We start from the raw sequence: 144179 nt of genomic DNA, 5'->3' as shown, positions 1-144179 counted from the left end.
TAAGCGGTGTGTTCAGAGACAAAAAAAAAAAAAAATCAGCAGGTTCAATGTACCATGCGAATCATGGTTATGCGAATTGGCTGCTGACCCGCAGGGCGCGGGTTCGAATCCCGGCTGCGGCGGCTGCATTTCCGATGGAGGCGGAAATGTTGTAGGCCCGTGTGCTCAGATTTGGGTGCACGGTAAAGAACCCCAGGTGGTCTAAATTTCCGGAGCCCTCCACTACGGCGTCTATCATAATCATATAGTGGTTTTGGGACGTTAAACCCCACATATCAATCAATGGTTATGCGAATTGTGGGGAGCGAAAGTGACGGCAGTGTGAATTTTTATTGAATGAAATGTTACGAAATGATGGTTAGAGTATGTATTATGTTGCGCGCACAGACTTATGTTGAACTCCCATATATGTTTTATATAGCCAGTTTTTTTTTTGCAGTCTTCTCACGATGCCAACAGAAACATGTGTTGTATGCCTACCCCAGAAGCGGAAAGCTGATATGTAATGCTCGCGAGGATGATAGCCCTGGTTATTGCTACCTATAGATCAACTTCAGTGTATGGCACTTATGTGACGTGTACAACTAACGTCGACCTTTATATCATGCCTTTATTCTGAGAGTACATATGTAATGTTTACAGAATTAGATAGTCATTATTGCAACAAAAATTTACGTTTCACCGCCATTGCGCACTCGTAGGGTCATTTTCCAAAGCCATTTCACCTATAGCGTGGATTGTCGCAGAGAATGCTTGGGTGTGATTCAAGCCGGCGCCCTGACTTTTCATTCTTTACATTCGTGTGAATAATGCTGCCGAAGTCACTGGTGTCTGTTATCGCTGTTCTTATAGGTACATAGGAACTGTCAATCACCTGTAGCTTATACAAGCATACTGCGGCCCGTGGTAAGCTATGTGGCGGGTCGGGCAGACAGAGTACGTTTGACGAAGTACGTGACGGGATCTTCACGTTGTTCATGTCACGGGATCTTCACGTTGTTCAGCAGGCAGAGATATCTGTCCAACCCTCTTATTCATTCATACAAATTTTGGCCCATGCCGAGCTGAGGGGGTGATCACGAGAGCACCCAGACATAAGTGGCTGGAGGGATAGATAGATAGATAGATAGATAGATAGATAGATAGATAGATAGATAGATAGATAGATAGAAATGCTCAAAGCATCTGCAGTACGCAAAAATTGCTTTGCATTCAAAATTTAAAAAGAAAAGGGCTGAAGGTCATGACGCGTGCGTGACCTAAATTTCACCCGTGCCATCCCTGTCTGTTCCAGAGCCTTTGTCGGGGCGAAAGATGAAAGAAAGTAAACACAGCGTATGTGAAATTTATTACGCCGGTCGCACTTGTAAGATCGCAAACATTTTTGCGCGGGTTGATTTGAGACGTCAGCCACAATATGACGTAGTCACACGACTTCGTACCTTGATAAAAGGTGGGCCGATCACGGACTCGGAGCAAAACCCAGCTAGGCGCCTGGAGGCAACGCAAGGGCATGTTAGATGCTGGAACCATTCGGTGGGTGGCGGGTAACGTTCATTACATCGATTTAGAAAAAAAAAGTTGATTTCGCCTGCGAGTCGCCTTACGTGAGAGCACAAGGGACGGTGTTAGTTCTGCGTTCCGACATGTATACGATCCAAATTATAATGACCTTATCTGGGCACGAACAGAGGTGCAAGGAACGGTGGACGTGCACAAAAAAAAAAAAAACCAGAAAAGAAGGTCCAAACAAGCAAACTACAACTACTGACTCGGAATTAGTAGCACTAACCACTGGTAGTACATTTAGACATTTAAGGTATGTAAATGTCGTACAATCGCAGTTCCTCACGGTGATTGTGTCAGATATGCCATTTTGTTCTATATAGACGCAAGTTGATTCAGTTGGGTCAGCGAACTGACTTGCGTTAGTGTTAAGACGTTTCCCTTCATAGCAAATTTGAAAGAACCAGTGATGCCATGCGGAAACATAGACACCAGATGACTTTTATATCACCACTTTTGATAACGTGCCAATTTTTGTCTTCCTATGTCAAGGTGAAAGTTCAGGGGAAGATGTACGTGGCATAGGGAGACGAAAATATCCTTGAAAAGAGAATGTCGCCGAATCTTCTAGCAGCTTTGCTTGCTCCAGCATTTTTTTTGTGGTGTTATAGGCAAAGTAGCTCGATAGACAGCAAAGCCGCATATTTCGCTCACCAAGCAGGAGTGCCGCGTTGGCCGAGGTCATGCCGAACTCGGACTCGAACAGCTTTGCGGCGAAGTTCGAGTAGCCGGAGCCAAGCATCGCTGCGAAAGAAAAAAAAAAGTATACGCAACAGCTTTGTAACATCTGAACATGGTAGTGCAGACCAATGACATGGAACGTGAAGTCAGAGTTGCACCTGACGGATGAAGCTTCGATATCGACATTAGTAATTTTAACAACTATAAAACGTAATGCAAAACTCTCGATGGTCAGAATGTAGTGCACTGAACATTGGCGTGCCAATGAATTTTCGCTATCTCTGTTGTCCTTCGAACCCACAGCTTAGAATCACATTGTTGTTCAGGCCACCACGCTGGCCGCGATGACATATATTCTCTTTGGGTGTCTCTATAATCAATTTCAAAATAATACGCATGGCCTCGGTCATCTCAACACGCTAACTCATACTGGCTTCACAGAAGACATAGTTATGATGTTACTAAGCTGACTTTATCTCGCCCGAAATTTAGGAATGCATGTACTATCTTTGATTGATTGATTAAAACTTTCTTTTGGTGCTGAGAAGACGCAGGGGAGACCCCGCGCCACCTGGCTAATCCCACGTAGGGACCGTCAGGCCGAGCTTGGCGGCCTGTTCACGGGCACTCTGGACGACCAGGGTTTGATGCTTAAGTTCGGGCCTGCGTAAGAGAGCAGCCCAACTGTCCTGCCAAAAAACCATCTACTTCATTCAAACGAAAAAAAAAGCATTAAATAGATACTTGATGTAAACACCCCGCCGCGAATTCCAAATGGTGGCCAATGCATCGGCGGTGGTTCGCACAGGCGCAATCGCTAACTGCATATCTTGCACGACAAAGCTTTGTTTCTATAAGCCCCCGTAACTCAAGTGCCTCGTTTGGAGTATGAATGCCTAGAAGACAGGCAGCAGCAAAATGTGCCGCAGTAGCAAGCCGGGATACACCAATGAATCTCGCTTCTGCCGTCTGGTGAATATATCTGACGGTATTGTACCTCCGGAAACAAGGTTAGAGAAGGATCAAACAATTTCTTTATCGTGCGTTATATGGACAATTTGAAATCAGTACAAAATAAATGCTCCGAAAACGGGCGAAATGTGAATGAATTCTGTAAATGGCAAAGACAGTGGTGGCAGCGACGTGCATAAGGAGCACACACACTTTTATTTGAAGCCTCGCGACGTTTGACGTGCGCGCCCGTTCGCGCGAACCCTTAAGGCCAAACCCCATAAGCGCGAAAATGCACGCGACAGCGACGAGCGACGTGACGTAGATCGTCTTCGCGCGATCAGTCGCTAGCGCAGGCAAACCTCATTCACGCGACGGCTTCGGCGAGCGAATTCCACTGTTGCTGGCATGAGGCCGTCAACTCGCACCAAGAAAACCGCGTAGCGAGCGGTTTCCAATTTAAAAATAAGATATATTGTTGTGTAATGGAACGGAAAGTGTTTATTATTGCCTTGCAGCATTTTTATATGCGCATGCGTAATAAACATTGCGTTATTTCTTGTTGCGCATACGTGAATCGGGCAGGGTCACGTGCACCTATGTAGTCTTTGTCTTTTCCGGTATTTCGCTATTGGCTGCTGAGCCCAGCACTTCCGGGCGATGAGCGACGGTTTCCAAATCTGGAGAACCGAGCGATCGCGCGAAAACGAGCACGCGACACGTCGCGCGAACGCCCTGTTTCGTCGCTCATAGCGTCGCTCGTCGCTGTCGCGTGCATTTTCGCGCTCATGAGGTTTGGCCCTTAAACCATGCACGAAGCGAAGCTAATGAGACAGCGCGCAGTTATACGTCTCGCTGACCGAATTACGGCGCACGCGAACACGCACTTCCAGCCACCTTAGCGCTCTCGCTCGCATCAAGCTGCTCGAGCGTGAACGCGTCCATAGCGTTTCTTTGTCTTTAATTTCATCTGAACCATCGTGACGCCTGGCGTGTACTCCCTTGCTCTGTTCGCGCGAGCGCTTACGACGACGAAACGTGGCTATCAGACAGCGCGCAGTTATACGCTTTTCCGACTGAATTTCTTACGAGACCTTTACAGCGCTGACTGCCGAATATGAAACGGAGTGTAGACTACTTTCCGTAGGACACCTGGGCACCATCATCTTTTGCTGTTAAGCAGATGATATCTTGCTTTTGCATATCGTGACGTAAATTCGAGGGCATGAAACATCGTACGCAGGAACAGAATCGTATTTATGGATATGCGTCTACTTTAACATTGTTTGTTCAGTTGTTAAAGATACAAACCACGAAGGTTAACAGTTTTACATGGCTACACTGAAACCCATCCGTAAACTTTCTGAATAATGTATATGTACCCTTGCACAAACGTTCGTTCCAGCGACACTCGTTGTTGATAGTTGTCAGCGCACGTTTTAGTTAACGGTTATCGGCTAAGTTCTGGTGAGTTGTAAGGCCCAGTCGATTCTGCGAAGGAGGCTTACTCTCGACGGTAGCGGCGAGGCTGATGAAGAGGAACGTGTAGTTCTTCAGCAGGTAGCGCACGGCCTTGGGCATGTCGCAGAGTCGCACCTGCACCGAGTCGCCCCTGAGCGCCCGTGCGTCCACTTCGAGCGGCTTCTGGACCACCATCGCACCCGGTAGTCTCTTGGGAAAGCCGAATATGGGGACGCAGAGGATCAGCGACAGGGTGCCGGTAATCACGAAGCCTATCCACCAGGCGCCCACCCACACGGTGCTCGAAGGCGACAGGCCGATGCTGCAAGTATACCACCACGGTGAGTGTATACAGGTGTAGAAATGAGGTATCGGTAATTGTTGACGTAAGAGCCCCACAGTTCGGACAGAACATTACACAGTCAGTCATATTCATGGCCATGGCGGCCGCGTTTCGACGAGGATCAAAGGCAGAACACCCGTGCATTTATGTTTCGGTGTACTTGGAAAACCTCAGCCGGTAAAAACTAATACGGTCTCCTTTACTACACCTTTGCTTGTATAATCGTGACGTGGTTTAGGGATCGCCAAGGTCGAACCATTTTCAATTTCTTGATGCGCACCGATGTTCCTGATGCGTACCGAACTTAAAAAAGATGTGCAATGAAAGTTTTTTTTATTTTTACTAATATCCAGGTGAATAGGCAACATCCCTAGTGCTCGTCTACATGCTGATACATTTCTCTTGCAGCTGCTGTTCGTTCGGGGTCTCCATGTCGTAACGTGCGAGGCAATCACTGTGCTGGCGTTTCGCTAAGTTTTTGCGATCGTATACAGAAGTAGGCTAACGCAAGTGTTTCATGTAAGAAAGAGGGCCACACAAAACAGTCGGTGAACTCGCTTGATCGCAAGAAACTTTGAGCAGGCTGCACCTACCTGTTGCCAGTCATTTTCGCTCTCTATAAATTGCCAAATCTACACACCGAATCCCTAGCATTTCAACACAAGAGCGCACCTCGTTCTCACCTAATACACAAGTATCAAACAATGAGATTTAAAATAATGATGCCCATGGGTATCATTTACGTCCGAGAACCAGAATGCGATTGTGAGGAATACCGTAGTGGAGAGCTCGGGCAATTTCGACCAGCGGTGTTCTTTAACATTCACTTCCACCGTAAAGTAGCCGGGCGTCTACCGTTTCCGCCTCCATCGAAATGTGATCGTCGCGGTGGGGATCGAACCCGCCACCTTCGGGTCGGAAGCTGAACACCGCTGCTCCACCACGGTGGACAACAATGGCATTGCTATCCCGACATTCACCTCGCGGCGTCCACATTGAGGTCAGTGTACGCCTTCAAGAACGTTCCGCCCAGAATGAAGCCGATCGCTGGCCCCATGATGGCTGCGGTGTAGTACATGCCTGCGGTCGAAGAAAATTACATGGAAGTGTCAGACGCAGTTTTCCGCAACTTCTTTGTGCACTAAATTTAATTCGACGCACGAAGCAAGTTCGTACACCCTATATACTCGTGTACTGCTTGTAGTTCTCTCTCTCTTTTTTTCGAGGTTTGTGTTGAAAATCACCGGTGTGGCCTTTAACACGGATGAAATTACAACACCTCTTTTATTCAGTGAACGAGTAGATCGGGATAGTTGGTACATATTCATCTTCGTAGGGAAGCGCTAAGCTACCCACGAAGAGGAACAAATCAATAATACGTGTATCGGGAGTTTAACGTCCCAAAACGGCGATACGATTATGAGATACGCCGTAGTGGAGGGTTCTGGAAATTTCGACCACCGGCAGTGCACCTAAGTCTAAGTAAACGGGCTGCAACAAAACACTTTCGCTCCCATCGAAAATGCCACCGCTGCCACCAGGATTTGATCCCGCCATTTTCGGATTAGCTGTCGAGAGCCATAGCCACTCGATCATCACGGCGGGGCGACAGCAAAAAAGACAGGACGCAAGCGCTTGTCCCGTGTCATTCTTTCTTATTCTCCATGTGTAGTTCTGCGCTTCCTACGAAGATGCTTCTTCTATTCGCTCGGATTTTCAGCAATACTTGCCGTCACTGAGCTGTAGTACTCGTTCATACTGGGCGAATCATAACGCAGTTGCTGTCACGTGGTTGAAAGAACGTCCTTTCTCGTCCTCACTAACGCCCTCCTCTTTCCTCGCCAAGTCCCTAAACCCACCTCTGTCCGAGATGAACTCGTGCTCTAATCTATATAGAATATTGTCGTGTGTTATAAATTACAGGGGTTTTATTTAAAAACACAGACAGCGGGACTTGTAGAGACGCTCTCAGAGAAGGCCGCTAAGATTGTCGTCTTCTTCACTCTGCTGCGCTGCGCCTCTCGAGCAAATCCGCGTTCTTCGTTGTCGTCGCTATCTCGCCGCTGAATGCAGCTATGAACGCGGCATTACCCTCCCGCCAGAGTAAGCGTCGTCCCGACGCTCAACAGGTAGAGATGCGGCCATCGAGTGTTTACATCACTGAGAGTGGTAAAGTTTCATGCGGACCACGTGCACTGTCTCAGGCAGCTGCTGGCGACGTTTGGAACTGGAGGAAGCGTCGGGCACGACTTCGTACGTCACGTCGCTAAGACGGCGCAGAACCTTGTAGGGTCCGAAGTATCGGCGTAGAAGTTTCTCTGAGAGGCCTCGTCGTCGTACAGGAAACCAAACCCAGACTCTATCTCCTGGTTGATAAATGACGAATCGATGGCGAAGGTTGTACCGTTGGACGTCAAGTTGCTGCTGGTTCATTATTCTGACGCGGGCAAGCTGCCTTGCTTCTTCGGCGCGCTCGGTGAAGTCAGCGGCGTCTGTCTCTGAGTCATTGCAATCGTAAGGCAGCATGGCGTCAAGCATTGTCGTAACTTCTCTGCCATGAATTAATGCGAACGGCGTCATTTTTGTTGTTTCCTGGCGCGCCGTATTATACGCGAATGTGATGTGCGGCAATATTCGGTCCCAATTATTGTGTTCTACGTCGATGTACATGCAAAGCATGTCAGCGATTGTCTTGTTAAGTCTTTCTGTAAGCGCATTCGTTTGTGGGTGGTAAGCTGTCGTCTTCCTATGCGCTGTGCCACTGAGCGTAAGCACAGTGCGCAAAAGCTCGGCTGTAAACGCGGTACCTTTGTCTGTTATGACGACAGCTGGAGCAACATGTCTCAGAACAATGTTCTCAATGAAGAACTGGGCCGCTTCAGCTGCAGTGCCACTCGCGATTGCCTTGGTCTCCGCGTATCGGGTGAGGTAGTCCGTCGCCACTATAACCCATTTGTTGCCACTGTCCGATGTTGGGAATGGGCCCAGCAGATCCATTCCGATTTGAGAAAACGGGGTTTCTGGCACGGGGACAGGATGTAATAGCCCAGCGGGTTTGATAGGTGGTACCTTGCGCCGCTGACAGTCAATGCATGTTCGGACGTAATGCTTAACCTCTGCTGCGATTCTTGGCCAGTAATATTTTTCTTGGATGCGTGTCAGTGTTCTTGTGAAACCGAGGTGGCCCGCAGTGGCTTCGTCATGGCAGGCTTGTAAAATTTCGCTGCGGAGCGCTCCAGGAACTACCAGCAGATAGCCTCTACCTGTTGATGAAAAGTTATTTTTGTACAGAATTCCGTCCCGTAAACAGAATGACGATAAGTTCTTCGAAAACACTCTTGGTGCATTGGCGGCTTGTCCATTCAAGAATTATATAAGCGAGTTGAGCTCCCGATCATCTTGTTGTTGCCGAGAAATGATAGCTGCAACAACAACTCCTAAAAAACCTGGGAAATCATCATCCTCTATAGCCGGTGATTCAATCGGTGACCTTGACAAACAGTCGGCGTCTAAGTGTTGCCTTCCGGACTTGTAAACTACGGCCATGTCATACTCTTGGAGCCGTAAGCTCCATCGTGCTAAACGTCCAGATGGGTATTTCATGTTGGTCAACCAACAAAGAGAGTGATGGTCGCTTACGACTTGGAAAGCGCGGCCATATAAGTACGGGCGGAACTTCGCAACTGCCCAAACGACGGCCAGACACTCCTTCTCCATTGTTGAGTAGTTGGACTCGGCGCGTGTCAACGTTCTGCTAGCGTAGGCAACCACTCTCTCCGCACCATCTTGGCATTGGACAAGAACAGCACCTAGGCCCACATTGCTGGCGTCTGTATGGATGGCTGTTGGTGCATTCTCGTCGAAGTGAGTGAGGACAGGTGGAGTTTGTAGACGCTGTCGCAGCTCGTTGAATGAAGCTTCTTGCTCTTCACCCCATACAAATGCGATGTCTTCCCTTGTAAGGCGGGTAAGTGGAGAGGCGATGTGTGCGAAGCCTGCTATAAATCGCCGGTAGTAGGCGCAGAGACCCAGAAAACGCCTGACCGCTTTCTTATCAACAGGCCTTGCGAACTTTGCGACGGCTGCTGTTTTATCTGGGTCAGGCTTCACACCTTCACGACTAATCACGTGTCCCAGGAACTGGAGTTCTTCGAAGCCGAAGTGGCATTTTTCCGGTTTGAGTGTGAGTCCAGCGGACCGTATGGCTTGAAGGACTGACAGAAGCCGCTTTAGATGCTCTTCAAACGTGGCCGAAAAAACGATCACGTCGTCGAGGTACACAAGGCATGTTTTCCATTTCAGGCCGGACAGATTGGTATCCATTAGTCTCTGAAACGTGGCTGGGGCTGAGCATAGACCGAAAGGGAGGACTTTGAATTCATAAAGCCCCTCTGGCGTCACGAAGGCGGTCTTTTCTTGGTCGCGCTCATCTACTTCTATTTGCCAGAATCCACTTTTCAGGTCCATTGACGAGAAGTAGCGCGCATGCCGTAGCCTGTCCAAAGAGTCATCGATCCGTGGTAATTGATAAACATGTTTTTTTCGTAACATGATTCAGCTTACGATAATCGATGCAGAAACGCAAGCTGCTGTCTTTCTTTTTCACGAGTACCACTGGCGATGCCCAAGGGCTCTTTGATGGTTGGATAACGTCATCCTCTAGCATCTTCTTGACTTGCTGCTGGATTACCTCACGTTCTTTTTGAGCGACGCGATATGGGTTCTGTCGGGTCGGTCTTGCTGTGTATTCCGTAATTATGCGATGCTTAGTCAGAGGCGTTCGACCTACTCGTGATGTCGATGAGAAGCAGTCCTTGAACTGGTCGAGCAGCTCCATAAGACGGCATCTTTAAGTCGGTGTTAGACTCGGACCGATATCAACTGGTGGTGTATGTGAAGGTGATTGAGCTGTGGCTTCCCCTTGCATTAGAAGACAGTCGTGAGAGTAGTCGAGCTCTTCGAGGTACGCCACAGCCGTGCCTTTACCGATGTGCCGGCGCTCTTTCGTGAAGTTGGTCAGAAGCACGTCTGCGCGCCCATCCACTAAGCTGACGATACCGCGAGCGATGGCGATGCCTTGGTGAAAAAGAAGGTCAGTGATGCGTTCGGCTATGGCGTCTTCATTACAGTGCACGGCGCAACACACGGAAACAAGACTACATGACAGTGGTGGCATGCAGACGTCGTCGTCGACCACACGTAACACCCTGGGTTCTTGGTCTGGATCAGTGGTCACAGACTTGTCGGCGGCGAATGTGATCACACCGTCGCGTATGTTGACCACAGCACCGTACTCTCTTAAGAAGTCCATTCCCAGTATCATAGGTTTGCAGCACTCTGGTAGGATCAGAAATGTGGCTACAAAAGCCACATTCTCAATAGTGAGTCTTGCTGTACATTTTCCCGTGGGAATCATTATCTGGCTTCCACCACTTCGTATATAAGGGCCCGTCCATTCTATCCTGACTTTCTTGAGCTCATCTGCCAATCGTTCACTCATTATGGAGAAGTCTGCACCCGTATCGACTAAGGCCGTCACTTCAACGCCGTCAATCGTCACAGTGAGGTCGGCAGTCACAGTTTTCTCGGCGAAGTCTTCATCGTCGTCTCTCATGTGTTTCGGCAGCAGTGGGGGATTTTCGGCAATTCGACGGCTTGCAACCTTCCCCCCAGAGGTCACTGCTTTCAGTTTCCCCGCCATGGGCTGGGAGACCGACCTCTGACGGCGTCAACAAAACTACGGCGGCTTGGTGAACCAAAGCGAGCCGGTGATGGTGACCGCGTCCGGAAGGTAGAAGAGCCTTCCCGCCTGCCAGCCTGGTCGTCGTAGATGGGGGCACGGCTTTCGTCGAACTGTCGGCGCGTAGCTGTAGGTGCACTACCGCGGTATTCAGCTCGGCGATGTGGGCAAAACGGTAAATGTGCCCTGGCTCTCCACAGTTGTAGCAGAGTGGTCGACGATCCGCAGTGCGCCATATGTCGGTCTTCCGCATATAGGGTCGCCTGACAGAATCCTGCTGAGCCCAGGCTGCCACAGGATACGGTTCGAGGTACTGCGGCGCTGGCATGGGCGTGGGTCGACGAACAGCGTCTGCATAGCTGTATCCGCTTGGCTGGTATGCTACTTCTGGAGCCAATGGACTACGCAAAGCGTCTGCATAGGTACACGAGTTTGGACGGTGCGGTGGAGGGGAATATTGCTGAGGAGAGGCAAACGCTTGTCGAAGTTCATGGCGAACGACTTCAGCGACGGAGGCTACCGTGGACTCCTGCTGCGTGGGCGCCTGTGACTGTAATGTGTATTTTGCGTTCTCCTTCGCGATCTCCTCACGCACGATCTGTCTGATCAGGTGGCGTAGAGAAAACTCGTCGTTTGCGCTAAGTGCGGCGGCGCCTGCAGCTGCGCTGGTGGCCGGGCGATCAGACTGTCGGTACCGTTGCTGTAGCGCACGCTCTATTGCGGTGGCCTCCCTGGTGAACTCGTCCACTGTTGTCGGCGGATTGCACACAAGACCAACAAATAGCTGCTCTTTGACGCCCCTCATGAGATGGCTTAGCTTTCGAGCCTCGGGCATGTTGGGGTCCGCACGGTGGCACAAGCGCACCATATCCTCAGCAAAATGGCGACGCTTTCATGCAGCTGTTGGGTGCGTCCTTCAAGAAGGCGTTGTGCGTTTTCGCGTCGGTCCGCGTTACCGAAGGTGTCAAGAAACCGACGACAAAACTCCTCCCATGTCGTCAATGTTGCCTCCCGGTTTATAAACCACGTCTTCGCGCCGTCTTCAAGGGCGAAGTATACGTGAAAGAGCTTTCCATCGAGACTCCAGTAGTTTGATTTAGCTACCTGTTCGAACTGCTCAAGCCAATCTTGCGCATCTTCGTTCGGCCGGCCATGAAATGGTTCAGGAATGCGCATATTCTGGACCGTCACCTGTGCAGGACTCCTTGCCATTTCTTGAGTAGGGGTGGTTGTCGGAAGTGTTGCTCCCTTTAAAAGGCCAAATTCTGGTACAAGACCTTGAAGGCGACGGCTTGAGCGGTGCACAGGCGTCTCCACGCGTGGCTGTCTTGTAGGGCTGGACTCGGGGCTTCTTACAGGGGTGCTGATCATGAGGTGGTAGTACCCAGCACCTCCACCAGTGTCGCGGGTTATAAATTACAGGGGCTTCATTTAAAAACACGGACAGTGGGACTTGTAGAGACGCTCTCAGAGAAGACCGCTAAGATTGTCGTCTTCTTCACTCTGCTGCGCTGCACCTCTCGAGCAAATCCGCGTTCTTCGTTGTCGTCGCTATCTCGCCGCTAAATGCAGCTATGCACGCGGCAATATGATAGAGAGTCACTGTCTATGAAGTCAACCCACGCTTCAAACATTTAGTGGCTGATTTACACGAGGGATATTCTCATCCGCCATACAGTCGGTTCTGCTTCGTGCATGGCAGCGCCTCGCAGACATTAGTTAATTCCCGGAAGCTGCGCTTTTGCTACGTGGAGGGGCCGAAAACCCGACCCAGTTGCCTTATTTTGCCCCTAAAGAAGATTGTCAGAAACCTTGCGCCACACGACCGATAACACACCTGTGTCAAGAACTAAGAGTGTGGCTAATATATGGGGGAGCTTTGAATTTGATTTTGAGGGAATTGATGACAAAGTTCTGGGTGTCATTACTACATGGGTGTGGCCATCATGCGAATATATCCGGTATATCGGAACCACAGAGCAATATGTGACGGTGGCTGTGTACTTGTCCAGCTAATCTGTGGCACCATGCTGAATAATCAAACAACTGAGCAGACCCGCGTAGAAATATGTGAAACCGCTACGGCAACCACCGAGTCGTAGCACTCTAAAAGTTATATGCACCCTGTTTAACCATGGCCTACTCCGTAAGAACACCGAGTTCTGGAGTTCTCTGCGACACGGTAATAGATTCATGCTCGAAATGCCTGAGCACAAGTAACAGAGGCTGTGAGCCGTTTTCACGATGCAGATGCCAGGTTCTCAGTTATGTAATATATCCAAGTTCGCTTTCTCTACAAGAATTTTTCTTGGCATCAATGCAACCGACATATTTTTACGCGATAGCTTGTTTCGCAGAAATTCCGGCGTCGCTATCGGCGTCGTTGGTTGTTGGGGAAAAATCGTCTCATGCGTGACCGAGAAATCGAGGACGATGCAAACGAAATAAATAATAAAAAATTCTGGGTCAGAGTGGGGACCAAACCAGGGTTGTTAGGGTTCAAGTGGGGATCGAGCCCACGTCGTTTGCGTGGCAAGCGGGTGTTCTATACCACACGGCCACGAGGCTGCTTGTGAATACAGCGAAAAGAACTTCCTCTGCATAGAAATGCAGTGAAAGTAGCTTTCATTCACAAACACACGCGTCCTGTATACATACTTCCCAATGCAACATGAAATATAGCAGCAATATTGCGTGGTACAAGCATCCATCGCCAGTGGACGTCAGAACGCGTGATTATAATAATGGCTTGCTGGTTCAAAGCCGGTCACCCACCACAAAAGGCACACACGCTACTGGGCCTATGGTCTTAAGGCCACGTAGTGGGTGCATAGCAAGTTAGAAAAGATTTCATGCCCCAAGTGTTTGAAGTACGCATTAGGAACAGGGTGTCGCTATAGTGTTCAACTGCTAAAGGCGAAGCTTTAGGGCCCCCAAATTTTTCAGTCTTCCGACTCTAAAGAACTGATTCGTAGTTGACTCCCTAAAGGACTAATTTGTAGTTGACTACTGTATCCCGGCTGCGGCGGCTGCATTTCCGATGGAGGCGGAAATGTTGTAGGCCCGTGTGCTCAGATTTGGGTGGACGTCAAAGAACCCCAGGAGCTCGAAATTTCCGGAGCCCTCCACTACGGCGTCTCTCATAATCATATGGTCGTTTTGGGACGTTAAACCCCACATATCAATCATCAATCGCAGTTGACTACTGTAACTTTCATTGACTACGCAGAGGTCATAATCAGCAGATGACACTTTGCTCGAGCAAACGTACCAATGTACCAGCTGGACTTCTGGGCGGACAGATTGTCGTCCATGTAGGCCACCGAGAGCGTGTAGAAAGGCACCGTGGAGCAGCCGTGCACGAGGTTGGCGAGCATGAAGATGAATCGGTAGTTTCGAAGAGAGCCGCTGGATTCGTACGCTGGTCCACTGGCGTACGGGCATAGGTCCTTCAGTGGTCGGCTAAACCTGGGTGAACACAATGACGCAGCGAAAACAATTGGAATTGCCGGGGCTTCTACGGCACATTAAGGGTTGATTACGTGATTGTGAGTAGCAATGTTGCTGTTGGCTATCGCGACGGTGACTATCACACAGTTCTCGAAGGCTTGACGTGCATTAGATGCATTTCATCAGATCAATTGAAACACGGTCGCTCACCAAGCGGGAAGAACCAAACGACGTAGTCTAGAATAAGAATACCACATCTGCTACATAAGTCACTGCCGTGTCGATGCATTAATAACCTTATACGTTATGAATTTTTAGTCAGTCTTGTTGAAGATTTTAGTAACCGTGAATTGTAAAAATCAGTGTGCTTTCTTATAACTGTGGCTAAAGCAAAATATTTATGACCGCATACCGAATGACGAGGAAGGCCGACATATCATTACAATTGCAGATAATGTTCAGGTACATTATAAACTAGGAAACAACTGGTTTTATGGATACCACTCTTTGTACATTGCAATGCTGGAATTCGCACCGAATTAACTGCCGTGATAAAAGTCGATGTTTAACCTTGATCCAAAACAAGACTAATACCACCTCGCATGCCCCTGAAAAAGTATAGGGAGATAGTGACATACAGTACAATTCAATACCTTTTACATACGTATCAATCGTGTTTGTTCTTGGGACGGCTTTCTTGCTCACCAATAGTAGAGTACGAAGTACACTGAATCATTGAACACGTTTTTTATCACACATGCGTAATGAAGATTTCCAGAGTAAAAAAAATTATGTCTAGCTTAGTTCACATTCCGAAACGTATGGTGACTGAATAATCAAGCAATCGCCATAATCAGTGCACATTATTGTAAGCTTGAGGCTAGAGCGAAGCCGATGAATATAAAATAGGGCACCCACGGAAGCTCTGAGATCATTCTAATCGTTATAGGTAGATCTATATAGATTCTTTGAATATCGTCACGGGATCGTGACGCTGACGAAGGCAGAGACAGCTTAGTCAAAATGAAACCTTTTATTAGGCCGAGTTTGTTGCCGGTAAACGTCAGATTACAGTGATACACACAGGAAGATAGCGGCAAACAGAGCGATGGCCGTCGATCAACTGACAAGTGACGAAGCGCGTCGGCATTTACGATGATGATATGTGGGGTTTAACGTCTCAAAACCACCGTATGATTATGAGAGACGCCGTAGTGGAGGGCTCCGTAAATTTCGACCACCTGGGGTTCTTTAACGTGCACCCAAATCTGAGCAACCGGGCCTACATAATCTCTGCCTCCATCGGAAATGCAGCCGCCGCAGCCGGGATTCTATCCCGCGACCTGCGAGTCAGCAGCCGAGTACCCTAACCACTAGACCACCGCGGCGGGGCATCGGCATTAATACATGTACTGTTGAACATTCCAGCCTTATCACTGGTCCCCGCGCAAGCTCTGGAATAATCTCGAGTGTTCGCGTCTTGCGCGCAATCTTAACCGAATTATCTAGGATGATCACGAACCTTCTCGAACATTGAGGCGCAGTTTGCGCCGAGCATTCCTGAATAAGGCTTTTTTTTTGGGGGGGGGGGACTGAATCAAACAAAAGAGAAAAAAAACACACACACACGCGTGGCAATACTGCTTCTAAGTTTGTAGGAAACTTCGGTTAGGAATCGTAGCTGCTCGCGGCAACAGTCTGACAGCCATAAAAACTGTTTCTGTTCAGTTGGGTCTTGACGAATAACACGGCATTTCACACGAATACAGATATCATATTTCAGTGACAAAGTTTGGTTACTGTATCACGTATTGGTAAATGGAAATGTGTTTACGCAGAAAGTAGATAATATATGATAAGTTTTAAATTGTGAATGTTCGTGTATTTAACTTGGCTTTGCTGCGTGCCAGACCGCAAATGAGAAGGTACACCTATACTACCATGGTATGTAACCTGTGGCGGCAACTGTGGCTCTCACAGTTGCCCCACTACTTCACTAATTGAGGTTCTGGTGAACAAGGCGCACTCAGATACTTTCACACGTCTTCAAGGCGAAAGCCTTAAAAGTGTGCGAAATGTGTGAAAATGACTTTGTAAGACATCTATAGTGAAAGCCTTGCGTGCCCCATAAAACGCGAATGTTGATCACTGGCGTCCTGCGTCTGCGGCGTTAACACGAGTGCCGCCGAAAGGTCATCACGGGATGAAGTAGCCATAAGGTATCCTCATGACATCGCTTATTGTCCAAATTTATGCCGTCGCCATTACGGTATAGCGACATAACTATGACGTCATGTAATTTAGCATCACGCGATGACGTCATCACTATCACGTGGCATCACGCTTAAACATAGGTGGTGAACCGATCACGGAGGCACTACAAAACCTGTTGACGTGCGGAAAGCTCGCGATGTCTCTGATCTTGGAGGCAATTCAGACACCCGTTGGGTGTAGAAAGGTATCGGGGTGGAAAAAGGGAAAGATTAATTAACCTTCCTATAATGGGTAACGGGCACTGCGTTTTTATGTCGCCGCCTTTCGAGGCGAGTGTTCGTCCACAACGGAACGCTGGCATTTAGTGTTTTAGTAATAGATGAGTTGACCGAAGTATTGAAAAGCATCGCATTCCGCACAGGAAGCGGACGCTGTATTACTTCACTACTGATCGAGTAACTGGTACGTGCGGCTATTGGCTACCGTAAATATCTCACTTGTACTGCGGCGCCACAAAGTGGGGCAGGCTGTAGATGAAGGAGCCGATGCCCATGCACGCGACTCCGACGGCCATGATCCTTGGCTTGTTCATCTCGCTGCCGAAGAAGGTGACTGGCACCATGAGCAGCAGCGAGCCGACGTTGTACATGGCCACGATGAGTCCCGTCTCGACGCTGCGCAGGTGGAAGCGGCGCTCGAGCGTGGGCAGCGAGACGTTGATGAAGCCGCTGATCACCATGCCCTGAACGAAGGCAGCCATGCTGAAGCACACCAGCACCCACTCGGGCCTCGCGAAACACTGCGCCACCAACGGCGAGAAGCCAAACCAGCCACACCGGGTGTCCTCGTCCTGCGCACAGCATTGCATCCACGATAACTGCTGGTGTTTTAACGTCCTAATACCACAATGCGACTATGAAGGAACTCGCAGGGGAAAGCCCCGGAAATGGCCACCAGCTGGTGTTCTTTAACGGGCATCTGAATTAAGTACACCGGCTTCAAACATTTCCCTCTTCATTTTAAAGAGCAGTTGCCACGGCCGGGATCCAATTGCGCGACTTTCAGGTCAGCATTCCAGCACCATGACCACTTGAGAACCGTTACACGTAGCGTTGCGAACCGTACGCTGTTAGCCCGTCGTCTCGGCATAAAGTTGATGATTGCCTGTAGATGGCCCTGCCTTTTCAGAAAGAAGCGTAAAGAGAGAAATCGATGAAGAGAGAAAATGTGTCGCGTACCCTTGTGCTCACAGACCCCTCCTGCTTCTTCATAGTGTTCTTGTTTTTGGTGATAAGGCTGACGTCGCACTGGTTGGCTGATTCGTCGTTCGTTAGAGTCCTGGCGCAACCTCACTGGTCTGAAGCGGTCGATTGTCTCGTCTTCCTCTTCTTTATGCGCGAGCCATGGTTTCAGGACCCTGAAAAAGGAAGGTGATGATGATGATGGTGATGATGCCTGATATATGTGGCTCATTCACACTCAGGCGTATCAGCTAAGAATCGATTGCATGAGTTAGACATTTTCAGTGTTGAATATTCATGAGAAAAATAACGTACGTGCCACGAAAAAGAAGGCAAGAATTGTTTTTCTCCCGATCAGACCAGGCAGTTTAGTCGTTATCTTGACTACAAATGAAAGTTAATAAAATTTTCATACTACACTTAATACTACTATTACTACAAATAATAAAAGAGATGAATTTTTATGTGGAAATATTGCTGCAATAATAAGACACAAATATCCAGTTAGAGTCTCATTCGTTTTGTTTCGTGGAGGTAAGCATAAATGGCATCAAAAGCATTCTTGTGGCTGAAGCCCAAAGCCGAAGCACTAAAGGTAAGTATTGTCACTTGACAAGTTCAGCCCCAGCTTAGAGAACGGGATAACAAGAAGACTTTTTCTTTGTGTGTTTAGAGTATTTACTCTGACAACTAGTAGACATTAGTGGCATTCCAACAGAACATCGCGACGGAACACAGGGGCTTTAGTGCCACGGAAATTTCTCCTCACCGAGAAAGAACAGCTTGCCCGACAGAACAGATAGCAGCTCTGTGTATAGTCACTCCAGCATCGGGAAGAAAGTGCGACGGCGACGGACTGGTGCAGCCGCCTCACAGCGATTGCGGCAAAGACAGTAAGCATCAGCAACAATGAGAAGACAGGAGAAGCGGCCTCAAGAACAACGCACAGAAGAAACGAAGCGATTTATTCCGAGGCCACGAAATCCAGCATGCACAGACCTCCAGAAAACACGAGCAATGATGCATCTGTACCAGCGACATCATAAATATAGTTCTATTGTTTCGGTTTCTAAACAAAAGTTAGTACCATAGAGGAGAAACCACAAGACCAGCTCAGTGTGAATAAAACTTTAACGAGGGGACACGGCAACGTAATCTAGTCAATGCGACTTCCGATTGCGACACCATTGAATTTTCCACGAAAATTTTAAATGATGAAACTCTGTCCATGGCGTTATTGATTCCATGGCATATGCACAAAGTGAAAAGTTTCTGTACCTTATCGCAGTTATTGTGGTCATTTCAGGAAGCACCGAAAGTACTGGTCAATTTAATGCCGCTCGCGCCAGAGAGTCGGCCATGTCATTTAATTCTAATCCACAAGGACCAGGGCATACGAAACACAATGGGCTCGTGCTGAAGTATTGTTTTCGATTATGAGAAAGAACCGTGCTATCACCGCTGCGATGGCTACGTGCTATTTGTGATGCGTGTAATATAGGCGCTAATTGATAAGAATAAACTGCGGCTGTGCAAATTTCAGCAGTGTGTGAAAATAAAATTTTATCCCATGTACGTCGAGAAATTCGGTGCTCAAGAAGATTAGATGTAGACCATCGAAAAAGTCCAAGCACAATCTTACAGGAGATATGTTGACAAATACTCTTGCTTATCTGTAACTTGTACGTGCGTTTCACCAAATGATTTTACCGGTGCTTGCTTGTTCCTGTCTTGTGGCCCTTACCCACTAAGAGGGATTGGCCAAGAAGCTGGTGGTTAATGTCGGTCAACAACTTAGCTTGTCCTGTGTGGTTATTCTTCTTCACTGTCATCGTGTAGTTTTGCGCTGTTTTTTCTTCCTATTACCAAATGTAGACACCACTACATCAAAACATCGAAGTACGTACATTGTCATTTTATTTCTCATATTCACGTGGGGCAGTATTTATTGCATCAGGAACGCATACGTTTGCATCAGAGAACTTTTTACGTTTACAGCCATAGTGGGTCGGCGTCTTTGACTCGGCACTAAGCCGATCTCTTGCAGAGTTTGCTCAGCGCTCTGGAAACTGTACAGCATTTTTGCAGAACGCAAACATTCTGCGAGGTCGCTTCTTCGCATACGTGCCTGCAGGGGCACTTTATAAAAATTATCATACCACTGTATTTTGGTAATCAGAGGGATACGACCATGTCGAAGCTTCCTTTTCACTAGAACTCAGATAAAATTGAATGATAAAAATACTTCATTATCAAAATTCAAAGAAAACGAAGAAGGTATCTATTCTAGAACTCCTATGGTAACCTCTGCGACAGCCTGGGCCCTGAGAATGAGGGTCCGGCAGACATCGGGGGCGCCATCGCGAAGGGTGCCTTCCCACTGCACTGGGTTACGAGTGGACCGAATGATTGGAGGGAGGGGAGGGAAGTAAGTGGCTGAACACTCTACGGTAACGTGAAAAGTTGTGGGGATAGCACCACAGCCTGGACAGCCATCAATATAACAAGTCGGGTATATTTTATTCATGAAGTGGAGGCTTGGAGGTGACTTGATCTTCGCCTTCAATGGTAGAGTGCGATAGTGTAACAGCACCCCGTGCGCTTCGTTTTCTTAATTTCTAGGCGCACTTCGGTTCTCTGTGGATGCCTCCACCATGGCGCTAGGAGAGAAACGTCTGCACGCGTAACATTGGCAACGCCACTTCCGTCGAGTTGAGGCGCCACATCGGTAGCATGGTCTGGTGCCAGCTGGTGTCGTTTGTGGGGCAGCAGAACGCTGCGAGAACGCCCGAGGAGCAGCGCGTTTGTTGTGAACGGTGACGAGAGCACAGACGGGAGTGAGCCTGTCAGGTTTGCTCGTCATCCGCCTTCACGGAGTGGAGTGGTCTCAATTCTTAGGTGAGAAGCAGCTTATGGCAGAGTTCAATCCGGTGTGTGGCCGGACTTCTCCAGGCCTATACGCTCTCGCGCTGTCTTCAGACTAAGGAGGTTATAACCTCCTTTCGTCGGACGTCGTGCTTCAGACTCGCTGGCGAGGACAAGGAAACGCTTCCTCAGCAGTGTGGTGTCTCCACATCCACTGCGCATGCGCAACATCTTCCCACTCTCTCTCCGGTTCTTTGTCCCCCCCCTCCTGCTACGCTCCCCATGGAAACGCGTTCCACGTTTACGTTATGGAAAGCGCGCACGTATGAAGTTGGTTAACACGGGATCACGTTCGATGTCTGTGGCGTGCGTGTGCGCTGAGGGACCGGCTGTTTAGCAGTGCTATAGCCATGGTCGTCTGCGGCGTTCGCAGCAGTGGTCACTAGCTGGCATCAAGCGATGATCACAGGCAGTGTTAGTCAGGTAGAGGTTTTGAATGATGGCGTACAAGTCGTGGGCCAGTTTCTGTGGGTGCCGTTCTCCCCGCTGCTTCGCGTCCTGACATGATTCCCTTTAGCGGGAGATAGTGCAATATCTTGTACGCGTAAACCTGTTCTCTTTCTGTGATGCGATTAAGATTTACCTAGAGGTGTACTTATTCGCATGTGTTACATGATTGCTTTAAGGCGTTTGTTTTTCATGAATCGAAACAGCTCCATGTATGCGTTGTCAGATTGAACACGATCTTAGCTGGTCATGGCACTGTACCGTATGTCGGCTCGCACTAGGTGGTGGCGGTGTTGCGACTACTAGCCTAGACATAATAGGTTACATATGTTTCCGGACAGCTGGAGGGGTGGAGATGCCTGCCTACTGATACAAGGAGGCCACCAAATAAGCACCATATATTTACCTAATCGAACCTGTTTTGTCATTGGTTAACGTGCACACTTAAGGCTTTGTAAGTTTTGGATGATAGAAACTGAGGACCCGTAATGTTGCACTGAATTATTTGCTACTCACTTTGACCTTACTAAGACCCAGACGAAATGCAGGCCGCTGTCATGAGTCAATCACTGCTTCATTTTCGCGCTTTTTTTCACTGGGATGCGTCTTTTCCGTCGGACTCGCCCTATGGTTGGGGGGAAGGGATGTTGCTGCGGTGAAACTTCGACCTGGTAATAGAGAACCGTTCGCACGCCTTTCATAAAACACTAGACGGGACAAAACAAACAGAGGGTATGACAGATTGCATGTACCTGCGTCAATTATTAGGGGGGAAGGCATGCAGCTTTCATTGGCAAGCGTGACCTGTTCCATGTAGACGCGACATACTCTTAATTCATCGTGAACTTGTTTACAGCGCAACACCAGAAACACAAGACAGGGAAGGAGTCTCTCTTTTGTTCCTTCCCTGTCTTGTGTTTCTGGTGTTGCACTGTAAACAAGTTCACGATGAACCCCAACTAACTGGTCCACCTTACGGTCACACTCTTAAGTCTTGTAATGTAACGCGAAGAGCGGCAGACACACCGTGACAGCACTCATGGCAATATGGTGAGAAAAATGAAGGAATGCAATTAAACCGTAACTTAGAATGGTTTCCAAATAGCTTAGTAAAACGAAGGTGACGAAGGGAATGATTCCGCCAGATTTCCAGATTTGTAGAATATCTCGTATACTTATTAGTATTGTAAGCACAATATTGGCAACGTTTGACCTTCATCTTCATCTGTATACAATCCTCATCACAAAAAACGTCGTGTTCGTTCGAAGGGTTGATCAGGTGATTCGGCCTAATAAACACCGTCGAGACTCCAACGCTGCTACTGTCTTACAGAGTGGTGGAGGTGCATTGATCCCCAAGTCCTCTCTGATTTCACGTTCTCCTGGAGCTTCGTTCGGGTCGCCGCTTGCTTCCCCCGTCCGCTGTCATAGCTCAAGAACAGCTGCCCGGAACATCCAGCATCCCTGTCCAACAAACCATTCCTGCGTGGATCGTCAACGCCCGGCAGCGAGACCCACCCATCTTCTGTGGTCTTCCACGCGACGACGTCGAGGTATGGCTAAAAGAATACGACATGACCAGTGTTTATAACCAATGAGATGAGCCTCAAAAACTTCGTCACATCGCCTTCTATCTGTCCAATGTCGCGAAAACGTGGTTTTTCCACCAAGAGAGCAGCTTCCCGGATTGGCCTACTTTTGCTCAACAAGTCCGTAGGATTTTTGGAAAACCGAACATCCATTCCGAAGTGTCGAAACGAAAGCTCGATGGGCGTGCCCAACTTCCCGGGGAGACGTACACTTCGTACATTGAAGACGTCCTTGCCCTTTGCCACCACGTGAACTCGGCGATGACAGAAGCTGATCGCGTTCGCCACATCATCAAAGGGATAGGCCATGTCGCGTTTAACACTCTGGCTGTTAAAAACCCCACCGCCGTTGAGGACGTCATCACGACATGTCAGCATCTTGATGAACTCCAAGCCATTCGATTGCACCCAGACTACCCAGACGCCAGTGACTGCCGGCCTTCCTCGGATGCGGATTTGCGCGCGCTGATTCGCACTCTGATTCGCGAGGAACTTCAAGCGCAAGGGTTGTCATGTGCACCCGCCCCTCGGCCTCACTCTCAATCTGCTGGTCTGCGCGACATCGTCAAAGAGGAGCTCTCATCCATGGCTGGCGCTCTCCCATCGAACACTATACGGCGCCACTAACACCACCCATGACGTATGCGCAAGTCGCTGCCATGCCACCTGCCTTGGTTCAGCACGCGCATCCTGTTCCTGCGCAGTCCAACGTAGCAGCATTTGCACCACACTCGCCTGTCCCAGCGCCAGTACCAGCGCCTGTGACAGCTCCAGCACACTACGCCCCCTGGCGCTCGCCTCGCCCAATATGTTACTATTGTGGCATTCGGGGCCATATTTCACGATTTTGCCGCAAGCGCCAACAGGACGAACGCCGTGGCTATGATGTTTACGAAAGGAATTCGGAGCCATCCCCGAACCAGTACCAGCGACGCCCTACGACACGTTCCTTCTCTCCGACTTCTCCACTCGCCGCACCTCGCCCCTGCTTTCCGGACGCCGCCGGTCCCCTTCACCTCTACGACGCTCAACATCTCCTCTGAGACCAGCTGTACCTACTTCTGACTACCACTCAGAAAACTAGCTGGTGCAGTTTTCGGAGGGAAAGCTGCGTCACTCGAACGAACACCAAGACCTCCGGAGGGCCCAGCCAACGTGTTATTAGTGTATGCGGAAGGTGTACCAGCTCAGACATTGGTGGGCACGGGGGCTGCTATTTCTGTTATTCATGCGGATTTGTGTACTCGTCTACGTAAGGTTACCACACCTTATACTGGCCCTCTCTTACGTAGCGCAAATGACTTGCAGATACGGCCATCAGCACAGTGCACCGTTAGAGTTTTTATTGATGGGATCCGGCATCATATTCAGTTTGCTGTGCTGGCTTCTTGTGCTTCTATGGTTATTTTAGGATGGGACTTTCTTTCTGATGCTGCTGTTTCCATATCTTGTCGACAACGACTCATACGTATGCGAGAGGCAGATGATATTTCCCCGAAATTATCACGTAACCGGCTACGAACAGCCAATGACTTCCGTGTGTTACTTAACCACGAGCACGTTATCACGGTTATGTCTGACTCCATTGACCACGGTCACGTCCTAGTCAGTCCATCAGCCCGTTGTCTATCCAGAGGGATTGCACTTTCATCGAGTCTTGTCCGCTTCTCCAATGGCACCGCATTTCTCGCAGTACTGAATATCACCAATGAGCCAATTCTGCTGACCAAGGGCACTGTTGTAGTTTCCCGCATGGACACACAACCTATCTCTGTAGTGGCTTCGGATACCAGTCTGGTGGAATCACGTTCAATACGAACAGATGCTCCACCTACTACGGCTCTCGTCAATGCCATGAGCCCGGATATCACTCCCCCGCAAGCAGACGAACTACTGGCGTTGTTGTCTAAGCATAAATTTTCTTTTAACATACATTCCACTGCTCTAAGCCAGACTTCTGCGGTGGCTCATAGCATACACACCGACAGAACTTCTATTGTCCGTCGTCGACCATACCGTGTTTCTTCCAGCGAACGCGAGATCATCGACAATCACGTTGCTGATATGCTCAAGCGAAACATCATCCGCCCCTCCTCAAGCCCTTGGTCGTCACCTGTCGTTCTCGTAAGAAAAAAAAGACGGTTCGGTGCGATTCTGTGTTGACTAGCACGCATTAAACAAAGTAACCAGAAAGGACGTATATCCCTTGCCTCGCATTGATGATGCCTTAGATTCCTGACAAGGAGCGGAATATTTTTCGAGCCTTGACCTGCGCTCCGGTATTTGCAAATTCCAATGAACGAGGATGACAAGGAAAAAACTGCCTTTGCCACACCCGACAGACTTTACGAATTTAACGTCGTGCCTTTCGGCCTCTGCAATGCGCCAGCAACATTTGAACGACTGATAGACACTGTATTGTGGGGCGTTAAGTGGAAAACATGCTTATGTTACCTTGATGACATCGTCATATTTTCTTCAACATTCGAACAGCACTTGCAGCGCCTAGATGAAGTTCTGACGTGTCTCACAGCTGCTGGCCTTCAGCTCAACACCAAGAAGCACCACTTTGCTAGCAAAAGTATTAAAGTACTCGGAAATCTCGTCAGCAAAGATGGAATCCGGCCTGATCCCGACAAAATTACCGCCATTCTTCACTTCCCGGTGCCTCAACGCGTCAAAGAGCTCCGAAGCTTTCTTGGCCTTGCGTCGTACTTCCGGCGCTTTATACGAGACTTCGCCACCATTGCTGCGCCACTTCACCAACTCCTTTCTTCTGGAGCGTCATATGTATGGTTGGACGAATGCCAAATGTCTTTTGACACCTTGTAACGTGCCCTCACGTCTGAGCCAGTGCTTTGTTATTTCGATAACGCCGCACCCACTCTCCTCCATACTGATGCCAGCGGACACGGACTCGGCGCTGTACTTCTGCAACGAACAGAGCGTTATGACGAACGCGTGATCGCATACGCAAGTCACACCCTCACAGCAGCAGAAAAAGCTACACCATTACCGAGCAGGAGTGTCTCGCCATTGTCTGGGCCATCCAGAAGTTTTGACCATATCTTCACGGCCGCCACTTTACCGTCGTCACTGACCACCACGCTTTGTGCTGGCTGTCGACGTTGAAGGATTTGTCTGGACGTCTCGGTCGCTGGATACTTCGTCTCCAAGAATACGAGTTTGACGTTATCTACAAATCTGGCAAGAAACACAACGATGCCGATGCCCTTAGCCGCTGTCCTTTACAATTCTCATCAGGCACTCCTGGCCTGTCGCCAACTGTGAGTGAACCGATCAAAGTGTCTCCGTCAGTTCATTCACTCGCCGCTGTCGATTTTCTTTCTACCTTCAACAACGAGACGTTTGCATCCCACCAACGCAGCGACACTTACTGTCGCTCTATAATGCAGCGCCTTCAAGGCTCCTCTCGTCCTCCCAACGCTCGCGCCCATCGATAGCTGCGGAACTTCAAGACTGAAAACTCAATCCTTTACCGCTTTGTCTTCCACCCCAAAAGACAGCGCTGGGTTCCTGTTGCTCCTCGTTCCCTAAGGGCGCAGATTTTGGAGACGTTTCACGGTGACCCCAAGGCTGGACATCTCGGTTTTCAAAAAACCTATGAACGCATCCGCAGTCGTTTTGCCTGGCCTGGCCTTTCCAACTGCGTAGCGCGATATGTTGCGTCATGCTCGCTATGCCAACGCCGCAAGCGACCCGCTTCCTCCCCGGCCGGTCTTCTACAACCCCTTCCGTGTCCTGACGCTCCCTTCGATGTCATTGGCATTGACCTCTACGGACCGCTACCAATATCATCTAGCGGCAAGCGCTGGATTGTCACAGCAGTTGATCACTTAACAAGGTACGCCGAAAGAGCTGCACTTCCTTCAGGATCAGCAGAGGACATTGCCACATTTTTTCTGGAGGCAATCTTTCTAAGACATGGTGCACCACGCATCTTATTGAGCGATCGCGGCAAGGCGTTTCTCTCGAAACTACTCGGATAAGTCCTCCACGCATGTAATACTGTCACAATGCAGAAACAGCAGCAGTCGAATACAGGAAACTCACTTTAATTGTACCAGAACACTGGCAAACTGATCGGAAGAGAACATCGTCTTCTTCTCTCGCTGCGCGTGTTCTTCGTTGTTCTCTTGGTGCTGCATATTCAATGTAGCATTTGCCCCCGTCCAGAGAGCAGAGTCTCGATGCTCTTCTACAAAAGACGGTGTAGTAGATGTATGGTGTAAATCAGTCTGAAAAGTAGGGCTTCATTCGCACAACGTGCACGATTTCTGGTTTTTTCTGGCGAGTTGTCGAGGGGCCGTCAGGAACGACCACGTAATTAACGTCGCTCAGGCGTTGTAAAACCGTGTAGGGGCCAAAATACTTCAGCAATTTTTCAGACAGTCCCCGGCGGTGGATAGGACTCCATACTTGAAATTTGTCGCCGGCCCGATAGACGACATGTCGGTGTCGCAGATTATAACGTTAGGCGTCGTAATTTTGCTGCTGGGTGATTCGAACGCGCGCAAGCTGCCTCGCTTCTTCTGCTCGTTGTGTAAAAAATACAGCGTCCAAATCGATGTCATTGCAGTCATGCAGTAACATGGCGTCAAGCATCGTCGTCACTTCACGGCCGTGAAGGAGACTGAACGGCGTTCTTCATGTAGTTTCCTGCTGTGCTGTATTATAGGCGAACGTGATGTATGGTAGAATGTCGTCCCAGTTCTTATGATCCACATCAACGTACATACTCAACATGTCAGCAATAGCCTTGTTGAGGCGTTCTGTTAAGCCGTTGGTTTGTGGATGATAGGAAGTGGTTTTCCGATGGGCTGTTCCACTGAGCTCAAGCACTGTCTTCAGGAGCGCGGCCGTGAAAGCGGCACCTCGATCGGTTATTATGATTGTTGGAGTACCGTGCCTCAGGACGATATTTTCTACGAAGAATCGTGCGGTTTCAACGGCGGTGCCACTTGACAAAGCCTTCGTTTGCGCGTAGCGCGTAAGATAATCAGTGGCGACTATTACCCACTTGTTGCCAGCATGTGAAGTCTGATATGGTCCAAGGAGATCCATTCCAATTTGGGCAAAAGGTACCGTGGGCACTTGAATTGGTTGTAATAGTCCAGCTGGTTTTAACGGTGGTGATTTTTGTCGTTGGCAATCGAGGCACGTGCGCACGTTATGCTTCACAATAGCTGGATGTCTTGGCCAGTAGTATTTCTGTTGAATTCTGGCCAATGTGCGTGTGTATCCGAGATGACCACACGTTAGCTCATCGTGGCAAGCCCAAAGTATGTCCTCACGCAGTGACGTCGGAACGACAAGTAGGTGAGTGCTTCCTTTGGGAGAAAAGTTCTTCTTATAGAGAACACCACTACGTAAGCAGAATGACGGCAGGCTTCTTGTAAATCTTCTAGGGGCGGTTGTTGTCCGGCCATGGAAATATTCAATAAGGGGAAGCAACTCACTGTCTTCTTTCTGCTGGCACGAGATCGTAGTGGTGTCAACGACTCCAACAAACGCCATGCTGTCATCTTCTGTGCCATCGTCGCGCTTTATCGGTGACCTTGATAAGCAATCGGCGTCGGCGTGCTGCCGTCCGGACCTATACACGACCGTCATATCAAACTCTTGAAGGCTTAAGCTCCACCGTGCCAGCCGACCAGACGGGTCTTTCAAGTTGGTCAGCCAGCAGAGGGAATGATGGTCGCTGACTACGTGGAAGGAACGACCATAGAGGTACGGACGAAACTTCATAACCGCCCATACGACAGCAAGACACTCTTTTTCCGTTGTGGAGTAGTTGGACTCGGCGCGGGAAAGCGTCCTATTAGCTAATGCGATCACACACTCGGCCGAGTCTTGCCACTGGACGAGTACAGCGCCTAAACCCACGTTGCTGGCATCTGTATGGACCATGGTAGGAGCATCCTCATCAAAGTGAGCAAGCACAGGCGGAGTCTGCAGGCGTTGTCGGAGATCGTCAAATGCCACCTATTGATCGTCGCCCCATGTGAACGAAACGTCTTCTCTTGTGAGTCGTGTTAACGGCGAGGCTATGTGGGAGAAATTGGCAATAAACCTTCGGTAGTATGCGCATAGGCCAAGGAAACGCCTGACTGCTTTCTGGTCTTTTGGTACCGGAAGTTTTCTGACGGCCGCAATCTTATCGGGATCAGGTCGAACACCTTCATGGCTCACCACATGGCCTAAAAATTGGAGCTCCTTGAAACCGAAATGACACTTCTCGGGTTTCAGTGTCAGGCCGGCAGACCTCATTGCCCTGAATACCGATAGCAGCCTGCTCAGGTGTTCCTCAAATGTTTTTGAAAAAACAATGACGTCGCCCAGATAGACCACACATGTCTGCCACTTAAGGACTCAGAGAACGGTATCCATCAGCCTCTGAAATGTTGCGGGGGCTGAGCACAATCCGAATGGCAAGACTTTAAATTCATAAAGCCCGTCAGGCGTTACAAAAGCCGTTTTTTCTCTATCTCGCTCGTCGACCTCAATTTGCCAATACCCACTTTTGAGGTCCATTGACGAAAAGTGGCGTGCATACCTCAGCCTGTCGAGTGATTCATCGATGCGCGGTAGTGGGTATACGTCTTTTTTGTCACACGGTTCAGCTTGCGGTAGTCGACACAAAATCGCAAGCTTCCGTCTTTCTTTTTAACCAGCACTACCGGCGATGCCCAAGGACTTCTTGACGGCTGCATGACGTTATCATCGAGCATTTTCTTCACTTGTTCCTGGATTGCTTCACGCTCTTTCGGTGCTACACGGTATGGGTTCTTTCGTATTGGCCTTGCCGTCTCCTCCATTATCATCCGATGCTTCGTCAGTGGCGTTTGATTGACTCTCGAGGTCGATGAAAAACAGTCTTTGAACTGGTGAAGAAGATCTACTAGACGCTGTTTCTGCGCTGGTGACAAATCCGTGCTTACGTCAATAGGTGGTGGGGCTGACGTGGCTTGGGGCTCGTCCTGTTGCACTACACAGCACTCGCGGATTTCGGTGATCTCGTCGAAGTAGGCAACTGTAGTGCCTTGTGTAATGTGTCGTCTATCGTTGGTAAAATTCGTCAACAGAACCTCTTCTTCACGGCACACAACATTGACGATACTTCTGGCAATTGCAACACCGCGAGAGAGTAAGAGCGTCAATACTTGTTCAGCGATTCCTTCTCCAGTATTCTGCTCGCTGCACGTGACTGAAACAAGGTGGCACGATAACGGAGGTATGGTCACATCGTCCATGACTCGTAGGGATTTTCGGTGTAGCGCTGCGCTTTGATCCGCAGAAAAGGTCAGTACACCGTTCGGAATATTGATGATGGCACCATATTCACGCAAGAAATCCATTCCTAAGATTGCCTGTTTGCAACACTCAGAAACGGTAACAAAAGTTGCGACGAAGGACGCATCCCCTATTTTCATTCTTGCGGTGCACTTTCCGGTAGGTGTGAGTAGCTGCCCTCCAGTTCCTCTAATCTGCGGTCCTGTCCACTCCATTCTAACCTTCCTGAGCGTGTCTGCCAGACTCTCACTCATTATTGAGAAGTCCGCGCCAGTGTCAACCAATGCCATGACGTCATGTCTGTCAATTGATATTGCAATTTCGGCAGTAACAACCCCATCTTTCGTCGATTCATTGACAATGTGTCTCTCTTCGCTCGGCAGTATTAAGGAATTTTCAGCACTTCGACGATTCGCAACCTTTTCCCCCGAGGTCCCTGCTTTTAGTTTCCCCGGCGTGGACTAGGAGATCTCCCTCTTGGCATGTCAGTGGTGCTCCGTCTAGAGGATGGAAAATAACGCCCAGGAGAGAGTGAGCGTGACCGAAACCCAGGAGGAACATCCCGCGGGGTCATGACACTCGTGTCGACGTCAGGTGTTCCGTTGAAATGGTGCCGAGGAACCGTGGAAGTAAATACTTGGTACCCTGCGGCGCGATACGGGCAATACCGAACGATGTGGCCTGCTTCCCCACAGTAAAAGCACAGGGGCCTATGATCAGGGGTACGCCAGATGTCAGTTTTGCGAAGTTGTGGCCGCCTCGGCATCGAAGTTTCTCTGTAGTACCAAGGCGCTGTCGGCGGATGTTGCTGGTGGTACTGATGTTGTGTCGGCACGTTCGCTGGCTGTCGGCGGACTACGTCTGCATAGCTTGCCCTGGGAGTGCTCGTGTTCGGATCAGGAAGCGAGAGCGCTTGCCTGATCTCCTGGCGTACAACTTCCGTTAATGAGGCGATCGCGCAGTAATTCGGTTTGGCGACGAGCTACTTGACATCTTCTTGTACGATTTCTCGTATTAGTTGGCGCAAAGAACCTTCGTCGGGTGTTGGTGCTGTGGTCGTGGCTGCCACGCTGAACTCACTGTGGGTTGGGCGGTCATACTGGCGATAACGTAGGTTCAGTGCGCGTTCAATAGATGTCGCCTCCTTGGAGAATTCATCCACACTCGTAGGCGGGTTTCGTACGAGATCAGCGAACAGCTGCTCCTTAACGCCCCGCATGAGGTGGCTAACCTTTTTGGCTTCGGGCATATTAGGATCTGCTCGACGAAATAGCCGCGCCATGTCCTCAACAAACATCGTAACGGATTCATTTGGTTTCTGAATCCGTGACTCGAGGAGACGCTGTGCGATTTCTCGTCTTTCAGTGCTCGCGAACGTGTCGAGGAACTTCTGCCGGAACTCGTCCCAAGACGACCACACGCGATTAGTGAACCATGTTCGGGCTCCGTCTTGAAGCGGAAAATAAACGTAGCCCAATTTCTGTGTGGTTTTCCACCCGTTAACATTCGCTGTGTGCTCGAATTCCTCGAGCCGGTCATGTGCATCCTCATATGCGTTTCCGTGGAAGTCAAACGGAAGTCGAGGGTTCAAAACAGTCACCTGTGTCATGCTTGGGCTGGACATGTTGGGGCCAGTGCTTCCAGGCGCCGTCATGCTTTCTGGCACAGTCACGCTTTCCGACAATGGACCAAACTCCGGGCTGAGGCCTAACAGGCGCCGGCTGCTGCGGTAAACGGGTGTCGATGCACGGAAGTCTTTCTGGACTAGATGCGGGGCTGTCGTCAGGCGTCCCGAACATGTACCCAGCGCCTCCACCAGTGTCACAATGCAGAAACAGCAGCAGTCAAATACAGGAAACTCACTTTAATTGTACCAGAACACTGACAAACAGATAAGAAGAGAACCTCGTCTTCTCTCGCTGCGCGTGTTCTTCGTTGTTCTCTTGGTGCTGCATATTCAATGTAGCAATACGATTCATAAGACGGCATCCAGCTACCATCCCCAGACTAACGGCCTCACAGAGCGTTTCCATCAAACTTTGACCGACATGATATCTATGTATATCGACGCCAACCACACCAACTGGGATACCATCCTGCCATTCATGACTTTTGCGTACAATACCGCTACGCAGCGCACCACGGGCTGTTCCCCATTCTTTCTCGTCAGTGGCCGTCAACCAACATCTCAGCTCGACATCTTCTTTTTGTCGTCCCTGTGAACTCGTCATCGTCATCGAGGGAGCACTTGATCTCACGCCTGGCTGAATGTCGCCGACGCGCCCACCTCAATACGCAGGCAAGCCAACAAGAGCGGAAGACTCGCTACGATGGCGTCCACCGCGTAGTTCACTTCAATACTGGAGACGGAGTACTGTTGTGGACCACAACGCGGGTTCCCGGCCTGTGTGATAAGTTTCACTCACGTTTCATCGGACCCTACGCTATAGTCGAGCAGACGTTTCCTGTTAACTATCCTGTTGTCACTCCTTCCGACGGCCGTTTTCGTGGTACGGAGGTCGTTCACGTGTCGCGCTTAAAACCATTCGTGCGCCGTACACCACCGTCATAAACAGCGGCCTGCTTGACCGCTTCTGCGCGAGGGGGAAATTATTGTAAGCACAATATTGCCAACGTTTGAACTTCATCTTCTTCATCTGTTTATAATCATCATCACAAAAAATGTCGTCTTCGTTCGAAGGGTTGATCAGGCGATTCGGCCTAATAAACGCTGTCGAGACTCCAACGCTGCTACTGTCCTACAATATCAAGGAAGTTAGACTGAATAACGCTTACGGAATGGTACACAGAAAATACTAAACTTCCACAGTGTTGTTAGGTATAAATAAAAAACATGAACATTGGAAAGTCAGAAATATTTTTCATGATAAAGCGTAGCAGCCTACTAGCAAAAAAAAAGAAAAAAGCAAAAAAAAAACACACGGCGGTATCACGCTTGCCGCCGTGTGTTTTTAATAATGTGCCTTGATAACGACTGTATACGGATCTGCTGTATCTGCAGAAGAAAAATAATTACCCTGATAGTAATCTCTACATAAGTGATGAAAAAAAAACAGCGAATGGTATCCAAAACTGACATTCACCTCAAATTTCAGCTCGTGAATAATGCTAGAGGCGTGCTCAAAATCGTCAGCACAGGACAAGTTTAAAGGCAGCTAGATGCATTGCAGAAAACTTCAAAAAGAAAAACAATTAGGAAAGGCAGATTTTATGACACAAATAACTTTGAATCTGTTAGAAACTCCTGCAAAGCTTCAGTTAGTTTTCTTGTAGCGCCCATAAAAGAGAGGAGAAAATTATGGCACATATAGAGATGTTGCTAACATCCAAGATTCATATTTTCGGCAATCGGGGAACATTTACGCATTGTACTTTTATTTTGTCCTGTCTTTTACGTGCGCTACAAGGAAACTAACCAAAAGCGTGCTACCAACAAGGCTGCATCGCATCCCTCGTGAACTTTATTCGCTCAGAATCTTACCGTCACTGCATCCCAGGGACAAAGCCTCCAAAGCAAGTGAATTTGGTGTGTTTGAATCTACCATGAGTAGCCGGAAAGCAGCACCTATAATGTTTTACGCAAAGTAGAAGATCTATTACAAGTTCATCTATGAACTATACCAAAAAATGTTTATATTTTACTGTGTTTTATTACTTTATTCTTAATTTTTTATATTCGTACGTCTGTCCTAAGGTTACAATTTTCAAACTCTAATTTTATAATTGTCTTTAAAAATTAACGTATACTTGGCTAATCTCCCAGCTTGGGAGATTGGCCCACAGGTTGTGAGACTTCAGTGTGATGGCCGCCGTTTCTGGGGTTAACTCTTCTGTACTCCATTATTTACGGAAATGTCTACGAAAGCACCTTTTAGGGGCGAAGCTGCTTCAGGTGTGGGCTCGTACGCTGTCTTCCATCGTAACCACCGCTAGTGCTCGGAGTGCTCACTAGATGGTGCTGCAGCGCTCGCTCCCACCAGGTTTAGCCGGTTCAACTGACGAGAGGCCCAGCTTCAGCGAGGTAGTGGTGGGGCAGGGAGGAAACAAAGCAACCGGCGTCACAGGTGCAAGTAGCCCCCAAGTGCAGAACGCTCCAGCTGAAAAGTCACAGCATGTGATCATCGCCGGAGAATCGAATTTAAATCGATGCACAGAAGCCATCAAAGAGAGGGTAAGAGGTGACAAGAGGGTTGCAGTAGGGGCGTTCCCAGGACGCAAGCTGGAAGCAGTCATGAGGCAAGCGAGCGCAAAGCTCAAAACGACAGCTGATAGACGAAACCTCGTGATAATTTAAGGCGGTTTAAACGATGTCCTAAATGAAGATGCAGCAGGACTAGCAGCCACACTGGCAAAAGGCGTCGATGACATGAGCGCGACGTCTCCTAAGCTACAGGTAGTGATATTCACGATACCAGAGGTACCGGTGCGTGATAGCAACCTGCAAATAGCGGTGGTCAACGCAAACTAAGAGATATGGCGGATGAGTCGAGAGAAAGGCTTTGAAGTGGTGGAAATAAACAGAGAGGTGCATAGGTGGGGGGTTTTCAACGAGACAGAATTCACTTCGATGGGCGGCTAGGTCATGGGTTGGCGACTTGCAGGACGCGCTGTATATTTTTTGGGGGGCAAGCGAGCCCTTCGGGGTGCAGGATAGCTAGTAACGAGGAAAACAACCAGGGAGACTCTTCGACAGGTGGTATGGACAGATACGATTCCAAAGTGGCACCAATATCTAAGATAGGTAGAGTACGGGGCATAAATAGACGTAGCCACGAGCGCCGATGCAATTCAGACATAGGGTATATTAACATGCAAGGTGGTAGGAACAGGCTGAAGTGGGAAGAGATAGAAGAACAGCTAAGGGAGGAGAGGCCGTTGGTATACGATTTTGTAGAAACACATCTCAGGGACAGGGAACAACCTCCGAACAATCCGGACTACGCGTGGGAATATTGTAATAGAACAGAAGGCAGCAGAAAAGGGGGTGGTATTGGAGCATTCATTCATAAAAGTACAGACTGGCAAAGGGTCAAGCAGGAGTGCAAGGAACATTTAGGGCTAAAAGGGAAAGTGGCAGGTCAAATGACACTCCTTGGTTTCGTGTGCTTGTGGACGGGAGCAAAGGCCAGAGAGGAAATCCAGGCAATGGTAGAGTGTATATCAAAGGACATTCAGGAGTTAGGACGAGAGTGCGAGATGATTATACTAGGAGACATGAATGCGCACATAGAAGATATAGATGGGTATACCGACCCGACAGGCAAAATGATCATGGATATGTGTGAAAGGCTTGATTTGATCATTTGCAGCAGTACCGAGAAGTGTGAAGGGCAAATAACATGGGAGGTAGGAAGGCTTCAGTCGACGATAGATTATGCACTGATGTCACATAGGATGTATGATAAGCTCAGGGGAATGCACATAGATGAAGGTGGCTCAAGAAGTCTGGGTAGCGATCACAAACGTATCAAGCTAAGTTTTGGAAGAGCAGTGAAAGTGGGAAGGAGACAAGATGAGCAACTACAGGAAAATTTTTATCCAGAAAGGCAAATTGAAATAGCCACTAAACAAATTGAGAAAGTAATCACGGAGGATAATAAGACAGTGTGGACATACACGAATCTAATTAGACTCTTTGAGCTAGAGCTTGCTAAGATGCGTGACAAGTCACCCCGGAAAAGAAGACACAAACCCAAAAGTTGGTGGGATAAGAAAGTTAAGAGAGCCATAGCAAAACGTCAGGAAGCCTCTAGGGAACACAGACATGCTAAGCAGCGGGGTGAACCGACAGATGATGTTGAAAGAAAATGGGCAACCTTTCTAAGCTGTAGAAAGGATGCATCCCTTTTGATCAATGAAAAGATTAGAAGGAAGGGAGCTCAGTGGCTGGCAGAAGTACATAAAAAAGATAGAAAGGCAGCTGCGAAATTTTGGAACCATCTAAACTTCCTAAGAAATGAGACGAGCCAAGAGCAGAGTTTTATAACTACAGCCCAAGGTGCTAGGCTAGAAGGAGACGAAGCTATTGAATATATAAGAACAAGGGTGACAGAAAAATTTCAACAAAGAAGTACTTTATGCACCACAATAGACAAGGACGGATCAAGTGGTGCAATGGCTCCATTTTCACAACTAGAGTGGGAAAGGGCTGTGAAAAGGGTTCCTAGTAGTGCATCAACAGGCCCAGATGGCATTCCAATTAGGCTGATAAAGACATTAGGTCCGAAGTGTAAGCAGCCTTTGAGAGAGGCAGTGAGCACAATAATAATCGATGGTGAAGTTCCCGATGGAATGAAACTTAGCAGGATGAGCATGATCTATAAAGGAAAGGGGGACAAAGCTGACATAAACAACTACCGTCTTATAACAGTGACAACAGTGGTCTACAGGCTGGCGATGCAGATTATAAAGGAAAGACTGCAGGCGTGGATAGAGGATAAGGGGGTGCTGGGGGAGCTGCAGAATGGGTTTCGGAAACACAGGAGGTTGGAAGACAATCTGTTCGCACTGACGCAGTGCATCGAAATAGCAGAAAAGGAACACAGGCCTTGTGGCTAGCATTTTTGGATATCGAGGGAGCGTACGATGGCGTGGTTCAAGAGGAATTGTGGGGAATACTGGACACGCTAGGCGTGGAACATGTAGTCACTAATCTTTTAAAGGGTATCTATAAAGGTAACAAGGTAGTTATAAAGTGGAAAAAACAGGTATCCAAGCCTGCAGAGGTAAAACGGGGGCTTAGGCAGGGGTGCCCCCTGTCACCCTTATTATTCATGATGTACCTACAAGGATTAGAGGCAAAATTAGAGGATAGTGGACTGGGCTTCAACCTCTCTTTAGTCAAACAAGAAAAACTTATTGATCAGGCACTACCAGCATTAATGTACGCAGATGATATAGTGCTAATGGCCAACAACAAGGAAGATTTGCAGAGATTGACGGACATCTGCGGTAATGAGGGAGATAGGTTAGATTTTAGATTCAGTAAGGAAAAATCAGCAGTCATGATTTCCAATGACAACGAAGGTAGTGAGCTTAGAATACAGGAGGTCACGCTAGAGATAACAGATAAATACAAATATCTGGGCGTATGGATAAGCAATGGGACCGAGTATCTGAGGGAACACGAAATATACGTGACGACTAAAGGTAACAGGAATGCAGCAGTCATGAAAAACAGGGCACTGTGGAATTACAATAGGTATGATGTTGTGAGAGGATATGGAAAGGGGTCATGGTTCCTGGGCTGACGTTCGGCAATGCGGTCTTGTGCATGAGATGAGAAGTTCAAGCAAGATTAGAAATTAAGCAACGTGGAATAGGTAGGCTTGCTTTAGGAGCTCACGGGAATACACCAAATCAGGGAGTACAAGGTGATATGGGATGGACATCATTTGAGGGCAGGGAAGCTAGCAGCAAGATAAAGTTTGAGAAGTGATTGAGAGAAATGGGGGAAGAGCGTTGGGCCAGGAAGGTTTTCAGCTACTTGTACATGAAGAATGTCGATATAAAATGGAGGAAGTGAACTAGCAACTTGACTGGTAAATACTTAGAAAACAGCAGGTGGCCAAACCAAAAAGAACTATCGGTTAAGAAGAAAGTGAAGGAAATGGAGACTGTAATGTGGAGAATGGGCATGATTAAGAAGTCCGCACTAGAGATCTATCGAACTTTTAAGCGGGAAATTGCCAAGGAAAGGATCTATGATAATACTCGGAGTAGTTCGCTACTGTTTGAGGCCAGGACGAGAGTACTGCGAACCATGACATATCGGGCCAAATACGAAGGGGTAGACACAGTATGCAGTGCGTGCGGAGAGGAAGAAGAAACTGCCGAACACTTGATAATGTTCTGTAAAGGGCTTCACCCTATAGTTCAGGATGATGGCGCAGAGTTTTTCAAAGCACTGGGGTTTAGGGACCGGGAGGGCAAAATAAACTTTAAGCGGGTAGACCTAACTAGAAGGAGGTTATCTGATTGGTGGCTAAAGTCAAGGCACGAGTGAAAATTAAACTCTTCACTGCAAAGTACGAATCCTCAAACTCACTTTTTAAGAAAAAAATGAAATAGAGTTTTTGGTTCATTAGGTATTACGGCTTCGTGGCGGTAGCCACCGCCCGATATAAAGGGTACAGCCATATCCGTCCGTCCGTCCGTCCGTCCATCCATCCATCCATCCATCCATCCATCCATCCATCCATCCATCCATCCATCCATCCATCCATCCATCCATCCATCCATCCATCCGTCCATTCATCCGTCCGTCCGTCCGTCCACCCCCCACCCACCCACCCACCCACCCACCCACCCATCCACCCATCCATCCATCCATCCATCCATCCACCCACCACCGGCTCGTTCACGCGCCAGCACCTTGAGAGCGGCAGGCACGAGTACATTGAATAAGCACTCAGCCGAGACCTGGCCTTCATCTGGGGCGTATCCAACGCGATGCAATACTGGCAAAAACGCCGCATAGAACTCTTTGCCAAGATTCATTATCTCGGCAAACCACGCGCATTCCTCACGTTTTTTTGCCGTGGCAGTACACTGGGACAGGCTCCTAAAAACTCTGGAACGGCTACGAGTGGGATTCACTGCTTACTTTTGTACCTACGGAGCTTCGCCCACTCATAATCATTGACTCCGTGGTTATGCTGCGATTTTTTTGGCATGCTGGTCGGAATTGTGCACATGGGAAGCAGCGAGATGTGTGCATGACCAGAATGAATGCCCGAGTTTGTATGCACCAATGTGTACGCATACTGCCACGTGGCATGCGAAGCTGGAAAAAGCTGCGCAAAGACTTGGAAATGCGAAAATCTTCATTTGTACTTACTTTTGCGGAGAAAATGAATGCTGAAGGCAGAGGCAATTTGCTATGAACAGTCATCAGCAAGCTAAAAATGAACGTTCCGACACGTGACCTGGGCTACTTTGACTAGTGCCAGTCGCCAAGCGCTAGGCGCTGTTGCCAGGATAATTCCTCGTTGTACTTGAATAGTATGTCCGCATGCATAGGTAACATCTCGGCAACGGAACCCAGAACTACGTGCCGCTAGCGTCCATGAAACTGCTTCAGGATACACTGGCCTTAAGCTTGCTTACGACTGTACACTGATAGTGGCGAGAACATTCGTCGGCCGTCGAGTAATGTGGCAACCGTTTGAACAAGTTGTTTTTTAGAGGCGAAACTCCTTATGGTCTGGGTGATCCCTCGTCCCTCCAGCGTGCCCAAGAGCGTCTCCCTTATTATACAGTAGATGGCGTTGTCCCATAGATATGCATGAAAAGTGCAGTGGGGCCACGATATACTAGATGGCGCTGTACGCATTCTGTACGAACTGTTCAGTTCGGGCTGTCAAGGTGAATGGACGTGTTTTTTGAGCACTCGAGATCGACTGCGCAGATAAGTGTTTTTGCATGTTTTGAGCTTGTCTTTATAAGACAGCGGTTGAAATCTTCGTAGCACTTATTTTATGGTACGGCTTTTTCGGGGGCCAGACACCAGGTATTTATTAGTTAGTGCGGGTGTGTGTGTTTGAAAACTTTTTGTTGTTATTTTTTTTGCCACCCCGTGGGGGAGGTGCGCGTACATTTAACACGCAAATTTTTGTAGTAGAGCTTAGACTTTCTTTTTTTTTCGAAGTGAAGAGCTCGAGTTTAGTAATTATCGAGTATAGGGACAATTAGTGTCAGAAAGGCATGCTTAAAAAGACTGTAAAGTGTTCAGGATGTGGAGTGGGTTTGAAACTGGACCCAAGCGTAGAAGCGGATCGAGAAAAGGCTGACGCGAAGTGTAGGCAATGTGAGGTCGAGGAAAAAATGGAGAAAATGATGGTTGCCCAGAGTGAACTGCTGATGAGAATCGCCGAGCTCGAGACTGCGTTGGTGACAGAGCAAGAGACAACGAGGGCAATGGGAGAAAGACTGCAGTCCGCCAAGGAAGCGCTAGCGAAGCTGAACAAAGAAGCGACCTACCGAGAGAACAGTAGGGAACCGGCAACCAGAACGGTGGAGAAGGAAAAGCAAGCAAGTTTGAAAAAAACAGGCTCAGCTGGTTTAGCTGTCGCAAGGCCCAGCTTCAGCGAGGTAGTGGTGGGGCAGGGAGGGAACAAAGCAGCTGGCGTCATAGGTGCAAGAAGCCCCCAGGTGCAGAACGCTCCAGCTGAAAAGTCACAGCATGTGATAATCGCCGGGGACTCGAATTTAAATCGATGCACAGAAGCCATCAAAGAGAGGGTAAGAGCTGACAAGAGGGTTGCAGTAGGGGCGTCCCCAGGACGCAAGCTGGAAGCAGTCATGAGGCAACCGAGCGCAAAGCTCAAAACGACAGCTGATAGACGAAACATCGTGGTAATTTCAGGCGGTTTAAACGATGTCCTCAATGAAGATGCAGCAGGACTAGCAGCCACACTGGCGAAAGGCGTCGATGACATGCGCGCCACTTCTCCTAAGGTACACGTATATGCACGATACCGGAGGTACCGGTGCGTGATAGCAACCTGCAAAGAGCGGTGGTCAAAGCAAACCAAGAGATATGGCGGATGAGTCGAGAGAAAGGCTTTGAGGTGGTGGGAATAAACAGAGAGGTGCACAGGAGGGGGGGTTTCAACGAGACAGAATTCTCTTTGATGGGCGGCTAGGTCATGAGGTGGGTTGGCGACTTGCAGGACGCGCAGTAGCTTTTTTGGGAGGCAAGCGAGCCCTTCGCGGTGCAGGATAGCTAGTAACGAGGAAAACATCCAGGGAGACTCGTCGACATGTCGTATGGACAGATACGATTCCAAAGTGGCACCAATATCTAAAATAGGTACAGTCCGGGGCATAAATAGACGTAGCCACGAGCGCCGAGCCAATTCAGACATAGGGTATATTAACATGCAGGGTGGTAGGAACAGGCTGAAGTGGGAAGAGATAGAAGAACAGCTAAGGGAAGAGAGGCCGATGGTATACGGTTTTGTAGAAACACATCTCAGGGACATGGAACAACCTCCGAACAATCCGGACTACGCGTGGGAATATTGTAATAGAACAGAAGGCAGCAGAAAAGGGGGTGGTATTGGAGCATTCATTCATAAAAGTACAGACTGGCAAAGGGTCAAGCAGGAGTGCAAGGAACATTTATGGCTAAAAGGGAAAGTGGCAGGTCAAATGGCACTCCTTGGTTTCGTGTACTTGTGGACGGGAGCAAAGGCCAGAAAGGAAAACCAGGCAATGGTAGAGTGTATATCAATGGACATTCAGGAGTTAGGAAGAGAGTGCGAGATAATTATACTAGGAGACATGAATGCGCACATAGAAGATATAGATGGGTATACCGACCCGACAGGCAAAATGATCATGGATATGTGTGAAAGGCTTGATTTGATCATTTGAAACAGTACCGAGAAGTGTGAAGGGCAAATAACATGAGAGGTAGGAAGGCTTCAGTCGACGATAGATTATGCACTGATGTCACATAGAATGTATGATAAGCTCAGGGGAATGCACATAGATGAAGGTAGCTCCAGAAGTCTGGGTAGCGATCACAAACGTATCAAGCTAAGTTTTGGAGGAGCAGTGAAAGTGGGAAGGAGACAAGATGAGCAACTACAGGAAAATTTTTATTCAGAAAGGCAAAATTGAAATAGCCACTAAACAAATTGAGAAAGTAATCACGGAGGATAATAAGACAGTGTAGACATACACGAATCTAATTAGACTCTTTGAGCTAGAGCTTGCTAAGACGCGTGACAAGTCACCCGGGAAAAGAAGACACAAACCCAAAAGTTGGTGGAATGAGGAAGTTAAGAGAGCCATAGCAAAACGTCAGGAAGCGTCTAGGGAACACAGACATGCTAAGCAGCGGGGTGAACCGACAGATGATGTTGAAAGGAAATGGGCAACCTTTCTAAGCTGTAGAAGGGATGCATCCCTTCTGATCAATGAAAAGATTAGAAGGAAGGGAGCTCAGTGGCTGGCAGAAGTACATAAAAAAGATAGACAGGCAGCTGCGAAATTTTGAAACCATCTAAACTCCTTAAGAAATGAGACGAGCCTAGAGCAGAATTTTATACCTACAGCCCAAAGTGCTAGGCTAGAAGGGGACGAAGCTATTGAATATATAAGAACAACGGTGACAGAAAAATTTCAACAAAGAAGTACTTTATGCACCACAATAGACAAGGACGAATCAAGTGGTGCAATGGCTCCATTTTCACAACAAGAGTGGGAAAGGGCTGAGAAAAGGGTTCCTAGTAGTACATCAACAGGCCCAGATGGCATTCCAATTAGGCTGATAAAGACATTAGGTCTGAAGTCTAAGCAGGCTTTGAGAGAGGAAGTGAGCACAATAATAATCGATGGTGAAGTTCCCGATGGATGGAAACCTAGCAGGATGAACATGATCTATAAAGGAAAGGGGGACAAAGCTCACATAAACAACTACCGTCTTATAACAGTGACATCAGTGGTCTACAGGCTGGCGATGCAGATTATAAAGGAAAGACTGAAGGCGTGGATAGAGGATGAGGGGGTGCTGGGGGAACTGCAGAATGGGTTTCGGAAACACAGGAGGTTGGAAGACAATCTGTTCGCACTGACGCAGTGCATCGAAATAGCAGAAAAGGAACACAGGCCTTGTGGCTAGCATTTTTGGATATCAAGGGAGCGTACGATAGCGTGGTTCAAGAGGAATTGTGGGGAATACTGGACACACTAGGCGTGGAACATGTAGTCACTAATCTTTTAAAGGGTATCTCTAAAGGTAACAAGGTAGATATAAATTGGGAAAAACAGGTATCCAAGCCTGCAGAGGTAAAACGGGGGCTTAGGCAGGGGTGCCCCCTGTCACCCTTATTATTCATGATGTACCTACAAGGAATAGAGGCAAAATTAGAGGGAAGTGGACTGGGCTTCAACCTCTCTTTAGTCAAACAAGGAAAACTTATTGATCAGGCACTACCAGCATTAATGTACGCAGATGATATAGTGCTAATGGCCAACAACAAGGAAGATTTGCAGAGATTGATGGACATCTGCGGTAATGAGGGAGATAGGTTAGATTTTAGATTCAGTAAGGAAAAATAGCAGTCATGATTTTCAATGACAACGAAGGTAGTTAGCTTAAAATACAGGAGGTCACGCTAGAGATAACAGATAAATACAAATATCTGGGCGTATGGATAAGCAATGGTACCGAGTATCTGAGGGAACACGAAATATACGTGACGACTAAAGGTAACAGGAATGCTGCAGTCATAAAATATAGGGCACTGTGGAATTACAATAGGTATGATGTTGTGAGAGGAATATGGACAGGGGTCATGGTTCCTGGGCTGACGTTCGGCAATGCGGTCTTATGCATGAGATCAGAAGTTCAAGCAAGATTAGAAATTAAGCAACGTGGAATAGGTAGGCCTGCTTTAGGAGCTCACGGGAATACACCAAATCAGGGAGTGCAAGGTGATATGGGATGGACATCATTTGAGGGCAGGAAAGCTAGCAGCAAGATAAAGTTTGAGAAGTGATTGAGAGAAATGGGTGAAGAGCGTTGGGCTAGGAAGGTTTTCAGCTACTTGTACATAAAGAAGGTCGATACAAAATAAAGGAAGCGAACCAGGAAGTTGTCTGGTAAATACTTAGAAAACAGCAGGTGGCGAAACCAAAAAAGAACTATCGGTTAAGAAGAAAGCGAAGGAAACGGAGACTGACATGTGAAGAATGGGCATGATTAAGAAGTCCGCGCTAGAGATCTATCGAACTTTTCAGCAGGAAATTGCCAAGGAAAGGATCTATGATAATACTCGCGGTAGTTCTCTACTGTTTGAGGCCAGGACGGAAGTACTGCGAACCAAGACATATCGGGCCAAATACGAAGGGGTAGACACAGTATGCAGTGCGTGCGGAGAGGAAGAAGAAACTGCCGAACACTTGATAATGTTCTGTAAAGGGCTTCACCCTATAGTTCAGGATGATGGCGCAGAGTTTTTCAAAGCACTGGGGTTTACGGACCGGGGGCGCAAAATAAACTTTAAGCGGGTAGACTTAACTAGGAGGAGGTTATCCGATTGGTGGCTAAAGTCAAGGCACGAGTGAAAATTAAACTCTCCACTGCAGAGTACCATTCCTCAAACTCACTTTTTAAGAAAAAAATATAGTTTTTGGTTCATTAGGTATTACGGCTTGGTGGCGCTAGCCACCGCCCAATCTAAAAGGTACAGCCATATCCATCCATCTATCCATCCATCCATCGTCGCCATCACCATTTCTCGTTTAGTTTTCTAGATGGCGCGGTCTCATACAAAAGTGTGGAAGCCCACCACCACACTCTGAGTATGGCGGTGGGCTAAGGATCACCCGGGTCGTCGTTGGTCACTGCTGCAAGCAGGTCCTGCAAGGTCATGCAAGGTCGAGCGTGTCTGTTGGTGCAGAATCAGCGCGCAACAACAGATAAGTTTTCCTTTATTTCTTTGTGTTTGAGAACACTATTATTTTTTCTATCCTAATCAATTACTTGCGTCTGTTATAGGGGTGTATCTTGACCGCCGCCGTCAGCAGGTTGTGCTCGTAACTTGCATCAGGACCGACGAGAAGGGAAGTACCGGCGAGACGGCGCAGAACAGCAAATCAAAAGAGTTTAATACTACATAGTTAGACCAAAGTGGACATTCAAGTTTACAAACAAAGGTAAGAAGCCGAGGAGCAGAGTTCCGGCAGAGTCTCAATCCAGACTGCTTCACCCAGTCTCTCCCTGCGCGTTTTTAAAGGGTTCCAGACGCTTGTGTGACGTCAGGCGCCTCCAGACATGACCAAATATGGATCACCTTGTGTTCGCACCACCTACCACGCCACTGGTCACGCCACCGATCACGCGACTGATCGCGCCACGGATCACACCACCGGCGTTCCCACACTCAAGAGCCAGGTGCGAATGAGCCATGAGCTCACCGCGTTCTCGCGCACAGCACATGACGACCTTCGCGGCAGCAGCGTCTCAGGTTCCTCGGCGTCTGGGCATACACTTCTGCGCCTCTACCCCCAATACGTTTACAGGCTCGGGAGCGTTCGCACGCTGTCCGTGGTCTTGCATTTGGGCCCAAAGGGGTTCGCGTAAAATGAAGCGTAACAGACTGCCCTCCCGCGGATGGAGATCCCGAATGGCAGGGGACAGCATGCACTGTCAACAGGGATCAGTCGTCGAAGCTCGTAGCCTTCTTAACCTGGAGCACGGTACGTGATACCTGGCTCTAGGCCCTGTTCCGTCTCGTAAGGTAGTTCCGCCAGATTTCCCTGATGTTGTCGAGGTTCGCCGGAGGCTGGAGGCGAACCATACAATGGAATCCAGCAAATGGCGACAGTCAAAAGTGGCCAAAGACAATGGTATGAGCTCCTTTCCGGGGCGACCCCGCAGGGGCTCGTCGGTGGGGCTGGTCGCCAGGCAGCTTCGGGTGGTGAGATCATCACACCCCACCGCTTCAGGTCTTTCATCAGCAAGAAGGGAAACCACAGGTTTTTCCGGCGTTCCTGCCAAGAGTTTGGAACCGACGTGGTGTCCGAAGAGATGCCAGATGACAACGAAGTCCTCTCTCTGGGAGGGCAAGATCCTCGCCATGGTAGAGCCGGTCGACTGAACAAACAATCCACGGGAAAACACAGGATAACAAAGCCACTGAAGAAGCAAGCGCGAGACACGTATCCACTGAGCCCCGCCAGGCTTACCTTAAACACAAAAGTCTCAATCTTATTACTCGTACAAAGTACTAAACACACCCCTAATTTCGTTGCCCACCTAACGACGCACAGGTCTTCCAAAACTACGGAAGAAATAATAACACAAAAACCTATGTCAGGAAAAAAAACAATTGAGGCCAATTCATGACCTAGAGGCTTCGGCTTAAGCCATCGGCATTGCCATTGAGACTCCCCTTTTTGTACCGTATTTCGTATGAATGCTGCTGCAAAACGAGGCTCCAGCGCAGGAGGCGACCATTTTTGGAAGAAGTGGACTGCAGCCATCTGAGAGGAGAGTGGTCTGTCTCTATTATGAACCTCGAGCCTGCAAGGTAGCACGACAACTTTTGCACTGCCCATACGAGACACGCACATTCTTTCTCGGTTGCGCTATACGCTTGTTCTCGCACAGTCAGCTTACGACTGGCATAAAGAACTGGGTGTTCACCGTCCTCTCCTCGTTGGCACAACACTACTCCCATGCCTCGCTCACTAGCATCACACTCAACTATGAACTCTTTCGAATAATCAGGTGATTTCAGCACAGGTTGACATGTTAAGGCGGCTTTTAATGCTTTGAAAGCCTCCTCTTTAGGGTCATCCCAGATGACAGTTTGTGGCTCAGTTTTCCGGAGCGCGTCAGTTAAAGCGCTAGCTAATTCCGAATATCTCGGGATGTAACGTTGATAGTAACCTGCAACCCCCAGAAATGAGCGGATATCTGTCTTTGAGCGTGGTTGCGGGAAATCGCGTATGGCAGCCACCTTGAGCTCAGAAGGTCGGAGGCGTCCTTGTCCGATTATGTGACCTAGGTAGATCACCTCAGCTTGAGCGAGTTGGCATTTAGGTGCCTTCACAGTTAGTCCCGCTTCACGCAAACGCGTTAGAACCACTCGCAGATGTTGCATGTGTTCCGACCAAGCGGACGAATATATCGCCACATCGTCTAAGTAGGGTAAAGCGAATTCCCCTAGTCCTCGTAACACCTTGTCCATAAGGCTTGAAAAACAGTATGGTGCATTTCTCAAACCGAAGCTTAATACCTTAGGGCGGAACGTTCCCAACGGCGATATGAACGCTGCATATCTGCTAGCCCTTTCGGTGAGAGGAACCTGCCAGTAGCCTCGAACGAGATCCAGCGTGGAAATATATCGAGCTCCACTAACCCTCTCAATGCGCTCTTCAATGTTTGGTATAGGGTAAATCTGATCTTTGGTGATCGAGTTTAGCTTGCGATAATCCACGCAAGGGCGTGGATCTTTTCCCGGCACCTCAAATAAGATTAAGGGCGAAGTGTTCTCGCTCTCACAAGGCTCGATCACGCCTAATTCCAACATCTTCTTCACCTCGGAATCCATAATCTCTCGTTGGCGCGGTGACACTCGGTAAGCTTTGCTACGCACGGGTTCTGAGGATGTGAGCTCGATGTCATGAGTATCAACTGAGGTTCTTCCAGGCCTATCTACAAATAAGTCCTGAAATTCTTTCAGAAGATCCTGGAGCTCGATCTTTTGCTCCGGCTCTAACTGCGCTTTCGATATTAATTCTTTGATTAGTGGTTCACCATCCTCACCGTTTATGACTGATGCAAGCCCTGGAAGTTCAACTGGAATCTCCTCGGGGAGTATCACCACCATGCATACCACTGCTTCCCGTTCTCGGTATGGCCTGAGCAGATTGCAATGATACACTTGCTGTATCTTTCGCTTTCCGGGCAGGCGTATCACGTAGTTTGTGTCAGAAAGCTTTTCAACTACGTTGGCGGGACCTTCCCACTGCACTTCTAACTTGTTTTTCTGCGACGGTCACAGTATCATTACTTTGTCCCCGACAGCGAATCGACGGTTTCTGGCTGTGCGGTCATAGTACACCTTTGACCTATGTTGCGCTTTAGCCATGGCTTGCTCTGATAACCGTTGAGCGCTTCTTAAACGCTCCAGTAGCTTCAAAACGTACTCGACCACTACTGGGTCTTCGGCTCGGCCTTCCCACGATTCTCGAAGCAAGCGAAGAGGAGATCGCAACGAGCGGCCGTACACGAGCTCGGCTGGCGAAAACCCCGTTGCTTCATGCGGGGCAGTCCTTAACGCGAACATGGTAGCCGGCAAACATAGCTCCCAGTCCGTCTTCCTTTCGTAGCGTAACGCCCTCAACACTTGCTTCAGAACGGAGTGGAGCTTCTCCACGGAGTTACACTGAGGGTGGTAGACTGAACTATGAATCAGTTTTACTCCGCACCTTTCCAAAAACCTAGTGGTAAGAGCACTAGTAAACACAGAGCCTTGATCCGACTGTATTTCGGCGGGAAAGCCAACTCGTGCGAATATGGAAAGGAGCGCGTTAACTATTTCCACAGAGCTAAGTTCTTTAAGTGGAACCGCTTCGGGGAACTTAGTCGCTGGGCATATCGCGGTCAGCACGTGGCGGTACCCCGACGATGTCGCCGGCAGTGGGCCTACAGTGTCCAGTACGAGCCACCGAAACGGCTCTGTGATGATAGGCATGCTTCATCGGCGCCCTCGACTTGTCACCCGGCTTACCTACACGCTGACACGTGTCGCATGTCCTTACAAATCGCTCTGCGTCGCGGAAACAGCCTGGCCAATAATACTCCTGCAACAACCGTCCCTTCGTTTTCTTGACGCCTAATTGACCTGCCCAAGAACTTCCATGCGACAAGCGCAGTAAATCCTCTCGATAAGCTTGAGGCACGACCAGCTGATCAAACATTACACCCCTTTTGTCAACATACTTCCTGTACAGTATGCCATCCTTCTCATAATAACTTATGTTTTTCGGGGCTATCTTTTCATCTACCCTGCTCTGAATGTTTCGCAAGCTCGGGTCTTTATCTTGTTGATTCCTCAAGGCCATGCTGTCTACCATTAACAGTCGCTGTAAGCTTTCCGACGTAGGCGCTACAAGTAAATCTCTGGAATGCTCTTCCAATATTTCTGATGGTGCCCGTGCCGTAGCTTCATCCTCCACGGATGGGACCCCCTGCTGTTGTAACGCTGGCGCAAGTTCGACCTCTGCTGGGGAGTCCTGCGTCAGGCCGATTTCAGCTAAAGGGGACTCGGCAACTGCCTTCGCAGCGAGTTCCCGTGCTTTCGAACGCGTTAGCGCCATCACATTTGTCTCCCCAAACAGCTGCCCTCTCTCGCGCAGCATCTTGTCAGATCTATTCGAAAACAGGTAAGGGTATTGCGGAGGGAGTGCCGGCGACACGGCAGCTTCCGTCTCGAGCGTGCCGAAAGGACCTTTGATAGTTACCTTTGCGACGGGATGGCATGCACTACACGACTCTACAGCCTGCTTGATCCAAGCACACTCACCCGTGAACATTTGCGGTTCAACGTACGAGCTGTGAACTACGTCCATCGTAGCCGCAGAATCGCGCAGTACGCGGCATGGCTTCCCGTTCACTTCAAGGTCGCGCATGTAAGGTTTGAGAAGCTCGATATTCTCGTCCCTACCACTAATGGATAGAAACACAACTTTTGGTTTCTGACAGTGCGCCGCAATGTGACTGGGTTTATGGCAGTTATAGCAAAGAAACGGTTTCCTCGCTTCTAGCTTCCTTTGCTGTTCTAACGCAGGTTCGGTGTTCCGTTCCGACTCCGACGTATTTACGGTTCGGGCATTCCCAATTTCAGGCTCTTCCTTCGTTTTCACAGGCCCTCTCTTTGGCTTGAACCTAAAATTGGGACCCCCTTTTAGACCACTGTCACTGCCTTCGCGAGCCCGACGTGTGACGAATTCCTCTGCTAGCTCTGCGGCTCTGGCTACAGAGCTAACATCTGGCCTGTCTTGCACCCAATGCCTAATGTTCTCTGGTAACCGGTTGTAGAATTGCTCTAGTAAAAAACACTCAATAACCTTTGCGTGGTCACCGTAGGCCTTCTCCTCCTTTAGCCATTCCACCATGTTTGACTTCAGTTTATAGGCGAATTCAGTGTATGACTCACTCCTTCCTTTCTCCAATTCACGGAATTTCCGCCGGAATGCCTCCGCGGACAGCCTGTACTTCCTAAGCAAACTGGATTTTACTTTATCGTAATCGTCGACCTCCTCAGTAGATAAACGAGCGATTACTTCTGCTGCCTCGCCAGGTAAGAGTGTGAGCAAGCGCTGTGGCCACGACTCACGGGAGAACCCCTGCTTCTCACACGTCCACTCAAAGTTCACCAAGAACAACCCAATGTCCTCTCCGAGTTTATAAGGGCGAATTAGTTCTGTCATTTTGAGCGATATGTGCACCCCTGCACTGTTTGCCTCGCTTCTCTGCCCTGCCGTTCGCACGCGCTCTATTTCAACCTCGAGTCGCTTTAACTCGAGCGCGTGATCGCGTTCCTCGCGCTCTCTCGAACGTTGAAACTCGAGTCGTTTTAATTCGAGCTCCCTTTCCTCACGCTCTTTCTCTTGCTGTTCTCTACGCTCCTCTGCCTGTCTTTTTGCGGCTTCCCTTTCTCGAATTATCTCAAGGCATTCCGTCAGCTCATCTTCCTCAGCCTCCAGAGCACTAATAGCCTCGATCAATTCTGGTTTCCGGAGTGCGTCAAAAACATCCAAACGCAACTCCTTTGCAAGCTGTAATAACTCCGCTTTACGCAGCAACTTCAAATTCATGGCTGTGTTCAGTGCGACCTTTCCTACTGTACACAACTATCTTGCCGCAGCCCACTTTGGCGACAACAATAGTGTGAATTACCAGTTACGCTTCCCCACTGAAAAAGCCTGGCAAAACTCAGCAGACAAAGCCCCGCACTCACCACTCAACAGCCAAGAATTCCGCGTAGACCCTCGCAAACACTGCATCTGGTTGCGGCCTGGCAGACGAGACGGCTCGTGGATCCGTGTCGCAGCTCAGCCCTCGAGTCGCCGAAATGACTGCAGCATCCCACCACTGCCATTAGTTGTTATGGGGGTGTCTCTTGACCGCCGCCGTCAGCAGGTTGTGCTCGTAACTTGCATCAGGACCGACGAGAAGGGAAGTACCGGTGAGACGGCGCAGAACAGCAAATCAAAAGAGTTTAATACTACATAGTTAGACCAAAGTGGACATTAAAGTTTACAAACAAAGGTAAGAAGCCGAGGAGCAGAGTTCCGGCAGAGTCTCAATCCAGACTGCTTCACCCAGTCTCTCCCTGCGCGTTTTTAAAGGGTTCCAGACGCTTGTGTGACGTCAGGCGCCTCCAGACATGACCAAATATGGATCACCTTGTGTTCGCACCACCTACCACGCCACTGGTCACGCCACCGATCACGCGACTGATCGCGCCACGGATCACACCACCGGCGTTCCCACACTCAAGAGCCAGGTGCGAATGAGCCATGAGCTCACCGTGTTCTCGCGCACAGCACATGACGACCTTCGCGGCAGCAGCGTCTCAGGTTCCTCGGCGTCTGGGCATACACTTCTGCGCCTCTACCCCCAATACGTTTACAGGCTCGGGAGCGTTCGCACGCTGTCCGTGGTCTTGCATTTGGGCCCAAAGGGGTTCGCGTAAAATGAAGCGTAACACGTCGTGAGTACTGTAGGTGTGGGACACGGGCAACGTTGCAGTGACGTTGACCACGTGAACGGGGTAGGCGGCTGTTTTGAAGAAGCTCGGGGCGCCCGGTTAGTTGTTAAACAGCTAGAGCCGAACACGAAGGGGACCTAGTGAGAGTCTACTAGCGAAATGGAACATGTGTGTGGGTGTGCTGGGCAGCAGCTTTTAACAGTTGTTGAGGTAGGATATTTAGTGGAGGTGGCTGGATGGCGGGATTAGGGTTGAGCTTAGGGCTGTTGGGCGCTTGGTCCGATGGTGGGGTGGGCGATGGCTAAGGAGGCTAGCAAAACCACGGGCGAGAGTGAGCTGGTGCAGGGCGAAGAATGGAAGCGCTGGTGCTACTTGGATGAGACAGAATTCTTGAGTTTGGCTGACGCGCAGAAGGCGAGCTTCGTGTGCAGGTTGTGCGAGGCACTGAAGGCGGCCATGCAGCTCATGCGGACTAGCATCAAGGGGCTTCAGAGGGAGCTTAGGGCGGAACGGGAGCAGAGGATAGAACTCCAAAGACAGCTCAGAGCGTCGCGTGAGCGGGAGGAATCTACCGCCAGCCTATTAGAGCAAATGAAGGGTGACCTTTGAAAAGAACGGGAAAGGCGGACCGAGCTCGAGCACCGGGTAAAGGAGCTAATGTGGCCTTGCTCCGGCCCCGAGCGGTGTGAGACGGAAGGCATGGGTAGCGGAGAAGGCAACAGGTCGGAAGGAACAGGTGAGAAGGGAGGTCAGGGGGCCGCAGCGTCTGGCCACAGCACGGAGACTCCGAGAACACACAGCTCGTTGGCGCGGCAGTCTTCGAGCAGGGCAGGAACACAAGACAGACGGCAGAAAGAGAAACAGGTGAAGCAAACAGGGGCGCCATCACAAACAGGAAGCCAGCGATTGGAGCGTGGAAGGGTCCTGGTGGTGGGGACTCTAACGTGGTCAGGGTTAGGGACGGCGTCTTCAAGACAGTGAAGGAAGACGGGAGAGTCAGGGTGAAGGCCGTCAGGGAAGAGCATGGTGCATGCACTGGGCAAAGCTCAGGAGGTTGTAGAGAACAGCATGAAGGGCGAAAATGTCGTCATTATTCATGCTGGGCTCAATGATGTGTTGAAGGGCAAGGATCAGAACCTTCAGAGACAGTTAGAGGATGGCATGCGTAAGCTCCGAGAAGCCTCCGGGAGTGTGCATGTGACCATATGCACAGTCCCAGAGGTCTGGGGGCAGTCTCGTGGAATTGAAAGGAGGGTAGTGGAAGCCAACTGTGTGATGAAGGGTATGAGCCGGCAACTCGGGTACCGCGTAATGGAAATGAACCAAGACGTGCACGAGCCCGGCACACGCCCCTTTGCACAGGACGGCATTCACTGCAGTGGTGCGACGGGCAGGAGAGTTGGTAATAAAATGGTTCGTCAAGCCACAACTTTTTTAAGGGGACTCAGAGCCCTGAAACCAACAGTGTAGCCAAAGACGGTTCTAAAGGGGCACAAATATTCAAGCCACATGGAGTCCGTGGGAAAAGAAATCAACGTAAGCACGACGGCCAGGCTATGTCAGACGTAAGCTATATTAACATGCAGGGTGATATCAATAGCTTAAAGTGGAAAGAGATAGAAGAGCAGTTGAGGCAGGAGGAGCTGATGGTATATGGGGTTGTGGAGACACATCTTCGAGACATGGAGCAACCACCTTGCAATCCGGACTACGTATGGGAATATTGCAATACAACAGAAGGCAGCGAAAAGGGGGTGGAATTGGTGCACTCAAACATAAGAGCATGGGTTGGCAAAGAGTCAAGCAGGGTCGCATGGAACATTTATGGTTAAGAGGGAAAGTAGCTGAGCAGATGATACTCCTTGGTTTGGTGTCATTGTGGACAAGAGCAAAGGCCAGAGAGGAAAACCAGGCAATGGTGGAGTGTATATCAAAGGACATTCAGGAGTTAGGAAGAGAGTGCGAGATAATTATACTAGGAGACATGAATGCGCACATAGAAGATATAGATGGGTATACCGACCCGACAGGCAAAATGATCATGAATATGTGTGAAAGGCTTGATTTGATCATTTGCAACAGTACTGAGAAGTGTGAAGGGCAAATAACATGGGAGGTGGGAAGGCTGCAGTCAACGATAGATTGCGCACTGATTACACATAGGATGTATGATAAGCTCAGGCGAATGCACTTAGATGAAGATGGCTCCAGAAGTCTAGGTAGTGATCACAAACGTATCAAGCAAAGTTTTAGAAGAGCAGTGAAAGTGGGAAGGAGACAAGATGAGCAACTACAGGAAAATTTTCATTCAGAAAGACAAATACAAATTGCTACTAAACAAATTGAGAAAGTAATCACTCAGGACAATAAAACAGTGTGGACATACAAAAATCTAATCAGACTGTTCGGGCTAGAGCTTGCTAAAGCATGTAACAAGTCACCCCAGAAAAGAAAACACAAGCCCAAGATTTGGTGGGATGAGGAAGTTAAGAGAGCCATAGCAAAACGTTAGGAAGCCTCTAGGGAACACAGACATGCTAAGCAGCGGGGTGAACCGACAGAAGATGTTGAAAGAAAATGGGACATCTTTCTGAGCTCTAGAAAGGAAGCGTCCCTCCCTGATCAATGAAAAAATCAGGAGAAAGGTTGCTCAGTGACTGCCAGATGTACATAAGAAGGACAGAAAGGCAGCTGCAAAATGTCGGAACCATATAAACTCCCCAAGAAATGAAACAAACCTAGAGCAGAGGTTTATAACTACAGCTTAATGTGCTAGGCTGGAAGGGGACGAAGCTATTGACTATATAATAACAAGGGTGACAGAAAAATTTCAACAAAGTGCATTATGCACCACAATAGACAGGGATGAATAGGGTGGCGCAATGACTCTTATTTCACAACGAGAGTGGGAAATGGCTGAGAAGAGGATCCCTAGTAGTACATCAACAGGCCCAGATGGCATTCCAATTGTGCTGATAAAGACATTGGGTCCGAAGTCTAAACAGACTTTGAGAAAGGCATTGAGCAGAACAATAATCGATGGTGAAGTCCCCGATGGATGGAAACTTAGCAGGATGGGCATGATCTATAAAGAAAAGGGGGACAAAGCTGACATAAATAACTACCGTCCTATAACAGTGACATTAGTGGTCTCCAGGCTGGCGATGCAGATTATAAAGGAAAGACTGAAGGCGTGGATAGAGGATGAGGGGGTGCTGGGGGAAATGCAGAATGGGTTTCGGAAACACAGGAGGTTAGAAGACAATCTGTTCTCACTGAAGCAGTGCATCGAAATAGCAGAAAAGAAACTCAGGCCCCTGTGACTAGCATTTTTGGATATCAAGGGAGCGTACGATAGCGTTGTTCAAGAGGACTTGTGGGGAATACTGGACACACTAGGTGTGGAAGATGGAGTCACTAATCTTTTAAAGGAAATCTATAAAAGTAACAAGGTAGCTATAAAGTGGGAAAAACAGGTATCCGAGCCCACAGAGGTAAAACGGGGGCTTAGTCAGGGGTGTCCTCTGTCACACTCGTTATTCATGACGTACCTGAAAGGATTAGAGGCCAAATTAGAGGGAAGTGAACTTGGCTTCAACCTCTCTTTCGTCAAACAAGGAAAAATCATTGATCAGGCACTACTAGCATTGATAATGTACGCAGATAATGTAATGCTAATGGCCGACAACAAGGAAGATTTGCAGAGATTGATGTACATCTGCGGTAATGAAGGAGATAGGTTAGATTTCAGATTCAGTAAGGAAAAATCAGCAGTCTTGACTTTTAATTATAATGAAGGTTCTGAGCTTAGGATACAGGAAGTCATGCTAGAGATAACAGATAAATACAAATGTCTGGGCGTATGGATAAGCAATGAGGCCGAGTACCTAAAGGAACACGAAATATACGTGTCGACTAAAGGTAACAGGAATGCAGCGGTAATGAAAAACAGGGCACTGTGGAATTACACAAGGTATGATGTTGTGAGAGGAGTATGGAAAGGGGCCCCGGTTCCTGGTCTGACGTACGGCAGTGCGGTCTTGTGCATGAGAACAGAAGTTCAAGCAAGATTAGAAATTAAGCAACGTGAAATAGGTAGGCTTGCTTTAGGAGCTCACGGGAATACACCAAATCAGGGAGTACAAGGTGATATGGGATGGACATCATTTGAGGGCAGGAAAGCTAGCAGCAAGATAAAATTTGAGAAGTGATTGAGAGAAATGGGGGAAGAGCGTTGGGCCAGGAAGGTTTTCAGCTACTTGTACATGAAGAATGTCGATATAAAATGGAGGAAGTGAACTAGCAACTTGACTGGTAAATACTTAGAAAACAGCAGGTGGCCAAACCAAAAAGAACTATTGGTTAAGAAGAAAGTGAAGGAAACGGAGACTGACATGTGGAGAATGGGCATGATTAAGAAGTCCACACTAGAGATCTATCGAACTTTTAAGCAGGAAATTGCCAAGGGAAGGATCTATGATTATACTCGGGGTAGTTCTCTACTGTTTGAGGCCAGGACGGGAGTACTGCGAACCAAGACATATCGGGCCAAATACGAAGGGGTAGACACAGTATGCAGTGCATGTGGAGAGGAGGAGGAAACTACCGAACACTTGATAATATCCTGTAAAGAGCTTCACCCTATAGTTCAGGATGATGGCGCAGAGTTTTTCAAAGCACTGGGGTTTGGGGACAGGGAGGGCAAAATAGACTTTAAGCGGGTAGACTTAACTAGAAGGAGGTCATCTGATTGGTGGCTAAAGTCAAGGCACGAGGGAAAATTAGCCCTTCACTGCAAAGTACCCGTCCAACTTTACTACTTAAAGGAAAAAAAGATAAATCTAGTGGTTAATTCACTAAGTATTGCGGCTAGGTGGCGTTAGCCGCCGCCTGATCTCAAGGGTACAACCACATCCATCCATCTATTTATCCATCCATCCGTGTGAATAATGGTGGTTGGGTAAATGGACACTAGATGGCGTTTGAGGTAGGGTGGCTATTTGAGCCACCCTATTTGAGGTACCGCTGCCCATTGATGCACAGAAGCCATCAAAGAGAGGGTAAGATGTGACAAGAGGGTTGCAGTAGGGGCGTTCCCAGGACGCAAGCTGGAAGCAGTCATGAGGCAAGCGAGCGCAAAACTCAAAGCTACAGCTGATAGACAAAACCTCGTGATAATTTCAGGCGGTTTAAACGATGTCTTAAATGAAGATACACCAAATAGCAACCACACTGGCGAAAGGCGTAGATAAGATGCGCGCCACTTCTCCTCAGGTGCAGGTAGTGATATGCACGATACCGGAGGTACCGGTGCGTGATAGCAACCTGCAAAGAGCGGTAGTCAACGCAAACCAAGAGATATGGCGAATGAGTCGAGAGAAAGGCTTTGAGGTGGTGGAAATAAACATAGAGGTGCATAGGTGGGGTGGTTTTCAACGAGACAGAGTTCACTTCGATGGGCGGCCACGTCATGAGGTGGGTTTGCGACTTGCAGGATGCGCAGTAGCTTTTTTGGGGTGCAAGTGGGCCCTTCGGGGTGCTGGATAGCTAGTAACGAGGAAAACAACCAGAGAGACTCTTTGACAGGTGGTATGGAGAGATACGATTCCAAAGTGGCACCAGTATCTAAGATAGGTAGAGCCCAGAGCAGAAATAGACGTAGCCACGAGCGCCGAGCCAATTCAGACATAGGGTATATTAAAATGCAGGGTGATAGGAACAGGCTGAAGTGTGAAGAGATAGTAGAATAGATAAGCGAGGAGAGGCCTATGGTATACGGTTTTGTAGAAACACGTCTCAGGGACATGGAACACCCTCCTAACAATCCCGACTACGCGTGGAAATATGAAATAGAACAGAAGAGAGCAGAAAGGGTGGTGGTATTGGGGCATTCTTTCATAAAAGTACAGACTGGCAAAGGGTCAAGCAGGAGTGCAAGGAACATTTATGGCTAAAAGGGAAAGTCGCAGGGCAAATGACACTCCTTGGTTTCGTGTACTTGTGGGTGGGAGCGAAGGCCAGAGAGGAAAACCAGACAATGATAGATTGTACATGAAAGGACCTTGAGGAATTAGGAGGAGATTGCAAGATAATTATACTAGGAGACATGCATGGGCACATAGAAGATATAGATGGGTATACCGACCCGACAGGCAAAATGATCATGGATATGTGTGAAAGGCTCGATTTGATCATTTGCAACAGTACCGAGAAGTGTGAAGGGCAAATAACATTGGAAGTAGGAAGGCTGCAGTCGACGATAGATTACGCACTGATGTCACATAGAATGTATAGGCTCAGGGGAACGCACATAGATGAATGTGACTCCAGAAGTCTGGGTAGTGACCACAAACATATCAAGCTAAGTTTTGGAAGAGTAGTGAAAGTGGGAAGGAGACAAGATGAGCGACTAATGAAAAATTTTTATTCAGAAAGGCAAATTGAAATATCCACTTGTCACGCAGTTAATTTACGTACAGACCTACAGGACGGCCGAGGAACACCAACAGGCCGAAAATACAAAACAAACGCAAGCTCGGGTCGCGCTTGTGCACCAACGCTGTGGCTTGCCGTTTCTTGCTTCTTCGTCGTCGTTCGCATAGTTCCCTACATTGGCCCCCGGTGAATAGCGTGGCCAACCTGGCGACTTAAGGCGTAGTCACTATAGCGGGGTCGTAATACGGCTTAAGGCGACTCACATGCACCATTTCTCGGCCACAATGGCGTAAGTCATGAAACTGTGTCAAAGGCTCAATCTCAGCATTTTATTTACAGGTAACGACATGACTGCCATGACCACACTTATAAACACTACGTTAGAAAGCTTAAACACATGGAGTGAACGAAATTCATTACTCATTAATGCAACAAAAACAAAAGCTGTATTTTTTCATTCGTGGAGACTGATTTCCTTAGACAATAGATTACGTATAGGTAGCGCGGCTGTTGAAATTGTAGAAACCGTTAAAACATAAGGAGTACTTTTTGATTGCACAATGTCGTGGGATCATCAGATTAATAATCTAATTACCAACCTATCAAAATGTGTCGGCATACTTGCACGAATGCGTTATTTTCTTCGAGTTTCTGTAAAACTAACACTTTATAACAGCTTGTTTTTGTCACATGTAAATTATTGTCTTTTGGTATGGGCAAGTACGACAGCAACCAACATAAGTAAAATATACAGACTACAAAAAAAGCGATCAGGTTTATAGCAAATGTCGATTACTATGCACGCACTGATGAACTGTTTGAGTGCTATAATATGTCCCAATTCACAAATTTTACGAGCATTCCCTAGCAATAAGATATAAACAATCGCTTTTTCATAACAATCGTGCCTTCTTGGATATTTTTGAACAGGAAACGCATGATAATCCGTACCCTACTCGTCACCAACAACATTGGAACCTTCCATTTTGTAGAACAAATTTTGGGCGAGAAATGTTATGTTTTAGTGTTCCTTTGTTATTAAATAAATTACGGGAGGCAAAAGTAATCCTTGAAAAATGCAGTGCACGTGACATTAGAGAAGTGCTTATATCGCGAAAATCGAGGAAATGGTGGTCCAGGCATTCATGGAACTGTCTATATATGTATATGTGTGTGTATATATGTGAATATATATGTGTATATATGTATGTATATGTATATGTATATATGTGTATGTGTATGTATATGCATCTGCATATATGTGTTTATATTTATGTGTATGTGTGTACACGCAATTTCTATGCATAGCATTTTTGTCATATATATAGTATTTTGTATTCCGTCATATTTTGCATTGTACTTCGGAATTTGTGCCGAAAGAAACTACTTACGCATATTAGTCTCTTGACATAGCATTACTGTACGTGCATCTTCCAACTTGTACTGCGCCAAACATCTCATGGCCTATGTTCATTGCCTATATGTTCATGGCTTATGTTTCTTTACCCATGTCCACGTTGCTTGCCATGTATTAGGGAGGCTCGGGTTCTCCTCAAGTGACAAAACGTCACTTTTCTCCCGAACCTGCCCTCATCCTTGGGATGAATTAAAATTGAATTGAATTGAATTGAATGATTGACTGGTGACGTACGGGTGAGAATGCGGTAGGGCCCGTGGTATCGCGCCAGTAATTTCGACGAAAGGCCAGGAGTGCTCGGTGGAATCCAGAGCCAAACGAGAGCACCAGTCGTGAAAGTAGAGAGATGTCGGTTGGTGTCATGCTGTAGCTTCTGGTGGTCTTGGTACTCGGTTGTCAGTGAACGGGCCAATCGTCTGCAATCTTCTGCGTACCTGGCAACATCAGAAATTGCAGTGTACTCAGAGGAGTCGGGCATGTATGGGAGGATAATGTCCAGCGTGCACGATGGTTCGCGTCCGTACAACAGAAAGAAAGGGGAAAACCCTGTTGTCACGTGCGTAGCGGTGTTATGCGCATACGTGACTAATGGAAGGACAGTGTCCCAATTGGTCTGGTCTGACGCTGTGTACATCGTCAACATATCACCGAGAGTGCGATTAAATCGTTCATTGAGGCCATTCGTCTGTGGGTGATATGCTGTCGTCATGCGATGAACCATGTTGCACTGAGCGAGCAACGCTTGAATGGCGTCAGACAAGAAAACACGTCCCCGGTCGCTCAAAAGTTCGCGGGGAGCACCATGGCGAAGAAAAAAGTTGCGCAAAATAAGATGAAAAACGCAACTTCCCTCGCGGTTGCTGCGGGTAGTGCTGCCATCTCCGCGTAACGCGTGAGGTGGTCCACGCCAACAATTATCTACCTATTTCCAGAAGACGACGTGAGAAGTGGTCCGTATAAGTTGATACAGACGCCGTCAAACGGAGGCGCTGGACAAGGCAGAGGCTGAAGTGTACCGGCAGGGCGTTGAGATGGGACTTTACGTCGCTTGCATGCAGTACAAGCACGTACGTACTTGCGGACAAATGTGTACATGCCGAGCCAGTAGTACCGCTGACGTAGACGGCTGATCGTTTTGACAACGCCGGCGTGAGCGCTTTGCGGGTCGTTGTGGAAAGCAGTACAGATTTCCGTGCGCATGTGGTTGGGTATCACTAACAGCCACCTCCGACCTTCAGACGTATAATTCCGCCGATAGAGGAGGTCGTCTCGAATAGCGAAAGGTTTGGCTTGACGGCGGATAGTTCTTGAGACCAAATTAGCTAACGGATCAGTCAGAAAGGCGAGAAGTTGGGAAATCCACACATCTTTGCGTTGTTCCGATGCCATGTCTGTGAAGTCGATTGGTGTTATGACAACTGAAGAAGGTGACGAGGAGGTTGGGTCAGCCGGTAGTGGCGAGCGGGATAGCGCATCAGCGTCTGAGTGCTTGCGGCCGGATCGGTATACAACACGAATGTCGTATTCCTGTAGGCGAAGCGCCCAACGACCGAGGCGCTCCGACGGGTCTTTGAGCGATGATAGCCAGCATAGAGCGTGGTGGTCCGTGATGACTTCGAAAGGGCGGCCATAAAGGTATGGACGAAACTTCGTCAAAGCCCAGACAATTGCGAGGCACTCTTTCTCCGTGACGGAATAATTACACTCGGATTTCTTGAGGGTTCGACTCGCGTAAGCGACCACGTATTCTTGGTATCCTGGTTTTCGTTGAGCCAATGCAGCACCAAGACCGACACCACTGGCGTCGGTGTGGACCTCATTAGGCGCATCGGGGTCAAAATGACGTAGTATTGGAGGTAATAAAAATAACCGCCGAAGCGCGGTGAAGGATTCGTCGCACACTTTTGACCAAGCAGAAATGCCTTTGGAAGTTGTCAACAGGTTGGTAAGAGGTGCGATGATAATGGAAGAGAAGCTGCGCACAAATCGACGAAAGTATGAGCACAGGCCGATAAAACTTCGAAACGTTTTGATGAAATTGGGTTTCGGATAGTCGGTCACAGCGCGGAGTTTCGCCGGATCCGGGAGAAACCCTCTTTGCAGACGACGGGACCCAGTATAGTGAGCTGACGTGCGGCAAAACGGCACTTCTTCATGTTAAGTTGAAGGCCAGCACAGGTGAGACACGTGAGAATAGCACGAATACGAACAAGGTGAGTCGAAAAGTCGCGAGAAAAAACAACGATGTCGTCTAGGTAGCAGAGGCACGTGTTCCACTTGTAGCTGCGAAGGATGGTGTCCATCATCCGTTCGAAGGTAGCTGGGGCGTTGCAGAGTCCAAACGGCATGACGTTAAACTTATACAGCCCATCAGGTGTTACAAATGGAGTCTTCGATCGGTCAGGATCAGCCATTGGAACTTGCCAATACCCTGAGCGTAAATCTAAAGAGGAGAAATATTCTGCTCCTTGCAAGCAATCGAGAGCATCGTCGATGCGTGGCGACGGGTTCACATCCTTCCAAGTTATCTTATTGAGCCGGCGATAGTCGACACAGAATCGGATAGGCCCATCCTTTTTGCGCACAAGTACAACAGGGGATGACCATGGGCTCTACGATGGCTGGATGACACCACGGTTGAGCATATCGTCGACTTGTTCGTTGACAATACGGCGCTCTTCCGCTGAAACTCGATATGATCGTTGGCGTAAGGGAGCATGAGTACCGGTGTCAATGTGGTGCGTGATGTTCGCTGTGCGACCAAAAGATGGTTGAGCGCAATCTAAGGCAGAACGGAACTCTTGAAGAAGAGACAAGAGTTCCCTTTTTTGTGTCGGCGATAGCTCAGCGGCAACAGAGGGCTGGAATGAGTCTCGCACGGGCAGTGTGGCAACAGGTGGCATCATAGCATTGAGCTGGAGGTGAGGAGGGTGTTTGGTGAACTCCAGAGGGCGCAAGAGGTCAACGTCTTGTATGTTACCCAAACATTCTCTGCGAAGTAAGGTAACTGGCGACAATAGCGAGTTCGCGACGAGCATGGCCGTAGCACCGGATTCCATAGTGAGTACGGCAAAGGGCAGGTGTAGGCTATGGTGGCGGGTAAATACGTCAGACGGAGTGAACAAAACAGTTCCGGCAGGAGCGGCTGTACAGGTCAGGGCTACAAGGGTGTATGTTCTCGGTGCTATTCTTTGTCTGCAACAACGACAAGTTTGTAAGTTTCAGAAAGAGAATCCACCAAACAAGACGTTGGCAGCGGTGTAAAGGCAACTTCTGCACGTGAGCAATCTATGATGGCCCGATGACACGAAATGAAGTCCTATCCAAGAACGACTTTGTGGGAGCATGATGCCAGCACAAAAAAATCTGTGGCATAAAGTTCACCTTGGATAATGACACGTGCAGTGCACACAGCTGTAGGTTCCATGCACTGCGAGTTGGCCGTGCGGAGCATCAGGCCCTAAAGAGGTGTCGTCACCTTTTTCAACTTGCGGAATAAGGTCTCACAGATTTTTGAAACGGCGGCCCCTGTGTCGATAAGCGCTTGTGCGGCGGTCCCATCAACATTGACGTCAGTAACATTTTTCGGCGGGAAAAATGGAGGCCTTAAGCAGTTCGAATTGTATGTGGGTGTTGCCTCCGGAGCTGCAGCGATCAGTTTCCCTCTTCAGTAGCAGGTCGGCGACGCATAGGTGACAAGGAGCGTCGTCGGGGCGATGGTGACCGATGGTTTGCGTGGGGTCGAGGACCGTCAGTGGTGTACCTTGATGGCGTCCTAGACGACGACGCCATTGGCCTGCCCTCGGTGTCAACTGGAGGGGGATCACGGCGACAGTGGCGGGCGACGTGTCCATCGATACCACTGGCGAAACAGATGGGCCTATTATCCGGCGTCCTCCAAGCGTCTGAGCGACGGTAAAATGGAGCTGAAGATCTCGCCAGCAATCGGGGTTGTAGGCACGGCATAGGGTGGCGTGGCAGGTTGCGCATATGGCATACGCTGTTGCGTAGGCCGAGCAGCGACGGCGTACGTACGTGAGAGGCGTGGTGACAGGTGGTTGCTGATGCATCGGTGGAAGGGCCTCAGCGACTTGGGTCCGAATGACGTGTTGGAGGTCCGGTGCCAAAGCTTGCGCGGGCTCATGTGTCAGTGGCAGCAGTGACAGCTGGTGCGCTACCGCTTCGCCGAGGAAGTTCTTGACTGTCGAAAGCAGTGGCTGCTGATCGGTAGGATGGGCAGCTAGGTGCAAGCTTCCCAGCGTGTCTGGCATCGTGAGGGCTTGACGAGCAATTGCGCGCTGCCTACGCAATTCATCGAAGCTTTGACAGAGGGAAACGAGGACAGCGATTGTGGGGGATTTCTCGCGAGCAACTACTGAAAGGCGCTTTCGTCAATGCCTTTCAAAATGTGCCTGATTTTTTCTTCGTCAGGCATGGTAGAGTTGATGCGGTTGCATAGATGCAACACATCTTCAATGTAGCCCGTGTAGGTCTCGCCTGGTTACTGCGCACGGTGACGTAAACGGTGCTCGGCTTGAAGCTTGCGTGCCGCAGGTCGTTTAAAGACGTCCGTAATAGCAGTCTTGAATGCAGACAACGTAGTAATGTCAGCTGCGTGGTTAATAAACCACAGTTGCGCGGTGCCCGCAAGGTAGAACGTGACGTAGCCCAGCTTACTTGGGTCGTCGAATTTGTTACTTGCGCCGACTTTGTCGTACCTCGCCAACCAATCTTCAACGTCCGACTCAGTGGAGCCCGTGAAGATAGGAGGGTCTCGTTGAGGATACATGGTGCCGCAAGTGACATGGACGGTCGAAGGTCCCACCTGGAGAGGCGTCTCGGTGGCCATGTTCGTGTCACGTAGAGAGGGAAGCTTACGGGAGCGAAGTTCCAGGCTTGTACGGGAGTACCCCGGCACCTCCACCAGAGGTCACACAGTTTATTTACGTACAGACCTACTAGAAGGCCGAGGAACGCCAGAAGAGCGAGGAACGCCAACAGGCTGAAAATACAAAAGAAACGCAAGCTCGGGTAACGCGTGTGCACCAACGCTGTGGCTTGCCGTTTCTTGCTGCTTCGTCGTCGTTCGCATAGTTCCATACACACTAAACAAATTGAGAAAATAATCACTGAAAATAATAAAACAGTGTGAACACATGCGAGTCTAATTAGACTGTTTGAGCTAAAGCGTGCAAAGGCACGTGACCAAAAGGAAAGACACAAACCGAAATCCCGAAAAGGAAGACACAAACCCAAAAGTTGGTGGGATGAAGAAGTTAAGAAAGCCATAGCAAAACGTCCGGAAGCCTCTAGGGAACACAGACATGCTAAGCAGCGGGGTGAACCGATAGATGATGTTGCAAGAAAATGGGGAATCCTAATTTGTAGAAGAGAAGCATCCCACCCTGATCAATGAAAAAATCAGAAGAAAGGGTGCTCAGTAACTGGCAGATGTACATAAGAAGGAGAGAAACGCAGCTTCGAAATTTTGGAACTATATAAACTCCCCAAGAAATGAAACAAGCCTAGAGCAGAGGTTTATAACTACAGCTCAAGGTTCTAGGCTAGAAGGGGACGAAGCTATTGACTATATATTGACTCTGAGTATGGCAGTGGGCTAAGGATCACCTGGGTCGTCAATGGTCGTTGGTGCAAGCAGGTCCTGCAAGGCCGTGCAAGGTCAAGCAGGTCTGTTGGTGCAGAAGCAGCGCGCAACGAGAGATAAGTTTTCCTTTATTTCTTTGTGTTTGAGAACACTATTATTTTTTTCTATCCTAATCAATTACTTGCGTCGTGAGTACTGTAGGTGTGGGACACGGGCAACGTTGCAGTGACGTTGATCACGTGAACGGGGTAGGCGGCTGTTTTGAAGAAGTTCGGAGAGCCCGGTTAGTTGTTAAACAGCTAGAGCCGGACACGAAGGGGACCTAGTGAAAGTCTACTAGCGAAATTGAACACATGTGTGAGCGGGCTTGGCGGCAGCTTCTAACAGTTGTTGAGGTAGGATAGTTAGCGGAGGCGGCTGGATAGCGGGATTAGGGTTGAGCTTAGGGCTGTTGGGCGCTTGGTCCGATGGTCGGGTGGGCGATGGCTAAGGAGGCTAGAAAAACCACGGGCGAGAGTGAGCTGATGCAGTGCGAAGAATGCAAGTTCTGGTGCTATTTGGATGAGACAGAATTCTCGAGTTCGGCCGACGCGCAGAAGGCGAGCTTCGTGTGCAGGTTGTGCGAGGCACTGAAGGTGGCCGTGCAGCTCATGCAGACTAGCATCAAGGGGCTTTAGAGGGAGCTTCGGGCGGAACGAGAGCAGAGGATAGAACTCCAAAGACAGAAAATAATCACTGAGGATAATAAAACACTGTGGACATACACGAATCTAATTAGACTGTTTGAGCTAGAGCTTGCTAAGGAACGTGACAAGTCATCCCCAAAAAAGAAGACACAAACCCAAAAGTTGGTGGGATGAAGAAGTTAAGAGAGCCATAGCAAAACGTCCGGAAGCCTCTAGGGAACACAGACATGCTAAGCAGCTGGGTGAACCGACAGATGATGTCGAAAGACAAAGGGAAATCCTTCTAAGTTGTAGAAGGGATCAGTCTGTCCGTCCGTCCGTCCATCCGTCCATCCATCCATTTATCCATCCATCCATCCATCCATCTATCCATCCATCCATCCGTCCGCCCGCCCGCCCGCCCGCCCGCCCGCCCGCCCGTCCGTCCGTCCGTCCGTCCGTCCGTCCGTCCATCCATCCATCCATCCATCCATCCATCCATCCATCCATCCATCCATCCGTCCGTCCGTCCGTCCATCCATCCATCCATCCATCCATCCATCCATCCATCCATCCATCCATGTTTGCCGCGAAATGTCATTGTTTGCCACGAAATGTCATTCACAATGCAATACCAACTCGCCCAATGCTTGTTTCTTCTAAACACTACAACTACAGATCAATATGATTTCGGCTGCCTATTTCATGGTTGAGCTTGATGCATAAAAAACTTACACCCTGGCTTTCACAGAGACAGCACACACATTTAATACATATCACGTGTATACCAGAAAAAAAAGGGGTTTTTGTCAATGTTCACTCCATCATTGTAATAAATCGCTTTCAGCGCGCGTTTCTGTAAATGCAGTATGCGCACGAAAGTGACTTGTCTTTCACCTCAATCTGGTCACGAGGTACATGTTCGAGGTTGACGATCCAGTTAAAATTCGGCGAGATCACACATTCCTATACACATCGTTTGCTACGTAGTAGGGTGAGTGCCATTTTGATCATGTGCTCCGCAGTATTCTGGCCACCTATAGAGCTAGTTTTCGTGGCATAGGATGCCGGAAACTGGAGGGCTGACTCAGACTCATTTATGATAGATATATTGCCCTTTGGACTCGCTCGGACTCACAATTCACAATTTCTTTTCACAATTTTTTTTTCAGCCGGACTAACCCGGTCTACAACTCAACAAAACATTACTCACTTCTGCTCACTCAGACTTTGAATCACGGCTCGGGTGAGTAGACTCGTGAGTGAGTTTGCCGGCCTATGGTTCCTGGTTGGGGAATAATAGGCTTAAAAGCGAAGAATTACAGGCACCTTTTGTTGTCCCCTACCTGGTCAACTGAAATCAAACACCACTGTTCTGTAGAGTTAAATAGGTCTGTATGTTACTTGGTTGCAGCTTGGCTAGCATAATCCAAGGTGTTCTCGAGTGCTTTTTCGTTTTTTTATTGCATGCTGCGTTTCAGGTGGTCCCATACCATACAGCGTATAGTGTCCTGGACGAAGGTTAAGTGTTGGGGATCATCTGTACCTGAGCACTCTACCGACTTCCAGGTATTTTTTTTTTCGCGGCAGATATTTATACCCGGAGAAATACAAATATTTTAATGTACGCAGCATCCTAGCTAGCACCATCGAGAAACATGGTGAGATAATGGTATTTTGGTTTTTCAGCGACGACGAAGCTCTTTGTTGAAGGCCGCGAGAATAGAGGATGTCAGAACGAGAACCTTGTCATTGCAGTCGTCGAACTGTACGTCGTAGACGCCTATGCAGACGTCTATGTACTTCCTCAGGACTGTCTTCACCTGCAATTAAGAGTTAAAAGTCATGACGTGCACGCTACCTGCATGCTACCTGCATGCATCATGTACAGAATCTTAATGTGCATGTTCCCAAATATGCGTACGAAGTGCTTGTCAGTTATACGGTTGTTACATGCAACTACAGCCTAAAACAGGCACATCAACAGTTCGAACACATATTAAAGGAGAAGTACATGTTAGAAATATAAAAGACACGAGTTTGCGAAGCTTTACTGGGGTGTACGTACACTGGGAAAGTAAGTGAAACTCCAACGTTTTACACACACACAGCAAGCACACTCAAATTTAGACTCAATGTAATTACAAGCACCAGTGAATTCTCTTATCGTGGTTGTACTTTTTCTTCCATGGCCCATAATAACAACATCCGATGTTTTGTGTGCCACAATCAAGACGTTATTATGAGCCTCACTGCTGCATAGAGCTTCAAGAATTTCGACCATCAGCTGCTGTTCGTTAACGTGCAGTGACATCGCACAATACCTGAGCCTCTAACATTCAATCTCCATCGAAATGTTACCACTGCGACTGGGGCCGAATTCGCTACCTGCGGGTCAGCAGGTGGGCACCGTCACTAATGCAGCGCTACAGTTGACTCCTCGTGACTTTATCACGTCATAGTTAATGGTATGCGATAAAGATGCTTTTGAGATGTCAATGAAAACTCGTAATAAATAATCGATTCACTCCGAATGGGAAATTAACTGCACATTTCAAGCGGAGTTACACTTGTCCGTCCAACTCAAGCGAAAACATTGTGGGTAAATGTGTACCCCAGTCTAATACTGAAAATTGATATGAATCTGGCAACAAACCTTTTTGACTATTGTTTTGTTGGTGTCGAGGCTTATCAGGTCGCTACCCTTCCGGTAGTAAGACATGGAAGGCCTGTCGTACTGCAGGCCCGACACTTGGCACACCTGCATTGTGCGCATATCAATGAAATCACTTAAGAACACGCAAGCTAATTTTCTCTTTTTCAGCTGGTGCTTCAGCGAAACGCACGTATACTGTCAAACGGTATCCTCGACATGAACCTCTTCCTCACCTTTGCCGATTTTTATAACTGAACCGTTGACATACAAAATTAAAACAAAATGCGGTACACTTATGAAGACTGACCCGTGAAGTTGTACCTTTTCTTCTATCTAGAGTGGTTGGGTGATCTTTAGCTGAGACTGAGCAAAACTCGCTTTTTCCAGTGAGCTCTTGTCCAGTATATTTAAAATCTATATTGCGGCTAAAATGTGTATAGCCCGCTGTCGTCAATATTTGAGAACAAAAATTCATTTGGTTCTTATATTTAGTTCTTATAGCTTAGAACGTTCCATTATGACTTGAATCAGCTCGTAAAAGCAATATGAAACGCTGCGAATGAACGACATGACAATTTTTTTGCGATTGAACTAGCACCACGTGCATCCACCGGTGCCGTACTTCGTTGCATGGACGTATGTAATTGCGATGACTAGACATGAGTAGGGAGTGGTCATTCCTAAAAAAAAGGGCACTATTTCGGACTCTAGGCCACGATTTCTAGTTCAGCATCTATTGAAGGCCTTCAAAACTGCTCCAGCTTGTCTTTTTCCGAGACGGTTTTATGCCACGCCGTTTCAGATGACTACTACTTCTTCAAACAATAGATCCGTGCCCAATATCCTCATTTACTTTGTCTTATATTTCAAATACACCACCTTGGAGTGAAGAAGTGACTTGATACTCTAGTGCTAAACTTTAGAAGGAACATCAAGATGTGTAAATGAGAAGAAAAGGTGGCCTATTTTGTTTGAGTTTTGCCCTACAACATCACATCCGTCAGTGAGTGCCAACTCACCCCACAAAAAAACTAATTGCAGAACATGATACCAAAGCAACTAGGACACAAATGAAACAGGCTGGTTGGGACCATGTTGGTTATTTTGTACACCATATTTCAAACAGCGCTGGTTCAATGAATGCGGCTTAGTTTGATGTAAGACGACGCCGAATTTGCTCACTTTTCCTAGAACCCGTGTTCTTTGCATTGCGTTAGCCACTAAATGAACAATTTCGAAGGATCTTGCCGTTGCCGTCATGTCCCCTATAACTTCAAAAAATAAATAAGATCCCCAGCGCAGCAAACGTTCTACCCGAGGGTGATAGCGCGGGAGCAAGGGCAACGAAAGGAGAGATCAAACGAGCCGATCTGTCTCCGTCGCTCGGAGTAAGTAACACCCCCCATTACCCTCCCGCACACAAATTTGCCTAAGTGTCGTTTTTGGGGGCGAAGCTCTTTATAGCGGCACCCGTTCGTCCCGCGTAGTATGTAACTAGCCTTTGACCTGCAAACATTTTGACCTCCAAGGTGGTGCCGGTGAGAGATTCCTTCTGTGCGTTGTTGAACAACAAAAAAAATAGTGCTCAATGTACATGCCAATAGCTGATAATGGGGTATGAGAGACAGGAGCATTCGGCTTTTAGTTAACGTGCACGCTGTGATCCCCACTAGCAGCCATTGCATGTACATTGAGCACTATCTGAAGGGAAAGGGTTGCTACGTTATACCCGCTGGGTGTAAGCACCTTAGTGTTAGAAAGGTTTAGCGAGTGTTGAGCCGCAGTGCCATGAATACAGTGAACTAGTATATACCATGAACTCGAGGTGGTTAAAGGTGGGAAGTAGACCCGAAGCGCAAGCTGTTAGAAAGTGTGCGTGTGCCACCTCTCGTTTAGTCCTTGGAATGTCCACTGGATGGCGGTGTTTCTATATTGGGAATATATGATGAAAAGATGCGAGATGGTGGTACTTGGAGTGTTGAATAGATAGACGAACGGACACACAGACAGATGCATGAAAGGACGCATGAACGGACGCAGGGGCGGATGCATGGACAAACGCAGGAACGGGCGCACGCACGGACGGGCGGAGGGACGCATGGACGGTCGCACAGACGGAAGGAAGCAAGAACGAATGGATGGACGAATGCTTCGCCCCACTCTCCATCATTCACTCCGTGGATATGCTGCCAATTTTTTTCGGCTTCAAGTTACTCTGTGTGGTATACAGCGGCTTCGTCGTAAGGTTGTGTTCAGCAGACTAACTTCACAACCTTGACCCTTAATCTCACGAGGTTCACAATGAATGTCTGATAATTAAAGAAACTTCCGCAGAGCTCACGTACATGCGAATCGACGTTATGCAAAGCATGCGGAGGGAAGGTGACAGTGTTGCAATTTCTTTATTGAAATACGTGAAATTATGCTAAATATATGTATTACAGTATTTACAAATAGCGCGTTATACAGGAGGGCACAGTCCTACGCCATCGTGTCGTGCTTAGCGCGTTCTGACAACGTAAAGGTCTTCACCTCAGATTGGTGCGTTGGTGCGACGCTTGTGGCCGGCTGCCTATCCGGGCCTCCGCCTGTGCTGCTGATGCCACTCGCGTTCATGGCCGCCACAGTGAACATGACGCACACTTTCTGGATTTTCTTGGCAGCCTCAAGCGTCCTCTCTGCGTTCCCCGCTTGAGATGATCGCTGCGTAGTTCATGAAGGCAAAAATCAAGGACATATTGGTCACCACTACATGCAATTAACATAATTGTGGGGCCCATATGCAAAGGGTTACGTAGGTGTTTTGCCTGGTGATGCAAACACAATAGTCGAGGCACGTGGCTGCTGGCGCTGAGGTTGGGAGCTTTCGCGAAGCACGGCCGCTGCACCCGATAAATAAGGGAGCTGTCTCAGACGCGCTCTTTCCTATAGCGAAACCACGGTGATCAATACCGAACGTCACGAGATGGAGCAAACAGCCTGTAGGCGAGCAGAGGGAACTCAAATGTTTCGAACGCATGCAGACATATAAAATTATTATAACTGAAGACGAATAGTGGCAGGAATTGTTTTTCAGAGCTTCAAGTTGAAGAGTGTGGTTTGGCTGACGCGGGCGCCCCACATGCCTGCCGGAGATTATGTTGCATGGTTCAATAATCAGCTAAGCCTTATGCGCCATATTACACCGACGTAAAAGCGCGTACTTAGCAGCAAAGTAATCGTGGTTGCACCCTCGTGGCACTGACGGTGAAACCACCGTCGCATGGTGCGTGTCACGGCTTGCGGACTTAACTCTTTCGTTACCACGCCTATTCGATTCCATCATAGTTGATCCACGCTTTTGGATCGTCAATATTGGCATGTTAGATATGTTTTACGTGCACGCAGCATTTTCTAGTAGTTAGTCCAGCCCCTCAACTTTCAGAATCAATTTGAATTCGCCTGTTTAGGCAACAAAGTAGTTTTTAACAGGCATTTGAGCGGACCAATCTGCGTGAATTGTTGGAAAAGTGCAGTTGGTTGGAGAACTTGACAAAAGTGCGTGCCCCTCGTGATTATGCTAAAGTAACATCAAAATTATCCAAAGAAAAGAACCTTCGCAAGTCAAATATTTAATTAAATTATCAGCTTCGATTTTCTCAATGTTGCACAGTAGTTATTGCCAGAAGTTTATGCCAGCTATTCAATAGAGATCTGTTCCTAAGAGTCAGGAAAGATTTGTTCTACAAAAAATAGTTACGAAGCTCCGCCACGTGTTTAAAGTGTCGAGGGGGCCTTCTATGTCAGTTTCCAGCAGCTCTGGTTTTGCTTGCAACGTTTTATCAAACACAGGGTCTCATGTAGTGAGTCGCTGCTACGACGTCGCCGTCCCACGCGCATGGGTACGCACCAGCGCTACAAAACACGTGTGCTGCTCCAAGCTGCCTTGAGATCCCCCCTGAATTAAGTGAGGGCAAGCTTAGAGTTCAAGGATGACCGCATCTGAGCTTCAAGTTTCATGGCGACGGTGTTTCGCGTCAGCCTGAGACATCTGCAGCCGTTCGTGGGTTTGTTTTTGTTTACAACCTCATTTTGTCTCCTCCGCCGCAAGTGCGTATAGCTTCTGACCTTTGCGTACAATATTAAGGCTACTCTGGTTACGTGCAAGGACCACACTTTGCTGGGGCCGCGGAGTGCTGGCGCCAGCTGCAGACCTTCTCCTAACGACAAGGCCCCCGGAGCACATCTTGGCCCCGACTACGGAGTAGTGAGAAACGTCCTATAACTGCGTGCGATATTGTCTTTTTTAAAAATAAATTGGCTCGAAAATTCAAAGAAATATGCTTGGATGCATATTTTGGAACGCCAACCTATGCGAAGTAAGGTGGCTCGTGGAAACAGGTGACGCTAGATAAAATAACGAAGTTCATTTGGCACGTCGTTTATGGAGGAATTATTCACATCACGAGTATCCATCTACACACCTGGAGATTCTTACTGCAACATAACAAAAATTTACTGAGAAAAGTGTACGAGTTCACTTGTGCCTCCCCGAAAAACAGTGCAATGGCTTCACCGCATGGCACGAGCAACGAAGCAGCGCCTTGGTTCTGACTTTTTACGTCTATGTGAAGAGAAACATTTTGTACAACATTCATTATTTTGTATACTGTTCCTGGGTCATTCCTCTACAAAACGTATATTCTGAATTTTCCTTGTTGTGAATATTTCTGCATATATAGTGTTTTTATTGGACTGTTTTCCAGCTAACGACCAAAAACTGCACATTTCTCATATTGAATCATTTGAAATTATTTTTGTTGCTCTGCAACATATAATTTTTTTGAAATAGCATTTCATTGTGCAAACTTGAATATGCTGCAATAGTCACTTGAGTACTTTACAAACGGGCAAAAACGACCTTCCACTGACATATGAAAAAAAAAAAACAACCATTTCCGCGCGGTAACGAAAGACTGAAAGAGGCGGTGCCATCAAATATAGAGGCTATAAGAAGCCTCTCGGGGGTTTCCTCTGCGTGTAAGGGCACTCCACACCAATAGTCGGACAGAGCAAACGTTTAGAAATAATTTTAATTCACTTCGAGAGTATATCTAAATGCTCGTTCCCCCGATCGAAGCCCATCGCAAGTGCATCCACCTACCGAGAAGGGTAACGGAAGTTGTAGTGACGTCACACCAGATCTGAAGTGAGCGTAGGCATGCGCAAGTCTCCCCATCAGGGGGGATGAACAGGGATGACATTGCCCTCCTCCCTTCCCTGAGTCACAGCGGCCCCTCCCTATTATGTTAATGTGTGGGGCTGCTTTGCACTCCCCTTCTTCTTAGGTGACTGCGGCAGTGAGGTGAGTGACGCCCGGAGCTCCGCCTGGTACGTACCGGCAAAGCATCGCGAATGATCCAGCTAGCCATGGCAGCTGTCGGCGCGTTTGTTTTGCAGGGGCCTGTGTGACACGTGTGTGCGAGAACAGACGATAATCGACACGGTGTGCGTCACATTCTTATGTGGTGACGTGAACAAGTCACCTACACTGCTACGTCACAGCCCAACTCGGCGCCCAGAAACCAAAACGGAAAATCATCCGCTTAAATAATGCGATAGTAAGTTATTCAGCGAGAATAAAATGATCTTGCTGCCCGTATCATACTTGGAGCTATAAGCGGTGCTAGCAGCCAAGAACGCGCAAGCCACAAATGTGCTTGCGCCACTCCTGTAAAAGCAATAGCTATACGGTGTTTGTAAACACAGGTATAGCCGACATTATGGGTAAAATTATAGCGACGTCCACACGTAACTTCCGCCATAAGCACTGAAGGCTGCGATTTGCGCCAACAAAACGACGTTGCGAGACGCCATAAGCGTTGTGAAAGCCATAAGCGCTGAGGGCTGCGATGTGCGCCAACAAACAAAACTAAGTTGTGAGACGTGACTCGCATCCAACCGTGACGCAGCTCGTCGGCATACCGTTTTTTTTCTCGTTTCTTGACTGAGAACACCACATGCACCATTGAAAACCCAGCAGAAACTGTGGTAGGCAGCGCGTCTTTTGCCTACCAAGACAGCGCCACCGCATTTTCGTGACGTAAGTCCGGTGGAATTTGGTCTGCACGTACGTAAGCGTACCACAGTTCCAATTTCTCGGTGAAGTGTAAATGCGGCTTTCGGATGACGCTCAGACTACAAAAAAAAAAAAAAAATGCCCGCAGCTTCCCTCGGGGGAACACTGAGGAGGATGCGGACCATATAATTGGTTAACGGGGTGTTAAAGTGCGACTTACTTGGGTCGATGGCTAAATTGGTTAACGTGGTTGTGAAATGGGGTGTTAAATTGCGACTTACTTGGGTCGATGGCTAAATTGGTTAACGTGGTTGTAGGAGCGGGTGTTAAATGAGTGAACACGTACACACGTATGCGAAAGGGCGGCGCTGGTCGAAGGGACGTCGATCATTGTGTTTGTGGATTCGTTGGAATTCATTTCACCGCGACCTTGGACGTCGACGCGCCGTACAAACCAACCGACGAGCGGCAACTGAGCGAGCGAGCGCCGACCTTGAGTATATATACAGCACGACGGCGCATGCACTGTCAGCTGTTGAATGTTCTCGAAGCGCGACGCCACATGCGCGTCCACTGGAGAATCAGGAGAATTGTAGATGTCGAACGCGGTGTGTAGAGGAGGAAGGGTGAACAGATGGTGGAGGAGTGAAGCGCGCGCGGTGTGTAGAGGAGGAAGGGATGCACAGATGGTGGAAGAGTGGGCGACGGCGCGACGGCGCATGCGCGCGCGTCAGCTGTCGAATGTTCGAGAAGCGGTGTGGACGGCGCGGACGACGCGGACGGCGCACTACAAGGCGCGAGTATAAGATGCTCCGCATCTAAAAAAAAAAACAGAAGCGAAAGAGGGACTCGGCCAACATCGACATTTTATTTCTAAAGCTAAACGTACGGCTATATATAGTTGCCTGCTAAGTTATCTTTAATTGACTGGTTGATCGTTCATCAGGCGAACAAAAGTGCAAACAAAACCAAATCGATCTCAGAGGACGTCGGGGCTTTTCGCGTGGTGAATCCTGTGTAGGCAAACTAAGAAGGCAATGCTCCCAGAATGAATTAGTGAGTTGGATGACCACTTGCGGTACGTAGAAAATTATGCAGTAAATCAGCACAACCTCTCCGTTTTCCCTCCACGTATGGTGCTGGTACGTAATCCATCACTCGTTTACTTCCCTGTTTCCTCTCCCAAAGTAGAGTAGTAGGTTAGACCATACAATGACTCAGGCCGAGCTCTCTGCTTTTCTGTATTTAAACCTCTCCCCCTCTCTCTTTTGTTTAGTTGATTCATGTTAGCAGTGTCGGACGAATCATAGTTATTGTGCGTTTCCACAGGAATCCTTTGAGAGGGGTGTATGCGTAGATGAATCCTTATTCCGTCTACTCATCCATCTACACACGCACGACCAACTTCTTTCGCTCAGACGTTCCATCATGGTTTCCGAAAGACGCGAGCAAATACTTTCCCACTGTCTAACTATCTATGAAAACACGAAAAGAATCTTCGGGTGTATCATCAATCATCACTCTTCAAAATCGCTGGTGCTTCGCCGAAGTGTCGCGCTTGACCATTATTTTTCCAACGTGCAACTGTACTTGTTAATTCTTTTATATAAATATACCAATCCGCGTTCAAGAGTGTAGTTTAGTGGACACTTCATAGCGCCAGTTCGGTAAAGGTGATGAGGTACAAAAGGTAGTCAGGATGACCATGATGGAAGCAGGAACAGGTGCCGAAGCCTTCGCAAGGCACGCACACACACACGCACAAACACACACGCACAACATGAGAGAGAAGGAGAGAGAGAGAAATTACTAAATGAGGAGGGCCGTCATCCGAGGACATGGCCTTTGCGTGAGAATGAAAACACACCCCCACGCTACAGACTCTTACCGAGCCAGGCAGTGCCTGGAAGTTGTTGGGCAGAAGAGCCATGCGCAGCTTCGCGAGTGCCTCCGTTGTCATGGGTGTGGGCGCGTAAAGAATGTACGTGGCGGCTTTCAGACTGCGAAAAAGAAAAGAAACACAGACGCGTTAACTGCCGCACTTATGGACTGCGGAGCACTGTGTCTGCTTTCACATTCTCACACGTTCCATCGTGTACACCTAGCACTGACGAACGAAAGGAGGGGGACGTATGAAGGATTCGTTTCCTTGTTAAGCACAACCTCTGATAAGTGGAACCGAGGGATGCCTTGCAGCCAGGTGGCAAGTCAGGCAAGTTCGTTTACGTTTATGTTTGAAAGTTTGGTTGAAGCGCACCGAAAAACGCATACTGAAAGGAGTAGACGACACAGCGCTCACTCTTACACTCGCAACTGAAGTTTTATTAATCATAAAGAAGTCCCAGCTCTGCCGCAAAGGCGAAGCAATGAACGCAACAGCAACAAATTGGAAGGTCTCGCGCAGAATGGAAAGCATATCGAAACGTGCCCCGCGTTTCTCACGCACAAATGACGCACGAAACGTACTCAGAGGTACAGATGCACGCGAATAAGCGTCTCAGTTGTTACTTCACTGTGTCTGAAAAGCGCGCGCTTTTCGCAAACGGAGACTACAATGATTGCAGTGACCTTTGTGCACCCGGTAACTTCAACAGAATCGTTCCAGGTAAAGCCCGAGACCAGTCAAGACGTACGATCCTCCCCTCCTCCCCGACACGAGATAAGAGCGCGCGAGGGAGCGTTGCTTCCCTCCTCTAAGAGGGGCAAAGTACGCGTGGGAGATTAGAGTGCGCGCCGCCACGCGATGTAATGCTGGTGATGCTGAATGCCGCTGGCAATTCTGAAAACAAAATTCCCCCCGAGATGTCCATCAGCAGCGGACGTGCTTCTAGGTGGTTCAATCAATACAAAAAAAGCTTCTTGGTGGCTCAGTGGTTAACGCGTCACACTCACTATTCAGAAGACCCAAGCCTCGATTCCGAACACTGGAGTCTTTTTTGTTTTTTTTTCTTTTTTGGATTTTCATATATATAATGTATACATATATGGTGACTGACGGCGACGCCAGCGTTGACGCCAACGGCAAAATTCAGCCCCGAGAATTGTCATATAATTGTTATTGTAATAAAAGATACATAAGACAGATACATCGTTTCTAGCGGGCGAGTAACACAAGACAGAATACGCGGTGTCCTGCCTGCTTTTTCTTCTGTTTGTTCGGTGCACTTCAACGTAATTTTCAAACAAAAATATCTACAGAACATTCCTTGTAGTTTTTAAGTGCATTGCAGTTGTAATTATTTAAGGGGGAAGGCATTAAAGTGGTGGAAGAAACGACTTGGCGTAGGTAGAGTACCAACATAAAAACATAAAATTTGAAGATTTTATGCTGGGCCCAGACCGACAGGAAAAGCTTTCTAATAGCAAAGGTGTTTAAGCTGTCGGTAGCTTTATCGCAAAAAAGAAAAAAAAATTGCAACCGCCATGAGCTGTCACTATTCTCTTTACAATGATGCTGTCTATACTATCGGCGACATGCGTTTGGTCGTGCAAACTTTTCAGCTGGGTATGGGGCGCAGAAGTTGGGCAAGACACATTGCCATGCACTGCAGGTGGGAGTGTGAAACAATAACGAACACGTGAAACAGACAGAAAGAAAGCGTAGAAAAGCAGAAAAAACAAAAAGATAAATAAAGTAAATAAGACACGCAAAGTTAAAAACAAAGCAAAAGATAGAGAAGAAAAAGAAAGTGATAGAAAGAAATGGGGAAGAAAAAAATTCGCACAAATCACAAATCAAGAAAATAAATACACAGAAAAACAGAAAAAAGGCGTAAAATGAAAGAGAAATACAAAAAAAACGGACAGCCTTAAGAAAACAAATATGGAGAGACAAATAAAAAGAAAAAATAGCAAGAGAGAAGGAAGCATACTGAGAAAGGAAGAGAAAGAACTAAGGAGAAAGAAATGCAGAGAAAGAAAAATAAGGGAAAGAAATACAAGGAAAGATAGATACAGAAAATACATAAGCAAGGAAGACGCAGAACAAAAAAGTACCATGGCCGTTATGCGTTATTTCGCTTTACTGCCCCTTCCCCCCCCCCCCCCCCGGACGCCGATGCCACCTTGCTGACCAAGTACTTTGAGAGGTCAGTAAGTGATATAAAAAGGGTGTTTTTTTTTTAAAATTAGAGAATATGCGACCAAGACGCAGTGAATGGCATGCCAAGTATCAGTTGCCAAGGGCCGAGATGTCGTGGGTTTGTTCTGCCATTGACGACGATTTTTTCTTTACCCGAGTCATGGGCATTCTTACGTAATTTACGCCGTGGAAATATGCCCCATTCGGTGGACCCCGGTACAAAATACTTTCGCGTTAAAGAAGCACTGACATCAATTTTAAGATCGAGATGTGCCCATTATTTGATTACTCGGTATGCATAGTTCTTGGCCAAATTGGAATGGCATTCGTCGCGTCGAAGTTATTTTATTTCGACATCAAACAGTGCAGAAAAGCTAAGGAGGAAAAACAAAAAATAGACTGCCCTGCGACATCGACACTAGTGCTACGTGTTTGGTGTGATACATGCCACAAATACCATCCTGAGTGACGATACGCTGGTAACGATTACGATGACGATCTCCGAGTGTATTTGGAACCGACTCCCAGCCATGCTTTCACTAGTGGCTCTTCTTGCTATGTTGAAGCGTGCGTGCGATTCATCGTGTCGCATCGACTGATTTGCGTTGTGCTCCACTGCGTGAGTACGATCATTCAGAGCGACAATACGTGCCAGAATGTCGGAGAACCGGTGCGTAGTGAGAACCTGCACGTTCAGGCGCCGAAAAAGCAGGAAATGCGTGGCGTTTCATGCCTTTCCAGTCACGAACCTCAACGCAGCCAGCGGGTTGACTTCGCACGCACCATTGGACAGAGGGACTGGACGCCTGTGAAGAACAGCTGCATTTGCTCGCTTCACTTTGCGGCGAGCTGTTACAGGGTAAGTCATGTGTTGACGAACCAGTTGGGTTTCACTGGCAGTACGAGGCCTCTTCTCGAGGCCGGGGCTATTCCTACCGTGTGCCCTTCTGCAGCTGAAAGTAGCGATTCACTCGACGAACATCCGCGACATGAGGTGCGTACTTGGTGTTCCTGAGCTCCGACAGTATGGTCGGGACTGATAAATACATTTCATTTAACGCGGAGCTTGTCAAGCATTGAGTATCGTGGCGATACCCAATTCCAAGTCGCTGTCATCATCACTCGCCGATGTTGACTGCGACGACAGTACACCTTGGACGACAGTGAGGACGACGATGTTGGCGTCAGAGGCACGTCTACATCTTCAGAGACACAGCTGGACTGACTGACAACGTGCACTCCTAGCAGACGAAATGCCAGTGTGACGTCACCGTTTTTTGTGAAAAGGGCATCAGCTGTGCAGCGGCCTCGATGTGGCCGTAAGGTAGCGCTGTCAGCACTAAAATTTGGTGGGGTTACCACCCATTTTGAACCACGTTCATTAGCAAATATATTAATCAATATTACAGATACTCATTCGTTCTTAGTAGCAATTCGCGCCGCGAATTGCTATTAGGGGGTCGATGGCTACTCGTTGACGCCAAAATCTTGACATGAGTAAATTTGATATCAGTGCTTCTTTAAAAGATAGAAATAATAAGAAAAGAGTTACAAAAAAGAGAATAAATAGAAATAAATAAAGTGAATAAAAAAAGGAGAAATAAGGAAGGACACGTATAGCTGCGCTCATGTTTCTGGATGCACCAGAAACATGTACGAAACTGCTATAACACTTTTTAGCAGTCGCTTGCTGGATTCCGTGCCGACCGGTTGTGCACCCGCGCGCTCCACGCGCTTGCGACCTTCGGCGTCAGCGTAGCTCTGGCCGACTGTGCTCGCCCTACGTCACCTCCTGCCGCCGACGACCTTCGACGACAGTGTAGCTCTGACTTACCGGACCTGCTCTACGCCATCTACAGACGCCGACAACATCTCTCGCAAGTGTACCCCGTCCTCGGACTCCAGTGACCGTGCTTCCATCTTTCCTGTCTCTCCTATCCCCTCAGTTTGTTGTTGCTTCTTCTTCCTCTTTTCTACACCTTTACTCCTAACTTTTATATCCCTCCTCACCCCCATCCCTTGTGAGCTCTGTGGCGGTGTCGCTCACTGAAGCAGACAATAACGGGGCTCATTTTTCTCTTCCTTTCTTTTTCTTAAGAACCACTCACATTTTTTAGCTACATCATGAAATATGTGAAAGCTGCCAGCAGGCGAAGTTGTGAACCCTTTCATTTGGTCACTTCAAGCATTCTCTTTCATTTTGTCCAGCTCCTGAGTTTTTTATGCGTTATTTCTTAAGAAGCGTTTACTCTAGAAAGACACAACACCTATTTTGGTCAGCGGGCTGTCTTTAGGAGTATCTTTTCCCTTGTCGTCGGCCTATGTACACTGAAAAGACACAAAAAATACGCTGGTGCTCTCTCGAAAACTCCGCCCCACCTTGTCGGGGTCACAGTCTTCCGTTGGCCAATTATGTAGTCACATTGGAGGCACGTGCAGTGACATTGACTAAACTTACACAGCTGCACCTCATTTTCAGCCATGCTGCCTGCTCTGCCATTGTCCCTCTCCAGTTACGCAGGGCAGCCTCCGCCATAATCTATGGTAACGAGAGATGGGGGTTAGATACAATAGGGAAGCGAAGAAAAGACTTCCGTTGGGTGCTCGAGCTGCCTATTCAGATGCCTCGGAAGCCTGGGAAAGGGCATTGTTAACTCCCACAAGGTTGCCAGCTGGCTTCGTGGTCGTTTGAAGCAAGGACATGGGGCAAATTTTTGCTCAGCTGCCGATCTCCCGAAGACACGCTGACGACAGGTTTGCGGATGCGTTTTGCTGATGTTTTTGGTCTCTCATCAGGTTACACACTACGGTGAAATGCTGTCTTTTGAGGCGTTGTCGTCGTCGGCAGCCTAGCGTGACCATGGGGTCTGGCGACTTCGTCGGCGGGTGACTCGTTGGCCGATGGTTTGCGTCAGCCTCGTGTTTTCGTCAGGGTCATGTCAGTGCCGTGTCTGTCTAGTGTAAACGCACCTTCAAGTCTACAGCAAGCCTTTGCTTATCACCCCCAGTTTGCCCTCGCTATTTCAGAGAAAATGGTGCCCCCCTCCCCTATAGAAGCTTCAATCACCCTCCTCACATAAGCTTCACACGGCCCCCTCTCAATCCGCTGTTTGAATCGACCACCTCACAGAAGCTCCATCACGTGACACTGTCCCCTCATCAGACTCTGTCTCTCTGTCTTGCTCACATGACCATTTTATCTGAATTGCGCCACTGAACAGACAGCGCATGGTTCGCTTGAACAGCCTCGCTTTAAACTAAACACCGTAGACGGGCTGTACTTTTGTACAGTCAGCCGAGGAATAATTAATTCCTTGAACACTTACACAGGTGCCAGGCGCCTTATGTCTGCTTCATTGACTTCCCCAACATCGAATATTAGGGTGTTGCACAGGCCATTGTCCTGAAAGGTAAGAGACATCATCGTATTCATCAGGTATCCTTTATTTATGTTATTTATTTATTTATTTATTCTAAGGGTTCAACGTAGGCATTACATAAAGGGAGCATAACAGTTTATGTGAAAACCGAAATAGTGTAATAGAAAAAATACGGGCAAAAAACTAAAACATTGAAAGGTTTTTCTGGGTGCGACATTGTCACTCTAGCAGTGCAAGCACTATCCCGTTCACCACAACGTTATGTGATCCCCTCGAAGCAACCACGACATGACTATGAGAGACACGGTAGTGGAGAGATCCGGAAATCCACCTGGGGTTTTTTAGCGTGTACCTAAATCTAGGTACACGAGCCTAAAGCATTTTTCCCTCCTCCGGAAATGCAGCCGCCGCAGCCGCGATTCGATCCCATGACCTTTGGGTTAGCCACTGAGTGCCACTGTACAACTAGACCCCCACGGCGGCACCACCTCGAAGCTTCAAAGTATGAGCAATAAGTAAAAGCATTCTTCACAAGATTAAGGGTTGTGCATGACAAACGCCACTCTCCAGCCTTTATTTGATTTAGAGATCATGAAGTGAGCATACCATAAATGAAACATCCTAGATATCGCAAATGTCAGCTTCGACGATCTCACAGTATGCTGCTCGTTGGGGGTAAAAAACGACCAACTCAACAAAATTGATAAAGGTTAGTGAGTCACGCGTTAAACTTTAGACAGGTGTCTCATTCAAAATCTTGTTTCTAAAGGTTGTCGCCATTTCATGCAATTTTGTGGCATCGCTGCGGACTCCTGTCACTCCTGGCTTCAGAGTGTAATCCGGCTTCGTCCACTTGGGGTGATAGAATGGTGTCACTGGCGACGAAAAACACGATGAAAACACTAAAAGGAAGTTCGAACCACAGGGCGGTTTAGGGTCTTTTAAAGAAGGCTGTTCTGTAAAAAGTTGCAACTCAAGAGGGCGCACGATTGAGCTGGATGTTTATCTTTTTAGCAGGGCTCTCAAACACGCCTAAGCAAGGGGGCGGCAATCACTCAATGCCACCCCTTGAGCACCAAGGCAATAACAAAGGTTGAAGGGGAGGGGGCTCTTCAACGAGATTTAATTTAATCTTTCCATTTAAAATTTGAAAAGTATTTTCCACATCTTACGGGTATTTCTTAAGGTAACCCTGACAGCGAAATATTTTGCGTCCTTTTTTTACTGATATTTGTAGCTTTGTGTCTGGTGATTTCAAAAATAACTCGTACATGCTCTACCGCATCGGATAATTTATGCTATCGGTGTTAATTAGGAACCACTTTCAGGTTCACAGCACCCGGCTTTCACCAAACGCAACTAGCGACCCAAAAGGGGTGTCTAAGACTAAGTGTCCTTAAAGGGGCACTTTTCCAGAAACACTTTTCCAAGTAACCACGAAATGGATTCCATGAGAGAACTTATTGCCTCCCGAATTCAACGACGCGAAAATTTTAGGAATCCGTCCAGTACGAGCGGAGTTACAATTATTTGTCAGACGCTGCAATCCCATTATCTCTTCTCTCGTCCCAATGAAAGCGCTGGAAGCTAAACAGAGAGAGATGGCAGGGGCCAAGAAAGTAGGTCACGTGCGCCTCGTGGCCTTCAGGACTTTTTCTTGTTTTTTTCTTCGAATACGCGGCTTTTTCAGAGCGATCGCGCACACGCATGGACAGGTCGTGGCCTCCCGCGGCGATCCTTGTAATTACCTAGCGCGCCATGTTCAAATCAGCCAATGGCGGGTAGATGGCCTTCTACGAGTGGTTCTTGAGTTGCCTATGTCAGAGAACAGAAAGAGAAAGAGATTCGTCTATAGAAGAAAAAGCAATTTTTCAGCTGACTTTGATAATTTGTTGTGAATCGCAGGCAGCGTGCTGCGTTATAATATCTGGCCGGCGTATTCTTGGGAGCCTCTACTATTGATTGGCACCGTTTTCCGTCCATGTTCAGAAAGTGTTGCAGGGTGCCTTTAAGCAGCCTAACAACCGAGTGAGAGGGCTGATGAACAATGGTCCTCGCCGGGTGCCAGACGGGGTATTTTACGGGCCGCTACGATACTCGCCTCACTCATGGAACACTACACGGGGCCTTGGTCAATGTGATAAACATGGGGACGTCGCGAGATGCGCCAACTCAAATGAGCACTCACGCCTAACCTGAAACACGAATTGAATGTCTTGAAACTAACATCCTGTACTAACAATAGGTATGAAGTGCCGCCGTGTACAGGGCTATCAAACAATACAAATATCTTGAGGTTTCAGTCTTGGTGTCGGGGGTACTTTGAAGGGATTTGGAGCCAGTAATTCATCAAACATCGATGTATATCAGCAGAATGAGTAAAACTGGACGTCGTGTCAGAAATGTCGTTTTCGTTTCACAGTTACTTCCACACATGGTAACAATTAGGCTTTAGCTCAGTAAACCAATTATAACAACTATTTCTGTAGCTCATGGGCATACGTCTTGAATATTGGAGGAAGGCAGTCCTGTGCGAGCGGCCGCTCGCGGAAGGTTCGTGGTCTTCATGCGGCCGGCAAATTGGGTGTTTGACACGCGCATTTTATAGCAACAGTTCGTGCTTCCTACCTCGTACGTCTCTGTCTCGCCTAAGTCAGCGAATGGCATTTTAGCTTTTACGGACTCTTCATACGAAAAGCGTTTCTGATCAAAGGAAGACCAATACACAGCGAAGGCTGCCGGACCAAGGACAAGTGAAACGTCGTCCGATGATCGGTGTTCAAGAAGGTGAAATAAAGACTTTCAGAAAAACCCGTTTTGTCGGAACGATATATATGATACAAGAGTAGAGGTGCATTTTCGAGATCAAGGTTAAAAAAAAGTCATAGCTTTGCCGCAAAGGCGGAGCAATGAACGCGATAGCAACAAATTGGAAGGTCATGCGCAGAACAGCAAGCAGATCGAAATGTGCGCCGCGTTTCTCACGCACAAACGACGCACGCAACGTACTGACAGGTACAAATTAACGCGAATAAGCGTCTCAGTTGTTACTTCGCTGTGTCTGAAAAGCGCGCCCTTTTCGCAAATGGAGGCTGTGCAACGCTTGCAGTGACCTTTGTGCGCCCGGTACCTGCAATGAAATCGTTTGGACGAAACCCAAAGGCTAGCCTAGACGTACAATTCTCCCGACTGCAAGATAAAAACACGCGATGGAGCGTACACCCCGTTATTCTCGACGCGGGCCAAAGTACAAGTGAGAAATGGGAGCCGCCGCACGCTCACTGCACCATCTTGCTGATAATGCTGAAAACACGATGGTACCCCCCCCCCCCCCCTTTGAGATGTCCGCCAACAGCGGCAACTGGTAGATATGAAAAGCGTGTCGTTTGAAAGTTGAAGGAGGTGCCTCTCGGAGGCTCAGTGGTTAACATCTCGCATTAACGACGCAGAGGTCCCACGTTTGATTCCGCGCGCCGGAGTCTTTTTAGGGGTGAAGCTCCTTATAGCGACACCTGTTCATCCCTCGTAGCAGTTGTAGTAGTGTGTAACAAGCATAACATTCTGACCTCCAGGGTGGTGCCAGCGAGAGATTTCTTCTGTGCGTTGTTGAAAAATAAAAGATAGCGCTCAATGTACATGCCAATTGCTGCTAAGGGGGAATGAGAGACAGGAGAATTCGGCTTTTAGTTAACCCGCACGCTGCGAATATTTTATTGTTGAACAACGCACAGAAGACAAGAAAGGGTTGCTACGTTGTACTCGCTGGGCGTAACCTCCTTGGTTATAGAAAGGTTTAGCGAGCGTTGGGCCACAGTGCCACGAATACAGTGAACTAGTATATACCATGAACTCAAGGTGGTTAAAGGTGGGAAGTAGACACGAAGGGCAAGCCGTAAGAAAGTGTGCGTGTGCCTCCTCTCGTTCAGTCCTTGGAATATCCGCTGGATGGCGGTGCTTCTATATGAGGAATATATGATGAAAATATGCGAGATGGTGGTATTTGAAGTGTTGAATAGGTGGACGAACGGACACACAGACAGATGCATGGACGGACGCATAGATGGCTGCACGAACAGATGGACGCATAACCGGACGCAGGAGCGGATGCATGGACGAAAGCAGGAACGGACGCACAGATGAACGTGCGGACGCATGAACAGACGCACGCACGGACGGGCGGATGGACGCACGGGCGGCCACACAGACGCGTGCATGATTTTACGGAAACAAGAACGAATAGACGGGCGGATGCTTCGCCCCACTATCCATCATTTACTCCGTGGATATGCTGCCATTTTTTTCTAGGACTTTTTTTCTTGCGTTTTCATATATAGATACGTATACATAAACGCTGCACGACATCGATGCCGACGTCCACGTCGACGCCGGCGGCGAAATCTAGTCGAGACTGTCCATATGATTGCTATCGCAATAAAAAAATTCTTTTTTTTGAACGTTGATCGTTTGAACATTGAACTTTGGTAACGTTAGGTTGGAACCTAAATGAATTTAAGAATGTCTGATCTGAATTGGATGAAAAGCATTTTTCGCACTTTATTCAACTTATGTGCGTTGCCCTGTTGGTTAGCAAAATTCAGTCATCAAAAACGTGAGCGAAGTCATAGCACCAACTCTTGGCCAATCCCCGTGAGTGGGTATGAGCCATGTTAGAGACGACGACGACGACGACGACGACGACGACGACGACAACAACAACAACAACAACAACAACAACAACAACAACAACAACAACAACAACAACAACAACAACAACAACAACAACAACAACAACAACAACAACAACAACAACAACAACAACAACAACAACAGAAGCCGTACACAAAAAAAGAAGTGTACTGTGATGCTTACTAAGCATGACTAAGCAACAGAAAACTGCGCACCTGTGCACGCAAAAGAACTGCATAGTGTTTACTAACGTTACTTAAGTCAGTTTCAAAGCTCCGCCGGAAAGGCGGGCCGCTTGGCGGTAGCGAGAATAATAGTGGCGCTGCAGCCAGATTTTGCTCCCGCGGCCGACGCATGTTGAGATCGGCGACGGACGAGCGGTTACCGCCAACGGTGCGCAGCATTCACACGCCACGCTTCTGACTGTTTTTGGTACCACGTAGTTTCCTGTACGAAAACGCGTTAGTCATGCATGAAACGTAGCGAGGAGGAGCAGATTTATCTACAGTGAGGTACACCGAGTTGCTTTGCGCCGGCCACCTACAGCGGCGACCGCAATGACGACTCCGTTTCACGCAACTTGTTTGTTGATTAATAATTTCTTTATTTCTTTTGTAAACATGGTTACACAATGGCAGAGACCAAGTTAAAAGCTGCTACAAACAGCTTGAGAAGCTGATATTAATATCCCCCTGTCTCTATCTCCCTGCGGTGACGTGCTAGTATCATTCTCTTCAGTTATTATTATTATTATTATTATTATTATTATTATTATTATTATTATTATTATTATTATTATTATTATTATATGCGGCACCCTTACACAGATATGGCGGAGGTGCCGCGGCTGAATATTATACAGGGTGCCTCAGCGATCTTTAGCCAGTTTGAAAATATGCCGACACACGAAATTACGACACGACGAAATACAAGTTGCTGACCGTTGCCTGGAAGTAGTCACTATTTTTTGTGTTTTAAAATACTGTTTAATTAGATCTATTTACTTAGCAACTTTTGGAGGAACCAAGATGGATAAATTATTTCTATGAAGAAGTTGTAGATGAGTTTGCAAAACATCTGATTATACAGTTCCAGACTTGATATATGGTAATTAAAAGCGTTTTTCTAATAACTACAGATGCCCGCGAAATACTAAAAAATACCACGTGACCAACCCGCTCACGCGCCAAAGCGCACGATGATTCATGCGCTCCCTAACGTTTCGCGTACGAACGACCACAACATTTGCCCGATCGTGCTGTCTCGACAGGGCCGCAACGATGATGGTGGCTTTGCGACGAACACGTTTTGCTATCGGCCACAAAAGCGATAACCGCTGTGACTGCTTATGGGTCTCATGAACCGGTGCGAGGGAAACGCATCGTTCATACGCGGAACGTTAGAGGGCACCAGAATCACGGCGTGCGTAGGCGCGCCAGTGGGGTTGTCACGTGGTATTTCTTGTATTTCGCCGGCATGCCTAGTTATCAAAAAAAAAAAAAAACACCAAATTAACAGATATGAAGTTCAAAACTATCTAATGGAATGTTTTGCAAACCGATCTGCAACTTTCTTATTGAAAATTTTTATCCATCTTTGTTCCTTCAAAAGTTATTTTTGGCTACAGATAGTTGTGGCCAACGTCACTGCGGTTGCGGCCATGTGACGTCACGGCAAGGATTCTCCTCCTTCACCGGCGCTTGCTGCCTTTTCTGCGCCCACCGTGTACACGCTCTTTAGAAATACGTTGGTGATTATTCCTCGATTTTGTGACACAATTTTCTAAGGATACATGGTGCAAGGTTTCACAACTAAAGAAAAATTTTTTAAAGCTGTAAGACGTTTCAATAATTTTGCTTAGGATAAGCAGATCTCCCGTCCGAATGGAAGATTTATTGTGAAAATGATGATGCTGGAGAAGATGGTCATTTTTTCAATTGCGTACATCACGAAATGGGTGCTAAGAAAATACGCTAAGTGGTACTAACGTGATTAAAACTAAGCATACACACCAAGATTCGAGCGTACCCGTGCCGAAGTATCAGAAATGATATTGGGATATTTTCAATTCACTAAATGCATTTCCCTTTACCGTGCAAGTTACGCCTGCATCTGGGAATAATATGAACGATTTTACAGAACTGCGATTTCTCCCACAGGGGACATTACATGAATATGGCTGTCATAAGCACTCACTTAACATATTCATCAAACAAACAAAATAATACTGCCACACACAAAACGATTTCGGAAATGAGATATTTCCGTTTACTGGGGTCATACATGTACAAGTTTCTTCTCAACAGTCGTCAGGGGTTATGTAGTCGCGCACCCTCATTTTCGTGAAAATCTGGAGTGTTCTACCACCGGGTCACAAACGATAATAGGAGTTTCACGTGGGAGTACCGCTGATAGCAACGATATCAACACAAACGTCAGAAAGTCGAAATGAACACTTACTATGGCGCACTCAACGACGTGGCCAAGCAGTGGTGTAACCAGCAGATGGCTCATCAGGCCCTTACCCCCCCCCCCCCAAATTTTTTTATGCAGAGAGAAAAATGACCAGTTCAAGGAGATGATTCCCCCCCCCCACACACACACGTTGGAATGCGACTGTCATGACCACGAATGGAATGCATCATTGGGGTTAGCAACATGACACAGACCTTTTTACTCCTTTCATATTGCTATACGACCTAGCGTGTGATTCTGCAGAAACAAAAGTAAATTTTTTTACTGTTTTACCTGAAACATTACCAATTCTGTTTTCTTCATTCATCTGCAGCTTGAGACAAGCGAGACGCGAACGCAAACGTTGGAACAGCGCATGAAGCGAGCGCATCATTATGTAGGCGCCGCGCGGCTGGTATCGAAGAATCCGTGCCGTGACGTCAACCGCCAGGCAGCACCATTCCAACTTCTCGGGGATATTACCTGAACACATCGCATCGCTAATCGCACACAAAGATGATATCAACAAGCATGCACTAAACACTGCTACTCGTTATGCGCATCTTCAAAGATCGTCCCTTATGGAGAGAAGCCTACGTCAGCGCTCACGCATACTGCGCTTCAGCACTTGGGACGCAAATGTTCGTAGCACGACCTACGGTACTCCTGACTTGCCCAGATGAAAGGGTTCCTATGGTAGTGCGTCTCTGCTGTCGTTCAACCACTCACCGTTGGTGGCGCTACCTACAACATGTTTATCCTCTACTCTACGGCTGTTGCTGTTTGGACGGCGCTGGAGTAATAATGCCTGCATTCGTGATTAACTACTGGCATATATGTGACTATTTTTTTTTCGCTTAGATGGCTGGTCAAGTAAACTGTTCAGTGCGGTTAGGTATTTATTGTACACTGGTTGACAAACGTGGGAACCTGTAGAGTTACATAGTGTGGGACTTCCTATGTGGTATGGCGTCCATTTAGTTGCAAACAACTTTTGAATGACTGCTAGTATATTTACTTCCAAATTATTTTTATCCCTGCATAATAGTTACGCACTATGTGTGCCCTGTTAGCCGAAATATCACCACAAACGCTAAAAGTGACGTCAGCGAACATATGTTCACTAGCGCCACGCCACTCGTAAGTAATGTCCCTAGCGGCAGAAGGTAGAAACTGGACGTGGGTACATCCGGCGTTTATCGTCGATTCGCAAGAAATAAGAGATTCCACTCCCAGCTGAAAAACTCTTTACTAAATGCCCATTCTCTCACGTTTATTAGCGTACATTTTACTTCATATTTAAGACGAAAAAAAACGTAACTGATGTCTTGGTGGACCCTGGCGTAAACAATGCACTTTCGTGTTAAAAATAGAAGGGCATAAAGATATGTTGTGAGATCATTGTGGAAGTGATCCAAGGCGAGTCCGCGAAGACAATGTCTTAAGTATGAACTCGGAGACGTGATCCATCACTATCTCTCGAAGATCACGCCGCACTTGTAGAACGGTGCAGGTGATCAATAGCACAGCCTAGCACAGCTAAAATAACGGTATACTTACGTCAATGTAGTTATCAGGCAACGAAATATTCGTGTCAGGGCCCACTTTAATCTTGCAGTCGCCGCCAAATTGAATCGATGATAAGGCGTCTGTCAACGCTGTATACGTTAGTGAGCAGCAGAGAAGTCCGGCACCTATGCTGCCCAGACTTTGCCCGAAAGCCTTGGTAAGTGTTGTCTGGATCTCACTTGCACTCATGCCTAAGAAGTGAATGAAAGAAATACATTGAAAAACTAGCAAAAGTGTTAGAGCATACAACTGTACAGGCAAGTGCTCAGCGTTAGGCGATATTAAGTGATATTTTAGGTGTCAGTACGTCGAGAACCTTCAATTTAGTCCTATGTCTCGTAGAACTGCACTAAAATTGAGTAAGTTCGTCTACCCCAGAGCTTAGACGGTTCGCCTACGAGTTCAATTTGTGCCATTCATTTTATAATGTTCCAACTGCTCAGTTATTTCACTTACCAAGATAGGTCACAGTTTCATCATAACGTCAAAGTAATGATTGCGATAGCAGCAAGCTGTAATGTCAAGGAAAGAAAGCTTGGCAGATCTCTCCTGTAGAAAACACGGCTGGTATACAGCGGGCAAAGTGAGAATCGTGCGATCTATGGTTACACCGCAATCTTAGCGATAAAAGCACCACACACGCGGAGCTCGAAGCCATCTGTAGAGCCATCTGTTCATGAAAGCACGGGCTACCATGCAGTCAAAAAAATGAAGTGCAGGATTGGAGGCGTGCAGCACAACCACGACGAAATATGAACACAGAAACTTCCAATAAAGCGCCCAGTTGCACTCTTCGTGACATCTCGTGGATGATACCGACACTTTTGAAGTGATACTGTACAAGCGTCGTCCAAGTTTTCTGCATTCCTCGTCGTTCTGCTGCGGATCGCATACCGAAACGATGCATACAACACCATGGCAACACAAGAAATGATATGCAGACGTCCCCCACCCCAGGTCGTAATGCACTACCGCATACTGGTATCTCACGATTCCTGGCTGCGACATGGGTGCAGGGCATTTCTTCTATGTGGTGACGCTGCCATGACGTGAGCGTCAACAACTCGATGCGACGTCATACGTTTTGACGCTGTCTGCTAAGGACGTTGTACTTTTGGGTGATAAATAATTGAGAAAATTGTTGCGGAGCTAATCACGCCAAGTTTCACAAACTGCAGTGGTGCCAGTTGGCTTTAAAATGTAACAAAATAAAAACGCCATTGTAGCGCCCTCTTCTGGGCGGCGAACGAAGCCGATGTGCGTGTAACGTCAAGACAAGTGAAGAAGACGGTTGTTGGCAGTGGTACTTGGAGTCACGACTCGTGTTACCAGATCCCTTATCCATTGACTGAGGAGAGAAAAAAAAGGCTTTAGCTTTACAGTCGGCTTAGATAAACGTGCAAGGGGCCCTGCAAATTTTTACGTCGAGTTCTGCTGCCCCAAAAATTGAGTGCACGGCCACGAAACCTATCTTACTACACTTACGACCACTTTTTGGAATTACCATTCTGCCATCTCGTAGAACGGCTGTCTCGTTTCCAATGGCAATCGAGTTGCAAGCATGCGTTTTAGCTCGTTCTGACAACCGGTGGTGCGCTTATGATAGCACTGAAATTGAGACAAGTCGAGAACGGGTAAGCCAACAAACCTTCTGCTTGGCGTTGGTATTAAATTTACATCGTAGAATGAGTAAGTAAAACATCAGGTCTTCCTCTAGAGAGAGAGAAAACTTTATTTGCGCATAACGCGGAGCATTCAAAATGGTCGGGCACCTATTCCAGGGCTCCGCTGGCCCTGGCCATCATCTCTACCCGTTGGACCAGCCAGTGCTGATCAACAATGGCCGAACTGGACAGCAGTGCCTCCCATTGTTCCTCTGTGTTGTTCATGTTGTGGTGTTCTTAATTGTGATGCGTATATCGCACGTGATGTGAAACAGAGTTGGTGTGGCCCCACACCACGGATATATATCTCTGTATGCTGTGGGGTAGAATACATGCAGCCTGTGTAAGTTCGTGTATGTGTTTGTTTAGATTCTGCGTAATGCCACCGATTCCATTGTTGTGAGTTTCTTATGCGGTGCTGGATACAGTTTTCCATTGTCCCGGTAGTATTGAAGAATAGCACCAAAGTTAGGGTCTAGGGGCGTTGGATCCTGTATTGCAGAGTGCAAGGAAGCTCGGTGACTTGTGAAGCCTCGAGCCGCCTCATCCGCAAACTGGTTCCCGGTGACACCCTCGTGCCCTGGCGCCCAGATAATGGTTTGGGTGTATTCAATTGGAAAGTCTTTATGAGCTTTGGTTAGAACTTGGAAGGCCTTCATACATATTCTACCTTTATCGTAATTTCTACATGCAGCCTTCGAATCTGTGATTATTGTCATTTGGGCTTTTCGCTCCCTGCCCTCCTTGATTGCCAGCGCGATCGCTATCTCCTCCGCTTCTGTGATAGAGGCTTGGGCTATGGAGGCACAACTTGCGAAGTTTCTTTTTGGTCTGTGACTGCGGCCACCATATTCTTCGCATTTGCCTGATATGGTGCAGCTTCAGTAAATCTCGCCGTATTCAAATTTTGTCTTTTTATCTATGTAAGCGGCTCTTGCTTTACGTCTTCCAGCATGTAAAACTGGGTCCATGTTCTTCGGTAGGGGGCATATCTTGTACCAGGCTCTGACTGAGCAAGACAATTCCTTAGCTCTTCCATGTGCCTGTACTTGTTCACCGAAGCCGATACTCTGAAGAAGTTTTCTGCCGGTTGGTGTCTGTAGCAGGCGGTTAATCTGGGTTGTTACTTGCGCCTCAGACAACTCATCCAATGTATTGTGAAGCCCGAGCGCTAATAGCTTCGCAGTTGAAGTGCTTTGTGGTAGTCGCAGAGCCGCTTTATACGCCATCCTTATTATTTTGTCTGCTTTTTCTTTCTCCTCTCTATTCATGTTTCGGTAGGGTAGCGAGTATGTTAGTCTGCTGATGACTAAGCTCTTTACCAAACAAAGTACGTCTTGTTCTTTCAGTCCAGCACGATTGTTCGTTATTCGAATTATCATACGAACAAGTTGTTGAGCTGTTCGTTTAGGCATATTCAGTGTGTGGAGACATCGCTGATTGGACTGTAACCACATCCCCAAGATTCGAACGGTCGTTTTCTCTGGAATAATATTGCCGTCTAGCTTGACCTCAAGGTGGAGGCTCGGGTCTGTCCTTTGTTTTTTACTCTTGGAGAACCGAATGAGCTCTGATTTGTCTGCTGAGCACCGAAGTCCCCTTTCTTTAGTGTGCTATTTTTAAATACACATTATTTACTTTTCTGCTGGAAACCATAGAATTCTAAGATGTGCAATATTATCTACACCTATTCATATTCATGCACCCTTAATAGATCTTTTTCTTGCTTTTTTCGTTCCTCTCTTCCTTTCGTCAATAACATTTGGGTTTTTCTTTTATTTTTTGATATGTTCTTTGCAGTGTTTTGTTGTATTTATGATTGTTAAAATTTGTTTTTTTAGTCTGTATTCCATTTATTTGTATAACTTATTCCACGTTGCTGCATTTTACTTGTGCATATTTATCACATTTTCTGACAGGAGGTCCCCCTTCAGCCAAGTGCTCTGGGATCTCCTTCTGTATGTTTATGTAAGCATGTATGTTTTGTACGAAAGTAAAAATAAATAAACTGAAACTGAAACTGAATAAACTGAAACTGAAACTCTTCGATGGTTTTAGCTGCCAGTTGGAGCCGCTCTTTTTTCTCTGCCAAGCTACCCTTGGTTGTCCATATAGTGATTTCATCCGCATAGGAGTGTCAGATGTCAGGAATATCTTCCAGTTTTTTGGCTAGACCAATCATGGCTATGTTGAAAAGCGCAGGTGAGATCACAGCGCTTTGTGGTGCGCCTTTGCTCGGTGGGTGGAAAACATTGGATTTGTCTTCTCCTAATCTGATAACAGCGGTTCTTTTAGTAAGGAAGTTCTGTACATATTTGTACGTCTTTTGACCGCAGTTTGCCGCTGATAGCCCATCTAATATGGCCTTATGGCTTACGTTGTCAAAAGCGCCCTTTATGCTGATGGCCATGATAACCTTTTCTCCTGTTTTTGGAACATTTGTTAGTACTTCCTCCTTTAAAAGCAGAAGGATGTCCTGTGGCGAAAGGTTCGAGTGGAAACCAAACATGGTGTTTGGCAACGAGTTATTTTGTTCGAGGTGCCATTGAAGTCTGGTATTTATTAATCTCTCAGACACTTTGCCTAAGCACGAGGTAAGAGCGATTGGCCTGAGGTTTTCTATTGCCAATATCTTTCCTGGTTTGGGTATCATAATTATTACACCATGCTTCCATTGCTAAGGTATAGTGCCATTCACCCAGTGTTTGCTAATGAAGTTTAGAAGCGCTGTTGTGGCTACGTCATTCATGTTGCGAATCATGCATTGGTGATTTGATCCGCCCCATGCGCTGTGTTGCGTTTCATGCTGACGATTGCCGCTGTGACCTCGGCCTGCATGAAAGGTGCATCCAGTTCTGAGTTTGGGAGCCCAGCGTATTTAGCCTGGTAAGGGGCTGTGATGGCTCGGGTGCCGAAACACTTAATATAGATGTCTTGAAGGAGGTCATCTCGTGTTCCTGGATACGTGTGCAGTAATCTTTCTAGAGATTTTTGTCCTTCGCGTTTAGTTTTCAGAGGTTCAATCATGGCTCTGAGGATATTCCATGCCTGTGCTGTTCCTATATATAAGGTTCCATTTAGTGAATCGCAAAATTGTTCCCAGTTGTCTGTCACGAGTTGATGAGCGTACTGTTCGGCTTGCTGCGTTATTTCTTTGATTTTCGCTTTGAGTTTCTTATTACGCTTTTGTCTTTTTCATCTTTTAGTGAGGTTTCTTCTTGCTTCCCACAGGTGGAGAAGGTGAGCGTCTACTTCAGGGGTGTCATCTGTTCTGGCGACGGTTTTATGTGTGCATTTGTTTTTCATTTCGAATTACTTTTCACCACTCTTCCAAGTCGTCTATGGCAGTCACATGCGCTTTTAGCGATTTTCTATATGCAAGTCAGTCTGTAATTTTAGCTGTGCCGATGTGTTTGCGGATTGGGCCGGTGCGGATTGTGGTGCTTAGTATGTAATGATCACTGCCCAGGTTTTCAAGGGTGTTGTACCAGTCCACGCTGTGGCAGTTTTGTACTATCGTCAAGTCCGGACTCGTGTCCATGGATACGCTGTTGCCTATTCTCGTTGGTATTGCAGTGTCAGTTAACAGCGTCATTTCTAATTTCTCTATTTGTCTTGCGATATTCTTGCCTTTAGTGTCTTGCATCTTATATCCCCAGCTTGCATGCTTTGCATTAAAGTCCCCAACTATAATTAATAGATTCCCTTTCGCTAGTTTTGATGTCTCTTCAAAGAGCTTGTCGAACGTTGCTTTCTTTTGTCTTGGGGGACTGTAGATATTAAGTACGAAGGCGCTCTTTCCACTGCTCCCTTTGTAGGTTATTTCTGTTATGATATGCGGGATATCCGCCTCTTCTATGGGCTGGTGACATATTGCTGTAATTGAGTTATCGACTAATGTAGCAACTTTCCATTCTGCGTCCCCGGTACTGTAAGTTTCGTAGCTCCGTAATTTTGGTTGTGTTCCGGCTTTCTGGACTGCTATGACAGCAGGTGGTTTTTGTTGCGACGCCACCAGCTGTAACAGTTGCCCTCTTTTCCACCTGAAACCATGGCAGTTACACTGCCATATTTCACACTTTTCTGACCCCTGCGTTTGATATTTAGCCATTATGCATCTCCTGGTTCGTGACCGACAATCCGGGCCTGTTGTAAATTTTCTCAGCTTTTTCTCTGATGTTGATGCCTTTGGCATTTTTTTCGCAAGGCTTTCGTGAATACGATGTGTTGTGCCTGGATTTTCTTGTCCAGAATCTCAAGCTTTCTATCTACATTTATCATTACTTGCTCTATAACTGTCGGTATAACTTCCTTTAATGTTTCTTTCAGCATCGACGACGTAATCATTGAGTCACCTCCTGTATGCGGTTGCGTCTGCGATTTCTGGCCACTCTGGGCGGGTATAGAGTTTTGTTGCGGGTGCTGCGTTTGTTGCTTTTTAGTTCCCTATTTTGGCGTTCTAGGTCACCTATTCTTACGCGCATTATCTCTAGTTCACGTTCTAAGCACGTGAGTTGTGGTGTTTGTTGTGAGTGTAGGGAGGATTTTGCTGCCCAGCTCACCTGGTTCTTTGCATTTTTTTCTGCGTCTTCTTGCCCTTGTGCTGCTGTTGCTTTGCTTGGGCCTGCTAGTAGTCACCATTCCTGGAGTTGGAGCAGTCTAGAGAGCCAGACCTCGATCAGGATGTAGATCGGGACCTGGATCGGGAACTGGAACGGGCCCCGCCTGGCGGTGCAGAGTCCTCGCGGTCCGTGCTGAACCAGCGTCTCTTGAGTATGCCAGTGGTTTGTGGTGTGCTGTGTTGGTGCGACAGCAGCGAGCGGCCCTTTTGAGGGACGCGTTTGAGTTTTTTGGTGCACTCCGATACCGCCGTGGGATGAAGTACGCCGCACAGGGCACATTCCAGATCGCAAGTGTGGTCCTCAGGTGGGTCTCTTAGGCGGCAGTTGCTGCACGCCTTTGTCATTGGTGTGGGACAAACAGCCGTCCTATGTCCCTGGCTCTTGCAGAGTTTACAGTACTGCCGTGTGGGCTGATAAGGCACGCACGGCGTTTCGCCGCCGTAATAATACACGAAGCGCGGCAGTATTGGTCCATCGAACGTGATCATTGCAGTTTGTGACTGCCCGAGCATGCGGGCTCGAACTATAGTCACTCCTTGAGCACGCCCTCGGCGATGTCTCAGGAGTTCAGCTTCGGGCGTTTCGCGTTCTAATCCGTGTACCAGCCTTTCAAGTATCCAGCAGGAGTGGATATGTAGGTGTTTACGGGATAGTTGGTGCCATTGAGCTCCAGTGTCTATCTTCAAGGTCTTTTCTGCTACATCTTCGTACGGAGTGCTTGCAATAATTATGTGTGATCCGTTGCGAAGGCGAAGCAGAAATTTGTGGCTGTTACAGGCCTCCGGGTCACCGCTCGCATGTTCTATCGCACGCGCAACCTGGTATGCTTTCAGTTCCTTCACAACTAACCCTGGTCTGGGCCGCATGATAACCTTCATATTGCCACATGGTTTGTTTGGGTGAGATCGAAGAGTGAAAGAAGACAAAGACGATCTCTCTGAGCCGCTGCTTGAGTAGTCGACTAAACGAGCCCATTTTTTATCAAGTTTGTCGAGAGTAACGTGACAAGACTGGTGGAGGTGCTGGGTACAACGTCTCGCAATCCACCCGATGCCCAAGACCCCGTCCAGCAGCCGGAACACAAGCCCTGTACCCGTGGACACTCCTGTTCATAGAGTAAGCCGCCGCCAACGAGGCCTACCGCCTGAGACACCAACCACTGACGCAGCGACTATGACTTCGACACAAGATCCCATGCAAGCTCCGACACCTTCCACGCCGATCTACTGCACCGTCCAGAACCCGCTCATGCCTAGCCCCTTTCACGGAGAGCAGCATGAAGATGTTGACGACTGGCTGAGTGAGTTCGAACGTGTCGCAGCGATCAATTACTGGGATGATGCCGCGAAGCTCCGGAACGTGTACACGTGCCTAAAAGACGGTGCCAAGACGTGGTTTTTGAACAGGGATGATGTTCTGACATCTTGGCGCGAGTTCCAGCGTCGCCTCCTGGAGACCTACAGGAGTCCCGACCGCCGCGAACGGGCGGAGCGTGCACTTCAATCACGCATCCAGATGCCCAACGAGACCGTCTCGATGTACGTCGAGGACATGACACGGCTTTTCAAGCGAGCGGATCCTGCTATGGCAGAAGAAAAAAAGTTGCGCCACCTCATGCGTGGTGTGAAGGAACAACTTTTTGCTGGTTTGGTGCGTAGTCCCCCCAAAAGTGTTGCTGAGTTCCTTACTGAAGCGGCAACAATGGAGCGAGTACTGCACCAACGGTCTGCCCAGTTTGACCATCAAGTGAATGCTGCCTCAACTCCCGAGATTTTCGCCACCCCTGGGAGCAGGAGCCCCGAATGGATTCGCGAGATCATTCGATCTGTCGTCCGGGAAGAAATGGAAAAGATGTACGGGACAAGGCAAATCGATGTTGGTTCTATCACCAGTGTCATCCGCGACGAGATCCAGCAGGTGCTGCACGCCCATCGTTTTCCGCCCACGTCGGTTGATCTGGAAGCGGCTCCTGTGTCTACTGACAGTCGCCGTCGTACGTACGCGGAAGCCTTGCGATCTGCCACTCCTCTTTCGGGTCAAGGAGTCCCGATCCAGCCAGTGCCGCACGTCCCGATCCAGACAGTGCCGCACGTCTCGATCCAGACAATGCCATACGTTCCGATCCAGACAATGATGCCGTCAGTCGCGATTCAGTCAGCGCACGCTGATTTGGACATCGATAGTTGCCGTACACCGACGCGCAAGTCTGATCTCTGGCGTACGCCAGACAGACGACCCCTCTGCTATCATTGCGGTGAGGCTGGTCACATTTACCGCGAATGCCCATACCGGCAACTTGGACTGCGGGGATTTTCCGTCAATTCCCCTCGTCCCCGAATTGGTCAAAGGCCAAGGGATATCGAAGAATATCTCGCGCAACAGCGTGCACCCTTTACACGACGGCAATCGCGGTCACCATTTCCGAGGAGACCCGCAGCCACTGGGCCACGTTTTGGGGTGACGGCACGGGAACGCTCCCCGAGCCCCCGTCAGGAAAACTGAAGGCAGCGGCCTTCGGGGGCAAGGTCTCTGGGACTTAAAGTGCGGAAGACCTCCCATCGATGCTTGCACGCAACGCCGAAGGCATTTCGTCAGAGAATAATCGCAGTGCCGAAGAAACGCCGACATCCGCATCTGAACTTAGTGACCGCGTGTCGCTCGACATACCTGTGCTGGTTGACGGTCTTCAGGTCAGTGCATTGGTAGACACTGGTGCAGACTATTCGATCATCAGCGGGAGGCTAGCGAAAGATCTCAGGAAAGTGATCACGCCGTGGAATGGAACGCGAATTCGAACAGCTGGAGGACACGTTGTAACACCGCTGGGTCGCTGTACCGCAAGAGTGAAAATTCGTGCGTCAACGTTTGTGCTCAGCTGCCTCGTCCTCCCCGACTGTTCGCGTCAGCTGATTATCGGCATGGACTTCCTTCGGGAATACGGTGCCATCATAAATCTCCGTGAGTGCATCGTGACCTTCTCGACTCAAGGCGCAACAGATCGAGACGCCGATAACTGCCGCAGACTTGCGCTGCGTGTTGCTGACGACAGTGTGACGCTGCCACCTCGAGCAACTGTTCCCATCGAAGTCACTTGTGAAGACTTCCAAGACGGCGACGTGGTGGCTGAAAGCAACTTATCACTTCTGCTGCTCCAAGGTGTATGCGCCGCCCGAAGTGTTGTGCGCGTCCGTGACGGACAGTCAACGATACTAGCTACGAACTTCAATTACGAGCACCGGCATCTTTTCCGCGGAACTACCCTAGCTTATGGAGAACCTGTTGCCGACGTCACGGAGTGCTTCGCGTCCGAGGAAACGCATGAGGATAAGGAATTTTTAAACCACATCGACATTAATTCGACGCTGTCAGACGAGAGAAAGGCTGCACTTCACGACCTTTTAAGGGAATTTAGATCTTGCTTCGCCTCTTCTTCTAAAGTCCGTCAAACACACCTCACGAAGCATCGAATTATTACCGACGATGACGTCCGCCCCATCCGGCAGCAGCCTTATCGCGTTTCTGCCAAAGAACGCGAGGCTATTCAGACACAAGTAAAAGAGATGCTCGATGACGGGATTATTCAACCAGCCAGCAGCGCTTGGTCCTCGCCAGTCGTTCTAGTAAAGAAAAAAGACGGAACGCTGCGATTCTGTATTGACTACAGGAAGCTTAATAGCGTCACAAAAAAGGACGTCTACCCGCTTCCACGAGTAGACGACTCCCTCGCCAGGTTACGACGTGCGAAGTATTTTTCGTCCATCGATCTAAAGAGTGGCTATTGGCAAATTGAAGTGGATGAACGAGACCGAGAAAAAACCGCGTTTGTGACTCCAGATGGACTTTACGAATTCCGAGTTCTTCCCTTCGGCCTCTGTTCTGCACCAGCCACTTTTCAGAGGATGATGGACACAGTTCTCGCTGGCTTGAAGTGGCAAAGCTGTTTTGTCTACCTCGATGATGTGGTCATCTTTTCCGAGAGCTTTGAAGAACATCTGAAGCGTCTGAGAAAGGTTCTGGAAGCCATTCGCACAGCTGAACTTACGCTGAAACCCCCAAAATGCCATTTCGGCTATGAAGAGCTGAAATTTCTGGGACATGTCATTAGTGCAGATGGAGTGCGACCTGATCCAGACAAAACTGCTGCTGTCGCCGCCTTCCCTGTCCCATCAGATAAAAGAGTAGTACGCCGTTTCCTCGGCTTGTGCGCGTATTATCGCCGATTTATCGCCAACTTCTCTAAGATAGCTGAACCTCTTACGCGACTCACCCGAGATGACGTACCCTTTACTTGGGGCGGAGAACAAGATACAGCGTTCACAGAGTTACGACAGAGAATGCAAACAGCCCCTGTTTGATGAGGACGCTGCTACAGAAATTCATACAGATGCCAGCAACGTCGGACTTGGCGCTGTCCTTGTACAACGACACGGCGGCGTTGAGCATGTGATAGCTTACGCCAGTCGTACTCTTTCTCGAGCTGAGACCAACTATTCTACGTCAGAAAAAGAATGCCTCGCAGTCGTGTGGGCGACGACCAAATTTCGGCCTTACCTCTACGGTCGTCCCTTCAAAGTGGTGACTGACCACCACTCGCTCTGCTGGCTGGCAAATCTCAGAGATCCATCCGGCCGTCTCGCACGGTGGAGTTTGCGTTTGCAGGAGTTTGACATTACGATTGTGTACAGGTCAGGGCGCAAACACGAAGACGCCGACGGGCTTTCTCGAGCACCTGTGGGGAACGCTGTCAGGGGCTCCGAAGATGAAGATGCCTTTCTCGGAGCAGTTAGTGACTCCGAATTTATGTCAAAGCAGCGGGCAGGCGATGAATTACGCCCAGTCATTGATTCCCTAGAAGGCCGCAACTCTCAGGTCCCTCAACACATTGCTCGCGAACTGTCCTCTTTTTGTCTAAGAAGAGGCATTCTTTACAAGAAAAACGCCCGTGGTAGCGACAAGGCCTTCCTACTCGTTGTTCCTACCGACATGCGTGATGAAATCCTCCTGGCGTGCCACGACGAGCCCACGTCAGGACATTTGGGCTATTCGCGAACTCTCGCCCGAGTACGCCAACAGTATTACTGGCCGCGACTATCAACTAGTGTACATCGATATGTGAAAGGCTGCCGTGAGTGCCAGCGCCGCAAGACTCCGCCTGTGAGACCCGCGGGCCTGCTCCAGCCGATCGCACCACCACGGACACCGTTTGACCTCGTGGGAATGGACCTTCTCGGGCCCTTCCCTTTGCTGTCCTCTGGGAACAAATGGATTATAGTTGCGACAGATTATCTTACGCGTTATGCTGAAACAAAAGCGTTACCCCGTGGCACGGCCTCTGAAGTCGCGCAGTTCTTCGTGCACCAAATCGTCCTACGGCATGGTGCCCCGTCATGCGTGATTACGGACAGAGGGATGTCGTTTACAGCACGAATGATGGAGGACATTTTTAAACTGAGCTGCACAAGTCATCGAAAAACAACGGCTTATCATCCGCAATCCAATGGACTGACAGAGAGGCTTAACAAGACCATAGCGGACATGCTGTCAATGTACGTGGACGTACAACATAAAACCTGGGACGAGATTCTTCCATACATCACGTTTGCTTATAATACGGCAACGCAAGAAACAACGCGATTTCCGCCTTTCCGACTTGTTTACGGACGCAACGTGCGAACCATGCTCGATGCTATGCTTCCGTGCGACGAAAGCAATGAACTTGCTCAAGATGCTGAGCAATACACTCAATACGCCGAAGAAGCTCGTCAGCTAGCTCGCATAAACACCAGTCACCAACAAGATGCAGACGCACGACGTTACAACCTCCGCCATCGAAATGTCACCTACCACCCTGGGGACCGAGTGTGGGTGTGGATCCCTGTCTGGCGACCAGGCTTATCCGAAAAACTCCTAAGCCGTTATTTTGGACCGTACAAGGTTCTTAGACGAATCACAGATCTTACCTACGAGGTATTTCCGGACGGCGCAGCGTCTTCTCGTCGACAGCTTCGGCCCGAAACCGTGCATGTCCTTAGGCTGAAGCCCTACTTCACACAGTAGCCCTTGTGGTTTCACGTGCTACGACATGCCGTGACATTGCGTTGCTGCTGCTGTTTGTGTTCTCGTGTGTTTTTATGCCCTTTCTTTTTGCGCTTGGCGGGAGCGTTGGCGAAACTTCCTCATTTGCGCTGCGAGTAGTGGCACTCTCCCTCTTTTGGTTCTCTATATCTGCGTGTGTATACCTTCATTTTTTTTATTTACGAGCATCGAGTCGATGCTTTCAAAGGGGGGGACTATTGCCACATGGTTTGTTTGGGTGAGATCGAAGAGTGAAAGAAGACAAAGACGATCTCTCTGAGCCGCTGCTTGAGTAGTCGACTAAACGAGCCCATTTTTTATCAAGTTTGTCGAGAGTAACGTGACAATATCGTTTTTGGGCAGCGGCACCGCGCACGTTCGTCGTCCACCCCTTTCAGATGCTCTTCCGCGTCGCTCTTCTGCAAGCGTTCTAGCACCGGAGTTCTTGCCCTCAGTTACGCCTCGAGCAACGCTGTCATCACTGGCTGCGCGTTCTTGTTTCCTAATGCGTTTTTGCTGTCGCAATGGCATTGCTACCTGCCACTGACCATTCTTGGCTTCGTCGTCGCGTTCCTCCGCAGAGTCTTTTTCCTTGTTCTCGGCGTCGCTAGTAGATTCCCCTTGTAGCACCTCGTCAGGTGAAAGGAAATCTTCGTTGGCGTCCACCGCAGAGCTCACTTGGGTTTCGATGTCTTGGTCATCCATGTCCATAAGTGCCTGGGCTAGTTCCGGGTTGTTGTCCGTTGGGGTTCCGGTAGGTGCAGCGTGACGCGTGGGCCGAGAGCTGGCTGCCAGGACTACGCGTTCCGCTTCGCCGCGAAGATTAGCGTGGCGGGTTGGCATGCTCTGCCGAAGGTCTTCACTTCTCAGAGGAAACCGAGATCGCTTGACCAAAGACGTGGTGTCAGCGTGTACCTGACGTCTTCCTGCACAATTGCCGTAGTTTCACTGGTAGTCTTCCTTCCTTCCTTCCTTCCTTCCTTCCTTCCTTCCTTCCTTCCTTCCTTCCTTCCTTCCTTCCTTCCTTCCTTCCTTCCTTCCTTCCTTCCTTCCTTCCTTCCTTCCTTCCTTCCTTCCTTCCTTCCTTCCTTCCTTCCTTCCTTCCTTCCTTCCTTCCTTCCTTCCTTCCTTCCTTCCTTCCTTCCTTCCTTCCTTCCTTCCTTCCTTCCTTCCTTCCTTCCTTCCTTCCTTCCTTCCTTCCTTCCTTCCTTCCTTCCTTCCTTCCTTCCTTCCTTCCTTCCTTCCTTCCTTCCTTCCTTCCTTCCTTCCTTCCTTTACTTTTTCTTTCTTTATTTTTATTCGATTTTCTATTCTGATTTCTGTATTTTTCTTTCTTTATTCCCTTATTTATTTCTATCGCATAGCGCAATGCTCCTCGACGTTCTCCTCCTTCAGACCGGGAATCGTGCCTTCACCCGCTTGCTTAGCAACGCAACACTGCCCTTTCTTCAGGCAACAACGACGCAAACATGCACGGCAAAGAAATGAACTTTGAAAAGTCAACGGAGAAATGCGGCTACGTAAAGCGACGACAGCCCCCAATAAAAGGCCAGATTGCCTCAATTCTTTTTTAACGTTCGCTGGAGGCTCGAATAAACCCTTTAGAACGCTAATATATGCAATAACACTCTTTGAAGTAAAATGAAAGAAATATTGAGTGAGATACCTTAAACTGCGTTTTAACTCGAGGAACTGTGGCACCACATGTTAATTTCTTTACACGAAGAGACTTTTCTCACTGACTTATACCCCTGTCACACGGGCACCCGCGAAGACCGTTTAACTCCCTCGACCTTACGACAGCGAAGATGCGGTCCGTGTCACACGGCCATCCTTACGCAAACGAAAGTAAACGGAGCGTTTCGCAAAGGACGTTCAACGATCTCCCTTCGCAGCGAAACGAGGTACTCTCGTCCCCAGCAGTCTAGAGGTCAGAGAAAAATTTCGAGCACCAAGTGGCCGCAACGAAAGAATAATACATTTTGGCAATCTTAAACGTTCTTTCGTTGTACTACTCATTCAAAACGCGTGTTTGTTTACATATATTTACGCCCGCCAGAGTTCACTTAAACACCAATGCTCTACACTCCGCGCCCCGCACGTGGTGCCTCGTGAGTTGGGCCGGCCGGCGCCATTGAAAAATATTTCGTCCATGCGTGTGGTTGTGGTCGTCGCTGTGTCACTCAGGGCTGAAGAACACGAAATGTGCGCTCACGAGGCAAGGAAGCACAAGAACTTTCGCACACGGGCATGTACACAGGCAACAAAACAACTAAAAGCACAATGTGGCCAGCGTCACTAGCTGCATCGCTACAATTAGCAAATTCGTTTTTATTTAAAAATATGTTTATGCTTTCTTAGCCTCTTACCTCCTTAATAGTATTCTTTTTGTAAAAACCCCATAACGAGGATTCACAAAAAGTCAATAGAGATGAATTTAGAATACTTTTCCAAAAATCAAACAGCGCCAGCTGAGCCCCCTCACGCCAACTGTTACAACCTTTTCATTGCCGTGTGACACTGCCACAACTCCTTCTCCGTAGAACCACTTAGGGAAGATTTACGTTGACGGTGTTCAACGAAGTTTAGTGGTGGCCATGTGACAGGGGTATAAAATCACGGAACTAAAGTCATACGTTCGGCATCCCGAATATGAAATGTTGCGACAGTAGAACGACCACCTTGTAAACTTTACTCTAGTTTAAAGGCGGCTATAGCGAATGCCAGCTGAATATTTGAGAAAACACACTTTAGTGTCGAGCAAGAAGTAGAAGCGGCGCTGACGTATTACGTTGAAATATTTCATAATTACCTTTGCCGTCCAGTTGAAGGGCGTTCTCAGTGCCACCAAAGTTTTCGATCATTAAGGTCGTGTCGCATGTCGTGGTTGCCATTTGAGCCGAAGCTGCGTTGATCTTGTACTTGAGGGCGACTAAGCAAATGAGAGGGTTGCTGTCCCTATCATCTGCAACACAGGGCGGAGGAAAAAAACTGCGGCAATACGCGATATTGCGGACGCAAACTGATGTGATACCCACTTCCGTAACGAAAAAAAAAGGAAAAGCCCTATCTAGAAAAGTGGGGCAGCTAAACCTAGCGTTAGCGTACCTGACGTTCTTTCTTTCTTTCTTTCTTTCTTTCTTTCTTTCTTTCTTTCTTTCTTTCTTTCTTTCTTTCTTTCTTTCTTTCTTTCTTTCTTTCTTTCTTTCTTTCTTTCTTTCTTTCTTTCTTTCTTTCCTTCTTTCTTTCTTTCTTTCTCTCTTTCTTTCTTTCTTTCTCATCATAAGAGACCATGAGGCCTTCCATAGCAATATTTTTTTTTCGAGGAGGGTTAACGGTAAAATAGTATTAAGGCATGTTAATGTTGCACACAGATAAAAAAAATGTGATCTAGCAAAATATCAGTCGCAAATTTCCAGCACCCATACACTTAATGCTATATCCATCGTCACATTAGGAACATGGCTACACACCGACTATATTACAAAATCACAGCCAACTGATTATAGCCCAGTCTAGCACATCGCTACAACTTGATTTTGTTGATCATATCACATTTTGTGATAAAGTCGTCCAAGTTTAACACTGAGACCGACAAAAAGGTTAATGTAGGCTGAATAATGCCTTCAAAACACAATGTCCTTTGACTACAATCCTACACTTTATCTTTAACTTGTATGGGCGAAAGCTGCATCTGTGTGAATAACGCGTCAATTCGTTTCGCACTTAGCACGACTTTACGTTGCATAATTTACTGTCTTTCAGTTGTGATGTTATATCTGACGTTCCTTTTTTTATTCAGGTAACCTGTTTAAATGTTGTAAAGTTGGTGGAGAATGGCGGCATAGAGCTAGAAATAAATCACTGAATGACGTCAAGTTCCGCAACGAACCAATTAGCTCAAATATATCTGCCGATTAAGTGTCATTTGTTCCCCGCTACGAAGCTCTCAATCGAACAAAAGATTTATGAACCAACTAGAGCGTCTGTTTGCGTGTTGGCACAAAGGAGAACATCCCGCTGAGCTCCCATTCATCATGCTTTGTTGATTACGGTTTAATCAGTGCAGAAACAAAGCAGAAAGCTTCTGCCATTGACTTCTTGGTTTAAGACGAGCTTCGTGCACACGATAACATCCTAAGTTTCTGCGGAAACAACGTCGGAGCTGAGAGGTGGGTGGATCTCACTGCTAGCTGCATGAGCTCGTTGAGGCGGATGTATATGCCCAAGAGCAGGCGAACACGCAGCCCAACTTACGAGGTTTCCATGGCTTGTTCTCGGTAGTGGCTGAAAAAAAAAAGAGCCGAGTGAGAACAACTGAGGAGCACTGTCTCAGTCGGGGAAACACGGAGACAATAGAGGCTTCGCATTGGCGTGCCTGAAGCGCTGCTTTTCTTTCTTGCATGATTAGAGGACTAAAATGTTTTTTTTAAAGATGTCGGCATAGGAGGGCATTGTTCCGAGTTTCCGATGCCAATATCCTCCCTGTACCCGAGCTAAAGCATGCCCCGTAACTTTTCATTGTTTAATGAAAGCCTTACACGGTTGTCCAACCGCCTGACCTCCAAAACGATATGAGCATAAATAAAAAAAAAGAGGCTATTTGTGGCTAAACAAACGCCGATCCTTGTCGCAATCGGAAAAGCCCGCTGGTGCAATTTACGGCTAAGAACTGGCGGTGATTGGTAGAGAAGACGATTATCGCAATGGCTTCAGTTACGCTTCATTGGACTAAGCGCTATTTTTCAAAAATATTGATTCCCTATATTTCGGTGGATTCTCATGATCCTCGGTTAAGCTTCCGCTTCTGCTTTCGAGCTGTGGTTGAGGAGAGTTCTAGGGAACGTCACCGGATTGACATATCAATTACTTCAAGCTTAGCTTAAACAAATCTATTTTATAGTATTCTTGATTTGTTCCGTTGTAAGGGAATACTGGGTATTCGGTCGGACATACGCGCACTCTCCGTTTGTAGGGGGTGAGCCGACAAAAAATCAACCCCGCGTGCTCAAGTGGTTCGACCACTGACCGGTGATAGGCCCACGCCTGATTAAACCCGGACTAGGGGCAAGAGTCGGGATACAACGCACACTTTTCTAGACCAAGAACGAAAACACGTGAGACTACTCAAGCCATACATACTACGCGCGACATTCCTTCACGCGATACACCCAGCGCGTGCCATGAGGTGACCATTTCTCCCCCAAAATGCCCCGAAGTAGCCCACTCGCTCAAAAAGTGCACTCCATGGCATGATGTCATACTTAAAAAAAATTGGCAGATCCCAAGTACAGTGGGAATCGATGATATGCGAAGCACGAATGAGGTATATTGATATGTCACTTTAAAATCACGACAACATGACGAGGCGCGTGAATGTAGTATAAAGTAAACGCAAGTAGAAATGTTATGGGCACTGAGGTACCTAGATGAGATGAGAGTATGTAGTCGCGTAATGACGGCACCACTAACGTTTGCAATACCAGCCCCAGCAGTGGTCGGCATGTAAATTATGCCGTACATGACTTCCGTGCCATAATTCATATTTGCCATAATCATATTTGCGCCTGGCAGTTGTGTTCGTCGTCCATTCACGAGACGTAATACTAAGTTTGGTACATGTGAAGCTTGCGAAACGGCCTCGAACGCGCTATGAGCGTAGCATGAAGTCACGTTTTACATGACACGCATGGCTAGAGTATCATGTTTGGACGTGTCATTTACCTTCGTTGTCTAATCATGTCACGTAAAACCTTATTGATTGATATGTGGGGTTTAACGTCTCAAAACCACCGTATGAGTATGAGAGACACCGTAGTGGAGAGCTCCGGAAATTTAGGCAACCTTAACGTGCACCAAAACCTGAGCAAGCGGGCCTACAGCATTTCCACCTCCATCGAAAATGAAGCCGCCGCAACCGGAAGTCGCGTAAAACCTAATTTCGTATATGTGAAGCTATCGAAACGACTGTGAGCACGTTATGAGAGTAGCATTTGGTCATGTTGTACAAGACACGGATGTCACGATTATCATCTTCGCTTCAGTCATATACCTTCGTCATCCACTCACGTCTCGCAATACCAAATTTGGTATGTGTCAAGCTAGCGCAACGGCAAGTTGCGCACCATGAGCGTGGCATGTCCACGTTAGGGCCTGTCACTTATGTTCGCCGTGCAGTCTTGTCATATGTGTGCAGTCTTAATTATGTCATGTGGATGGAACCACCGCAAGAGCATGCAAAACCATGACTTGCGAATCATGACGTTCATGACATACGTGTCATGATTTCCCCATTATGACTAGTCATTTAGGCTGGTCATACAGTCATGTTATTCTATACTAATTTCGGTATAGATATCATTATCAAAAGGGCCAGTAGAGCTAAGTGTTGTAGGCGGCTAGATAGACAGACTGATACGGCCGAAGTCGCCGAAGTTCGCTAAAAAATGCTTCGCGTTTAAAACTCGACGCTGACGTGGAGACAAGAAACCACGACTCGTGAACTATCGATAAACACTGGATGAAATACGACAAAGACAGGCTCAGCGAGACAGGAGAGCCGTCGAATGCGGCGCTTATCTACGGTTGGTACGTCATCGAAGACCCGTGCTGATGAACTCCAGGCTGCTGCTTCACTGCCTTATAGGTCGTTGGTCGTAGGGCAGATCTTCGGAATACACACCGCTGCCGTATAGGTTGCAAACCCTCGTGCCATGGGTTCGACCACGAAGACAGGACCACGTGGCCCGGCCTACGACGGTCCGTCGTCCGCGCATTTCCTCCGCTCGAACAACTCTGTCTCTCCCTCGTTGACTGTCTGTCTTTCCATCGTTCGGTACACAAAAGAGTTGTCGTTCACCGCCACGCCCCTCTGTCGGTGGCTGACTGACGGGAACGGAGCCCCCGTGCTGTATTCTCACTTGCCTCACACGCGTATTTTGTGAGCCCCATTCATATTGGCGCATTTAAGCCAAAGCTTGTCGGTTCCCGATCCAGATTCATAGCTCTACTTTCCTGTGCATACACTGAAGACACCTCATTCTGTGATTCTAGCGTTAAAGATTGTGTCTGCCTGAGTTCGTTGGACACACGTAGCGAGGAGGGTCGCAGCCAACTACTTGGACGAGGACAGAAAGACCCAGTGGAGTGTCGCAGGTCGTTCCTCTCTCGTCCAAGCAGTGTGCTGGAACCTGAAGCTCGGGCAGGGCGAACGCCGGCGACAGAGCCTAATGTGAGGCACAAGTGCCTCGTTCGAAAGGACGCGCCGCTCTTGTGCTCGATGCATTGTTAGCAGCGACTCAATATAAGTCCTCTGTAGTGCCACCACCGGAGGCATGCGCTGCCTGCCTTAAATCTCACTTTGCGTTCGCGCCTAGAACGCTGACGACGCCAAGCACTCTGTTTGTTGTCTTGTATTAGAATAGTTTGTCTCTCTTGTTGCGGCTAGTGGACTTGTTCTGATCGTCCTTGCCTAGACACGGATTAAAATGCGATATTTGCAAAGAATTGGTCTCGTAAATTCCCACAATGAGCAAAACTGAGCTACCATTCGATAAACTATGCAACCACATTAAACTACTGCAGTGGTTTTACAGAGTAGCTCTTATAGGGCTGGACCTGACGACAAATAAGGGTTCGCGTCGTCATGCTCAAGTTTTCAGATAAGCTCATATATATTGTAACTGCCTCAATCGCTGACGAAATGGTTTCCACACTGTGAAATGGTAAGTGGCTGCTCCAGAGTGAATGGTATGTTTTGAACTCGCTGTAGCGGGGTGTGTGGCAAGTGCTGCGACATGAGCTTAGCGGTATATTTCAGCTCAAGAAAAAGTGTAATCGCAGACGCCGCACAACGTCTCAAAATGTCTAAAAAATCTCCAAAAAATTGCAAGGGCAGCACAGAAAAACCGAGGCTCCGCTGTTTGTATGAATTTCACTCTGGTTGGAACTTCTTTTTACGTCAATATTTTGGAAAAATTCGTCTGTACGAACACAGACAAATGTAAACAATATCTGCGAGAATGGTGTTACAGCCCACAATAAAGGTTGCGTACAGTCCTTAGAAATTTAGCAAATAGGAGCAGTGCGTTTCCATCGCGAAAAGTGCTACATGATGGTACGTGATTGTGGTGGTACAGAGAAGGGGAGGAGCTCGAGACAGCCGTGTTCGCAACGCAGTATGTTCGCACGCTCATCGTTGGCAGGACAGCCTTTATGGCACGTGGAAATGCATAATGCATAACTGCGCTGGCATCTTCCCGGCCGCCAAAGGCTGTTGTGATGTCTTCATAACGAGAGCAAGGCTAGCTGGGCTACAGTGATATATGGGCCATCGGCATTCGCCTTGACTAATCGACTGTGTATTTCCCAACTACACAATCGACTGCATCATATCCAAACAACACAGGATGTAGGGTCAGGCGTATACAAAGCTTTGAGAGTTACGAGAAAAAAATGTCCAACAGGAAGTGTCGGGGGGGGGGGGGGGGGGAGCAACGTTTGGACAACAGGACTTGTCTTTTCCAGAGTAACATCGAGATCGTTTGTCAGGTCAGGGCAAGTTTAGTCAAGGCACCTTGGAAACATCGAGCCTCAAATATAGCTGTTCCCACAGTCTTGTCCTATATATAGTGCGATAGTTGCAAGACTGTCCTGTTTTTTTTACTAAATGATTGCTATGTCGCAAAGAAACTGAGAACAAAACTTCAACAGTTGTTACTGCACGTCAAAGGTCAGCATGCGTTGATGTGTTGATGCCAGACATAAGTGCAACAAATTTCTAGTCTTCGAATTTACTTTCAACAGTAGTGTTTTTTTTAATTTATGGTGCTTTGCGAAATCGCAACTCGAGTCCAGATAATTAAAAGGTGCTACTTTTTGATATAAAGACAATATTAGTAATTGTTCCGTTTTTAAGCGCCGACACCATGCTGTGATAACGCGAAACGCGGTAGTTCAGAGCTACGGAAATATACGAGATGAACCCAATAGCATTCTGCCTGCATTGAAATGCGGTCATCGAGGTTCGTATCAGATACCGCGATATTTGGATGAGCAGTCAAGCAATGCCCGAGGAGATGTATTAGCAGAATTCGCAGAGCGAAATAATTTACAGGTCTTGAATACCTTCTACCGAAAACGAGTTGACCGTAAATGGACATGGAGGCGCCCTAATGGCGAAAATAAGAACTAAACAGGCTTTATACTCAGTGCACACGCACGAGTCGTGCAGGAAGTGGAAGTGATTGGCAAGGTACGATTCAGTGACCATAAAATTGTACGGTCTCGAATTCGCCTAAATTTGAAGAAGGGTCGACAGAAACTGATACACAAGAGGATAATCAATGAGCAAGCACTGGAGGTAAAATACATGAATTCAGAGTCTCCCTTCAGAACAGATTCTCGGCTCTTATAGAGGAGACCAGCCTTAGCGTTGATGCGATGAATGATAATCTAACGAGCATTATTATGGAGCGTGCAGTAAAAGCCAAGGTATGGTAGTGAGACAGACCACTTGCAAGATGTCCCAGGAGACGAAAAATCTCATGAAATCGTCAAACACAACAGACAAAATAGAACTGGCCGCGGGCTTCTTAAGCTTATAATTAAGAAGCATAAGGTACCCGATACATGAAGGTATAACGTGGTGAGAATTGAACATGCTCTAAAACGAAGGAAGTGTCAAAGCGGTAAAAATAAAACTTCTGATAGGCGAAAACCAGATGTATGCAATAAGGGATAAGGAAGAAAAATTAGCGACCTATATGAATAGGATAGCTAAAGTAGCGGAGGAGTTCTACAGAGATCTGCACAGTAGTCGGGACAACCGGAATAATATAAGAACTGGCAGTATCCTAGATGACACCCCACCAGTAATTACAAAAGAAGTCAGGAAAGCCTTGGAGGGAATGCAAAGAGAAAAAGCGGGTAGTGAGAATCACGTAACATCAGATGTGCTGAAAGATGGAGGACAAATTGTGTAAGAAAAACTAACCATCCTGTTTACGAAATATCTTCTGACAGGAAGGGTACCATAATCTTGTAAAAATGCTAACATAATATTAATCCTTAATAAAAGAGATGATAAGGACTTGAATAACTACAGGCCGATTAGCTTGCTCTCCGTCGTATACAAGCTATTTACGAAGGTAATTGCTAACGAAATTAAGACAACATTAGAATTCAATCAACCGAAGGATTTCGTACAGGCTACTCCACAATGGACCTAATCATACTGTTACGGGGGTGAGAGAATGAATGAAATAAATATATTTACAAAATATACAGGAAGAGTCAGAGGCAGCTGCAGCCAAGATGGAAGACCAGCAGCAACAACACGAGCACAGTCGCTTTCATCGTCTTCGTTGTCTATGGTGCTCTTTCGTTGCCGATGTCGTGTAACATATAACCCCCCGCTGCTGGCAGCGCCGTCTCGGCGCCTAAAGGAGAGTAGGGTCATATGCGGATATGTACGGTTTGAGGCGGGTCACGTGGACGACGTCAGTAGCGGGTGCGGACGACGATGACAGACTGTCCAACGGAGCAATCTGGTATGTGACATCGGTAAGCCGGCGTAAAACTTTGTGAGGCCCCGAGTAGCGAGACAGGAGCTTCGAAGAGAGGCCAACGTGGCGGCATGGTGTCCAGAGGAGGACCAATGAACCTGGAGAGTATGAAACTACTCTGTGATGGCTATCGTAGCGGGCCTTCTGAGAGAGCTGCGAGCCAAGAAGACGTTGCCGTGCGATTTGGCGGGCCACTTGCGCCCGAGCAGTGGCATCCCGGGCGTACTCTGTAACCGTTTGCGTAGTTGATGGGAGAAGAGTCTCGAAGGGTAACGCTGGATGGCGGCCGAACAATAAATAGAATGGGGAGAAGCCAGCGGTGCCGTGGCGTGACGAATTGTACGCAAATGTCACATAAGGCAAAGTACTATACCAATCAAGGTGATCTTCGGAAACGTACATGGAGAGCATTGTTGTCAGTGTTCGATTTAGGCGCTCGGTAAGACCATTTATTTGTGGGTGATAGGCCGTAGTGAGCTTGTGACGCATCGAACACGAGCGAAGGATGTCACTTACTACTTTTGAAAGAAATGAGCGACCACGATCAGTCAGCAGCTGTCGAGGAGCACCATGGTGAAGAATTACGTCACGAAGCAAGAAGTCCGCGACGTCAGTGACACAGCTTGTCGGTAGCGCTCGTGTAATAGCGTATCTTGTGGCGTAATCAGTGGCTACGGCTATCCACTTGTTTCTGGTGAGAAAAGTAGGAAATGGTCCAACGAGATCAAGACCAACGCGGTAGAAGGGAACGGTGGGTATGTCTATTGGTTGGAGCGGACCAGTTGGTGGCAAGGTGGAATGTTTGGAGCGCTGGCAGGACTCACATGCAGCAACGTATCGGCGCACAAAACGGTAAAGGCCTGGCCAGAAGAATCTACGACGCACGCGATCGTACGTGCGCGTGACCCCAAGATGTCCCGCGGTTGGGGCGTCGTGAAGCTGTTCAAGTACAGCGGAACGGAGTGTCGCAGGAACTACGAGTAGTAGCTCTGGTCCTTCGGCACTGGTGTTGCGTCGGTAAAGAATGCCGTCGCGTAGAACGAACAAGGTTAGCGACGGTTCTACGTGAGGCAAGCGTAGACTCTGCATGATAGACCGCAAGTGGAGATCGCTGAGCTGTTCCTTGCATATGTTGGTGAAAGCCGACATGGCGAAGACACAAGGGTCAGAATCATGTGCTGAAAGGTCAGGTGGGTCCACGGGGTGACGGGATAGACAGTCAGCATCCTGGTGCATAAGGCCAGATTTGTATGCCACGTCGAAGCTGTATTCTTGTAGTTTCAAGGCCCAACGGCCAAGTCGTCCTGTTGGATATTTAAGGGATGACAGCCAGCACAAGGCATGGTGATCTGTAATTACCGAAAACGAGCGGCCAAACAAGTATGGTCGAAATTTTCCGACAGCCCAGACTAGTGCAAGGCACTCACGCTCTGTAATGGAAAACTTGCTCTCCGAAGGAGAAAGGAGGCGACTGGCATAAGCAATGACGCGATCTTGTCCTCGTTGCCGCTGGGCGAGAACAGCACCAATTCCATGTCCGCTGGCATCGGTACGAACTTCAGTATGGGCGGACGGGTCGAAATGGGCCAAGATGGGCGGGGAAGTAAGTAATGTTGTAAAGGTGCTGAAGGCAGTTGCTTGGTCAGTACCCCAATAAAAAGGCATGTCCTTCTTCAGTAGCTCCGTAAGTGGTCGGGCAACGTCAGCAAAATTCTTCACTAAACGTCGAAAGTAAGAACAAAGGCCGATAAAACTCCCTACATCTTTTGCGGAACGGGGTATGGGAAAATCTTTGACAACTCGAATTTTGCCAGGATCAGGTTGCACGCCTCGAGCACTGACAAGGTGGCCCAGCACAGTGATTTCCCTATGGCAAAAGCGACATTTGGAAGAGTTGAGCTGATGTCCTGCTTTCCGGAAAACCTCAAGAACAGCCGTTAGGCGCCTAAGGTGGCTTTCGAATGTAGGTGAAAATACGATGACGTCATCGAGATAGCACAGGCACGTGGTCCATTTGTATCCACGCAGAAGAGAGTCCATCATTCTTTCAAATCTAGCTGGCGCATTACACAATCCGGATGGCATAACCTTGAACTGGAAAAGTCCATCCGGCGTGATGAATGCGGTTTTATTGCGGTCTCGATGATCGACAGAAATCTGCCAGTATCCAGATCGCAAGTCGATAGATTAAAAGTAGGCAGAGCCATGTAGGCAGTCGAGAGCATCGTCAATCCGCGACAGTAGATACATGTCCTTACGTGTTACTTTGTTTAAGTGACGGTAGTCTACGCAGAAGCGCCAGCTGCCATCCTTCTTCTTGACTAGCACAACCGGCGATGCCCATGGACTGCAGGAAGGTTTGATGACGTCTTTTGTGAGCATTTCTTCAACTTCGTGCTGGATAACTTGTCGCTCAGCATTAGACGCGCGATAAGGACGTCGTCGTATGGGGCTGGCGTCTCCAGTGTTAATCCTATGAGTTACAAAGGATGTCTGACGCAAAGGGCGGTCATCAAAATCAAAGATGTCCCGGTAGGATTTCAGCAGGTGCCGGATGTCAGCTGTCTGTGGTGGAAGAAGGTCCGGAGCGATCATCTTGTTGATGGTGTCATCCGCTGCGCTCTTCGAGGACGAAAACGGAGCAAAGAACGAAGAAGATTTGGCAACGAACGCCGAAATGGCAGCATCTATAGAAAAAACTTCTGCCAGAGTCATACCATTTGGGATAACTTGAGCGCACAGTCTGAAGTTTAGGATCGGAAGAGATGCTGTATTTCCCGTGACTGTCAAAAGTGTGTGAGGCACGGCAACATTTTTGGCCAGCAGAACGTCAGCAATAGCTGTCAACATGTAGTCACCATCGGGAACAGGAGGGACACATCTCAGGTTCACGTAAGTAACGGCTTGAGGTGCTAGGCAAACGTGATCTGCAGAACACAGACGGGGTTGAGCTGGTGTTGGGTCGTCATGGTAACAAGGTAAATCAAGTTGAAGCATGCCGGTTCCACAATCAATAAGGGCAGAGTGGGCGGATAAAAAGTCCATGCCGAGGATAAATTCATGGAAACATTTCTCGAGCACAGCAAATAGCACTGTCGTGGAGCGATCAGCTACACTTATACGCGCGGAGCACATTCCAAGCACGGGAAACGTGCCGCCGTCGGCGACCTGGATGAGTGGCACAGTGGGTGGCGTTAAAACTTTCCTAAGGCGGCAACGAAGTTCTGAATTCATCACTGATATGTGAGCCCCTGTGTCCACCAGTGCAACAACGGGTGTGTCATCTACTTCAACGTCAATAAGGTTGCGTCGAGTCGGCAGCATGGTCAGAGGATTTGGCGGGCAAGTGGTCGATGCAGCATCACCTCCGGGAGCTGCATCATTTAGTTTTCCCGCGGCAGGTAATCAGTCGGCGACGTTGGTCGGCGAAATTGGGGCGAGCGAGACGATGGGCGACGGGAGAGCGGTGAACGGGACTGGTGAGCATGTGGAGATGGAGATCGACGACGATATGGCGGCATAGAAGGAACGTCTTCACTGGTGGCCTGAGGTGACTCCCGGTAAGTTTGAAAGCGTCCATGATCCCTCTCTGGCCGATGGGTGTACCCACAGGATGCTTGATGCCAATACCACCGAGTGTTACAATGGCGGGCCACGTGTCCGATACGGTGGCAGTTGAAACAAATCGGGCGATCGTCAGCAGTCCTCCACTCGGCTGGATTGCGAGGGCGCGCCGGAAGGTTTTGACTTTGGGCATACGAAACATGGGGTCGACGACGGTTGTCGGCTGAGAGGGAGCTGTAGTGCACTCGGAGGCCAGTCCAGCATTAAAAACCTCTTGTCGCACAATGGCATGTACCAGTGGCACCATCTGAGGGCTAGAGTCACAGGCATGGGAGCACGTGGACGCAGGAGACAGAGCTTCAAGTTCACGTCTGATGATCTTGGTCACGTGCTCTGCAGTTAACGGCGTCTGTAGCGCAGGCCTGTCTTCGCACGACCAGGTTGCTGCTGTGTTCGGTAGTCGAGTGAAATTATGGGCGATACGTCGACTTTTGGCGGCCTCAAAATGCTGGCACTCCTTGATGATGGCATCGACCGTGTTGCAGTCCTTGCATATGAGAAGGTTGAATGCATCATCTGCAATGCCTTTCAATATGTGAGCTACTTTTTCGGTTTCTTCCATACCGTTGTCCGCTTTTCGGCAAAGGGCAAGCACGTCCTGTATGTAAATCACGTAGGACTATGTTGACGTTTGCACACGAGATGCCAACTCCTTCTTGGCCGCTGCCTTTCTACCCACAGACTTGCCGAAAAGGGCGCGCATCTTTTCTTTGCACGCATCCCAGCTTCCCATTTCATCTTCGTGGTTCTCGAACCACACTTTTGCTGTTCCTTTCAAGCAGAACAGGATATTGGCTAACATAAGAGTTTCATCCCAGCGGTAATTCTTACTTGTACGTTCGTACAGCGGCAACCATTCTTCGATGTCGACATCATCCGTGCCACAGAACGTGCTAGGATCTTTTAGCTGCGGAAGGACAACAGTTGTTGTAATCGCCTCGGCGGGAGCCGGTCCCTGGTTTGCCATGGTGGAAAAATCCAAGCGTCGGCCACTGCGGAGCACCGTTATATCGTGTTGTACCCCGCATCTCCACCAAATGTTACGGGGGTGAGAAAATGAATGAAATAAATATATTTACAAAATATACAAGGAGAGTCAGAGGCAGCTGTAGCCAAGATGGAAGACTAGCAGCAACAACAACACGAGCACGGTCGCTTTCATCGTCTTCGTCGTCTATGGTGCTCTTTTGTTGCCGATGTCGTCTAACAATACTGTCAATCAGGTAATGGAAATGTGCGCGGAATGCAAGCAGCCCATATACATAGCCTTCATAGATTACGAGAACGCATTTGATTCAGAAGAGATATCAGCAGTCATGCGGACACTGTGGAATCAGCGCGTCAACGAAGCATAGACATCCTGGAACAAGTCTACACAGGATCAACTGTCACTATAATGCTCCATAAGGAAAGTGACATAATACCAATAAAGAAAAGTGTAAGACAAGGATTTATGATCTTCCTAGTGCTATTGACCGTGTGCTTGCAAGAGGTTTGAAGAAGCTTAGAATTGGAAGAGTTAGGGATAAGAGTTTATGGAGAGTACCCCAGTAACTTTTGTTTCACCAATGACATTGCATTGCTGAGTAACTCTGTGGACAAATCGCCATTCATGAATACTGAATTAGACAATGAGAGCAGAAACGTAGGTCTTAAAATTAGTCTTCAGAAAACGGAAGTAATGTACAACAACCTCGAAAGAGAACAGGACTCCGAGATAGGTAGCAGTACACTTAGAAGTTGCAAAATAGTACGTCTAGTTAGGACAAGTAGTAACCGTGGAGCCGAACCACGAGATTGAAGTAACTAGAAGAATAACAATATGGTGGAGCACATTGGGCAAGAACTCTCAAATCATGACAGATAGATTGCCACTATTCTTCAAGAGGAAGATATATAACAGCTACATCTTGCCGGTACTTACTAACGGAGCAGAAACCTGGAAGCTCACAAAGAGGGTTCAGCTTAAACTCGACGCAGCGAGCGATGGAAAGAAAAATTATAGGTGTAACCTTAAGAGACAATGAGAGAGCAGAGTGGATTACTGAACAATGAGGGATTAAGAATATCATAGTAGGAATCAAGAAGAAATGAACATGGGCCAGGCACGTAGCACGTAGGCAGGATAACTGCTGGTCATTAAGGGTAACTGACTGGATTCCCACAGAAGGTAAGCGGATGAGGGGGAAACAGAAAGTTAGGTGGGTAGATGAGACTATAAAGTTTTTGAGTGTAAAGAGGCAGAAGCAAACACAGCTGCGCCGAGTCGACTGTTGGAACATGGGAGAGGCCTCTGGCTGCAATGTGCGTAGTCAGGATAATAATAATAATAATAATAATAATAATAATAATAATAATAATAATAATAATAATAATAATAATAATAATAATAATAATAATAATAATAATATAATAATAATATTAATAATAATAAAGATAATAATAATAATAATAATAATAATAATAATAATAATAATAATAATAATAATAACAATAATAATAATGATGATGATGATGATGATGATGATGATGACGACGACGATGATGATGAAGGCATTTCTTGTAACATTGCAGAATCACGTTTTGAGTTCTAGGTTGCAAGAAAGCGCCAGACGCAAATTCGCATTTTCAATTTTTCCCACTAGAATGGTTGAAATTCTTAGACGTATCCTTCTGAAATATCAAAGTGAACGCCTGTGTGACGAGGTCAAACTACAACTGAAAAAAGTAGTATATCATATTTTATCAAAGTTATTATTGCCACCAACTCTCTTAATTTGATAATTCATGTTTGGCAATATTATTTAACGTCATTAATCAAAATAAATGTCGATGCAAATTTTCTTTCAGTACTTATGTTGCTTTTTCGCTAGCTTTCATGTTCTTAACCTGGAGCGAATCGAATGTTTTTTAGCTATAGCCGATATCGCAGAAGCTTCCGGGTTTTCGGTTGCGTTATCGAAAGAATGTCTTTGAATAGATGAGTGAATAAATGACATTTGTATGTAGTTCACTATAAGCATGGTTCGTTGTAGTGCTGTTTGTTATAACGAGGTTCTACTATATATGAATTTTTCGGGCACTTAAGGTATTTACTGCCTACTTAAATAGGAGTTGTACTTACTTTCAACGTCCTCTGTGAATGGCAAACAAACAGTGCGAAACAAATTATTACTTGACAACGCTCGAAAGATGAGACAAAGAGTTAACCCTCGCGTCTTGGCTGCCTTTTTTCTTTATTAGCACGTACTCGACTTCACCATTTCAGCTTGTTTTCGCATGGTGCACGAGGAATGGTTAACAATAAACATGTCAAAGCACCTGGTGCGTGCTTAGCTAAGTACTGAGGAAAACGATGTAAGCTTAGCCGGAAGTCATCACGGTGTCACTCAAATCGAACTTCCATAGGTGATCGATATCCAATCAAATTTCTTCGCTTCCGTGATGTCAACCACTAGGGTGTTGACTGAAATTCTTCGTTAACCGTGGAAATGCGTTCTTATGTCGCTGTTCTTTTGGATACAAAAGCTGGAAGTCCTGGCAGACTTGGTCAGCTATTCATAGACCATGGCACAGCCAAACTAAATATTCTAGACCAGGAAAAAAGTAGCACTTGTTAGTGGTACAGGCAACATGTCACTGTCTTCTTTTTCTCTTCCAAAAGCTTCCGGTCAAGTGCTCCTGGCTTTCCAAATAGTCAGAAAGTGTGTATTAAGAAATAAAACTGCGAATAGTACTGCTTCGAGTTGAAAGTAGTATTATCTAAATTTGACGTCAGATTATAAGTACACGTAAGGCAAGGTTTAATAAACTGTTAGAATGAATAAAGTTCATTAGTTCAGCTCATTGATAGAGCCGACCGAAGCTTTCGTTTCGAGAAGTAGGGATTGTTGCGCGATCGGCCGGAGCAGATCTCAACGAGTCATAGATAAGAGCTTTCTTCGGTTTTTTTTTCTGTAGTGCACCTAATATTTGCATCACCACAGATTATTCACTCACACTTCCGAACAGAAGGGAGTTTGCATAACTTCGTGATACAGATGAAGATAAAGCCTGTTATGGTTATATGGGTGAAGTGTGTATGTACATTTTGTTAGGTGGTGACTGGCATCTCACACTTTCTGTTGTGAGAAGAATGACAACGAGGCGACTACACTAGCCAATAAAATAGAACAGAGAAAAGCACTCTGTAACAGGTCTAGGAAATATAAGTAGTACGCCCAATTTAAATGAATATATATGTGACAATATACACGACAAATTGTTGAAGGAAAAACGCAATCGTGTAGTGGAAAGACCTTTATTGCAGATGTCTATAGACAACCACAGTAGCCAGCGTAATGATTGTATTTATGTATAACTAAATTTATGGGTTATGTGAAGCAGCAAAGCTAGGGCGTATTCATAAAATGGACAATTTCTTGTATGCGTATACTTTTATAAACAATTTATCTGATCACGTTTGGGTGCGTGCAGACAAGAAAACGTGCCTGTGTACGTGGCCGTCGTCTCTGTCTCTTCGGCAGGAGCGGGTGGAGGCTGCGGCTTCACTGTCATTCAGGGAGAGAGAGAGAGAGAGAAAATGCACGTTTGGACTTTCCTTAGCTATAAAGGAGAAAACTGGTTCGGCTGGTTAAAGTATTGTACTCAAGAGCGCGTGCAATATCGAGACATTCCGTGCGTGAATAAGTAAGTATTTTTAAGGTGCAGTTACAGCCATCTCGTGCAGATACTTCATCTTGAGGATATAACGGCTGCCTATCTAAGATCACACAGAAACTGCATATGTGCAGGCGCTGAAAGATATTTTCTGTAGATTTTTTACAGTAGTATGTGCGAATCAACTCGAATATAGAAACCTTACTACAACGAATATTCAATGGTAGATCTTCAGTTAATCAGCATTGTTTAATAGTATAGGAGCTAAAGTGCGGGCGAATACGGGCTTGATGAGCACATTCTACAAACGCTTATAAAACATAGGGCGTGGAATGCAGATTATCTTGATAACATTGTAAACATGCTCTTTCTATCGGAAATATAGAGTGGTAGTCGAACTCTCAGCGTAATACGGAAATTGCATATTTGTGTGATATGTCGTAATGTAATGAGACGAGCTATCATTGCTTGTCAGAGAAGAAAAGAAGTGTACTATGAATACCTCATTTTCTTTGTTAGACGCAACATTGATGCGATCTAACAGACAACGATTTCAAGGAAAGTATAGGAGCAGTTAATAAATATAATTGTATAGCGTAAATGTGAACAAAAAAAGTGAACGAAAAGATAACTTGGCGTGGACAGGGACCGAGCCTGCGACCTTAGAATAACGCATCCGATGCTCTACCAACTGAGCCACCATGGCGGCTATCCTCCCGTCCACTTTAGGAGGTCTATATATGTGCAATAAACGTGGCAGCTTCGATCAGCGCCACCAGTGGTGATGATGGTAAGTGTGTAACCCTCGATTTGTTATCGACGGCATCATCGACATCATCATCACCTGGTTCTTCAAGGGTGCCGTGATTAACTTACAATCTTGAATAAGCTGGTTTAGCGAGTTAGTGCCGAATGAACGAGTGCTTCTATAATTTCACATGGCCGTTTCTATCGGGACTTTCACCCACTGCTTGCTGCACTTATAGTAATTCCAAGTTTTACTGCTGGCGCTCGTTTCGGTGTTTGCTGTGTTCTGCTTATATAGTAATAAAGCAAGCTCATTGCAATAAGCTAATAATGACTTCTCATTCAGCTTGAAGAATTGTCTTTAGCCAATTTCGGAGTGCAGCTTCTTTCGGCTTACACTATATTTTTGTTTTGGCGTTACTTGTACTCACGGCGGTTGACGAAGTAGAAGGCACCCGTGAGCAGTATGCTTAGCACGACAATCAGGTACATGGCGGCGCAGACGTAGACCAGTAGGTCGGGTATGATGGGCCGTTGCATCAAGTCGTACATTGCTTGTTGGCTGCGAGAGAAAAAGAAATGCCATTAAAAGAGTGAAACCATGACTGGGTTTGTCGCTACGAAGTGCGCATTTGGCTTAAATAGATCTTGAACAGGAATTTCGCTGTAGAAGTTCTAAAATACACAGAATGGCAATCTGTTAACAATTTTGCATAAGCCAAGATAGACATATTTAGCTGTTATTCCCTGCTTGTTTGTGATTGTTACAAGCTTTTAGGCTTCGCGTGGTAACATAATATTCTATTTGTGAATTTATTTAATATGTGACGCAGCATCAAAAAAAAAAAAACCACTAGGACTGCGCGAAACGCGCAGCACATTCACAACGAAAGCAGGAAGGGTGGCTTTCCCGCATCTTTTTTAAAACTTTATATGGATAACTGGTACAAGCACACTTGCGGGGTCCCCCACTACGTCATTAATCATAATATTTCTGTAGTAGGAATGAATTCGCTATACCTTCCTTCGTCACTTTTTGGAGAAGCGTGGTACTCGCTAAACACTTGCAAGCGATTTTGTGCAAATTTTTTTCATCCTGTGGTTGACGGCGATGAAAAATTTTGCTTGAAGCTTTTGCAATAGGGTTGGAGCATTCGACGACACACTCGGTCATTGCGTAATTCACATTGTGTGGTGCCTAGTTGTTCGTTTGCCGTTCTAAAACACTTTTTTGTTTTAATATGGTTGCTCCTTTCTTGACGGCAAGTGTGCCTATATAGGCAGACTTGCCCTTGTTGCGAATTTGCCTTATAAGGCGAATTCGCAACAAGGAGGATCAAGCTGCAACGCGGCTCTGTGGTAGAATACTCGGCTCGCACGCAGAGGACCCGGCTTCGAATCCATTTGTGTCCTCGGTGTTTTTTATTTACTGAGTTTTTCTTTTATTTCGCGCGATATTGGTTACAGACACAGGCGGTGGCGGACAACTGCGGCGCACGCGATCCTTGTGATCTCATAGCAGGTTTTGCTGCTAAAATTAATCGACCTGTGACACTTCGCTAGTCGCTAGATATGTTCCGCCCAACGACGTGAAACAAACTGTCGTTCTACATGTTATCAAATACATTAGCTGCACCCATGTGTAGATCCAGCTGTTTCTTTACATTTATAACAAGGGTCATATTGAATCTTCCCACGATTTCTCTTTTACGTATTCGACGAAGAGATATACTGCTATAAGCAGGAGCACGCAGAGGGAGTGTCGTGAGACTGATATTCACTGAACTTAAGAGGAGAATTTCGAAGGTTCTCGGTAAAACAAAGCCCCTTTCCATGCATCGTATACCTCGAAGGCTGCACAAATAATTACTAACAAGTTCAAATGACCAACAATGTCGTCTCGACTGTTGGCGCTGACATCATGTGCAGCACATATTAATAGGTGACACGGATATTAATGTGATAGCGCGAAGGAGCTCATTTCACGGTAATTTCTTTGTCAGTGTCGACTTAGGCAGCAGCGTCTTTCTTCGTGCGAGAAAAATTATGAGCGATCATAGCGAAAGATGCAAATAAATGATAAAGAAATCGGTTTGAGCGAGAAGCAAAACCACGGGGTTCCACCTCAGGGCCGCATCATTGCTTTCAACTGCTTCGGAAAAACTACAACACTGCATGAATGTTGTATAGCGCGAGAATTGTAATTAACACACGTAATGTTGCGTGACAGCAAAGTAAAGTCACAACAGGTGTGAAAACGTAAGCTTAGCCATTGAGTGGTTGTTTTAAAGGCGTGAATTAACAAAGCACACATGCATGACTATTTATCATTATCAGAACCATCGTGAAAGAAGGGTGCAGCTGTGCAGGTGCAGAACACGTATTGGGTCATTTGCGGATTCAGAAAAGGAAGAATTAAGGCCCAGTGGGTACTTCGATACTTTACTTCGTGATAGACACTGTACGATCGTTAAAACTTCAAAAAAATGTTCTTTTACTCGCCAACCACTTGATGTGTTCATCGAGAAGCGAAGCCAGTCGAGCGATTCAGAAGGCCATACGCGCGGGACGTGATTACGCTATCGCGTTATTGTACTCTCGAAGGTGCAGCTCAAGCGTTTGAGTTTCTTTCATAATGTTTATAATGCACAACTTGTGTCTACATGATTACAGATACTGCAACGAAGCTCTCCTCGACTATTAAGGAAAGTGAGACTCCCATGGACCGGCATTGTGGCGCAATGCACGGGCGTCTCGCCGTCGTGACTCACAGCATCATCTCCATCTGCATTGGGTCCATCTCGTCGGCCGGATTAGAAGGGGCACCCGGAACGGCCGCAGGGCCAAGAAGCGGCTTGGCCATGTCTTCTCGGTGCGGGTTGGTCGACGTCGAACGTCAGCGCGACGGACTCGGGATGGAAGCGTGAGAGCGCGTGCCTCTGGTTCTTCTCTCTCTTCTTCTGCCTGTTTCTCGCCTCTAATACAATGATAACAGCCCACTACATGTCCCACAAAAAAAAGGCAGATCCCACGTACATTGGGAATCAATGATATGCGAAGCACGAATGAGGAAGGTTTAGAGAGAGAGAGAGAAAACTTTATTTGCGCATAACGCGGAGCATTCCAAATGGTCGGGCCCCTATTCCAGGGCTCCGCTGGCCCTAGCCATCATCTCTACCCGTTGGACCAGCCAGCGCTGATCAACAATGGACGAGCTGGACAGCAGCGCCTCCCATTGTTCCTCTGTGTTGTTCATGTTGTGGTGTTCTTCATTGTGATGCGTACACTCCCACGTGATGTGAAACAGAGTTGGTGTGGCCCCACACCACGGACATATATCTTTGTATGCTGTGTGGTAGAATACATGCAGCCTGTGTAAGTTCGTGTATGTGTTTGTTTGGATTCTGCGTAATGCCACCGATTCCATTGCTGTAAGTTTCTTATGCGGTGCTGGATACACTTTTCTATTGTCCCTGTAATACTGAAGAATTGCACCAAAGTTAGGGTCTAGGGGCGTTGGATCCTCTATTGCAGTGTGCAAGGAAGCTCGGTAATCTGTGAAGCCTCGAGCCGCCTCATCCGCAAACTGGTTCCCGGTGACGCCCTCGTGCCCCGGCGCCCAGATAATGGTTTGGGTGTATTCATTTGGGAAGTCCTTGTGAGCTTTGGTTAGAATTTGGAAGGCCTTCATACATATTCTTCCTTTTTCGTAATTTCTACATGCAGCCTTCGAGTCTGTGATTATTGTCATTGGGGTTTTTCGCTCCCTGCCCTCCTTGATTGCCAGCGCAATCGCTATCTCTTCCGCTTCTGTGATAGAGGCTTGGGCTATGGAGGCACAACTTGTGACGTTTCCTTTTCGGTCTGTGACCACGGCCACCATGTTCTTTGCATTTACCTGATATGGTGCAGCGTCAGTAAATCTCGCCGTATTCAGATATTTTGTCTGTTTATCTATGTAAGCGGCTCTTGCTTTACGTCTTCCAGCATGTAAAACTGGGTCCATGTTCTTCGGTAGGGGGCATATTTTGTACCAGGCTCTGACTGAGCACGACAATTCCTTAGCTCTTCCACGTGCCTGTACTTGTTCGCCGAGGCCGATCCTCTGAAGAAGTTTTCTGCCGGTTGTCGTCTGTAGCAGGCGGTTAATCTGGGTGGTTACTTGTGCCTCAGCCAACTCATCAAATGTATTGTGAAGTCCGAGCGCTAATAGCTTCGCAGTTGAAGTGCTTTGTGGTAGTCGCAGAGCTGCTTTATACGCCATCCTTATTATTTTGTCTGCTTTTTCTTTCTCCTCTCTATTCATGTTGTGGTAGGGTAGCGAGTATGTTAATCTGCTGATGACTAAGCTCTTTACCAAACGAAGCACGTCTTGTTCTTTCAGTCCAGCACGATTGTTCGTTATTCGAACTATCATACGAACAATTTGTTGAACTGTTCGTTTAAGCATATTCAGTGTGTGGAGACATCGTTGATTGGACTGTAACCACATCCCTAAGATCCGAACAGTTGTTTTCTCTGGTATAATATTGCCGTCTAGCTTGACCTCAAGGCGGAGGCTCGGGTCTGTCCTTTGTTTTTTACTCTTGGAGAACCGAATGAGTTCCGATTTGTCTGCTGAGCACTGAAGCCCCCTTTCTTTAGTGTAATCATCGATAGTTTTAGCTGCCAGTTGAAGCCGCTCTTCTTTTTCCGCCAAGCTACCCTTGGTTGTCCATACAGTGATGTCATCCGCATAGAAGGAGTGTCGGATGTCGGGAATACCTTCCAGTTTTTTGGCTAGACCAATCATGGCTATGTTGAAAAGCGTAGGCGAGATCACAGCGCCTTGTGGTGTGCCTTTGCTCGGTGGGTGGAAGACATTGGATTCGTGTTCTCCTAATCTGATAACAGCGGTTCTATTAGTAAGGAAGTTCTGTACATATTTGTACGTCCTTTGACCGCAGTTTGTCGCTGCTAGCCCATCTAATATGGCCTTATGGCTTACGTTGTCAAAAGCGCCTTTTATGTCAATGGCCATGACGATGTTTTCTCCTGCTTTTGGAACATTTGTTAGTACTTCCTCCTTTAAAAGCAGAAGGATGTCCTGTGTCGAAAGGTTCGAGCGGAAACCAAACATGGTGTTTGGCAACAAGTTATTTTGTTCAAGGTGCCGTTGAAGTCTGGCATTTATTAATCTCTCAATCACTTTGCCTAAGCACGAGGTAAGAGAGATTGGCCTGAGGTTTTCTATTGCCAATTTCTTTCCTGGTTTGGGTATCATAATGATTACAGCATGCTTCCATTGTTGTGGTATAGTGCCATTCACCCAGTGTTTGTTAATGAAGTTTAGAAGCGCTGTTATGGCTTCGTCATTCATGTTGTGAATCATGGCGTTGGTGATTTGGTCCACCCCAGGCGCTGTGTTGCGTTTCATGCTGACGATTGCCGCTCTGACCTCGGCATGCGTGAAAGGTGCATCCAGTTCTGAGTTTGGGAGCCCAGTGTATTTAGCCTGGTAAGGGGCTGTGATGGCTCGGGCGCCGAAACACTTAATATAGATGTCTTGAAGCAGGTCATCTCTTGTGCCTGGATATGTGTGCAATAATCTTTCTAGAGATTTTTGTCCTTCGCGTTTAGTTTTCAGAGGGTCAATCATGGCTCTTAGGATATTCCATGTCTTTGCTGTTCCTAGGGTTCCATTTAGTGAATCGCAAAATTGTTCCCAGTTGGCTGTCGCGAGTTGATTAGCGTACTGTTCGGCTTGCTGCGTTATTTCTTCAATTTTCGCTTTGAGTTTCTTATTTCGCTTTTGCCTTTTCCATCTTTTAGTGAGGTTTCTTCTTGCTTCCCACAGGTGGAGAAGGTGAGCGTCTACTTCAGGGGTATCATCTGTTCTGGCGACAGTTTTGGTGTACATTTGCTTTTCATTTCGAATTACTTTGCACCACTCGTCCAAGTCATCTATGGCGGTCACGTGCGCTTTTAGCGCTTTTCTATATGCGTGCCAGTCTGTAATTTTGGCTGTGCCGATGTGTTTGCGGATTCGGCCGGTGCGGATTGTGGTGCTTAGTATGTAATGATCACTGCCCAGGTTTTCAAGGGTGTTGTACCAGTCCACGCTGTAGCAGTTTTGTACTATCGTCAAGTCCGGACTTGTGTCCATGGATATGCTGTTGCCTATCCTCGTTGGTATTGCAGGGTCAATTAACAGAGTCATTTCCAGTTTCTCTATTTGTCTTGCGATATTCTTGCCTTTGGTGTCTTGCATCTTATATCCCCAGCTTGCATGCCTGGCATTAAAATCCCCAACTATGATTAATGGATTCCCTTTCGCCAGTTTTGCTGTCTCTTGAAAGAGCTTGTCGAACGTTGCTCTCTTTTGTCTTGGGGGACTATAGATATTAACTATGAAGGCGCTCTTTCCATGGCTTCCTTTGTAGATTATTTCTGTTATGATATGCGGGATATCCGCCTCTTCAATGGGCTGATGACATATTGCTGTAATTGAGTTATCGACTAATGTAGCAACTTTCCATTCTGCGTCCCTGGTACTATAAGTTTCGTAGCCCCGTAATTTTGGTTGTGTTCCGGCTTCCTGGACTGCTATGACAGCAGGTGGCTTTTGTTGCGACGCCACCAGCTGCAACAGTTGCCCTCTTTTCCGCCGGGAACCACGGCAGTTCCACTGCCATATTTCGCACTTTTCTGACCGCTGCGTTTGATGATTAGCCATTATGCGTCTCCTGGTTCATGGCCGACAATCCGGGCCTGTTGTAAATTTTCTCAGCTTTTTCTCTGATGTTGATGCCTGTGGCATGCTTTCGCAAGGCTTTCGTGAATTCGACGTGTTGTTCCTGGATTTTCTTGTCCAGAATCTCGAGCTTTCTATCTACATTTATCATTACTTGCTCTATAACTGTCGGTATAACTTCCTTTAATGTTTCTTTCAGCATCGACGACGTAATCATTGAGTCACCTCCTGTATGCGGTTGCGTCTGCGATTTCTGGCCACTCTGGGTGGGTATAGAGTTTTGTTGCGGGTGCTGCGTTTGTTGCTTTTTTAGTTCCCTATTTTCGCGTTCTAGGTCACCTATTCTTACCCGCATTATCTCTAACTCACGTTCTAAGCGCGTGAGTTGTGGTGTTTGGTGTGAGTGTAGGGAGGATTTTGCTGCCCAGCTCACCTGGTTCTTTGCATTTTTTTCTGCGTCTTCTTGCCCTTGTGCTGCTGTTGCTTTGCTTGGGCCTGCTAGTAGTCACCATTCCTGGAGTTGGAGCAGTCTAGAGAGCCAGACCTCGATCAGGATGTAGATCGGGACCTGGATCGGGAACTGGAACGGGCCCCGCCTGGCGGTGCAGAGTCCTCGCGGTCCGTGCTGAACCAGCGTCTCTTGAGTATGCCAGTGGTTTTTGGTGTGCTGTGTTGGTGCGACAGCAGCGACCGGCCCTTTTGAGGGACGCGTTTGAGTTTCTTGGTGCACTCCGATGCCGCCGTGGGATGGCGTCCGCCACACAGGGCACATTCCGGATCGCAAGTGTGGTCCTCAGGTGGGTCTCTTAGGCGACAGTTACTGCACGCCTTTGTCATTGGTGTGGGACAAACATCCGTCCTATGTCCCTGGCTCTTGCAGAGTTTACAGTACTGCCGTGTGGGTTGATAAGGCACGCACGGCATTTCGCCACCGTAATAATACACGAAGCGCGGCAGTATTGGTCCATCAAACGTGATCACTGCAGTTTGTGACTGTCCGAGCATGCGGGCTTGAACAATTGTCACTCCTTGAGTGCGCACTCGGAGATGGCTCAGGAGTTCAGCTTCTGGCGTTTCGCGTTCTAATCCGTGTACCACTCCTTTCAGGTATCCAGCAGGAATGGATATGTAGGTGTTCACGGGATAGTTGGTGCCATTGAGCTCCAGTGTCTTTATCTTCAAGATCCTTTCTGCTACATCTTCGTACGGAGTGCTTGCAATAATTATGTTTGATCCGTTGCGAAGGCGAAGCAGAAATTTGTGGCTGTTACAGGCCTCCGGGTCACCGCTCGCAAGTTCTATCGCTCGCGCAACCTGGTATGCTTTCAGTTCCTTCACAACTAACCCTGGTCTGGGCCGCATAATAATCTTCATATCGTTTTGGGCAGCGGCGCTGCGCGCGTTCGTCGCCGGCCCCTTTCAGATGCTCTTCCGCGTTGCTCTTCTGCAAGCGTTCTAGCGCCGGAGCTGTTGCTCTCAGTTTCGCCTCGAGCAACGCTGTCATCTTTCGCGGCGCGTTCTTGTTTTCTGATGCGTTTTCGCTGTCGCAATGACATAGCTACCTGCCACTGACCATTCTTGGCTTCGTCGTCGCGTTCCTCCGCAGAGTCTTTTTCCTTGTTCTCGGCGTCGCTAGTAGATTCTCCTTGTAGCACCTCGTCAGGTGAAAGGAAATCTTCGCTGGCGTCCACCGCAGAGCTCACTTGGGTTTCGATGTCTTGGTCATCCATGTCCATAAGTGCCTGGGCTAGTTCCGGGTCGTTGTCCGTTGGGGTTCGGGCAGATGCAGCGCAACGCGTCAGCCGAGAGCTGGCTGCCAGGACTCCGCGTTCCGCTTCGCCGCGAGGCTTAGCGTGGCGGGTTGGCATGCTCTGCCGAAGGTCTTCACTTCCCAGAGGAAACCGGGATCGCTTGTCCAAAACGGTGGTGTCAGCGTGTACCTGACGTCTTCCTGCACAATTGCCGTAGTTTCACTGGTAGTCACATGATGTTAACCGCTGCTAGGTACGATGATTGACGGAGCCGATGTGAATGCGTGTGCACTCCACGGCGCCACCTGGCGGTCCGAGGAAGGTTTATGTCAGTTTAAAATCAGAACAACGTTGCGAGGTGGAGGTAAATTACGCCGTACATAACTTCTATGTCGTAATTATTATGTTCGGACGTGTCATTTACTTTTATCATCTATTCAGGCTACCTGATACCAAATTTGGTATAAGTGGAGCTAGCTAAACGGCCGCGAGCGTGCTATGAGCGTAGTATGTAGTTATGTTTTTACATGACACGTATATAATGATTATCATGTTCGGAAGTGGCATTTAAATTCGCCGTCTATTGACGTCATGCAATACCAATTTGGTATATGTGAAGCTAGGGAAACGACCGCGAGCGCATCATGAGCGTGGCATGTGGCCGTGTTGTTAGATGACACGCATCTCATGATTATCATGTTTGCACCAGTCACGTTCCTTCGTCGTCCATTCACGTCACGTAATTCCAAACTTGGAATATGTGAAGCTAGCGAAACGGTAGGGAGAGCATCATGAAGGCCCAATATACTGCGAGGTAACGTTGACGAGCGCACGCTGGGCGCAGCGATGCTACGCTAGCAGAACGCCAACACTATAGTATGACGCCAGACGCGACCAGCGTCTGTTGGCGCAGCGCGGTGGCAACCGGTGCGAAATGCGACATGCTGCATCCCGCACCAACCACGTTACCAAGAATGCGCCGCGTCTGCCTAGCATCGTGACGAAGGGATGCTGGGCGTGCTAAAACGCGCAAAGCAACGCAGTGCGGCGAGGGCCTGCGAGTATATACCATGGACAGATCGGCGCCTGGCGTGGCTTCGTCGGCATGACGCGACGAAACGAACGCTGGAGCACACGCGCTATTGGCGCTTTGCGTGTGGCATGTCGTCATGCTCTCACATGACACATCTCATAATTAATGTGTTTACACCAGTCACACACCTTTATTACTCATTCACGTGACGTAATACCAAATTTGGCATATATAAATCTAGCAAAACGGCCCCGAGCGCATCATGAGTGTGGCATGTATAGTTATGTTGTTACATGACATGCCTGTCATAATTACATGTTTAGACATGCCATTTACAAATGTCGTCCGTTCGCGTCACGCAATACTGAATTTGGTACATGTGAAGCTAGCGACATGGCCGCGAGCGCATCATGAACGTAGCATGTAGTCATGTTGTTACATGACACGCATAACATGATTATCATGCTTGCACCAGTCACATCCCATTGTAGTCCATTCACGTTTCTTAATACCAAGTTGGGTGTATGGGAAGCTAGCGAAATGGCTGCGAGGGTTTCATGAGTGTGGCTTGTAGTCATAATGTCACATGACACGCATCTCATGATTATCATGTTTGTATTAGTCACATATCTTCTTCATCCCTGCGCATCACGTAACGCGGAGTTTGGTATATGTGAAGTTAGCGAGATGGCTGCGAGCGCATCGTGAGCGTGGCGTGTAGTCATGACTCATGACTTACATGACATGCATGTCATTATTTACACATTAGGGTCTGTTGCTTGTGTTCGCCATGCAATCATGTCATACTATACCAGTTTTGCAACATGTCATGTGAACGAGACCACCGCAAGAGCAGCGAGACCACCAAATGTATATCGTGACATTCATTTCATAATTTTCATGTTGTGACTAATCAAATATGCTCGTCATACAGTCATGTTATGCCGTACCAAGTTTGGTATCGATACCATTAATTAAATGGCCAGGAGAGCTAAAAGTTGTAGGCGGCTAGATAGATAGATACGCTCAAAGCCGCCGAAGTTGGCTAAGAAATGTTCGCATTAAAAAAAAAAAGAAGCCCATGAAGTTGCTAGGTTTCTCAAGTGCGACTCTATTCAATCTGTTAGTTCAATAATTTCAGACGTATACGGGAACTCTTATACTGCGTGCCATTTCGTAAAACAAAACTCCCTGTGGTTGTAGAGGCTCAAAGTATTGCTCATTAAAGCATGTCCCCTTTTTCTATGTGATATCGCGAGCTATACCCTTCCATATTGTTGCGAATGTATTTACTACTTTAGAGTAGAAAAGTACTCCAGCAGTCAAGATGGCAGCCGTTGTGTATTTCGAACAGCCCAAAAACGTCGTCGTCTTCTTCTTCGCACCGCCCGCATAGCTGCATAGCCGCGAACCCGCAACATCGACCTCCGGCGGCGAAAAGCGCCGACCCGGCGCTTGTTAGCAGGTGTTGGACGAGATGTACGGCTTGAGGCGAGCGACGTGGACGATGTCGGAAGATGTGGAAGGTATCGAAGGGTTTAGAGGTGCTATTTCATAGGTAACATCAGTTACCTGCCGTAGCACACGATAAGGTCCGGAATACTTGGGTAGAAGCTTTTCAGCCAGACCAACATGTCGCGACGGAGTCCACAGAAGAACGAGGTCACCTGGACTAAAGTGGACGTCCCGATGGTGGCTGTCATAGCTACGTTTCTGACGGAGCTGCGAGTCCGAAAGGCGCTGGTGGGCAATCTGACGGGCTTTCTCCGCGGTGCTAATAGCGCGGCGAGCATATGCTGTGGACAGGTCGGTAGGGTTGGGTACAAGCGTGTCGAACGGCAATGTCGGGTCTCTTCCATACAAAAGGTAAAAGGGAGAATATCCAGCAGTGTCGTGGCGTGAGCTATTGTAAGCGAAAGTGACAAAGGGTAGCGCAATGTCCCAGTCACGATGATCCGTCGACACGTACATGGCGAGCATGTCAGTGAGTGTGCGATTCAGACGTTCTGTGAGGCCGTTTGTTTGAGGATGGTAGGCCGTCGTAAGCTTGTGCTTGGTTGCACAAGAACGAAGTAGATCGTCAATTACCTTAGATAAAAAGTAGCGACCGCGATCGGTGACCAGTTGACGAGGAGCACCATGATGTAAGATGACGTCTTGAATCAAAAAGTCGGCGACATCTGTAGCGCAGCTGCTTGGAAGAGGTCTCGTAATTGCGAAACGGGTCGAGTAATCTATGGCGACGGCGACCCACCTGTTACCGTCGGTAGAAAGAGGGAAAGGGCCCAGCAGGTCGAGGCCGACACGATAGAAAGGCTCGGCAGGTACGTCGATCGGTTGAAGGAGCCCGGCGGGGTGTACCGCTGGCCTTTTGCGGCGTTGGCACGACTCACAAGACCTAACATAACGTTGTACAGAACGGTAGAGGCCGGGCCAGAAAAAGCGTCGGCGGACACGGTCGTACGTTCTGGCAACACCAAGGTGGCCAGCCGTTGGTACATCATGTAGTTGCTGAAGTACGGTCGAGTGCAAATGAGTGGGTATTACGAGTAGTAGTTCGTTTCCCACATGGTGCATGTTGCGGCGGTATAAAATGCCGTCTATGACAACGAACATGCGAAGCGAACTGTCTGTACAGCCTGTGTTCAGGCGGTCGATTAGCTCGCGTAGGGACGCGTCACGCCGTTGCTCACATCCTATGTTGCCGAAAGCAGAGAGCGAGGAAATACAGATGGACGCGTCGTCGGTTACTAGATCTGGAGCGTCAACGGGGTACCGAGAGAGGCAGTCGGCGTCTTGGTGTAAACGGCCAGACTTGTAAACCACTGTGTATGTGAATTCCTGGAGGCGCAGAGCCCAACGAGCAAGGCGCCCCGTTGGATCTTTGAGGGCTGAAAGCCAGCATAGAGCGTGATGGTCAGTGGTAACTGTGAAAGGCCGGCCATATAAATAGGGGCGGAATTTACCAACTGCCCATACAAGCGCCAGGCACTCGCGTTCCGTAATAGAGTAATTGCGTTCGGCAGGAGAAAGGAGCCGGCTGGCATACGCAAGAACTCGATCGTGACCGGATTGACGCTGGGCTAAAACCGCGCCAATACCGTAGCCACTAGCATCAGTGCGGACCTCGGTTGGAGCAGACGGGTCGAAGTGGGCGAGAATCGGTGGCGTGGTCAGAAGTGTTATGAGCTGGGAAAAGGCCGTGCCTTGATCAGGACCCCACTCAAATGGTACATCTTTCTTCAAAAGATCAGTGAGGGGGCGTGCGACCTCTGCGAAGTTTCTGACAAATCGTCGGAAATATGAGCATAGGCCCACAAAACTTCGAACGTCCTTGACACAAGTCGGTACAGGAAAATCCAGGACAGCTCGGACTTTGTCGGGATCGGGGCGGATGCCGGAGGAGTCAACGAGATGCCCTAGAATAGTAACTTGGCGATGCCCAAAATGGCATTTCGAGGAATTAAGTTGGAGCCCAGCCTCTCGAAATACTGAAAGAATTGAGGAAAGGCGCTCGAGGTGAGACTTAAAGGTTGGGGCAAACACAATCACGTCGTCCAGATAACACAGGCAGATAGACCATTTAAAGCTGCGCAAAAGCGTGTCCATCATCCGCTCGAACGTTGCCGGCGCATTGCACAAGCCAAACGGCATTACCTTGAATTGGTAGAGACCGTCAGGCGTTACAAAGGCGGTCTTCTCCCGGTCGAGGTCGTCCACGGCGATCTGCCAGTAACCGGAGCGTAAGTCTATCGAAGAAAAATAGGTTGCGCCATGAAGGCAGTCCAGGGCATCATCAATACGAGGAAGCGGGTAGACATCCCTTTTGGTGACCTTGTTTAAATGCCGATAGTCCACGCAGAAACGCCAGGTATTGTCCTTCTTTTTAACTAAGACTACAGGGGACGCCCACGGACTCGATGAGGGCTCTATGATGCCTTTTGTGAGCATCTTATTCACCTCCTGTTGGATAACTTGGCGTTCTGATGGTGACACTCGATAGGGACGCCTGTGAATTGGAGCTGCATCACCGGTATTAATGCGATGTTTGACTTGCGATGTTTGACTTATGGGCCTACCGTCAAAGTCAAATATGTCCGAATAGCTCGTGAGAAGATCAGTGAGGTCTTTGACCTGAGACGGCAAGAGGTCTGAGGCAATCATCTTAGTTACATTGTTGAGCCGTGTAGATTTGGCTGCGTCGGTGCTATGCGGGTTCGGCGAGGCGACTGTGGCCAGTTCACGTGACACTGATGAGATCTGGCACTCGTGTGACGGTGAAAGAGTGGCGAGAACAATGCCTTGTGGTAGGATTTGAGGGCTGAGTCCGAAGTTCAGAAGAGGAAGGCACGTCTTGTTCGCTGTGACAGTTAATATGGTGTACGGGGAGGAAACGTTGCGGGCCAATAAAACACCGGGAGAGGGAAAGACCACGTAATCCCCATCCGGAACACTGGGATATGGTTCAACTGTGACACAAGTTAGGGCTTGGGGTGGGAGGCGAACAAACTCAGCGCACGAAAGCTTGTTCTGTACCATCTTCGACTCTTCGGTGGCCGCAGGCAAGTCAAGTTGCACGACGCCGGCTGAGCAGTCAATTACAGCGGAGTGGTCGGACAAAAAATCGAGTCCAAGGATGACGTCATGTGGACAGTGAGCGAGAACATGGAATAGAACGGACGTCTGGCGGTCGGCGAATCTCACACGCGCGGTGCACATTCCGAGCACAGCCGGGGTCGCTCCACTAGCGACACGTACAAATAGGGACTCTGGCGGCGTAAGGACCTTGTTTAATCGTGCACGGAGGTCAGAGCTCAGAATTGAAATATGTGCGCCGGTGTCAATAAGGGCAGTAACAGGAAGGCCATCCACTTCTACATCAAGCAGGTTCTTGTCCGTAGTCAAGGTCAGCAGAGGGTTTTCAGGTCGGGAGTCCAATGCAGCGTCACCTCCGGGAGCTGCATTGCTCAGTTTTCCGAAGAAGGGCGTCCACTAGGGTGGGGCGACGAATAGCGGCGGTGCTGAGGTGACCTGGAGCGACGGTCATGCGGGGACGGCGAACGGCTGGACCGGCGGACTGGTGTCGCAGGAGTGCCATTGTACGGTCCATCGTCACGAGCGCTGTACTGCAGGGGCCGGTGGTTGTCGTCACGTCGATAGCCAGGAAACGACCAAGGTGGATACGTGCGGAAACGACAGTAGCGGGAGATGTGTCCTACACCATGACAATGAAAACATATAGGCTTGTCGTCCTGTGTCCTCCACTGAGCAGGATCACGATAGCGGCGGAATCTTTCTGGTGCAGGAGAAGGCGCTATGGTACTGACCCGAGGTTCCGTCAACGAACACACAGGCTGCAGCCCAACGTTTGCCAGCTCCTCTCTCACGACCTGTTGGATCAACGAGATCGTTGGTCGATCATCAGATGGGCGGGTCAGAAAAGACGGAGACGCGGCCTCGATTTCTCTACGAACGATGCGAACCACACTTTCGTTGTTATGTGGTTGACTGCATGGCGGCTGAAGGTCCTCGCAAGATGACGTAGCGGCCGTGTTCGGAAGTCGCAAGAAATTCTTGGCGACCCGGCGACTCTTCAGCTCTTCGAATCGGCGGCACTCTTTGATGATGTCATCAATGGTGGAACAGTCTTTGGAAACCAGTATGTTAAAAGCATCATCTGCAATGCCTTTAAGTAAATGGCTTACTTTGTCTTCCTCGGACATGTTGGGGTCGGCACGATGGCAAAGGGCGAGAACGTCAAGGATGTAGGTGACATATGATTCGGTCGTAGTTTGTGCCCGACCAGAGAGTTCTTTAGAAGCGGCCCGCTGGCGTCCGACGGCCTTACCAAACAGGTCACGAAGCTTCTGTTTGCAAGTATCCCAGCTGGTTATGTCCGCTTCATGAGCCTCGAACCTGTACAGGCTGCGCCGGAGTCGCGGCTGAAACAGGAGCGGCAGAATTGGTTTCTGTTGCCATGGTCGGGCAGTCGAGAACACGTCCGCTTCGAAGTTCCGTCTTGCGTCGTACCCAGCACCTCCACCAAAATGTTGCGAATGTATTTACTACTTTAGAGTAGAAAAGTACTCCAGCAGTCAAGATGGCAGCCGTTGTGTATTTCGAACAGCCCAAAAACGTCGTCGTCTTCTTCTTCGCACCGCCCGCATAGCTGCATAGCCGCGAACCCGCAACAATATTTACAGCAATCCTCAAGGCTTCTGACATAGACCAGCAAAAAGTGAATGGTTTTATCTCGATGCAATATTCACCCACATTTTCTCATGGTCCATCGAAGTAGTGTGTGGTGGTTGCAGGAATCGGTTCCTGCCTTTAATGTCGTGGGTTCGATGCTGACCGCGCCAGTGACATTTCAATAGAGGCGCAGTGCTACAGAGTCATGTGCTGTGCCTTCGAAGTAAGCGTGCGTTAAACACAACATAGCCTAATTTCCTAAGCCCTCCGCTATAACGCGCTCCTAATGATCTTATCGGGGTTCTGGCTTGTGAATTCTTACAAACTGTTACTACATTTGTATTTGTCTGCTTTGAGAGTGAAGCTAGTGCGAATAGTCGAGGGTTTGCAGATATGTATATATTGTGTGTGGCCTTTCTTTCGAGGCGGCTGGTGGTGGAGGTGTCCACTGTGTTTATAGTAGCTTACAATGCTTAACATACATACATACATACATACATACATACATACATACATACATACATACATACATACATACATACATACATACATACATACATACATACATACATACATACAGATAGACAGACAGTTAAACAGATAGATAGATAGATAGATAGCTAGCTAGCTAGCTAGCTAGCTAGATAGATAGATAGATAGATAGATAGATAGATAGATAGATAGATAGATAGATAGATAGATAGATAGACAGATAGATAGATAGATAGATAGATAGATAGATAGATAGATAGATAGATAGATAGATAGATAGATAGATAGATAGATAGATAGGGAACTTTATAAAGGTTCTGATGAGCCAGCCATTGCAGTCCTACAGAGGACCCCTAACTTGCTGTCGGCTAATCCCACGTTCGAGCCGGGAGGCCACGCTTCTCTGCTGTCTCACGGGCAATGCGAATTGCCTCGTACTGGTGTTCCAGTTTGGAGCTCGTGATGACCTTCTCCCACTCCTCGCGTTGAAGTCCTGTAAAACAGGGCACTGCCAGAGCATGAGGACTAAAGTACAGAACATTCTCCGCAATCTGGGCAATGAGGATCTATCTCTTTGGAGAGTCATCGCATTTATTTAATTTTAGAGGCGAAGCTCTTTAAGCCGTTGGTCTTGCGTCCTCGATGTATGTAATAGTAGTATGTAGCGACTTCTCGTGTAGTCCTTAAAATGTCGGCTGGATGACTGTACTTCTATATGATGAATATATGAGAGATGGTGGTACTTGGAGTGTTAACTATATGAACAGACAGACAGACAACAGACCGACAGAGGAACGCGGCCAGTGGACGGATGACTCACGCTATAGTGATGGAACCCTCCAGCGCTTTGCCCCACCCATCATCGTTCACTCCATGGATATGCTGTGATTTTTTAACGCGATAGCTTTAAAGAGCTCGTGTAGCAAAAATTCCGCCGTCACCATCGGTACCATTGGTTGGGAGCGAAAAATCGTGCGTGAGTGAAAAGTAGAGAAAGAATGATATTTTTGGCCCCATTGAGGATTGAACCAGGGCCGTTCGCTTGGCAAGCAGGTGTCCTACCACAAAGCCACGATGTTACTTAAAGCTGCATCGGGAAAAAACACCACATAAATGCCATGCAGTAAAAGGAGTCACGACGAAAACGAACCTATTCGGTGATTTGTAGGAGCATTTGGGAGGCCATCAAACTACGTCGAAAAAGGCCGGGATTGTGCAGCCATCACCACTAAAAGCCCACATGAATTTTCAAACAGCTCTAAATATGGACAACTATGTCCCTCTAGTGGACACACATGCTTTTCCAGAGACGTTGATCAAGCAAACAGCAAAATCTAGATAATGTGCTGCCTTATGTGAGGCATTTTGAGACTCTTTATGGCCTCGGAGATGGCAAGTGCGCCACGTGTATCTTCAAGGCCATGCGACTCTTCTTTTAGATCGAAAACCTGTCCTCCTTTACCCTTTCTCCATAGGATCGGCTGAATGAAGTGGCATGTTTGACTATAAGCTGGAGGACCACTACACTGTCCTACCCGAACGAAGTCAGGCAAGTTTGGCACGTGTACCGGGAGCCGGTTTTTCAAACCTCACCCAACTGCCAGAAGAGTTCCTGAAAACCAAGGTCATCTAAGATCATCAGACATGCGGGAAATCTTGGTGACGTGTGCGAAACGTCAGTGCAGTGCGTTTGTGATCATATTTGGGCATCGTGAAGACTGTGCCCTCTCCACGTGTATTGTGTGGTGTCTTTCCGCGCGTTCGTGGGTGGAGCACCTAGACCCTCGAGTGCCGTATTGGCTGAAGCTGCGGACAATGCGCCCGGGGTTGGCGACGCGGCGCTATATAAGTGGAACACTTTTGTATATTTTAGGTTCTACAGTTCAACAGTTCTCCGGTACAGTTTTTGTCTTCTACTTGATCACCTCTTTTCGAATTCTCGGTTACTAACCATGTAAATAAACTGTTGTCGTTCTTACGAGCGCCTCATCAGACTTGTTCGACGACGGGTCCTATGACAGGGGCCCGCTACCAAACTGAGATCCGTGGGACCCGGATTCGAAACAGCATGTAGAAAAAGTGGAGAAGGCGAGGTGCGGTGAGTGGAACATAATGGTACGATGCACGAAGGTTCAGCTACACGGACAAATGCAGCCAAGGTGGTTCTGTGAAGGCCACAGTAGCAGTGCCAGACCCATAGCCACCAAGGTGCACTCGCCTCCACCCCCCCGCCTCTCCCCACTTGAAATATGGGTAAAGGGGGGTGCTTTACCGAGAGGAGGAGAAAAAATTTATTTCAACAGAGGAGTTTGGAGCACGCAGGCTTCTGGGCCCCCGCACCATCCTTCCACTGCGCTCAAGCCTTCATTTGGTAGTGTTCCATGACGCTGGCAGCCTGGTTGGCAGCCATTGTTTGCTCAACTGGGTCCTCTGAACGCAATAGGGTCTCCCAGTTCTCCCAGGTCTTGAGATGTTCTAGGGCCTGTAGGGGGGGGGGGATCCACTGGGCAGTGAGAAAGGATGTGTATAGCAGATTTAGAGCAGAGGGTACAGGCTGGCGTTGGGAAAATGGGGTGATAGTGCGATAAAATTAGAGGAGCGAGAATAGATTGAAAAAATGGGTGATTTTTGTCGTTTATCAAGGATCCCCCTTCCTCATCCGCGAAAAAAAAATTCCTGGCTATGGACCTGAGCAGTGCTGCAGCCTAAAAGCGTAAGGCTAACGGCGATAAATGATGTCAGTCTGTTAGGTCTAACGTAGCGGTGTTCTTGTCTCAAATGATGGCAGGCCGCGTGATACCAGCTGAACATATTTTCCGCTTTTCTGAGTGCTTCTTCGGAAACTGCCTTGTGCTATAGTATCTGTTCGGTCGGTAAACGGGGCTGGCTGTATGGTGTGCATGAGGTAATTTCGCGTAGCGCTCATTAGTGTAGAAATAATTACGGAAGAAGGATGGATTGATTGATGATTGATATGTGGGATTTAATGTTCCAGAACAACCATATGATAATGAGAGACGCCGCAGTGGAGGGCTCCGGAAATTTTGACCAGCTGGGGTTCTTTAACGTGCACCCAAATATGAGCACACCATTTCCTACACCATTTCTGCCTTAATCGGTAATACAGCCGCCACAGCCGAGATTTGATTCCACGACCTGTGTGTCAGCATCTGTAGTACCTTATCCACTAGATTACTGTGGCGGGGTGAAAGAAGAATGGAGAGTCAGTATCTATTCTCTATGTTCCTTCCATCCTTTGTCGTGAGGGCTGCACGAATTGTTGACATCTCTGCACCGCTTAACTCTGGGAAGCCACGCAGTTTTACTGTTACCGCTTCTATGTCTTAGACGTAAAAGCAGGGAGCGAAAGTAGACGTTCAGCGCACCGAAAATCACGACCTGCGCTGTCTATGCCGAGTTGTCTGCTGTAGAGGTCATTGCTCTCACAGAAATGCAGTCGAAAGCGTTGCTCTTGCGGAATTTGTCCGAGGAGTTCTCTCGACAGCAGATGGCTAGCCACTGCAAGACTCAAAAAGCAAATGCGCACGAACGGCGTTGTAGATAGATTGATTAAAACTTTATTTTGTGCTGAGAAGACGCAGGGGAGACCCCGCGCCACCCGGCTAATCCCATGTTGGGACCGTCAAGCCTAGTTTGGCGGCCCGTTCATGGGCACTTTGGACGGCCAGGGTTTACTTTTGCTGTTGGGTGTACTTCGCGTTTTGTTGTTACATCTTTTAATCGCCGTCCGCACTTTAATATGCGTCGAATTGGCAGGTACAAAAGTGAACGCTTCAGAGCGTGCTTTTTTTACGATCGTCTTTATATCTTTTGCACACGCTTTCTACTTGGCACGCTTGTAAACTTTACCGCCGGTTGACATATATGCCCATGTGAAACGTACGCGATAGGAGGCTTCACACACGCGCGTTATACTCGAATGAAGACGCCAATCATATGTCATCCGGGCTAATATTGGCGTCTTTCTCGTGCTGATATTTATGTGTCCTACTAAAACTGAGGAAGCCCGTCTGCCCAGGCTTCGAATACTCCGTATGACACCCTGGCCATGTTGGTCGGAACAGGTCTTGCAAATGCGTCGGCGTTATACGCATATTCTGTGGCAGCGGCCCTCACCTGTTCCACAGGGTTTGGTCCTTCCAGTATAATAGGAATATCTCGAAATGTACATAGCAGACGGTGAAGGGGTGGCAGGAGGCCTTGCCCATCCCAGCTCACTTGGATCAGATGAGCCTCTTGGTCAGAGCACGAGTATCTGCTCTGTCAAACGGAGCTCAATCCTTTCCAGCAGTAACCGCTGCAGACGGAACTTTTTCAGCATTGAATATTTCACTCAATCATCTATATGTGCAACACGTGGCGAGAAGGACTTTGGCAAGAATGGATTAGAAGCACTAATTTCTTTTTGCGTTTGAAGCAGTAGAACACTAAGCTTTCGACCTCAACGTTCCTAGTCATATCGTAATTCGGGGTCGTATAACCTCAACAGAGAATATTATTTGTTATTCTCCAGAAAAGTACGCATTAATGTCGCCGTGTCAGGAAACTCGACTTTTAGTGTTGCTTTATCACCAGAAAAAACTTACTTTTTTTTCTTTCTGAGTGATAGACTTTCGCCTCGCTTTAGGTCCACCTGCTTGAGCAGCTACGGTGCACAAGAAGTTAAAATTCCGAGGATGTTCCCGGGCCTACTTCAGGAATGGCCACAAGCTTTATGCTCAGCTTTCGCTTTCGCAAGCGTCGCAATCCTCACTGCTCTTTCACTTCTCAACACCAGTCGCACGTTAATTTCAAAAGATGCACCCCCTGGAAATTTTTTGGAGGGGTGGGGGGGTCTTGATCCCACGATCGAAATGGGTTTCTGTAGTGATTTCCATTAAAGTGAGTGGTTTTCCCTAATTGGAAGTGATGCAGCATAAATTCCTTTAGGCTGCCAAAAACGTTGGGATTGGGAGTTGTACAGCCGTGGCCACGTCTGTATAGAGCGCGCGAGGAGCTGGTTTTTGCTCTGCGGGGCAAAACCTCGAGGCAGTTTCGGGCTCTGAAGTGCTGTATATAAGAATCATGTGCGGCCTAGCTGTCAGGCTGACCCCATCAGAGCCCGAAGCTGCCTCGAGGTTTCGCTTCGCGGAGCGAAATCATCGCGTGCATAACACAAATATGGCCGCGGCTGTACATCCGGAACCTTGACTCCGTTACCTAGGGGAAAACGAAGTCGAAGGCAGAAATATTGGGTGCATGTACATGCGCCCAATTTCATTTGCACCTCACCAGATTTCATTCTCACTTTTTTCTACTGCCGCAGATTTCACATCTTCGTGTACCTTTTTGCGCTGAGCACAGGCTGTGTTATCTATGTAGACACACGACCACCTGCGACTTCTCAATACAAATATGCTCGCTTGCTGCAGTGACTAAAGAAATAATTATTTAAACTTAGGTAATGGGATGTCTGACAGCTATAATATTTTATATTGCGTCTCTCAGGATACAGAACTTATTGGCAAATGTGGTTTTCACGTTCTTTCCAGAGTTGAATTTTAACAAAACCGTAAAGCTTAACGTTGAACACCTGGAATATGTGCGTTTTAACGTGGGTCTAGTGGCTAGTGGCTAAGGCATCAATGGTGGTCTAGTAGCTAAGGCACTCGGCTGCTGACCCACAGGTCGTGGCGGCTGCATTTTTGGTGGAGGCGAAAATTCTTTAGGCCCGTGTGCTTAGCTTTAGGTTGTCGCCCCGCCGTGGTGGTTTAGTGGCTAAGGTACTCGGCTGCTGACCCGCAGGTTGCGGGTTCAAATTTCGGCTGCGGCGG

At 47.8% G+C, this 144179-nt stretch overlaps 2 protein-coding genes across 2 annotated transcripts in view; both read right to left on the bottom strand.

The window, feature by feature from the left end:
- The window catches only part of LOC142786518 (solute carrier organic anion transporter family member 4A1-like), a 26037-nt gene extending 8763 nt beyond the window's left edge, over positions 1-17274 (bottom strand). The window contains exons 1-5 of the mRNA XM_075884245.1: positions 16904-17274; positions 14014-14210; positions 5983-6082; positions 4707-4981; positions 2221-2310 (exon numbers count right to left, since the gene is read on the bottom strand). Of these exons, the coding sequence (XP_075740360.1) occupies positions 2221-2310; positions 4707-4981; positions 5983-6082; positions 14014-14210; positions 16904-17274 (1033 nt within the window). The remainder of the gene's footprint in view (positions 1-2220; positions 2311-4706; positions 4982-5982; positions 6083-14013; positions 14211-16903) is intronic.
- Positions 17275-66989: 49715 nt separating this feature from the next.
- Positions 66990-119873, bottom strand: LOC142786517 (uncharacterized). Its single transcript, XM_075884244.1, has 9 exons — positions 119863-119873; positions 106807-106836; positions 105362-105514; positions 90180-90379; positions 81426-81502; positions 75907-76018; positions 70493-70663; positions 67961-68065; positions 66990-67127 (listed from the first exon to the last, which is right to left on the bottom strand). Exons 3-9 carry the CDS (start codon positions 105441-105443, stop codon positions 66990-66992), a joined length of 885 nt encoding a protein of 294 aa, XP_075740359.1. The 5' UTR covers positions 105444-105514; positions 106807-106836; positions 119863-119873.
- Between the last annotated feature and the right edge of the window lie 24306 nt (positions 119874-144179).

This window comes from Rhipicephalus microplus, unplaced genomic scaffold (assembly GCF_043290135.1).
Source record: "Rhipicephalus microplus isolate Deutch F79 unplaced genomic scaffold, USDA_Rmic scaffold_24, whole genome shotgun sequence".
Lineage (NCBI taxonomy): Eukaryota > Metazoa > Arthropoda > Arachnida > Ixodida > Ixodidae > Rhipicephalus > Rhipicephalus microplus.
This window is presented reverse-complemented; position numbering and strand designations above follow the sequence as displayed.

Bases quoted from the DNA above. Each gene is read 5' to 3' on its own strand.
- LOC142786517 (XM_075884244.1), bottom strand. From the start codon at position 105,443: ATGGCAACCACGACATGCGACACGACCTTAATGATCGAAAACTTTGGT. The intron at 70,664-75,906 runs GTAAGAGTCTGT...TGAACTACGCAG, and splicing joins TCCAGGCACTGCCTGGCTCG to CGATCATCTCAAGCGGGGAA. The intron at 67,128-67,960 runs GTTTGTTGCCAG...TCTTAATTGCAG, and splicing joins ACAAAACAATAGTCAAAAAG to GTGAAGACAGTCCTGAGGAA.